General features: G+C 44.5%; 1 long non-coding RNA gene across 8 annotated transcripts; it reads left to right on the top strand.

Moving 5' to 3' along the window:
* Window positions 1-31863: 31863 nt before the first annotated feature.
* On the top strand, window positions 31864-98354 carry LOC128336302 (uncharacterized). 8 transcript variants are annotated; one of them, XR_008311906.1, is made up of 7 exons: window positions 31864-32431; window positions 32714-33035; window positions 67787-67953; window positions 74369-74435; window positions 77135-77237; window positions 89074-89280; window positions 95787-98354. It is a non-coding gene; the product is annotated as an uncharacterized LOC128336302 (long non-coding RNA). The 8 variants fall into 8 exon arrangements; XR_008311902.1 differs by having other exon boundaries at window positions 77135-77281; XR_008311908.1 differs by lacking the exon at window positions 74369-74435 and having other exon boundaries at window positions 77135-77281.
* Window positions 98355-117396: the final 19042 nt, after the last annotated feature.

Below are 117396 nucleotides of genomic sequence, written 5' to 3'. Positions count from 1 at the left end.
CACCTTCTGCTTAATTGGATGATGAGGGCTCCATCTTACTCCTCACACACAGGCTAGCAGGGCCAGGAAAGCAGTTCCGCTCAGATGTATAGCTCTGATAGAAAGCTCAATGTGTGGCTTTGGAGGTCCCACTTTTGGAAAACAGCTCCCTGAGCGCTGCCAGCATGGGAAGAAACAAGACGACCTGAGAGCTTGTAGCAGCCTCAGGAGTGTCCCTGGCTCACAGTCGATGTAGTCACGGTTCCCGAAATGGCAAGAGACCGTTTTTAAGACATGCTGCTGTGTCTTCTATGGCTGCCTTTAAGTCTTATTTCAAATGTTACACAAGTTAAGTGGCTGTTGTGAAGTAATGCTACGCTGAAGCCAGAAATATGATACAAAGCACATACGCCTCTCTGACAGCACAAAGATATAATATGCCCATGTTGCAATTCAAGCACTAATAGGGAATGTTCTTCATTTTGTTGTTTTTCTTTTTGTCAAAATAATAGCGGCTGCATGCTGTAATGTTAATAGCTGTTTCCCAGACACTGTCACTTTTTGCATAAGTACCGCTGCAGTACAAAGCTGTTCAAATCCTCTCTGAGGACTGTGAGGACAGTTGTTCTTACAACAGCAATAGACGGAAAGCAGACAAGGTGAGAGAGATTCTAGTTCTGATACAGACAGTAGCCTTATTCAGACTTTATGTTTGATGTTCATTCAGGTTTCTGTATGCAGGTACATGTTTTTGTGTGAATGACATTACCTGTGTTCATTTTAACATGGAACCTGGGGTACAGGTCCCTCAAATTCATGGTACAGATAAGAAGTGTATGGCTGTATGTGCGTTCAACATGATGTGTGAATAACATGTACAGGTGTAGAGCTCTGTATATGAGTACAGTGTACACAGATTGTACGTGCATTAAACATAAATGTTTGAATAGGCTAGAGAACTCCAGATATACCTTAGCTGGGAAGAATGAACTGCTGGCTAAGGGTGCTGCTGAACTCCACAAATACTTAGACACTTGTAGAGCCCTCAGGCACATATTTTCAGAGGTCACAGAGGGAAGGGGAGATGGATGAAAATCACCCCTCCCTCTCCCAAAATGTGTGCTGTGCAGTCGATGCATGTGCACTTCATTAGTCTGGATGTCAGCCACTGAGACAGGTTCTGTATGTCTGGTTCCTGCAGATTCATTTTGGATCAGGCTATATCATGATTCCAGGACTGGTCCCAAATGAATCTGGATCAGGCTCTTGGGGAATGCTAGGCTTGCACAGAAAACACTAAGCCCTGACACAAGATATGGGCACTATGACTGCATGCGGCCTGGGTTACTCTGCTGTGGATTTTACCCCTTTACCACTTAAAAAGTGGCGGAGAGGATGACCGGGATTCACTATGTGGATGTTGCATGCTCCTGTGTAAACACTTCATCTCGAGAACCTGGAGATCACGGAAAGCACAGTTGCCTGGATGCATGGTGCACAAACACAAAGTTCTCCACAACATCTGAGGCCTCTAAGCAGCAAATCAGCTATATTTAACTATCTCCTTTGCCTCTTCTGAAGCAACATAGGTGGTACCGTAGCAGTAGAGATGGTGGTGGGGAAAGACAGGGGTTGATTAATTGGTCACAGGAGCTGAGGTTGGGACCAAGCCTAGTTATGTTTTGGATGTTTTTCTTCAGTCCCAATGAGGAACAAAGATTGTCAATACCTGCATCACTGATAGGCAAGTAATAAGAATATATGAATTACTGAACATAAGAACAGCCCTGCTGGGTCAAGCCTAAGGCCTATAAAGATCCAGCATCCTGTTTCAGTCAGTGGCCCACCAGATGCCTCCGAGAAGTTCACCTGCCCGCTCTCCTGCTGTTGCTCCCCTGCTACTGGTATTTAGAGGCATCTTTTCTCTGAGTCTAGAGGTGGTCTATAGCCACCAGACTAGTAGCCATTGATAGACCTGTCGCCTATGAATTTGCCTAAGCCCCTTTTGAAGCCATCCAAGCTAGTAGTCGCCATGGCAGAGAATTTCATAGATTAATAGATCATAACTAGATATAAAATTAGATATAAAACTAGACATAAAACTAGAAGCTTTGGTCTATGCCCAGCCACCAGACACACCACCATCCAGATGTACCACCATCGCGTGGGAAACTCATGCTAGTTTCCCCCCAGGTTGTCTCTTGACACCTGAGTTCACTGTTCTGAATGTTTAGCTACAGTTTGCTACTTGCTCCTAATCATAGCAGCCTTCTAGCCAGGTCCTGACCCTTCTGCCTCAGTCCAGTAGCTGCAAGTATCACTTTGGTTTTGCCTTGCAATTGATTCAGCCATGTGGAGATCTCAAGAGAAGCTGCCCCTACAGACTTGTCCTGACTTGGACAGCAGACAGAGAAAAGTGATTTCCAAATGTAGCCACACAACAGGCAAACATCTGTTTGATGTTATTAGAAAAGAAGAAGAAAATACAGCATCACACTGGCAGAGCAAGGAAGCACTAGTGTAACGGGAGATGCAGGCTAACAGCACTTCTCAACTAACTATGTGGTGAAGGGGAAGGGGCAATTTTTAATTACTCTGCCTCCTGGAAATATGTCCCTGAGGGCTGTGCAGCTCTTTATATCAGCCAAAGCCAATAAATATATTCAAATTGATGTGTCTGCATTAAGAATACTTTAGGGAAGCATGATCTCCCCACCTCCAAAGCAGCTATCAGAGGGCTGGTCGAGAAAAGGGCAACTTAAACACCTGACCTTCTCATAAAAGAAAGCTCAACCACTTGATCAGGGGCGTAGCAAGGTTGGAGTGGGCCCAGAGACAAGATTTTAAAATGGGCCCCTGCCTCACTGAAGCTCAGCTCATGAAGTAAAGAAATCTTAAATGAGGCTGAATAGTGGTAACATAAAGCATAGTAAAATTTGTGTGTGCGCGCGTGCGAACCACAATAGAACATCATCCTAATTTATTTTTTTTAAGGTTTTGTAAATTGTGGACGATGGAAGTCATTTAATGGTACTAGAGAATGACATGCTGTTCTGGTAGCTCCAGGTCTTAACACTCACATCAGTTTCGGCGGATTAATACAACTGAAAGAAGCCTGGGCGGGTGTGTGGCTGGGGGAGTCAGTCATGTGACTTGCCTCTGGGGGGCCCCCCATGGCAGTGGGCCCCCAGACATCTGTCTCCCCTTGCCCTATTATAGTTATTCCCCTGTACTTGATGCTTTGCTGTCAGAAAAAGAAAACAAAAGAGAGCATGGAAGAGATATAAATTAATAAATGGTGTGGAAAGAGTGAATTGGGGGGGGATATTCTCTCAAGCAGGGGTGCCATTAGGCAAGGACCTGGGGGCCCAGGTCCAGGTGCCTTGCTTTCCTAACGGGCCCTGTATTTCCCAAGAGAAAAGAGGGCCCCTTTTAAATTTATGGAATAGCTTGTCCAAGACTTCTGAAATTTGGCAAAGATATAGGACAGGTTATCAGGACTCTGTGTATTGATTCTGAAGAGCACTAGTCAATGCAGTGATTTTTAATGATTTTTTAAATTTTGTTTAAAAACTTCAAAAAAGTCCTGTAACTTATTTATTTATTTTTATTTATTTAACACATTTGTATACCACCCAAAATGCAAGTCTCTGGGCCGTTTACTAGAAAAGAATAAAATCAACAGATACAAAAATTAACACATTACAATTAAAATGTAAAACGTTAAAACTATTTAAAATGCAATTAAAACAATAGCTAATTAAAAGCGTAGATGAACAAATGCATCTTGACTGCTTTTTAAAAAGTTGTAAGAGATGGGGAGGCTCTTATTGCAGCAGGAAGTGTGTTCCAAAGCCTTGGGGCAGCAACGGAGAAGGCCTGTCCCTGAGTAGCCACTAGACAAGCTGGTGGCAACTACAGACGAACTTCTCCAGATGATCTCAATGTGTGGTGTGGTTCATAGTGAAGAAGGTGTTTTCTTAAATACGTGACTTGTTTCATGACAGTAAGTGGCTTGTTTCATGACAGAGCATTACAAACACTTCTGGAACTGAGGTCTGCCCCCACCTTGAACCATCTTTCCATCCCCATGTGGAGGAATCAGACCATTGCCTTCATAGAAAAAAAGGTAATCAGCACCCCCTTTTCACCCCCTTCTATATTTCCAGAATGGTTTGGCCTAGAGTTCTGAAATTAGGCACACATGTAGCCCAAGATGGCAGAACTCTGTGTATTTAGATTCAAGGAAATGGGTCAATCCTGTGATTTTAAATGATAGGAACATAGGAATCTGCCATATACTGAGTCAGACCATTGGTCTATCTAGCTCAGTATTGTCTTCACAGACTGGCAGTGGCTTCTCCAAGGTTGCAGGCAGGAATCTCTCTCAGCCCTTTCTTGGAGAAGCCAGGGAGGGAACTTGAAACCTTCTGCTCTTCCCAGAGCGGCTTCATCCCCTGAGGGGAATATCTTGCAGTGCTCAAACATCAAGTCTCCCATTCATATGCAACCAGGACAGACCCTGCTTACCTATGGGGACAAGTCATGCTTGCTACCACAAGACCAGCTCTTCTCTCCTGATGATGAAAAACATTCCTAGGGATTTTATTGGCTTGATATTGTGAAAATATTAGAGAATATATATATATATTCTCTATTTGAGAATATATATATATATATATATATATATATATATATATATATCCAGAAACAGCTTCAGTCATAGTTAGCAAATCTACTTGTGATATGAGACTATGGGTCTAAAAGGCAGGTGTATAAATAAATATATAAAGTAATAACAGCAGAATAGTGGCAGATAGTCATTTGTGCCATTAGAAGTATGTGGAAATGTTCCATACAATACTCCTCTTCAAGTCAATAAAAACAAAGATCAGGCTCTCTTTCTAAACCATGAAGATGATTAGAGAATCATGACTTTTTTTTTTTTTGGTAAATTAGATTTAAATTAAATCATTTACATTCAAGAATCAATAAGGTCAAATGTGCAATGTTGATTTAACATTTAATGGAATAAGTATAATCAATAGGCTGAATTACCAGATGCCAGTTTTCAGACAGCAGTGAAGGAACATAGTGATACATACAAAGCAAGACAATGCAATCATTATAGAATGGTTTTTGTGGTGTGTTTTTTAATGCTTTTTCTTTGGTATTTTGAATCAGTATCTTTGTGATGAAACTATAGTAGGTGTTTTCTGTTTTTGTTTTTTTTGCCAATACTGTAATTTAAAGTTAGTAAATAAAAAGTTCAATTTAAAATGTCACTTTAATTCTGCTTCAGTTCCCAAGAGTGTGCACTTACCTGACACTTTGGAGTATGATAATTATACCATAAGGCAGGAATAAATATAGAAGTGTGTGGGATGGGAGGATCAGAAGGACCAAAATACCCTCTTTATTAAAGGGTATCTTAATTTTATTCTTGTATAAATGTATTATGAATAACAGATGCATTCTGGGTTTGCTGTAGGACACAGAGGGTCACATCTCTCCCCCTTCTTCAGATTTAGTCCATTCTAGGATGACTGAACATGCATGGGGCAGGGGGAAGCAGGACTGTTACGGCAGTCCCTAACCTACCTGTTTCCAGTCTTCTGTTGTAGTTCCAGCTGACTGTGAACAAACCATTTGTATTTAGGGAACTGGCATTTTTGCCTGCTACCATAATCCCTCTCCCCAATCTGTGCATGTCTGGGCTACCCAGATTAAACATCTGGAAAGGACATCTGAAATATGAAGCCAAGATTCCCCCTCCCTCATTTTCTGGTGTCGCTCTTTGGGGAGAAGAGCGGGTCTTGTTGTAGCAAGCATGAATTGTCCCCTTTGCTAAACAGGGTCCACATTGGTTTGCATTTGGATGAGAGACGACATGTGAGTGCTGTAAAATATTCCCCTTAGACGATGGGGCCATAGCTCAGTGGAAGAACATCTGCATAGATGAGCCCCAGGTTCACTCCCTGGCAGCATCTCCAGGTAGGGCTGGGAGAGACTCCTGCCTCAATCTCTGGAGAGTCACTGCCAGTCAGTGTGGATAATAGTGAGCTAGATGGACCAGTGGTCTGACTTGATGTAAGGCAGCTTCCTATGTTCCTTGTCCTTTTATCATCCAGATGAAGGCAGTGGCCCTTCTGTAACATGCACACATCCTGAGGGGTCTAGGTCAGATGAGGCAAGCCACTGCTGTACTGGATGTTGTCCCAAGAGGACCTGCTGGGAATGGCCTAAAAGAACAACTTTTCAGACTGCTGGAGCCTAGCAATGAACTTGGGGGAGCTCATCTATGCTGGATAGTGGGTCTGTGGGATGAATCAGGACCTGGGGTACCAGCAGGCATGCAAGATAAGAAGTGCCACCAAAGAGGGATATGGATCTCCTAATGTATGAGAATAGCTTGCTGGCTCCTAAGAGGATGTGTAATGTAGTGAAGAATGTGGAGGAGTTTGGGGCAAAAGGTGAATGAGAGTTAGGAAAAATGTACTTTCTGCATCTCCCTTCCACATAATTTAAAAGAGGGAAGTCTTGTGCCTCTCTGGTAGATCGTTTTCATGAAAGGCTAACATACTACAATGTCCTCAGAAGCTTTCAAATCCTCCAGCTAATGGCAGAGTACATTTATATCTGGTTTTAGTGCCTGAAAGCTTCATGCCGTTAGCTGAGAACTGACATTAGCAAATGACTAAAGTAGCTTTTTTTGTACAGGTCAGTAAAACATGCTAAATGGAACTGAGTTAAGGAATCCTTAACAAGGGTGAAATAATTTTATAAACAGTATCCTCTAGATATGCTTTTTTTCCCCTTGCCCCTCAGAGTTGTTTCACTCTCTCAGGATACTCTGCTACTGACCTGAAAGTCACCATGTTTCAATAAAGAGCCTTCAAAAGTAGATTCCAACAAGAAACTGATGAACTAGAATTTGTCAGTATATTTGATTTGGATTTAACCGAGACTCTGGTTTTCTTTCCTACTACATGTGTTGACTATGACCACGTGACATGACCTACCACATGGTCATGGCCTAACCTACCTCACAGGGTTGTTGTGAGGATAAACATAATCATGTACACCGCTCTGAGCTCCTCAGATGAAGAGAGGGATATACATGTAAATAAAAAATGTGGCAAATTTGCATAGCACAGCTAGGAAGACAGCATTGTCACAGGGTCAGACGGGATAATGAGATGTTTACTGGGCACTTAGCAATTGCACATCTTATCTCCTTTTTTGTAAATACCAGCTGAATCCAGATTGAAGCTATTTCAGAGATGAGATTTGCATTCTTTCGCCCTGGGACCAGCAAGGGCTGGGCCTCAATCCAGCTGCTTTTTGCCCTGGAACAGAAGCTTCAACTACTGGAAAGAACACAAGAACATACAAGTTGTTCTGGTAAGAATTAATCTGCCTACTTTCCTTTCACTATCCCTACAACTGGACTAAATTTGGTCCAAATCAGTTAGACAGTTCACAAGCCTACATGCACCTCAAACATTCACACATCTGCCATCTTGAATTGGGGTGGATGACATCATCACAAACTATGTCTTTGCGGTGTCCATCTGTGTCCCAACTATTGTACCAAATTTGGTCCAAACTGGTTCCCAATTGCACCTCAAACATTCATGCACCCACCGTCTTGAATTGGGGTAGATGACATCATCACAAACTACACCCTTGAGGTGTTCCTATGTGTCCCTTCAGCTGTAGCAAATTTGGTTCAAATTGTTTAGGTGGTTCAAAAGTTAGCCCTCTTGTGCCTCAAATGTTCACGTGTCCACCATCTTGAACTGGGGTGGATGAAATCATCACAAACCATTGAGGTGTCCCTATGTGTCACTCACTACAACTGTACCAAATTTGATTCAAATCGGTTAGGCGGTTCACAAGTTAGCCCACTTGCGCCTCAAGCTTTCATGCATCCACTGTCTTGAATTGGGGTGGATGACATCATCACAAACTACGCCATTGAGGTGTCTCTAAGTGTCCTACAGCTGTAGGAAATTTGGTTCAAATCAAGCAGTTCACTGTACCCAATTTGGTTCATATTGGTCCAGGCATTGCGAATTTGATAGGGACACATGCACACACATCAACACACACAAAGAATACTGGGTGATCTCATAAGCTTACTTTCCTTAAGGAAAGTAGGTTGAAAATCAGTTCTTCTTGCTTGCTGCAGGCATATTATCAACACCACTCCAAATTAACTTGTAAGATCCAGTTACAGTAAGTACATATGATATGCTTCAAATTGGGGGGGGGGGAAATAAGTTTCTTTCAAGCACCATGCCTCCTAGAGTTGCCAAAGGATTGTGCCAAAATGAGACTGTTGTGGAATGTGGAAGCTCCTCTTCAGGGAAAAACCCCAAGGGATTTCAAAGGAAGCACAAAGTCTTTCCACAAGACTGGTAGCATTTCTAAAAGGCAGTGGGGGTTCTGCAAATCTATAAATTGCCTCTCCGAAGGCAGCCTTTCCGTGCAAATCTGGAAGCTCCTGCTCAGGAGAACCATCTACAAGATTTCGCAGGAAGCAGGGGGTAGGGTTTTATAAGACCAGCAGGCATTTGGGGGTTGGGTCAGTTGAGGGTGGGGGGAATCCCATGCATCTCTAACCCAACCCTGAAGCACTGAAATAAACTTGTAATATTGTGCTATTTTTCTTTCTCCAGTCAAGCTGGTCACTGAAGCTTTAGAAGCACCCAAACAAAATGTATGGTAGCCCTTTACCATATTTATCCTGTGTAGGCTAACTGTATTATTCATTTGTCTACTATATTATTTTAAAATCACAGAGGAGGGTGACAGATGGTGGTTGTCAGGCTGGGGGAAATGGAGCACTGCTGGAGTGGTGGCTATAAATAATGACAACAAAGAAAAAAAAGAAGTGACTTGTACATCAATATTTTACAAGCGTTGTTTTCTGCAAATGAGAGAGGAGCAATGTTTTGACTGTAGCCTTCAGCAGCAACTGAAACATTGTTTTTGTTTTCTTTTTATTTGAACATAAAAGCTGCATTATTATTATTTATTATTAAAAGACTCTAATGTGGCATCAAAATAAGCCATAAATCTCTTTGCCGTTTATTTCCAGCAGACCTCATGATCAGTCTGCCTGAAGCTTTTACACATGTATTTAACCAAGTGACGCATTCCATTGTCCAGTGTCTCTCTAAGGAGACACTGGATGGTAGCTTGGTATGGAAATGATTTTGCATGCCTATTGGTAATCAGCCTGGGTTGGAAGGGGCTTGGGTTGGAACAGGGGTCTACTTGATGGGGTCCATAATAATCTGGATGAACCAAGGCAGGCAGAGGTAGAAAGAAAAGGAAGCTTGTCTGATCTATACAGAAAAGGCCAATTCATCTTTCCCATAGCTCTGGTTGTCTGTCTGTCTGTCTGTCTGTTTGTTTTGTTGGGAATTCTCTCTGGTAGGAGAAACCCTTTTTCATTATAGCAAAGTGCACAGAGACACAACACAGCGGAATTTAGTTAGGCATGCGTGTATGCTGAAAGTAAAGTAACTTGGAGCCAGTTCATAGTTTCAAATCAATATAAGTGGGATTTATTAGAGAACGCCATTCTAGATAGGAAAGTGAGGAGTTAGGATCTCTAATCGATCTATCTAGCTGGATGCAGATAGATTCTGCATCGCTGCACACATGGTGCAGGGAGAGAGGAGCTTGCATGTTGCAAGGTAGAAAGAAGGGAAGTGGCTGGAAGGAAGGAAGTGTCCCTGAGAGTAGCAATCTACATTCCAAAGGGATAGTGTCAGAGCAGTAGAGAAGGGATGACCAATGTCTTGACCCTCTAGCCCTCTGCCTCACTAGTCTGTCCTCCTATGTCATTGAGACAAGAGACAGTGCAAAGTCCTTCACTTCCAACATGTTTGACATCCATTAGGGGTGTGCATGAATGGTTCACCCTGTACCGGTTTGCCTCAAACTGAGGCCGGTTTGGAGGTTCTAACCAAACCGGGCCTGGTTTGGGTGAACAAGTTCAGGATGGTAAGGGGTGACCAGGTGGGGGCAGCGGTATCCTTACCTGGCTGGCATGTCTGCCACCGCTGCCACTCACCACCACCCACCTTCCCTAGCCAGCACCAAGCACACTCCCCTTACTTTACCAGGTCACAGCCAGCCTGGCCAGTTCTTCAGGAGGCTAGCGGGCGGGTTGGAGGAGCCACCACCGCTGCCTGTAAGGCTGCAAGTACCCTTTCTCTGCCACCCCCCGCTTTACTTGTAAAGGGGAATCTTCGCTGGATTCCCCTTTACAACTATATCTCCCGAACTTGTTCAACCTAGTTCAACTGGACTTGGAACCATACAGGGCTGGTTCAAATCTGGTTCGGATTTGAACCAATCCGGCCAAACCAGTTCATACCTCTAACATCTATATCCCACTCTTCCTCCAAGGAGCTCCGAGCAGTGTACATGGTTATGTTTATCCTCAAGAAGGTAGGTTAAGATGAGAGATATGTGATTAGCCCAGAGTCACCCAGTGAGTTTCATGCCTGAATTGGCTTCGCCTCCACTGAATTGGCTTCATCTGTACTGCTCTTTCCCTGACTGGCAGTGCCCCACCTCACAGCATACACCCTCATTGGCCCCACTCCTGCCTCACTGGATCCAGTGCCACTTCTCTTCCTCCTCACTGAGCTGGTCTCACCTCTCAGGATGCCCCAGCCAATGCTTGGTTTTGTAGATCCGCAGTGGCAGTGACGAGGACAGATTGTGCTAGCAGTGGTGATACCTCATAGGAACATAGGAAGCTGCCATATACTGAGTAAGACCATTGGTCTATCTACGTAGCTCAGTATTGTCTTCACAGATTGGCAGCAGCTTCTCCAAGGTTACGGGCAGGAGTCCCTCTCAGTCCTATCTTGGAGATGCTGCCAGGGAGGGAACTTGGAACTTTCTGATGCTCTTCCCAAAGCGGCTCCATCCCCTGAGGGGAATATCTTATAGTGCTCACACTTCTAGCCTCCCATTCATTTGTAACCAGGGTGGACCCTGCTTAGCTAAGGGGACAAGTCATGCTTGCTACCACAAGACCAGCTTGTTGCCACTGCTGTGCTGACTCCAATAGCTGGCTAGGTCTCTCTCCCTCCAGCAAGCTGAAAATGGAGCAAGACAACCAAAGAGTGTTGTACATGCTTGTAGCCCAGTGCTTCCCAAATGTGGTACCCCAGGCAGCTGCCTGAGTTGCCTGCCTCTAAGAAGAGTCCACATGAAGCTCAGGAGTGGGAGAAATGGGTGCATACCCACTCCTCACTGCAGGCCTTCCCTATCCACAGGTGTCTAACATCTACACAGGGCTGTTTTTCCTTGTCACATATACAGACACTTTCCACCCTCCCACCTGGGGGTTGCCCAAGGTATTGCAGTGCCTAAGGCAAGGGACAAAATCCAATCCTGCCCCATTCCACTGGTGGGGGCCAGCACCTTTCCCAAACCAAAACTTGCAAGCTTTGGGAGTACATAGAAGGCAGGGAGGAGGGGAGGTGGCCATCAGCCACCTCTTCTTTTGATGAGTTTTTTGCAAGCTTTGAAAGGAGTGTGAGGAGGGGTGCTCCTTGCAAACTTTGCAAGGGTTGGATGGGTCCCAAAGAGCTGCTCAGATCGAGGGGCATCTTGCCACCCTGCTGGCGCCCCAATAATCTGCTGCCTGATGCAACTGCCTCACCTCGCCTCATGAAAGGGCTGCCCCTATTCCCTCCCTTCTTCAGGCTTGATCCACTGTTATTGACCATATTGGGAGGAGATTAGTTACCCAAAGATCTGTGATCCTCTTTGTGTTTAAAGGTAAAGTTGTGCCGTCGACTCAGTGTCAACTCCTAGCGACAACAGAGCCATGTGGTTTCCTTGGTAGAATACAGGAGTGGTTTACCACTGCCATCTCCCATGCAGAATGAGATGATGCCTTTCAGCACCTTCCTATATCGCTGCTGACCGATATAGGTCTGGGAAACATACCAGTGGGGATTCAAACCAGCAACCTCTTGCTCCCTAGGCAAGTTACTTCCACACTATGTATTTACGCATAGCATATTCTACATTGCTTTTTCAAGAAGGTGCTTGATTTCTTAGGATACATGCTAGGGGTGGTAGGTAACGCTTCTTCATCATAATGGCAACTCTAACTGAGCCATTAAAAACATGAGGTTCAGCTCGTTTCTCTGTATTCTAGTGTGCTAAGCCTAGATAAGAATTTCTGAGGTCCATAAAATAGTTAACTATAATGCATTGTTTCTGGAATCACTGTATATAAGAACTGCCAGCGTACTCTAAGCATGGAAAATGAAATGAAATAGAGGAGTTTCTGAGACAATAAAGGATTTTATTGCCGTTTCCCTTTCACATTAATTTAAGAATAGTTTGCTATGGAGTGTTATTGCCCTGTCAATTCTAGAGAACGTAAAGAGGTGAGATGATATGCTGCTCTTGGAACAATTTCTCTTTGAGAGAGAGGGATAGAGAGTGTGATCCTTCAGCTTTTAGTGATGAACCCTCAATAACAGTACCCAGAATGTTGGGGGCAATATGCTAAATCATTGTAAACCGCTTAGAGAGCTGCGGCTATAAAGCGGTATATAAATGTAAGTGCTATTGCTATTGCTATTGCTAATAACATGGGGGGGTGTCTGTGTGGTCACGCTCCCTACCCATTTTCCATGATTCAGTTTGTTTTTTCAACAGCGAGATACCCTCAGTATAGTATATTAGTTTTCTAACACAAAACTAACAGAGCTATGATGGAAGAAGAAGAAAAATACAATCAGGCAGTATTTCAATCAGTTCATTTGCACTAATTAGCATTCTAATAAACTTATTTGCATGATATTCTGCATTTTGATAGAGGAAAATAGATATTATTGCATGTGCTCTACTTCCTCATGCCACAAGAAATTCCAGGGATGTGCTTCTGTGGTTGGTTTTCTTGATAGAGAGTCCTGGAAATGTATCTTGTAATGTTTGCTTCATTTACAAACATATATGTAGAGCATAAGTGACAAGGCAGTAAATCAGTGCTACCCCACATTTGATCTTCATGGAGAAGCTCTGAGTCCCCCAAGTGTCTTCAGCCAACTCACCCCACCTGCTTTCCTGTATTTTAAAATGCTAAACTTCTGCGCATACCTACACACACACAAACACACATACTTTAGCTAGGAGGCGGGGTCAACTTCTCCAAGCTCTGATGGCTAACACTCAAGAGAGCTCTTCAGATATCAAGAGACCATTTTGTAATAATTAGCTCCCATGGTGGAAATATCAACTGACCATTATGGACTCTTAACAAGCAATCTTCCTAACAAAGGAATTGTCGACCAGTCGTAACAATATAATTGTTTTCCATTAACTGAACAAGTGGTTAATACTGAGAAGTGCAAATGAGCTGACTTCTACTAAAGCACCTGCTAGCATGCCCAACCAAAGGATTTCTGAAACAGTAAGTTCAAAATAAACAGTTCTCTGAATGCCAGAAGGCACATTTTCATATCCAGACATCAGATTTGTCCATTTAAAAAAAAATGTCATGCAATATCTCTTCCTTGAAAGATAGTACACACTAGCATGCTTGTGAAATCCATTCCCCAGGTAAGGCAAGAGAGTACCAGCCAAAAGGGAAACAACTAATAAGTAAAATCCAGGATGAGGTTAAGTATACATTTGATAAACACTGAAGCTATTCCCACAATCACTGGAAAGCAGGCTAAGGGAGTTTAGCCTGCTTTCCAGTGGTTGTGGGAACCACTGGGTTTATAAGCGAGCCCAGTGCTCCCAAGGCAGCTAGCCCACCTAAACTACCCTCCCCTTAAATGAGGTTAAAAGAGCACGTACTCTGTTAACCACATTTCATTGCTCGTGTGTCACCACGGTGCATGGCGACACATGAGTAGACCCCCGGCTGGAAGGCTGCAAGTGGCCTCCAGGGCTCGGGGGTCTCTCCAGGGGCATCCTGGAATTTCCGGGGGCTACACGGCTCCTGATCCCCACAGCCCCTGCCAGCTCCATGACGGAGCCAGCGGTCATGTGGGCGGCCAATTCAGCTGCCCAGCTACGAGCGGCTGCTCATCTGCGGAGATAGCAGGTTAAGCCCGCTCTGTCCACAGACCCGAAAGAAGCTCTTCTCATGAATCGTGAGAAGAGCTTCACTAGCAACTGCAATGTACAGCAGATCTTTCCCCTGTTAACTACAAACAGTTGGAACATACAAAGTGAATACCACCAACCAACTAGCCTTTGTCTTCTATTAGTTCTCCTTGAGAACACTCAAGTAAATAGAATTATTCACAAGATTACAATGACAGAGTTAAAAGGACTGTTCTCATGATCAGAACTGTAGGATAAGTATCCTACCCAAGTTCAGGAGCTATGCAATGTACACGCTCCTGATTTGTGATTATCTGTGAATGTAAAATGAGGTCGGAGACAGAGATCTTGATTGAGTGCTAAGCCCCAGCTTAGTAGGAGGGTTTTCCCTCCTACCTTGTTCCAAAGCTGGACACAGAATCTGGGTAGGGCATGGTTGTCCTGCCCACCTAGTGCTTAGGGATCAAGATCCTCATTTCCAACCTTGTTTTACACTCACAGATGATCACAAATCAGGAGCTTGTACACCTCCCAAACTAGAGTAGGAGAGGCATCTCCTACCCTGGTAATTATTGTGTGAACCTCCTTAATGACTTGCCTGAAATATTGCCAACAAAGATATTTTGGAAATAGCTTCTTTGAAAAGCCAGTGAGCAACATCCATATTAATGCTGCTTTCAATAGACAACTATTTTCACCAAGCTCCTTTTCTGTTGCCCTCGATGCCCCCTGAAAATATATCTCTGCAAACTGCACACATGAAACATTCTAACAGGAGGTCGGTATTAGTCTGGATGCTGCCCAGTATCTCTGTGTTTAATAACTCCTGTATACCTGCAGAACTGTAAAGATTTGTAAGAAATTTTGCAGGAAGTTAAAATGGATGGCTTAGGCTTTGGGGAGGCAAGTGGGATTTTCCGCTTTCTGCAACAAGGGAGTTTCCTTGTTGAGCTGATCAAGCAGTTTGGCTGCGTGCAAAGAACATCCACTTTCCAAGCGGAAGGCCCCAGGTTCACTCCTGTCTCAAACTTCTCCCTCTCCCATAAGACTAGAACCAGGGGTCATCCAATGGGATTGATTGCCAGGAAATCTAGGACCAACCAACAGAAGTACTTTTTCACACAATGCATAATCAACTTGTGGAATTCTCTGCCACAAGATCAAGATGTGGTGACAGCCAAGAACCTGGATGGCTTTAAGAGGGGTTTGGATAACTTCATGGAAGAGAGGTCTATCAAAGGCTACTAGTTGGAGGGCTATACGCCACCTTCAGCCTCAAAGGCAGGATGCCTCTCGATACCAGTTGCAGGTGAGTAACAGCAGGAGAGAGGGCATGCCCTCAACTCCTGCCTGTGGCTTCCAGCAGCATCTGGTTGGCCACAGTGTGAAACAGGATGCTGGACTAGATGGGCCTTGGGCCTGATCCAGCAGGGCAGTTCTTATGTTCTTATGTAAACCTTGGAGAGCTGCTACCAGTTGGTGCAGACAGTACTGAGCTAGAAGGACCAGTGGTCTAACTCAGTCTAAGGCAGCTTCCTGGGTTCTGATGTACCCACACAATACATCTGCTCCACCCTTCATCAGGCCACTGCTTGTGCCTCCAAATAACATGCATCATTTATGCATGACCGTGATCATACATTTGCTAGCTATAGCATGAGGCTTTTAGAGAATTAACTTGTTCATAATCACGAACAAACTTCAACTTTTAGCTTGGTTGCATTGTGTGAGTCAATATTCTACCATCTGCCACTCACCTAGAAAGCAACAGTACATCCAATTGAATGCACACCACATTTGCTTGGAAGTAAATTCCACAGATAGTGATGGAACTTTCTTCTAAGTAGAAGGAGAGCTTGAAGAGCAATGTAATTTTTTTGTGGGGAGAAGAAAGACACTTTAGGTGGGGAGAAACTATGACTTGTGAACTGAAGGCATGGGTTGGTGGTGGCGGGGTAGGGAGGGAAACATCTCAAATGCTTGGAGGGGCTATATTAGTAAGCTTAGGCCTGCATCATTTAAAATGGCCATCAATATGACTCCATATTAGGTTGTGATACTATGGCTACACCTGTATGAAAACACTCTGAAACAACACATATAATATATATGTTGCAGGTGCTTATAGATACATGAAAGTTGAACTAAATTTAAATACATGGAACTAATCACAATGAGTTGATTGTTTCAAGCACCAGACTGTATTGCTGCTATATTATCTCATAGTTAGTAAGGACACCTATGCAAGATCTTTTGAATCCTTGTACCCTGATGCATGGAGCCACAGGACACTGAAATCACACATGGCATAAACACCCTGCATGTGAAAGTGAAGCGTACACATAGCCCCAGCTGGATGGTGAATGGCATGCATGAATGGGCCCCACACAGGCAGTTCCACTCCATGATAGCAATCAGGGTTGTCGATCCCCCCTAAGCATTTGAGGAGTCCCCCCACCTGCCATCTTACTTAACTCCCTCACCAACCCAAATAACCTATATCTCTCCAAAAAGTCTTTCCTCCCCCCCGCCCAAAAAATTTCTCTGTCTGCTCCCTTGTTGGGAATTGTGCACAGAAATGGATACTGCATGCACAACTTCCCTGTGTGATCCAGTTGCTAACGCTGCACATTCTACATCCTTTCAAAAAGGTGAAAATCACACCAATCAGCTGTTTGGGAGCAGGAAGGGAGTGGTAGAACCAAATTAAGTTCCCTGTCCTCTTCCTGACCATTTTGCATGGTCAGTAAATGGCTGCTGCACATGTGCAGTCAACTGTTCTGATTCTGACCACACAAACGGTCAACCATGCTGACCACGCAGATGGCCACCACGCATGCATGGAGGCCATGTGTGTGCTGGCATCGCATGGGAGCAGCTGGGGGAGAGCCCTGCTGGTTTGTGAAGAGAGCTGAGAGAAACGCCACCTATTCAGGAAGTAGTGGCAAGCAGTGGAGGAGCAGGTATGCACCTGCTCTCTGTTTCAAAGGTGCAGGAGGTGTGTTATGAATTGCTCTCTGAACCGCAATTCGTGCACATACCTACTTGAGGGAGGGAGCTGCAGCCATAACGCTCACTCTGTGGCCTTGAGTAAATTGCTGCGCCTCCCTCACAGGGTTGCTGTGAGAATCAAACAGAACTCTGGTAAGTTTGATGGAGAAAAAGGAGACATAAATGTTTTTGTTTTTAAGCCCACTTCTTCTGTGCTCCCACAGGGAGGTCATCTCATTTTGGAAGGGAACTACATTCAGCTACTACTTTTAGTGTGTCAGACAAAGCATGAGCTTTTGCAGTTTGAAAAAAACAGAGAGAAGGGAGCAACGTCGCCATCTGACCTTCCTAATGTCCCCTAGCCTCTTTCAGTTATGAGGCTGGGATGTAGCATATCCCCATCCCTCCTATATGAAGTCCTTCCAATATGAGTTGTGGATCCTGCTATATGCTGTTTTTTGGATTGTAACATAAACCCCACCGTATTCCCCAACGATAGTTGAGGCTGACAGTACCAATTTCCCCTCATTTAATTGATGCTGCTCCAGGGGCAGACATGTTGGGATTCATAGAAAAGGCCTGTCAAGCTGTTTTCAGTCAAAGTGAGCGGGCTGCAGAAGGAGCAAGCACAGCAAAAGGTGCCTCCATTAGTTGGAGTAGCAGGAGCCTGTGCAGGGTCCTGCTCCACTGCACATGCATGATTTCTAGGGGGCTGATCATGTGCACCAGTCCTTGTTCTTACCTTTAGCACAGTACTTCAGCCCAGCATGAATGATCTGCTCCCCAAAGCGGGCTCCTCATCTGCATGCTGATGCCTGGATGAAGACCCATACTGAACACAATCCCCCATTTTCTTGGCTTTCTCTTGCCATGACTCAAATAGCATGACCTTCAAGGTCAGAGTGAAAAACCCCAATTTCCTTACTTTATGTTTTTAGAGGTCGGCATCTCAAGGTCAGCCAACTTGGCCACTGCCACTGAAAATGGCAAGCTGATGGACCACTTTTGAGTCTTTTAAAAAAAAATCAAAAAAAAAAATCTTCCCAATACCTATTGTATTGTGTGTGATGCAGCCTATTCAAGGATATGAAACAGTCTGGTTTCTTAAACAGATTTCTGTTGCATATGATTTGAAGTTTATTTTCTGTACAAGAGCTGACTGAACATTCTCCTAGAAGTATTTTTGACCAAATTCAAAATTTGGGGTTGGGGGTGGGATGGGAATGAAACAAGAGACATTTTAGGGATGGGTGAGAAATTTAAAATTTCATGGGAGGCAGCTTACTGCTGTGTAGTGGTGGCAACAGCCGGTGTTCTCTTCCTTTTCCTTTTCAGTTTGTTCTGTGCCCTTGCAGATGGTGGCAGAAGCAGGGCTGGAAGCGCTAGGCTTCTTCAGCGTGGTCTGCTCCGTCTGTCTGGCATTTTTGGTTCACTCTCACAAGGCAACATCATGAGCCCTATTCAGACATTTGGACAGCTCACAAGATGAAGAATTAGGTAGGAGATGTCTTCTACCCCGTTTCAGGAGTTGGGCATGCTCAGAGGGCTTTTCATCCTACCTCGTTCAGCATTTAGGTACAGCTGCTGGGTATGAGCGAGCCCTCCAACCCAGCTGCTGCTGTACTCATGATCACATATGGCACCTCCAAGTCTTGTTTTTAACTGACAGCCGGAAAACTGGAATGTATACAGCTCCTGAACTAGGGTAGGAGGCATCTCCTACCCTATCCTTCACTGTGTAAACTGCCATATATAGGAACATAGGGAGCTGCCATATACTGACTCAGACCATAGGTCCATCTCACTCAGTATTGTCCACACAGACTGGCAGCAGCTTCTCCAGGGTTGCAGGCAGGAATCTCTCTCAGCCCTATCTTGGAGATGCCAGGGAGGGAACTTGGAACCTCTGCTCTTCCCAGAGTGGCTCTATCACCTGAGGGGAATCTCTTACAGTGCTCACATGTGGTCCCCCATTCAAATGCAACCAGGGCGGACCCTGCTTAACTAAGGGGTCAAGTCATGCCAAAAATCTATCTCTCCTCTCCAATGCAGATTAGGGATGTGCAAACTGGTTCTAATTTGAACTGGTTCAAATTTGAACAGGGTTGGTTCGATGGTTTGAATTTGAACCAAACCAGCCATCAGGTTCGAGCTGCAGGTTTGAATTCGAACCAAACTGGGGGTGGTTCGATTCGAACTGGTTCAATCTGGTTCAAACCTCCAAAAGTGGGTGGGGTGGTAGCTGGCACCCATGGCTACCTACCACCCAAACCCCAAAGCAATCAGACACTCGTACGGTTTTTTATGAATTTTTGAAATTTCTCATAGGGTATAATGGGACCCGAAGCAGCCCATTATCCCCTGTTGAGGAGCACCTAGAGGCACAAAAGTGGGGTGGGTGGTAGGCACCCAGGGTTGCCTACCACCCACAAAATCCCAAGGCAATCAGACAGTCCTCCAATTATTGGTGAATTTTAAAATTATTTTTGAATTCCTCATAGGGAATAATGAGGATTGCAGCAAATGTATAGCTTCACATCAGGGGCAAAGAGGTGGCCTAGAGCAGAGTGTGGTGGGTGGTAGTGCCCAAGGGGGGCAAGGAAGCTACCAGAATTATTTGAAAGGAATTGAGCAAAGGGCTGATTTTTTAGTGATTTTTGAAGTTTACATGTCTTTAAGGTTAGCAAATGAGAATGGATTCATCGTTTGTCATTGATAATCTCATATGCTAATAGAGAATCTACACTCAGAACTCCTCAGAAACAACAAAACCCAGTACCCCATGTGTTAGCAACCCATGGGGGTGGTTAGCACCCTCTGTGCACTACACCACCACTCGCTCTGGGCCACCCCAGCACCCCCCAAGTGCAGTTATGGGGCTGCTGAAACCTCCATTCTTCCCTATGGAGAAAAACCTTAAGGCAGGTGCTGCTGGGGTGGCCCAGAGTGAGTGGTGAAAAATTCATAAAAAATCGTACGAGTGTCCAATAGCTTTGGGGTTTGGGTGGTAGGTACCCATGGGTGCCAGCTACCACCCCACCCACTTTTGGAGGTTTGAACTGGTTCAAACCGGTTCAAAGCAGTTTGAACCAGTTCAAAACAATTCAAATTCTAACTGAACTGGGGGGGAGGGTTTCCGAGCAAAACCAAAACCGAACCTCCCCTCCTGGTTCAAAACCGGTTCAAATTTGAACCAAACCAGGCAAGCCAGTTTTGTTGCATCTGCATTCAAATGTCTGTGCATTTGTATATTTGTTTGTGTGTCAATGACTGTAAAGGTAAAGTGTGCCATTGAGTCGGTGTTGACTCCTGGCGACCACAGAGCCATGTGGTTTTCTTTGGTAGAATACAGGAGGGGTTTACCATTGCCATCTCTTGTGCAGTATGAGATGATGCCTTTCAGCATCTTCCTATATCACTGCTGCCCGATATAGGTGTTTCCCATAGTCTGGGAAACATACCAGCAGGGATTCAAACCAGCAACCTCTGGCTTGCTAGTCAAGTCATTTCCCCGCTGCACCATTAGGTGGCATTGTCAATGGCTGTACCAGCATTCATTTTTAGATCTGAGTACAGGTCTCTCGAATGCATGGTACAGACAGGAAGTATACTGCAGTACCTTCATGCAACATTAAATGTTAATAATTGTTCCTTCATACATATCTATACCTGTATACACTTTGCTGAGATTGTATGTGTCTTCAACATCACCTGTGAATTGGACTGTGATGTAATAACATTTTGAGGGGATTTGCGGGGGGTGGGGTGGAGATATGATCGAGGTGTATAAAATTATGCATGGAGTGGAGAGGGTGGACAGAGATATTTTTTTCTCCCTCTCTCACAACACTAGAACCAGAGGTCACCCCACGAAACTAAAGGTTGGAAAATTTAGGACCAACAAGAGGAAGTACTTTTTCACACAGCGCATAATTAATCTATGGAATTCTTTGCCATGGGATGTGGTAATGGCCACCAGCTTGGATGGCTTTAAAAGGGGCTTAGACAGATTCATGGGGAACAGTTCTATCAATGGCTACTAATCTGGTGTCTGTGGGCCACCTCCAACCTCAGAGCCACGATGCCTCTCAATACCAGTTGCAGGGGAGCAACAGCAGAAGAGAGGGCATGCACATACCTCTTGCCTGTGGTCTCCCCAGAGGCATCTGGTGGGTCACTGTGTGAAACAGGATGCTGGACTAGATGGGTCTTGTGCCTCATCCAGCAGGGCTATTCTTATGTTTTAACTGGATGGAGCCAGTTGCCAGAAATGTAGGAACATAAGAAACTTCATCATATTGAGTCAGACCATTGGTCCATATAGCTCATTATTATTTACACTGACTGGCTACAGCTCTCCAAGATTTCAGGAAGGAGTGTCTCCCAGTCCCAGCCCTACTTGGAGATTCCTGAGATTGAACCAGGGACCCTTCCATGCAAAGCAGATACTCTACCAGTGAGCTACAGCCCTATCTGAGTTATTTCTAATGCTGCTTCTGCTGCCACCTGAAAAGTCACAGCATAAACTGCAGCGGGGGGGATGCACAGGTGCAACACATGTTTTTGTTTTTAAGAAAAAGGGCATCTGCCATTACCATGTACCCATAGTAAGCTGCTTCCCACCAAAGTTTTTGTTTGCTTTTCCCTATAAACTCTTATTTTTGCCACTTCAGAATGGGCCATTTGGATCAGCACTACTCATGACAGTAAGCCAGTTTGAACAATTATGGTCTGAACTATGCAATTGGGATTGGTTGGGATATTCTGGCTCCATGTGATCATGCAGGGTTGGAGACATTATGCGGGGAAGGCAGGGCCAGAGAGGTGCACTGTCACTTCTCCAAACATGGTGGACCATTAGAACAGTTTGTTACAAGGAGTGAAGGAGGCGTGTCAGCTACCACCCTATGTAATTATGTTTTTGCATGGGGGAAATTAGCATCAAATGGGGGAAATTAGCATCAAATGGATGTAAACCCATTAACAGCAATTAAAAATACCTTAGAGCTGTGCAGGAGGTAGCCACAACCTGGGCACACTAGAAAGGGAACATAAGAGGATGGAGATGTGATTTGAAACAAAAAGTTGCTTTATTGATGGGTAAAGGAGTACAGAAAATGAAAAAATGGTTGGTTAGGCAGATTACCAAGTTGCTATACTAGGAAGAAGTTGCAATACAAGGAAGAGGTTGGAGTTGGACCGGAGTTGACTACATTCCAACAAAATGGTAAGAAAACTGTGGGTCCCCCATTTTGTGTGAATGCAGCGTTAGTTTTATTTCTTGTCTTTGTAAATAAAGACAACCATCAATTAGTCAAATTCATGAAGGAACAGTTCTCTTGTCTTTTCAGTTGTCTTTTCAAGGATGCTTAATAAACTAGTCTTTAAAATATCCTAAATGAATGGATGGACTACATTAGGGGTGTATGAGCTGGCTAGGCTCAAACCAGGCTTGATGTTGAGCTGGGTCAGTTCAATGGGTTTGGGGTTGAACCAAGCCTGATTTGAACCAAGCCGGCTTAAAGCTATACTGGTAAAGGGGAATCCAGTAACTATTTCCCTGCACATGTGCGCAAAGGCCCAAACCAGGCCAGAGAAGACCCAAACTGGGATGCCGCTGGCCCGGACTACTCAGGGGGAGACTGGCAGGAGTCACTGGGGGGAGTCACTGCCCCATGTGCCCCCACAGCCACTGCCCCCACCGCAGCTGCAGCTCATACTTGTAAGTACATATTTACCCCCCTCTGTACTTAGGACAGCCTCCCGCCTCTATACTTGTAAAGTGGAATCCTCACCAGATTCTGCTTTACCAGTATAACTCCAAGCCAGCTCAGTTCAAACTTAGTTTTGACTGGGCCAGAACTGAGCCAAACCGGCAAAAACGGTTTTGTGCTCACCCCTAGACTATCTCTCTCACACACTATTTATTCTTAAGATCCTCTAATGTGTGATTCTGCTAAGCAATTGAACCATCTTAAAATCATTTCTTCAGTGGGAAGATGGGTAACTTGAGGTTATAACAGTAAATTCTCATGTGGTGTGAATTTTTTCCTTCCTTCTCACAATTCTTCCTATCTCACAAAATAGGATGAATCCTAGAACCTCAGAGTTCTGCAAACCCATACAACTCGATCACTGCATAGTGGCCAATAGAAATGTGTGGTGCGCATGTTGATTCCCAGCTGCTCCAAGTTTTGGTGGGGTGGTTGTATGTGCAGAATTCAACACAGATGTATCTTTTGGCACACCACTGCAAACTCTTGAAAAGATAGACTGACGGTGTTGTATCCCAAACCAAATGCTGTGCATCGGGGATGTGCATGAATAAATTTTTGTGATTTGTTTCAAGTTCGAATTGAATCAGCCTGATTTGATTCAAAACTGCTGCCTCAAATCTGGGGTTGAATTGATTCAATTCAAACTGATTTGGCCAGATTTGTAAGGGCTAGGGTTGGGTGGTAGGGCCCCATGGGTGCCAGCTACCCCCCAACCCCCCAAAGGAATTGGGCAAAGGGGTGAGTTTTTAGGAATTTTTATGTGTTGTGGATTCTCTGTTGTGAAATAACTCCTTCATAGAGAATACCTATGAAGAAGCTATTTCAATGGTGACTCGAATCACTGAATTGATTTGAGCTTGAATCTAAGGTGATTCGATTCAACCTAGAATCTGGTCGGTGTCCCCAAAGTTGATTTGATTTGAAGTCGAATCACTCAAATCGACCAAATTTGAGTCAAATTGATTGAGCCACGAATTGATTTGCACACCCCTACTGTGTATCACATGCCAATGCATGCACAATTTGCCTGCCATGGCTGACATGAATCTATGACCAGCTCAGCATAGAGGCACCTTTTTAAAGTGGTGATTCTCTATACTGTGTGTGGGGAGAGCAAATGGCCCTATACAACTCCAGCACAGCATCCCTCCAGTGGCTGTTGCTGGTGTCTGGCCTCTGCTGATTTTTTAGATTGTGAGTCCTTTGGAGACAGGGGACCATTTTATTTTATTTATTTATGTCTATCTATGTAAACAGCTTTGGGAACTTTTGTTGAAAAGTGGTATATAATATTCATCATATTCGTATCTGTATTCATTCGTATTCACTAAAATTCTCACAGGAATAAGCTCCAAGACTAAACTTTACATATGGAAGAAAGATGTGGATGATCATTTAGCACTGGAATTTGTGGCTGTACCTTGGCAGCTCGAATGCAGGCTACCAGATATGTTGTTTAAGCACACTCATTTGCATATGTACACATTAGCAAGGGACACAGCCCAACTTGGTTCTCAAAGGTTAATATGGCTAACAGATCAGTGGTAGCTATGAAGCCTGCACTCCTAACATGTATTGTCGAATAACTTTGTTTAATATTGATATTAGATTTCTTTTTAATGAGCTGCCATAAGGCACTTGGACATTCTATCAGGGAAGGAGAAATAAACTTATAGAGAAATGCAAACATGAGAATTATCTTGCTGGATCACACCAGAATTCCGTCTAGTCCAGCATAATGTTTCCACCTGGTCCATGGCTAGCCAGATGCCTTTGAAAGCTTTCAAGCAGAGCACGACAGTCATGACCACATTGTTTGTCTGCAGTATACTGCTTCTGAACAAGGAGATTCCATTTAGTGGTCTTGGCTAATAACCACAGGTTGAGCGACTCTCATTAGATTTTGTCTAATCCTTTTGTAAAGTCATCTATGCTAGTGGCCATCTCCACATCCTGCCTGTCTTCCTGTGAAGAATGTCTCTGTGGGGAAAGCATGTATTTCTCCCATGAATCTTCCCATGCCCCCATTTGCACCTTACTGTGCTAAACCATCCATGTGAGAAACTGAGGTCTTGACTTGTCCTAAGGCACGGTGCCCCAATTCTCTCATTACTTACAGTGAGAGAGCCAGAGTAACTTACTATAAGCGGAATAGATGTATTGGATGGGTTACTAGCTGAACAGAAGACGATTGTGTTGATGAATGCGTGGCCGGAAGACAGTATCAGTTTAATGAGATGAGAACGAAGGAGGATGTAATTTTTACAGATTGCCATACAGCTTAACACTTGCTGAGTGATACAATTATTTGGTTTAACAATTACAAAATGTCATAAATAAGCGGAACAATGGTGTGGTGAAACGAAGGCTGAACTGAAAGTCGGGGTGATGTTTGTGAACATTTTGATCAGCATTAAAATGTGCCTTTCTTATTTTGATTGTTTTGTGATTAATTTGAAAGGGGACAAAATATTCCATCTATTCAGGAAGTTTCCTCTTTACTTGGAATAGACTTTTTGCCCTCAGTGACTTTAGCACATAGTCAAGTCTAATTGACTAGATAGCACTGTAATATCCCTGGCTGGGAATACAAAAGGAGCACAAACCAGTATAAAAACAAATGGTACCAAAACAGTAGCAGATGGGAAGCAATGGCAATAAACAAGAACAAAATAAAGAAAACATTTGGTCAAGGATTGGGGGGAGGGAATATTTTGGCTTCATAAAGTGCATTACCTTTGACTTTAAAAATCCAAATGTTAGAACATTCTGCTAACCTAAGGTGAAACCAGAAATGCTTGCCATGGCAGAAGCACTGCTTTCACCAAAGTGTAAGAATGCATTGAACTACAGTTTTTCTTTTCAATTTCTGGAAGTATTCTTAGGCTGTTCCCAGGGGCAGCTCTAACCCGGCTTGCGCAGACCTTCCTGGTTAGGGCCACTCATGTGAAGCACTAGGATCGAGGCCAATCCTGGCACTGCCTTACCAGGTAGCCCAGAGTTTTTCATCCCGCTTTTACTGAGTGTGCATGCATGCCCTTTTACCCAAGTTCTTGGTTGTGTGTCTACTTGGGCTGCAGGCAGCTTGGACTGCTCTAGGTGTCCGACTCATGGGGGAATCCCCCAATGCTCTGCACTCATTGTGCGGTGCATTGTGGGATATCTGGAGGCCAGGCAGTGTTTTCCTGGCCTCCAGAATGCTGCACGGCATCTCTGGTTGTGTGGGCATGTGAGCTGTGCAACCCCTAGAACCATGCTGGATTGTTTGAGGGGAAAGTAGGTGCTATCCTACCGCCCTCCCCAGCGCTCTGAAAGGGCATGTGAATGACCTCTATGTTTATCTCAAAACAGCTTTGAACTCTTTGTGACTCTCTCTTTAAATGTTAACTTATGAAGTAGACTCAAACTAGAAAAGGATAGTTGGAATAAATAGAACGTAAAGGCATAAGAAATAATCCAAGTGTGGAATTATGAGTTTGGTATGGACTTAGGATAGAGGTTGAATTGCTGAAGGTGTGTCCCAAGACATGGACTGAGGGCTCATGCAGCAGTCTTGCTTAAACTAAGCAGGTTTGAATGTGGTCAGTGCCTGGGTGGGTAAGCACCTGGGAATCCCACATAGACTGACTTGAATTCTATGCTGGAAAAAAGGCAGGATAGGAATGTAATGAATAAATAATTTTATGAACCTGTACCCAATGGACTCAGCATTCGGCACATCAAAAAGATATAGAAACAAGCAAAGAAAAGGTATATGTTTGCAACAAAAAGAGAGATGTTCCAGGTATTCTTTTGTACTCTGATTCGCTAGGAACAAAATGTGCATTCTGTAAGAGAGATTTTGCCACGAATGCACCTATCAGTCAGCTCAAATCAACCTCAGATTGTTCTACAATGCTAGAATGTATTGTGCTACATCTCCTTACAATGTTGATGAGAAATGTTAATGATAAATACATGCCTCCCTTTAGGAACAGAGGAAGCTGCCTTATACAGAGTCAGTAGTTAAGTGCGAGTTGGCTCGAATTCGAACTGGTTCACATTTGAACTGGTTCAGTTTGAGTGGCTTGGCCTCGAACCGAACTGGGTCTGGTACAGACCCGGTTCAGAGCTCTACCAGCCAAGCTGAATCCGGCGAGGATTCCCCTTTACTGGTAAAGGGGCAGCGACACCGGGGGCTTCTAAAAGTGTTTTTAAAGTGAAAAATCTAAAGGAAATTACTCACTATGGCCACCGCAGGCTGTGGCAGTTGTGGCAGCCATTGCGGGGGGGCATCTGTGGCTCCCCAAACCCCCACCGGCCTCCCCCCAGTGTCCAGGGCCATCTTGGGCTCAGTCCGGGCCTTCTTTGGCCCATTTTGGGCCTCTGCATGTTTGTGGAGGCCATTTCTTTTATGCCCATACATGCGCACCGGCCAGTTACATAATGCAAATGGCCAATGGGTATGCATGAAGGTCAAAGAAATGGCCTCTATGTATGCACAGAGGCCCAAAATGGTCTGAAGAAGGCCAGAATTGGGCCTGAATTGAACCTGAGCCAGCCCTGGACACGGGGGGGGGGGCTATCAGGGATTGGGGGACTCTCCCCCTATGGCCCCCACAGCTGCCACCACCAGTCATAGTAAGTAATTTCCTTTAATTTTTTTTCACTTTAAAAAACTTTTAGAAGCCCCCCCCCACTGCCCCTTTACTGCTCCCAAGCAGGCGCGTAACAACGATAGGGCAGGGGGAGACAGTTGTCTGGGGGCCCCACTGCCTTGGGGGGCCCCCCAGAGGCACCTCACGTGACTCCCCATTGCCCCCTGCCCAGCCCCAAGGCTCCTCAGCCACTTGCCCTGTTCCCCGTCTCTCCAGCTTGTTCTCCTGGCCGGCAATCCAGGCGGCAGACAAGCTGCAAAGAGCTGCTTTTCTCCCGCCTCTCAGCTGATCGGCGGGTGGGCGGGGCTTCCACGGAGGCCTGATGTAGGCCTCTGTGAAGCCTGAACTGCAGTAGGGCCCAAGCCAGCCAGGAAGGAGGAGGCAGCCAGAGAGGCCTCCACTGTTCTCTGCAGCAGAAGACCCCCTGCTGCCAGGTAGAGTGTGAACTCCTTTTTGTGGTTACCTTCCTCCCCCCCCATATATAGGGATCTGCTTGCCACAGGGCTTTGATATGGGGGGGGGAGGGACTGAGAAGTCTCTGAATATTTATTTTTAAACAGCTTGGAAAATTTGTTGGCTTTAAAAAAACTATCTAAAAAGTCCTATAAGTGGCTTGTTTCACGGCAAAAAATTACAAAAACTTCTGGAAGAAACAGTATTATATTTATTTTATTCATTCATTCATTCATAAATGCACTTATGTTCAAGTTGTTTTGCAACCCAGAAGGTCTGAGTGAGAACTGTGAAGCATGTCTTGTGCTTTTATTTATTTTATTTTTCTTGTGTGTGAACTGCTCCCCAATAACTTGCAGGGACTTCAGGGTAAATCTGGCCAACATGTGAATGCAGCACCTCCATTCCAGAGGAGATGTGTGTTAAAGGGCTTTAAAAGCCTCCTGTGAAAAACCTCCTGCAATCAAACTTGACTGAATTTGTTCAGAATTCTGAGAAAACAAACATAGGCTCACCCTGCATGGTTGAAAGTCTCCTTGGCTAATCTGCAGCGAGGGGGCCATTTTAATCATTCATCTTTCTAGTGTGTTCTAGGCATTAAAAGTAAAACAAATGTATAGTACTCAATGTATATCACTATATATTGTGATGTGTGCGTGTGTGTATTCAGTGAAATGTATTTCCAGGCAGCATACTTATTTTGGAATATCAGACTTAAATCCTTGGGGGCCTGGGGTGTGCGGAGGCCCTGGACTTTGAGTGGGGGGGGGCATTTTAAAATCTCGTCTCTGGGCCCACTCCAACCTTGCTACGCCCCTGCTCCCAAGTGGCCCTTTACTTGCGGGATTCCCCTTTGCTGGTACAGCTCAGGACCTGGGCCTGAACGAGTTCAAATGCAAACTGAAACAGGACCCAATCCGGAGCGGGGCAAAATCGAACTGGCCTGGCCAGGTTCGAATCCGGTTCAGATTCTAATCAAATCAGAAAAACTGGTTTTGTGCACATCTCTAAGAGTCTAACCCTTGGTCCATCTAGCTCAGTATTGTCTACACAGACTGACAGCAGCTCTCTAGGGTTTCAGACAGGAGTCTTTCCCAGCACTTCTTGGAAATGCCGGGGATTGAACGTGATACTTTCTGCATGCAAAGCAGATGCTTTACTGCTGAGTCATGGCCCCTGTAAGTAACATTGCAAAGGGTTAGTTTGCTATGCAAGGATTCTCTCTGTGTAAGAGAAATGCCATGTATTAAACAGCCCTGAGGCATCAAACTGGCAGTCCTGCTGGAATTCTCCATTTGGAACTTGAGGGTTGAAATGTACTACTCACATGCTTTAGATTAACTCAACAATGGAAGTACTGTACATTTGGATAACAGAATGTATTGGTAGGAACGTTGTGTGCACCATAAAAACAATCCATCTCTGCCAGTAGAGCTGGGCTAGCATCTGGGCTAATGGAGAGTGTCGTTGCAGAGCAGGAGGTTCTCAGGATAAAATCTTGCCTCTGCTGTAAACTCACTAGATCACCTTAGGGAAGTCACCATCTCTTTCCCTCAACCTCCCATCTGAACTATGGGTATAAAAATACAGGGTGGTTGAAAGGATTGCCGAGATAATGTGTGTAAAACACTTGGAACACTCTAAAAGACAATATAAAGACTAAGTATTATTGTTATTATCTCTCATTGGAATAGGTTTCCTGTGCATATTAGATTATTCCACAGCATTATTATGCGCCATCCCTAGTCAACGGGGAAAAAAGGCAGAAAAAAAATATTATTTCGCCCCCTCATCTGGAAAATCCCACCAAATACACAGACTGTTTTAGAATTATCCTTACCACTAAAAATAAAGTCAAAGAACTTGTTAAATGACCAATTAGAAAACAATATGCTGACATCTTAAAGCTTACCTGCATTCAACCTTCTTAAGAGATTAGGTGCTGACATTTTGTTGTTGTTGTTCTAACCTAAGCCTCATTAAAGGCAAGTGATAAACTCTCCATAGCAAACACTGAACAATTGAAGGCTTAGTCAAATGCAATAATGCTTTGCACATGGATACAGGGAATAAACCAGAAGAATATGCAGTGTAACTGGCAGGCTTCAGAGAGGAGATGGGGCGGGGGGGGGGGGGACGAGAACGGAAGCCAGCAAGCTATGTTTCCATTGATATGTGTTAGTGTGCTCTGCTTGGCAGTAAAGCATCACAAAATGAAGTGTTACTTTAATTATCCTCCACCATCCTTGGCTGTGGCTCCAACTCTCTTGAAATACTGATGCTTCTGACTTGGAAGCCTGCTGTGTTCTTAAGCATTTCGACTGTTTTTCAAAGCATGCTAAGCACACAAAACAAGGCATTGATCATGACTGATGAAACTCCTTGCAAAGCTCAACCTCTCACCTGCATATCAGAATAATTGCACCGAAGCAATATTAAAAACAAACGAGGAAGCCTGCTCGTTAAAGAGCTGCAAGTCTCATTCACGGCTCTTTAAAACACCTTTGGAGTAAGACAGTAACATCAATCTGCTCCTTAATGTGGAGCGGTTGCATGGGGAATCCAACCTGAGGAGTCTGTCAAGCAAGCATGAGATGTTGGCACGAGGGAGTGTTATGCTGAGGAAATTTGGAGTGTTCTGTAAATGCAGGTTTGGGAGGATAAATGTGGCTCTTCTTGTTTCACACAAAAAACCAGCATTGCTAGAATATGATGTCCCTGATCTAGCTCAGCTGGTTATTAGTTTCTGTTTTTACAATTATAAGGTAAGGAGTATGTTTCATCATGGGGAGTAGCTGTTGTGAGTAATTGGGAATTTAGTGATATTCCCTTGCTGACAGTTGTAGGTATTCTGAAACAGCTCCCTAAGGGCAAAGGAATAACTTTTGTTCAGTTTCATTTCCATTCCAGGCATCAGTCAGGAGAGGCCATGCATGCTCTAGTTTCTATTCTGAGCAAATATGGAATTAGTACTGAATATGTGACCAGGTGAATGGATTGGTGCACAAGACACAGAAACTCTCACTTGATGCTCCTAAGCTGCTTCTGCTCCACTTCTTTTCACCATACCTTCATTGTACAGCTCTATATTCATGATGGTAACAATGAATGTGAAACAGATGTGAAGGTAATTGTGAGGTGCATGTGCTGAGGTGCTGATTAAATAACCACAAACAGTACAGTACTGTCAGAAGTGTTTGAATTTTGCAGTTGGGCAGGGGGAGTTGTTTGTATTGAATCCCCCCCACACACACACACCTTCTCAACAGGAACTGAGTAGTGTGCTGGTAATATTGAGATCCGGTGTTGGTGATAGTTGTTGGTTTTACATGTCATGTTTGTGTTTTTATGTAGAAAAAATTTCCCTTGTGATCAGCTATATTTTTAACTTGGGTTTGAGTTATTCCTGATACAGTTTCTTAGATGGCCAGCAGATATCACTGGTTAACAAGAGACAGGGCCTTTTTGGTTGTGGCACCTTGGCTATGGAATGCCCTCCCAGAAGAACTTTGCCATGCTCCCTCTCTTAGGGCTTTATAAAAAAAAGATCTTAAAACCCCCCTGTTTAGAAAGGCTTTTAAAAGTCCTTTAACTACAGTCTGATGGGTCTTTTAACTGGATTTGTATTTTTAACTGGATTTGTATTTTTAACATGTTATAATCAGGGGTGGAGCCACCATTGAGGGAATGGGTTCAAAGAACCCGGGCCGCCACCAATCAGAGGCCGTGAGCATGGCCCCAGACACGCCCCCCATGTCTGACGTCAGACATGGGGGTGTTATTTCGGTCCCAAACACGGCCACGTGGCCCCATTTGGGAGGGAGATCGATCAGCCTGCACTGTGCTGGCAGCATGGCCAGAGCAACTCTCCCTGCCTTAAAAGCAGGGAGAGCTGCTCCTGGTCTCGCTGCCAACACAGTGGGGCCGATCAGTCTCCTTCCCAAACGGGGCCATGTGGCTCCATTTAGGAGAGAGATCGGCCCGCACTGCATTGGCAATCCAGCAGGGGCCGCTCTCTCTTCCAAATGGAGCCGTGTGGCCCCATTTGGGAGGGAGACCACATCCCTCGCATCTGACATCAGACACGGGGGCGTGGCGGTATAGTTTTTTATTTTAACTGTTAATTGATTTTAATTATTTTTATTTTAATGTAAACCACCCTGAGCCATTTTTGGAAGGGCGGCATAGAAAGAAAGAAAGAAAGAAAGAAAGAAAGAAAGAAAGAAAGAAAGAAAGAAAGAAAGAAAGAAAGAAAGAAAGAATAAATAAAATAAATAAATAAATAAGTAAATAAATAAATAAATGGCTAACAGTGACACTCCTGGCTGCTAGACTATGGTTTACAAAGAGGTGGTACTATGGCTCACTGTGATATGAAATATAGCCATAATGAAAAATTATCCCATCAAAACTGACCATTAAGGGAGAAAACAGAAGCGAAGCCGGAGTTCAGACACAAGTTTCTGCTTGTGAATCATACAAAATGTAAGTCACTTCCTAGTAAATTTGAATTGTTCAGCATTTTCAAATATTAATAACAGAATATAAGAACATATTGTAAGGCATTCTATAAAGCTTGTATGAAACATGATTAAATGTATTAGCACACTGACTATTTTTCTCTTTTCTCCTTTCATTTCTCTTTTATATACATTGCTATTCATTATATTTTGTAAAGTGTAACATTAACTTGATCTATAATGCATGACCTCTTCCAGTGACTGTTTGCTATTCATGGTGCTAACCCTTAACTGTCATTTTATATAGGTTCATATTTCTTCTGCACTGTCCACATTTCCTGGTTTTTGAGACTGAGAAAGCATGAGAGGAAGAGGGTAACATTTAACATCAGATGTGCCTCTCTGCCACTGACAATGATGTTCTAAGCATCTTTCCTATGTGTCATTGAAAAGAAGACAGCTACTAATTGAATGAGCTGTGACTTCAAGTGTTTGCAGCCCTTTAATAATTCATCTAACATTGTGAGCTGTAAAATACCAGCTTAATGGAAATGATCCGAAAAAAGGAACTCATCAGTGCTTTGTGCAGCCCATAATAAAATGAAACTCCTTCTTGCTTTTGTGATCAGGTAATTTTTTTTTAAAAAATGTTTTTTTAAAAAGACACTATAAACTGTTGTGCTTATTCTACTGAGCCCTTCGGTGCTATAATTACCAGTTATTTAAAATGGCCTCGCTCATTTGTATTAATTTGATTTGGATTTTTATTCTGTCCTTTCCCTGAAGGCTTAAGGAAATAAGTTAGTTATATCTCTGTCCCACACTTCCTCCAAGAGACTCAGGGCAGTATGTAAGGTTTTTCTCCTTCCCAGCTCCTAGTCAAGCACTCTAACCACTAGACCACACTGACTTGCCACGGGGCAGGTTGTAAATCCTGAACGCTAACCAAAGGAAAAGCAGATCTGTGGTGTCACCAAACTGATAATTAGGATGCTTACTACTATATCAATACAGTGTCACAGTCCGTGATGTTATGTACCTTGATGGAAACTAATTTTGCCCATTATGACTAAAAGCTGCAGTAACTGGCATGTTCTGCAAATGTAAGCTGCTTTCAACAAGCTAATAAGAGCATACCCACACTTCACACTTGAAGCGGTTTAAGCAGTTATTCCCACTTCTCAGGAGATCCCAGACATTGTAATTCTGTGAGGCAGGGGGTTACTGGTTGGGGATTATGAGAGTTGTAATCCAGCAACCTATGGGGACCCAAGTTTGAGATTGCTTGCTGCGAGTGATCTCAAAAAATGAACCACACAAAGCTACAATTCCCAAGAACCTTGGAGAGAAGCCTTGTTGAAATCTGTACGTCGTGAGTGTGTGTTGGTGGTTTGCCATCCTTTGAGGTTGAAGCTCTTGCCCCTAAGACTCCAAGGGTTCACATTTCATGGTGTTATGCACAAAGGCATTCTGCCTTTTACCTTCTATTTCCAAGCTCCAATCTGTCCCCAAATGGCTGGCCTCGCTCCTTGCTCCTGGGTTGTTGGACTTATCTACTCTCTCTGGGGAGGCTTGCCTGGAGGACCTTACCAGGTTCTGTTGGTTGGACTATAGCCACCTCCCAGAGTGTTCAAGGGGCTTACTCACCCTTGGGAGATTTACCTCCCTTTTGCACAGAGGGGCTTCACCAACCAACCCTCTTCCTTCAACGCACGGGCCTCACTTTCTCTGGGAGGACTTATCTACCCAGATTAATCCTAGCTAATGTCCCCGCAGATCCATATGGGGCTTATGAGTCAGTGTGCCAGTGTACCAGTGCTCTCTCGGACCAGTGCGTTCATGCACCCTAAGTCTTAAACACTGTCAGTTGCCACCTAATGCTCCTTAGCATAGGTTCAATCCACAGATGTGTGAGACACAAGCAATCAAACAAGGGTTGTATTTTATGATTTTATTTAAGGAAGTAGATTTGAAGAAGTACAATAAGTACAATAAGATGCTGGCAAGCAAAGCGAATTTACTTAACTCTAATACAAGCAGGTTACCTAGCAGGGGAAGAGAAAAGAGGAAGGGAGATGGGGGTGGGGAGTAGATAAGGTTTATTACCAATGTGTAGAAAAATGTTGAAGGGCCATTTCAAGGTCTCTCCCAACAATTACAGATGCTAGGGTTTGATAAGAAGGGGTGCAGATGCTAGGGTGCAGGGGTGCTGCAAATTGGAGAGGAAGAAAATGCATCTTCTGGACCTGCCCTCCAAACGTTGGGTCTGAGTCTTCTGGTGTTATACACATCTTAGTGCTTGACTGCTCTTGGGGGTCAGACCCTCACATCCATCAAAACTTATAGTTATGACAACTATGATGCCACCTGTCTGGGAGTTGGGTCTTCAGATGTTCTTTAGATGTTCCCCACTCATCCTTTCATTTCATCATACACAGTCTGTTATCTTCTGCATCCCCAGATATTCAAAAGAAGTTGTTTCATACTTCTCTTAATCCAAGTATTCGGCCTTGATGGTTAGGGTTAATGTATGCTAATTGTTGAACAGTTATTACTTTCCCTTTCTGGTCCTTTGGTCAAAAAGTCTTTATCAGTCTTTCAAAAAAAGGAATTTGAGAAAAGAGAGGATAGGGGCAAAATTACAATTATGCTAAATTGCTATATAGAATACCAATGCCAGGTGACTGAATGAAATACAGTAATACATATAAGTACACAGTTGCAGAATTAAAAGCTCATTATTTCTCTCTATAAGACTAATACATAAAAGTGGCTAACACCTGCTAATCTTACCAGTTTTACTTGGTAAGGCTATTCATAGATCAGCACTGTAAGGAACAATAGCCTTTCTACTCAGACCAGTTCATGTGAGGGGAATGATCACTGAGTCATATCTCAGTGATCAGGCTGCCTGGGTGGGCTTTTCATAAAACCATTCTATATTTCCAGTAGATTCCTTTGCTGCCACCAACTCACTGGAACTCACTGGAAGGCTGCTCACTACAAGCACATTCAGTGTCTAGTGACCTTGATGTGGTTTTCTTTTTCTGTGGTAACTACTGAAACAGCATTTTTCTATTTCCCCTTTAACAAACATATGAAAGAGCTGCAAGAGTGAAATGGTTAGCCAAGACATTATAACAGAAAAGGCCCTTAGAAGTGTTGGAGATAGAGTTCCAGTGCATCGGCCTTTTGCATCAATTATCCTAATGACCACCAGGGGCATTGGGAGTAAAGATAGCTAGTCAGGGTCTCCTTTACCTTTCCATGCTTTCCTCTACTCTATGACTCCTCAGGTACTTCCTGTAGTGAGTCAGTCCTCTTCCTTTCTTTCTAGAGAGAAGACGGGGGGAAAATATATATATATCTCCCTACCTATTCATTATGTAGCTAATAGATAGGCTAGGTCTTTCCTATCTCAAATGTACTTCACCAATAAATCAATTTAGTTTAGACTCTACAGTGATCTCCTTGCATGCTACTTAAATAGCTGCAACAACTATGCACTCTGTAACTGGAGTGGGAGCTTCCTTGGTGCTTTGCAAAATAATCACAAACCCCAACAAGAAGCAGGGGTACAGAATGCAGAATAGCCAGGAAGACTGGGGGTTCATATCGATGGACATATAGCAATAGCAATAGCACTTACATTTATATACCGCTCTATAGCCGGAGCTCTCTAAGCGGTTTACAATGATTTAGCATATTGCCCCCCAACATTCTGGGTACTCATATAGAGTGATGAACTAGCAAGCAGACAAGAATCCCTCAAATAGGGGTGTACTTTCATAAAACAGCTGAGAGAGCTGACATTGTCAGGAATGTAATTCCTGACAATGCATTGTAAGGAATGCAAATTATAATTCCAATTGATCATATGATATTCAGGTAGACAGCCACTGCATGACTGATGTCACCACTGGTGAGGGCTGAGCTCCTTTGCCTTGCCTTATAATTAGCTTATTTTTCTGAAGCTTCTTAAAGGATTCTTGGAGAAAGCTTGTGAAATATCTCATTGAGAACTTGGAAAGACAAACCCTAGAGGAGAATCCCACCAACCAATCCTACCAATTCCCCATTTCCCAAGTAAAGTAACCTAGAGATGGGGGGAATTGGTGGTGGGGAGGGCTGGCTGGTGAAATCAGAGGCCTTGTATGCCTTATCCTTAAGGCCTGGACACTCCTGAGCTTCCTCAAGAGCATCCATTGCCAGTGAGATGCATGGGCATTGTAGTGTTATTTATTTAAGGCAGGGTTTGTTAACTTTGGGCCCCCAGATGTTGGACTACAACTCCCATCATCCTCAGCCACAAAGGCCATGTCTGGGGGTGATGGGAGTTGTTGTCCAACAACATCTGGGGGCCCAAGGTTAAGAAAACCTGATTTAAGGTATTTGTTACTGCACCTTTTGACTTAAAACTTCCTTAAGTTTCCAGTACCCTCATTTCTAATATATTGGGCAGGAATTAAACTGGCTGAGGAGCATCTGGCCCTCAAAGATGAGACTTACAAGAGCTCTCTTGTCTCCAGCCAGCAGGGCTGTCACTTGTCACTGATTCCTCCATTTTGAATGGTTAAGTTTGCTTTGGGAAGGCACAGACTGGCAGGGAAGGAAGGCTGGTGGCAAGCCGATTTTGAACTGTATCTGAACTTCACTCAAGTTGTAGGCTTTGGGCGGTGGGAACCCCTGAGGCCACAATTAAGACTTGCTCCCATTCTGAACTTGATATGCATGACTAGTGCCTCTTGGACATCTCTTTCCGTTTAGAGAAAGAACGAACTTCCTCCTAAGAAAAGAGAGCTCATTACCTATCCAAAGAGCCTCATGTTCAACAGAGCTGTGGAAGGAGCTCTTGAAGAGATGATATTTTATGTATTTTGTGACACAATGTCAACTGAAAACTGCGATCTCTGAAAAAGGAAAAAGGAAAACCATTTCATTGCTGTTTTGCTGAAGCATTCATTGGTTTTGTTGCAGCATTCACACACCCAGTCTGCAGTACCCTGTGGCCTTCAATTATGTCGAACTTTGATGTTTAATTAATATAGCAAAATTATATTACTCATAATCTGCACTTCACAGCCAAGACAGTTAGTGCTAAAAAACAACTGATATCAGTGTGTAGAGTACATAAAGTCCATGCTGAGGGCACTGTATCTGGAGTCAGGTGCTAAGAAAGTAGTGTAACATCTGAAGATAGAGGAAAATTCTACAATACAAAGTGGCTTTTGATAATGGATTATTTGTACTTCTTAACTACAGTGTTCTCAATGGAACTCATTGTATAAGAAGGGTAACACTTCAGGAGCGGAGGGAGAAATCATGCTTCAAGAGATACTTGCCTTTTGAACATGGCTATAATTTTGACATACTTCTATTTCCCTTGTATTCCAAAATGAGGCAAAAAGAATTAACAGCATTCATAATTCAGGATGTTAATTGGCTGGTTAGAAATGGAAGCATAAAGCTGCTTTGGAGAACTTTATGTTTGTCTTCCAGTACCCATACAATTAGAAGGAAATCTTAAGCAATGAGAGGAGTGCAGATTTAGAAGATGCTGTGCAATTACCCTCTCATTCACTATGCTTAGATGACAGCAAAATGTTAAGCACTTTTAAGACCCACCTGCTTAATTTTGGCTGGATTGTGCCCATTATCATGGGTGGGGAGGGGGAGAGTTTAATGAACTGAAGGAACAAACAAAGCAAACAATGGCAAAATCAGAATGCAAATGCCAAGAAATACAATTTGTATGTTAAATTATGTAGGTTTGTGACCTGCTCTTTTGTTGTTCAAAATGTCTTGGTTTTCCCAGGATTTTGTATAGCTTGTGACTTGATGATGAGCTATGGGATTCTGATAGACAGGATCTGATAAGCTCTGATAGGCAGTATACTGTATATTCCAAACTCTACTAATGTGTCACATCCACCTGTTCGGGAGCAGAAAGAGGCAGTTTGTATTTGGTCTTGTATTTGGCTTTTAAAAATGTATTGAAAGGGCTGCTTGGCTGCAGAGAGAGCCATTTGTTTCTCAGGAGAGAAGGATTAGAGAAAGACTGCAGCATCATTGAGAGGAGAGCAAATACTGGTGGTGGTGGTAGTGGTGGTGATCTGGGCCTGCCTGCCTGGCCCAGTGAGTGGAGAGAAAGACAGAGTGCCTGCTGGACTTATATGGCTCTATTTTTAAAAAAATCCTTTTCATTTGCAGTGCCAACAACTGCTTTAATTTATTTTCTTTCTTTAAAAAACAAGCAAAACACACAAACAAAAAACAGCAGCCCTAGTGGATTGAACTGGGTGCTGGCTGCTTGGAATGTTTTTTCCTTGTGTGGTGTGCCCCCCCACCACCACCATTGCTTGTAGCCAGCCCCCAGGGGCATTAATAACTGTGATGCTGTGCTGATCCCCCCTGCCCCCAATTTATTAATTTAAATTGTACCAACAGCACCCAGAGGCTTTAACTGGGTGCTGCTTGTGTGGTCCCCCCACCACTCATTGCTTGTAGCCAACCCCCAGAGGATTTAATAACTGGGGTGCTATGCTTTGAAAAGAATTTTTCCAGCTCTGCCATCTTTGCTTCTGCTGTCTGTGTGCTGCCTGGTCAGTTAATTTTTTGTTTTTGTAGGCTGGTGTGTGGTGTCCAGCCTGCCAGGCTCCCTCTGTTTCCCTTTGTGTGTGTGTGTGGGGGGGGGATTTTGTTGTTTTGGTTGTCTGGGTGGGTGAGTGCAAGCCCTCCAGCAATCTGAACACAAAGCTCTCTAAAGGTGAACTTCAGACAGAGAGTATGCTGATGCTTTGTTTCACAGAGAGGAAAGAAATGGAAATTTGCTACCATTAGTCAGCCACAGTAAACAATAGGGGACACAGGAAGGGAGATATTTGGAACAGAGCACATACACAAGGATGCTTGGAAGCCAATGGGCTGCTTGCTTGCAATAAAAAGGCAGATCAAGAAAGCAAAGCAATGATTGACTGAGATGTATTTTGGTTTCGGCAATGTATTTTAAAAATACCTGAGCATATGTATTTTAGATACAAAATACTTTTCTTTAAAATTATTTTGGATACAAAATTATTGAAAATACATATTTTAAATACTTATATTTTAGATACTGCCCATCTCTGACCACCCTGATCCCACTCTCTGTTAAAGGCACTTCTTCTCCCCCGCCCCCCATCAGAGTTGGGGTTTAAATTTAAAAACAAAAACAGATGTCCGGGAGGATGTGAGGCAGAGCCAGGAGCAGATTGAAGCAGAGGGAGAGGTGATGCTGCTGGTCATTGTGGGTGATGACGAGAGGGGCCTACTCCCCAAGTCATCCCCACTGTGGTGCCACACAGGCTCACCTATCTGGAGGAGCCTGGTCCCACAGAGCAGCCACCTGTGGCAGCTGAGGTAGAAGTAGTGAGGAGGTCCTTCCCTGCCAGAGAAGAAGTTCTTCTTCCTGTGGTAGTAGAGGAGGAGGTGTCATAGGCTGCTAGCCCAGCCAGATCTTGATCTCTCTTCATCATCCCTAATTCCAATTAGCAGTGTGACAACCCACCCACCCCCCGAGACTGAGGAGGAGGCAGTGGAAGTCATTCTAGTTGTTCTTGGACCTTCTCAGTCCTAGATGGAGAGTGGTGGTGGTGGTGGTGGTGGCAGCCCTCAAAACAAACTAGCAGCCCCAGTACCATCACCTCCAAAACAGTCCCAGACCAATAACAGCCTGATGTGGGACCACTTTGCACTCTGCCATATGACCCACACCATGCTGTCTGTATCCACTGCAGAACACAGATCAGCAGGGGTAAGGACCCTAAGCATCTTGAGACAATGAGGATGCTGCAGCACCTGCAATGGCATAATCCAGGTGTCCCTACCCCTGCTGGCAGCAATAGGCCTGGTGTGTCTTCAGTCAGTGGCAAAGTTCCTACTCCTTTTCCAGGAGCTTGCCTGTGTGGTGGGTGCAATTGGTGAGCAAGTGGTCTGGTCAACTTGAGCCTGGACCATTAGGGAGATGATCTCTTTGGACGATCAGTCATTCTAGGTGGTGGAGAAAGACAGAAAGACAGCCAAAATATAAATATATATAAAATACAGGCATAAAAACAACAGAACAGGTAAAAACACACAGAAGCAGCAGTAAAAATGATTATGTAAAAGCTTGGGTAAAAAGCCAAGTTTTAACAAGCTTTCTTAAAGCTGTGATGGAGTCCGAGGAGCGAATGGCCACTGGGAGAGCATTCCAAAGTCTGGGAGCAGCAAAAGAGAAGGCCCTGTCCCAAGTGCACAACAGCCGGGCCTCTCTCATGGTCGGCATCCGGAGCAGGGCCCCCTCAGATGTCCTTGTCAAGCGGGCAGCAACCCTTGGGAGCAGGCGGACCCTCAAATACCCCGGGCCCAAAGCATTTAGGGCTTTAAAGGTCAAAACCAGCACCTTGAATTGGACCCGGAAACGAACCAGCAGCCAGTGCAACTCTTTCAGAATGGGGGTGATGTGGTCCCAACGGGCAGCTCCAGATAAGACACTAGCTGCCGCATTTTGCACCAGCTGCAGTTTCCAGATATTCTTCAAGGGTAGCCCCACATAGAGCGCGTTACAGTAATCCAGCCACGACGTGACTAAGGCATGAGTAACCGTGGCCAGATCTGCCTTCTCGAGAAAGGGACGCAGCTGGCGCACTAGCCGAAGCTGTGCAAAGGCACCCCTGGCCACCGCCTCCACCTGAGCTTCCAAAAGCAGAGCCGGGTCCAGTAGTACCCCCAAGCTGCGTACTTGCTACTTCAAGGGGAGTGCAACCCCATCCAGAACTGGTAAAATCTCCTCATCCCGATTGGTTCTCCTAGTGACCAACAGTACCTCCGTCTTATCCGGATTCAATTTCAGTTTATTAGCCCACATCCAACCCATCACGGCCTCCAGCCCCTGATTCAGGACATCCACCACCTCCCTGGGATCAGATGACAAGGAGAGATAGAGCTGAGTGTCACCTGCATATTGCTGACAACTCAGTCCAAGTCCCCGGATGACCTCTCCCAGCAGCTTCATGTAGATGTTAAACAGCATGGGGGACAAGACCGATCCCTGCAGGACCCCACAGACCAGCGGCCACAGGGCTGAGCAGTAGTCCCCCAGCACCACCTTCTGGACCCTCCCCCCAAGAAAGGACCGGAACCACTGCAACGCAGTGCCTCCGATTCCCATACTCGAGAGGTGGCCCAGAAGGATACCATGGTCGATGGTATCGAACGCCGCCGAGAGATCCAGCAGAACCAACAGGGACGCACTCCCCCTGTCTAGTTCCCGGCATAGGTCATCCACTAGAGCGACCAAGGCAGTCTCAGTCCCATACCTGGGGCAGAAGCCAGATTGAAAAGGGTCCAGATAATCCGTATCATCCAAGACCCTCTGCAGCTGGGACGCCACCACACGCGCCATCACCTTGCCCAAAAAGGGAAAGTTAGACACAGGTCTATAGTTATCCAGTTTGGAGGGATCAAGGGAGGGCTTTTTTAATAGTGGTCTTACCACCGCCTCCTTGAGGTACAATGGCATCCTGCCCTCCCTTAATGAAGCATTAATGATCACCTCCAACCATCTGCCTGTCCCCTCCCTGGCAGCTTTTATTAGCCATGAAGGCCAAGGGTCAAGAGCGCACGAAGTCGCCTGCACACTGCCCAGGATCTTGTCCACATCCTTCACCAACCGAAAAGAATCCAACACAATGGTACCAGATGGTACCAGAGGCACGTCTGCCGGAACTGCCAAAACTCTGGAGTCCAGGTCAGCACAGATGCGAGCGACTTTATCTGCAAAGTGACAGGCAAACTGATCACAAAGAGCTGTAGATGACTCCTCCCCCATTGTTTGGGGGGATGTGTGGAGCAAGGTTTTTACCACATGAAACTGCTCTGTTTGTCTGCACTGAGCAGACACAATGGAGGCAGAGAAAAAGCATTTCTTCGCCGCCCCCACCACCACGGAGTAGTCCCTAAAATGGGCTCTAGCCCGTGTTCGGTCAGATTCGTGACGACTCTCCCTCCAGCGTTGTTCCAGCCGTCGCCTGAGTTGCTTCATTGCCCTAAGCTCCGAGGAAAACCAAGGAGCAGATCGGGCTCCACCAAGCCGGAGAGGGCATTTAGGAGCAACTGTGTCAACAGCCTGGGCCATCTCTCCATTCCAGAGATCAACCAGGGCCTCGACAGGGTCACCAGCTCTGAACACTGGAAACTCCCCGAGGGCCATCTGGAATCCAAGTGGATCCATAAGCTTCCAGGGGTGGACCATCCTAATCGGCCCACCACCCCTGCAGAGGGCAGATGGAGCAGTCAAACTAAACCCCACCAGATGATGATCTGTCCATGACAAAGGAGTGGTCTCAAATTCCCCCACCTCCAGATCATTTATTTCCCGGTCGGCAAAGACCAGATCCAGAGTGTGTCCCACCACGTGGGTAGGACCCGATACCAATTGAGACAGGCCCATGGTTGCCATGGAGGCCATGAAATCCTGAGCCGCACCCACTAGGGGGGCCTCAGCGTGGACATTGAAATCCCCCAAAACAATAAGCCTGGGGGAACCCAAGGCCACCTCTGAGACCACCCCCGCCAGCTAAGGTAGGGAGACTGAAGTGCAGCGGGGTGGTCGGTACACCAGCAGAATCCCCAGCCTATCTCAGAGGCCCACCCTCAAGGACAAACACTCAAAATTCTGAGATTGCCTGACCAGGCACCTGGAAACGGGGAGGGTCTCTCGAAAGATGACTGCAACGCCTCCTCCCTGACCCTCGAGGAAGGGCTGCTGCACGATCTGGAAACCTGGAGGACAGAGCTGAGAGAGATGAAAGTGCCCAGTGCATCCAACCAGGTCTCCGTCACACATACCAGGTCAGCACGCTCATCCACAATCAAATCGTGGATGAGAGAAGTTTTTGCATTAACTGACCTGGCATTCAGCAGCAGCACCCTAATCCTCGAGGGAGTGTTCTCAGAGCTCCGTTGGGGTCAGAGGGTTGGGAGAAGTGCCGGAAAAAGGAACAGGCCTCAATTGCCTGGACCTTTTCCCCCTGTAACGGCCAGCTCAGCTCCCACCGCCATACCTCCCTCTGCCTGCTACCTGTGATATTGCTGCCCCCACTTCATACCCACTTTTTCGCTCTCCCAGACACATCTCCCCAGACTAACCCACCACATCTTCTTGGCTTAATAAAAACCAGAACCAGACTTATGCAATCTCTTGCTGGCTTCTTGGTTGCAGGAAGAAGGATCTTCAGGGCAGAAGGAGAAAGGTCTTCTGGGCCCCAGGCAGCTCGCCCCACGGCTGAGAGCCACAAGGATGAGAGCCCTTGTGCTCTCGCCTTTCGGCTCGCGCCAAGAGCAGCAGAGCCCCCAGCCACAGCAGCAGCAACAGCCCAAGGAGATCCTACACACCTGATGAAAGGTGGGGCAGAGGGAAAGACAGCACAGTCAGTGCCCCACCCAAGCTGTTCCCTTCTCAGGCAATGCCTGACATCAGCATGCACTTCACCGCAGGTCTGTGAACCAATCCCAATCGAAGGCATGCTGCTTTCCTGGCCCTTACGGTGCACTGGTGGGGACAGGAGATTGAGGGGACATCTGCTGCTGCTGCTGGCCAGACCCTCCCATGCAGCAAAGCACAGGTGGGCTGTGCTGCATGTGGAGGTGCTGTACACTAACCACTTGGTAGGTAAGCTGTTAGTGAGTGGGGACATGGGGGAATGGCTGTCCGTGCAGCCAAATCTTTGCCAGGGAGTTCAGGGACACTGACAATGCCACCAACACAACTAGGGCAGCCGAGCAGGGTCAGTTTGTGTCCGTCTGTTGTGTGTCACACACTCTGAACCTTGTTGTGTGGGGTGTGCTTGGCCCTTCTGGGACTGCCGCCAGGTGAGACATCCCCACTGCGGGCACTGGGTGCCATCCTACTGCTTCCACGGCTGCTCTTGTGGAGAAGTGTCACAAGATACAAATACAAATACAATGAATATGTATATATGAATACAATGAATATTTATATACTACTTTTCAACCAAAGTTCCCAAAGCAGTTTACATACAGAAATAAATTAAATGGCTCCCTGTCCCCAAAGGGCTCACAATCTAAAAAAGAAACATAAGAAAGACACCAGCAACAGCCACTGGAGGGATGCTGTGCTGAGGTTGGATAGGGTCAGTTGCTCTCCCCTGGATGATAAAGAGAATCACCACTTTTAAAAGGTGCCTCTTTGCTCAGTTAGCAGCTTTCTTCCACCAGAGTTAAAAGGGTAGTCAGATGCTCAAGGAGACGCAGCTTGAGCTCTGCCTATGTGAATATCTGATCCTTCAGGATATTCTGACTCGGTGGAACTCCACCTTTACCTTGCTCTGGCACCTGCAGAAGCCCTGGCAAGAAGGTATGGGCACTCTTTTCTGAGGTTGTCTTGGTACTTGAGCTATTCTTTGTTGCCATGAACAGCTTGTGTTCCAAGACAGCAATGCTGAGCCAGGCTTTGCCTATTGCTCTTCTCAAGAGGATGGTGAGTGAGCTTCAGACATTGCTGACCACTAGGAAAGCAATCACCTTGACAGGTCGGCTGAGGACTAGAGGGGTGGATCAGCTCAGCACACCCTTGGGTGCACCAGTAGCACATGTTTTGTCCTGTCTATGTGACCTAAGGATGAAGGGCAAAGCCATCGCCCCTGACCAGGTGGAGGGATTTCCTGGTTAGGCAAGGAGAGGAGCCTGGGGCACAACCCATAGGATGGTTCTGAAGCACCTACTACTAGTGTGCAATCTGCCCCATGCAGCAGCATCACCGTTGCTTCCCAGACTAGCAGCAAGGTGTCCCTGGCAGGGCCAAGTGAACCAGCAGGTCCACTTCCAGATTCCACCTGGTGGTTCACGGAGAGGTTCCTTAGCACCTTGTCAAGAGTATGGGAGGACCACACCAAGCCCTGCAGTAATGCTAAGTAGTGTGTTCTGCAGTACCTGCAGAAGCCCATTGAGGGCTGGGAGATGGATCCAATCCAGTTTTGGACAACCCACTGCCCAGTCTGGCCAGATTTGGCGGCAGTTGCCAGACAGTTCCTCTTGTGCCCACCAACCAGCGTCCAGAGCGAGATGGTGTTCTGCATGGCCGAGGCATGGTGACACTCCATGGCTCATGCTTGGATACTGACATGATGGAGTGACTGGTCTTCCTAAAGGCTGACCTCCCACTGCTGGGCAATCCCAAGCAGGCCATGGAGGGTGAGTGACTCATGGTCACCCCCACCCACTGGAGTTATTCTGATTGTAAGAGTTTGGAAGCTTTTTTTCTTGTCAGACCATTGGTCCATCAGGCCATGACTGTGCTGTCCTCCTGTCTTTCTGTGGCAGGCAGATTACATAGGATGGAAGGAAGGAAGGTTTGAGTTTGTGTTTTCCCAGCCCTGAGTAACTAAGTATAATATGCTTGCTGTGCTATTGCTTGTTCTTAACTATCTGGTTTTGCTGGATCTCAGATTGACAAAGGCGGAACTTGGGTGCCTTCCTTTCTTCTTTGAGTTGTGGTTTGGTCTGTTTGTGAGATAGTGTTGTGTCAAGAAATGGACAGTGGCAGCTCTCTGTGTAATATCTAGGGATGTGTACAAATAGATGTTTTTGTTTTGATTTGTACCTGAATTGAATCACCCCCAATATGTTTTGGTTCCAAATCTGAGCCCCCCAATCACCCCAGGTTCACTTTGTACTCAAATTTTCTGAATCTGAATGGTTCTGGGGCAAAAAAGGGGTCCCAGTGGCAAAATAGTGGGGTGGGTGGTGATGCCCAATGGGTGGAAGCTACCACCCACATTTCAAAGAAATTGGGGTGATTTTTAAAGAATATTTGAAGTTGGCGTGTCTTTAAGCTTTTTCCCATAGGGAATAATGGGGGTTTCCGCATCCTTATAGCTTCACATGAGGGGCATCAGGGTGGCCCAGAGCAGGTTGTGGTGGATGGTAGTGCCCAATGGGTGCAAGGAAGCTACCACCCATATTTCAAAGAAATTGGACAAAGGGATGATTTTTAAAAGATTATTGAAGTTGGCATGTCTTTGGGGCAGAAAAGGGGGTTGGGGGGCAGAAGAGTGGGTCAGGTGGTAGTGCCCCAATGGATGCCTGCTACCACCCAGATTTCAAAGAAATTGGTGAAAGGGGTGATTTTTTAAAGAGTTTCTGAAGTTTGCGCATCTTTAAGCTTTCCCCCATAGGGAATAATGGGGATTTTGGCAGCTCCATAACTCCACTTGGGGTACTCCAGGGTGGCCCAGAGCAGGGTGTGGTGTAGTGCACATAGGGTGCCAACCACCCCCCAAATGACAAGCCCATGGGGCACTGGGTTTTGTTGTTTCTGAGATGTTCTTCTGAGAGTAGATTCTCTGGTAGGAAATGAGAGTGGATTCAATGACAAACACACCCTGCTCTGGGCCACCCTGGTGCCCCCCACATGGAGCTATAAGGCTGCTGAAATCCCCATTATTCCCTATGGGAAAAATCTTAAAGATGTACCAACTTCAAAAATTCTTTTAAAAATCACCCCTTTGCCCAATTTCTTTGAAATATGGGTGGTAGCTTCCTTGCACCCATGGGGCAGTGGGCATTACCAACCAACCCACTTTGGCCACAAAATTGAGGTCCAAATTTCCAAATTTTTGTGGTCCGAATCTGGGGTGATTTGTTTTGTATCCGAATCTGAGCAATTGAGCACAGGGGTGATTTGTTTTGTCTACAAATCACCCGACTCAGCCAGATTCGGGTAGAAATTGTTGTGTACCCAAATTGTTCCGCACACCCCTATCCCTTGGTGATTTCTTTGATGTGCTCCATGTCTGGCCTTGAGACTAGTTTGTGCTTCACTCACTGCTCTGGTCTGCCTTCATGCAATGCAGAATTTAATCTGCATTCTGCATTGCAATGTGTACTCAGTCAAATGTGACTGAAGAAGTTGTTCATAGTTTATGGAGATGTTGTTCATAGCTTATGGCTATGCTTGCTAACTGCTAAGGGTGCTGCTGTGACAGCTATTGCAATGCTGAAGTAAGGAGTCATAGTTTTGAGACAGTGTATAGCTAACTCCTGGCAGCTACCATCTTGAATATCCAGAACTGCCCTGAATGCAGCAGCATCCTGGGGCAGTGTGGCTAAAAAAATTGACCGCCACTATGAAAAATGCAGCACCAATGTGGCATTAATGGCAGCTTCACTCTTGAGGCAAATAGCAGCCATGGGAGCCCATTTTCATCAGCATTATGACTCAAGGATAGAAATTCAAAAATACCTCTTCTCTCCCCCCCCCCCACACACTCACTGTGGTTCCTAATCTGATCAGCATCCCCCTCCACAGCTGCTATTTATAGTTAAAATAATAATCTCACACAGGGGTCAATGATGTGATTAATATCATGTCTACTTGGGCCCAAAGTCTCTCAATGATTCATAGAAAGGAACAATAACTCAGAAGCCTAAAATATTTAGAAGTAAGGCTCACTACAAATCCAATATCCCTGTCTGCAACCCATTAAACTTCCTACAACAGCTTGCATGCTACTCAAAGAGGCATAGATACTATGTTAGCTCTCTCATAGAATCTATCATATGTCTCCCCATCTTTCATCTTCATCTTTATAATGTCTTTGCCTACATAACAAAATCATATTTTCAATCCTGTCTTCCATGTAACCAAATGTCTATATTTTTATATCTTCTATTACAATTATTAATTTTCAAGTGACAAGTAAGAAGGGAAATGGAAATGTGTGCTTAGGCTCCCAGACTCATCTCTTTTGTATACCTGTTGGCATCATACTTGTTTTCCAAAATAAGAACTGAAATCTCTTTTGTGGAAAATATAAATTTACTCCACATGGTGGTCTTTCAAATCATTTCTCTCAGGGCCAAGCTAGACATCATGTGGGGGATCTATGATGGGATGCAGGTACGTTTTCCCCTACAGACTGAATAGCAGCTTGTAGGGAGGGGGATTTAGCTATAGGAAATGGCACAGAAGGAAAGGGTCCATTTCCCCAGCACCCCAATATTTTCCAATCTTTCCTTTATCATCAAAGCAGCTACCTGGAACTGTGTGTTGTTGTTGTGTTTAAAAGAAGTGGGATATCTTTATCTCCTGCATCACACCTTCCAGGCAGCATCTTTTAAAATATGCTCAGTAACAAACCTTCAGGAGTGAAAATGTGTAAATGTGTTAGACTCCCAAACCATGTGCTAAATGTTGAATAAGGTCCTTGATTTGAGCCACTAAAGGCTGCATTGTAGTGAGTCCTTCCAAAGGGTGTGTGAGTTCTGAACAACAAGAAACCAGTTGGTTTTCATATTTTCAAAGGGAACTTCTCTATTATTATTATTATTATTTTTCCCAAGAAGGCTTTGAAACCCTAGCACATGACTGATCGCTGACCTTATTATTTCTGCTATTACCTCCTCCCATCTTCACACTAAGCACATATCCAGATAAGATAGGCTTCTTAACATGCCCATGCTCAAATGTTTCTATCTATTTTTACATTTATATCACACTCTTCCTCCCAGGAGCCCAGTACATGGTTATGTTTATCCTCACAACAATCCTGTGAGGGAAGTGACTGGCCCAGAGTCACCCAGTAAGTTTCATGACTGAGTGGGAACTTGAACTCGGGTCTTTTTGGTCCTAGTTGTTACCAGAACTGCCCTGAGGTGCTGGCTTAGACACCTCAGCTATGCTTTTTTGGCTTGAAGTGGGAAATTAGCTTGGCTTGGGGAGCTGTTTGGCTTCAGTATCAATTTGAACAAGTTTTGGTGCCTTGAAAAAGATGATGAGACAGAAATACAGTAAAACAAGTTTTATTGAGGGTATGTAGGGGTACAAAATGCAAAGGTTCAGTTAGGCAAGGCAATCAATCTTAACTACTTATTCTAAGAGAGATTATGGTGAGCAGTAATTTAGCTTGACGTGTGGTTATTTATTTATTTATTTATTTATCAAATTTGTACACTGCCCCAAACTTTCATTTCTGGGTGGTTAACAATAGCATAAAACACGTTAAAACATATGCAAAAACTTAAAACAATTTAAAAATCACCACAAATTAAAAACTTAACATTTTAAAGAACTGAAAAGGCTTGGGTGAAGAGGTGGGTTTTCAAATGTTTTTTAAAAATTGTCAGAGATGGGAAGGATTGTATCTCAGTAGGGAGAGCATTCCACAGTCTCAGGGCAGCAACCGAGAAAGCTTGTCTCCGTGTGGCCACCAGCCAAGCTGGCAGCAACTGGAGACAGATCTCTCCGGATGACCTCCATGGGCGGTGGGGCTCATAATGAAGAAGACATTCTTTTAGATACTCAGGGCCTAAGCCATTTAGGGCTTTATAAGCTACTAGCTGACCCTGTACAGAGCATCTGTGCGGTCATGCACTGAGCCTGTGGCATCCCACCCCCACAATGCTCTCGCCCGCTCTCGCCACCCCCGCAACACTCTTGCCCGCTCTCTCCGCCCCCGCAACACTCTCGCTCGTGCTCTCTGTCCTCCATCTTTCTAGCTCTGTCTCACAGCCCTTGCTTCCCCCTGCCACTGCCAGGGACTGTTGCCCGCTTGCCTGATATCCTCCGAGCTCCCTGCTCCCTGCCACTTCACAGCACAGCTCAGCCAACCGCCTGCCACCCATAGCCCCCAGAGCCAACTGTCCAGCTCCCGAAGTCGCCCTCAGCCTCTGAGCTCCCTGCTGCTTCACAGCGCCCACTGAGCCAACTGTCAAACTGCTTTCCAGCCATCCCGCAAAACTCCCTGCTTCTCCAGAACTCTCTCCCCCTCTGTCAGCCAATCGCCTCCTTTCTACCACGTCCCCACGCATGGCCCGTCTTGGAGAATTAATAATATCGATAACTAGCACTTTGTATTTTGGCCATAAGCCTATTGGCAGCCAGTGTAACTCTATCAGCAAAGGAGTGATGTGGTCTCTCTGAGATGACCCAGAAACTAACCTGGCCACTGCATTCTGTACCAACTGAAGCTTCTGGACTACATACCCCACATAGAGCGCTTTGCAGAAGTCAAGTCTGGAGGTTACCAACAGATGTACCACTGTTTTGAGGTCGTTCATCTCAAGAAACGAACGCAGCTGGCATATCAGCCGAAGCTGATAGAAAGCCCCTCTGACCACTGCCTCAACCTGAGATACCAGGGAGATGTGTGGATCCAGAAGTACTCCCAGACTGCGAACCTGTTCCTTTTCGGGAAGTGTGACCCCATCTAGGACATGGAGATCAAAGCTACCACTCGCTTTGAGAGTCCTAGTGAATCCAAGCAGATTCTGAGGCCATGTGCTTTGGCTAGAGGTAGACCTTGAAACATGCCCTGAGGCAGTTTCCCAGAGGGTGACAGATTCTGCGTACCCAGAGGGTGACAGATTCCTTGCAAGACAAAGAAATATATTGTGCTTGAACTAAATCACTCTGAAAGTAGCTTGCACACCAGAGGCACAGGTAACATTATGTAAATGTGTTGGTTGTATTGAATAGAATTGCTGGGCTGACTATCCCAAGGACAGGATTACTCCCTTCAGGTGTCTAAATTACACACCTCTGATTTTGTTGCACTCGGTTCTCTGAGTCCTTGCCAGTTAATTCATTGATTTAGAATGGGTTGGGAAATGCACCAGTTATCTGCATGCCTCCTGAGGAGTGCTCCACTGCTATGTCCTTTTGAAATTTATTTTATTTATTTTACATTTTATATCCTGCCCTTCCTCCAAGGAGTCCAGAGCGGTGCACTACATACTTAGGTTTCTCCTCACAACAACCCTGTGAAGTAGGTTAGGCTGAGAGAGAAGTGACTGGCCCAGAGTCACCCAGCAAGTCTCATGGCTTAACGGGGATTTGAACTCGGGTCTCCCCAGTCCTAGTCCAGCACTCTAACCACTACACCACACTGGCTCTTGTGAAATGGGGTCTGCTCACCAGCTATTACCTTCCATTGTGATAGAGAGGGGTGGGGGACATCCCATCCCCCCCCCTCTCTCTCTCGTTAAATATCCAGCCCGAGGAAGTGTTCTGTGTAACTTGAAGCTTACATGCAGCATTTAGGAACACTGGGTGGTCCTAAAGAAGGTATTACATCCCTGGCAGTGATTTTTGGCTTGCTGAACCAATGCACAACTTGATTTTTATCTATTATAGCCTGTAAACTTCTGATGATCTATAATCTCTTAACAGAATAAGCTTCTTCTCCGATATTGTCAAGACTTTATATACTGCAATGGTACATAAAAGGAATCTCATGCAAATTTTAGCATCTGGGGTGGAGTTTGCATTCCATGACCCAAGGCTGATTTTTAAAAAGGTGTTCCTAGTCATCAGGTTTGTAGATACATTTGTAGTAGGGAGTACAGCTTCTATGTCCTGCATGATTAGTTGTCCATTATGGTCTCCAGTAATGCTTCCCTATGGATCCCTCCCCACTGTCTCTCATTGCGTGGAACTTTCTTCCCACAGTACCCACAATATCATTCTTCCTGCTCCTGTATCTCTGTGCTCCTGGAATATTACAATATCAGATCAAATATCAAGCTCTGAATGAACAATGTATAGATTGTATAATTAATTCAGAAGGAAGAATCTCATTTCCTTACTGTGTAGTATCCAGTGAATCTAATATGTATATTTATTATATGGCCACTAGAGTCAGGGCTTTTTCAGAGGTGACACCACATTGCTAGAACTCACTCCCCAGGAAAATCCTACAGGCTCCATCTTGCCTCTTGCCTGTCATTAGTTGCTGAAAACATTTTATTTATTTTTTTGGCTTTTGAATTCTGCTGTTATTTTAATCAAAATTCTGGTTTCCATGCTGTTTTAAATGCATTTTAATATGTTGGAATGGTTTTCATTTTAATGTACAGGTGAAACTCGGAAAATTAGAATATCGTGCAAAAGTCCATTAATTTCATTAATGCAAATTAAAAGGTGAAACTGATATATGAGACAGATGCATTACATGCAAAGCGAGATAAGTCAAGCCCTAATTTGTTATAATTGTGATTATCATGGCGTACAGCTCATGAAAACCCCAAATCCACAATCTCAGAAAATTAGAATATTACATGGAACCAAGAAGACAAGGATTGAAGAATAGAACAATATCGGACCTCTGAAAAGTATACAGTGTACTGTGCTTGATTGGCCAGCAAACTCGCCTGACCTGACCCCATAGAGAATCTATGGGGCATTGCCAAGAGAAGAATGAGAGACATGAGACCAAACAATGCAGAATTGCTGAAGGCCACTAATGAAGCATCCTGGTCTTCCATAATACCTCATCAGTGCCACAGGCTGATAGCATCCATGCCATGCCGCATTGAGGCAGTAATTGCTGCAAAAGGGGCCCAAACCAAGTACTGAATACATATGCATGCTTATACTTATACTTTTAATTTGCATTACTGAAATTAATGGACTTTTGCACGATATTCTAATTTTCCGAGTTTCACCTGTAATTGTTCTGGGGTAGCCATCCTCTGCTCACTTTGAAGAAGGGCAGAATATGAATCCTTAAAATAAATCATAAATATATCATTGTCACTGCTACTGGTTAGCCAGAAAGCATGTTTCCTATGCATGGAAGAACTTCATTGGCCAGACACCCCTAATTTCATATCATATTATTAGCAATTGCTAACCCATCTGCAAAGCTCTTGTAATCCAATCATGTGTACCAATAGCTTTTCTAATCTCATTACCTTTTGGTGGAACTTACAAGGAACTGGCCAGAGTGATCATAAACTACCTATTTTCCATTTCTCTAGAAAGCAACAAATATACTCATGGCATCCTTGCAATGTGCATAAACCTTTCTAGCTGGGCAAGAAACATTTTAAACAAGTGGTGACTCTTACATTTAGCAGGCAGAGAGCAACAGTCCCAGCTCAGCCTAGCATAGCATAAAGTCTCCCCAGTGCTGAGTGTCTTCTCTCTCTTTCTCTCTGCCTCCCTCCCTCCCTCTTAGATGGTGAGCCCTTTTTGGATATGGAACCATTTTCTCATACCTTCTGATAACTTTTTGTTGTTGTTGAAAAGTATTATTATTATTGCAAGTATGGATATGCAGCAAAATGTTGCAGTATATCCCTGGTGTGCATGTGTTACCTGAGCCTGTGCCTGAGGGTGGTGAATGTTAGGCACCTTTCTCGCTCAGAAGCAGAAGGAGTTGTGATTGTCTTGGGGGAGAATTCTTTAAACTAAGAAATTTCCTGCTTTTTTTGTCCAAGCCCTTCTTCCCCACTCCTCATTACTGAGTTTCATTAGCTCCATCTACCTGATTGTCTGTTAACTGCCCTCTGCATCCCCAACATTCTGCTCCATAGAGTGACATTGGGGCAGTTTGCAGGGGGTGGGGTTGCCCTCAATTTTTTCCTTCAGATTTTTGTAAAAATTTACATATCTGCCTCCCTCTCATCTGCAGATGCTCTGGTTATAAGGATCATAGCATTTCCAGTTTGTTGTTGTTGTTGATTTCCTCTCTCCAGCTTCAGATCACTGACTGTTAATGGCAGGGTGGGGAAATGCACCAGCATGGTTATGTTAGTGTTATATAAAACTAGACATTAGTGGGAAGAGACCCGAGGAAAGAGATATAGAGAAACTCTCCCTTCTTGCTTGAGCCTAGAAGCGAGTATATTGCAAGCTAGAATGAGCAGCCTTTTGCATTATGTCATCATTTCAATTACACATCCTCTCCCCCAAAGACCAAAGCGAGAGCTCTTTCTGAGCAAGTCTGAATGCAAAGCAAACACCGAGGCAATAATCCCTAAGCTTTGAGGTGGTAACTATGAAGCCGGCTGCATAAATGCAGCGCATTTCATTCCTTTTGCTGCTGTTTCTATTGAGAAACATCAAAACACTTCAGCTGAAGCAGTAAATGCCATTTACAGAATTATGGAGATTTTTGATGTTCTGTTTGACAAAGAGGATTAATCTCTCTCCCCGCCCCTGCGCCCCCCTCCCCTGCTGCACTTTGGAAGTAAATCATGGGATATTAAACAAGTTTGGCACTTCCCAATTTAAAGTAAACCAAACAAGGTATTCCTGCACTTATTAGATAAATTTACCAGATGTGTAAACATGATTAAAATCATTATTTATTATTTTAGAACCTATATAGTTTCTTTAATGCAGTTGTGAACAATTTAAATGATACCACATAATGCTAAACTGTGTCATTCATTAATTTATATTTAACATATTTTTATACCACCCAAAACTTATGTCTCTGGGCGGTTTTATGATAACACAACTAACTGCAGCAGGTCTTATCTACCCCTCTGTACAGTGCAGATATCTATGTCCAGGAAGACCTACAACATCCCACAGTCAGGCATCCATGTAGGGCAACCTTATTATTCAGGCTCCAAGCAGCAGATCAGGCTGATTCCTGATCCTCACAGCCTCCAAAGGGGTGGAGGAAGCACCTGTATGCATTGCTCCCTCAAGTGTGCAGCCAATGAGATTGGTGGTGTTGCCAGCATCTAAAAGAGGTCCCATCCCAGGTTCCCCCAGGTGACCCATCCTCAGGGGATTGGAGACCCGGCCTTAGCTCAGTGCTGGGGTGGATTAAGCCTTTTGCTGCCCATAGGAGGCCAAGGATTTCTGCCCCCACCACAGCGAGGAGGGCAAGGGCGAGGATGAAGCCCCCCCTTTTTACTTCTAAATGCCACCGCAGTGGCCACAGGGAGCTGGGAACGAGAGGCAAGTCCGTCCCCACTTCTACATTAAAATGCCGCTGGGCAGAATGGGGCGGCTGGCTGCAGTGGGGACTAGGAGAGTTGAGGCAGCCGGGGGGTGGGGTTGGAAGTTTCCTGTTTTACCTTTAAGCAGCTTCTGGTCCTGCGTGGAGGAACCAACAGTTTACAAGAGCAGCAAGGGAGAGCTCCTTCCAGCTCCCCTCCTCCCTCTCAAATGAATGCACGCCCGGAAGCAGCCCATTTGGGGGGAACTTCCTACTTCCCACCACAACTCTCCCAGTCCCTGCTGCAGCCAGATGCCCCATTCCACCCAGTGGCATTTTAATGTAGAGGCGGGGACGGACTTGCCTCTCAACCCCTGCTCCCTGCGGCCACTATGGGAACATTTAGAAGTAAAAAAGGGGGGCTTCATCCTCGCCACCACCCCTACCCTTCTCGCTGCAGCAGTGGGGTGGCAAGAGGCTTAATCTCTAGCCGCCAGCACCACCAGCAGCAGTAGTCTTAATTTAAAAAACAACAACCACTTTTCCCCATCCCAAGATCTGCTGGTCTTCCAGGATTTGCCGCTGTAGGCGATTGCCTCCATTGCCTCTGAGGTAATCTGTCTATGGCTCAGTGGGAGAGTATGTGTTCTGCATGCAGAAGGTCCCAGATTCAATCCTGGTATCTCCAGGTAGGGCTGGAAAAGATTCCTGTCTGAGGTGTTGAGAATTGCTGCCAGTCAGTGTAGGCACAATACTGATCTAGATGGACCAATGGTCTGAATTGGTATAAGGCAGCTTTCTGCATTCCTATGGATTGGTTCAGATAATCCTCCTTTCACTCTTCTTAGAGGAAGATAAATGTAAAGATCATTGTGGGTATTGCACAATATTTGTTTGGATTGTCTTGGTCACAAATAATCTATGTAACTGGAGATAGTTTACTTTTTTGTAGGTTTATAATTAAAACTCTCTCTCTCACACACACACACATTCCCTTCATCCCAAGGTGCTCACCTCAGGGTGCTCATCAGTCTCACCCTGCTATTTCCTACCCAACCTGCACTGTCTCTGACAGTTCTGGCCTAATCTCACAACAGTGGCCACAACAGTGCGTATGGAAAAAACCCACCCAGGCCAGTCTGGTGGGAAGCAAAAAAAATCCCACTTGGCTCACCAACAGGCAAGCTAATAATCCCATACTATTTGTCCTGTGGAGGTGGATGGAACAACCACATTGGGTGGGAGGAGCATTCTAAGGCTGCATAAGCTCCGCCCCTCTGAGTGTCCCCATTACCTCGATTCTCCTTTCTCTCTGCCTTGTGCTTTGACTGAGAAGGGGTGAGGAAAAGCTGCCCACCCACTCATCCCTTATCCAGTTTTGGGGAAGTGCAATATTCCATTCTGTTCAGCGTATTGGGAAAACTAAACTAACCAAGGGATTAAATGGGTCATATAATTCCATAGCTGTCCCCATTTTACAAAGAGTTAATTTGGAGGTTGGTTTGGATTTTGGCTCCATTTCTATTCTTTACTGAGTACCATTCAGTATATCTGTATTCTGTTCTGTATGAATTAGCAGTCCCTGTCGGAAAAAGGTCTGGAATATTCTAAAGAACAGAGCATCATTGTGTGCTTCCCTAAATATTCTTCTTAAAAAAAAAAAAAGTGCTTGTTTCATTTAACCTAAGACAACTGTATATATGCAAAAATCTAGAGATCCTCCTTGAATTCAGAGGGTGGGCAGCATTACAGGATAGTGAAGCTCTTAGCTGAACCTGTTCAACTCCTTTTAGCTGAATTCAACCCGTTTAACATTTTTAGTAGTTTAATCTGTTTCTTATCACAGCTGGCCCTCAAACAGAAAAATCCTAACAATATATCTTACTCGAGCCTTTCAAGTGGCCTTTTTGAAATACTTCATCTGCAATGTAATAGGAACTATCAGGAATTATTGTTAAAGACAGATTCAGTCCTGGCTGGATGCCTATTGAACTGAAAAAGGGTATGTTTCACCCTCAGTTTGTTCCTGTATGAAGGAAACTATTTGATGGCTGTTTTCCCTCCTTTAAAAAAATTGTCCTCTTTGTTCTTGAAGTTATGGCTGTCAGAACTAATATTTTTAAAAGATGAGCATCAACAAAATACAATAGATATCCACACTACAATTCTATTCCCAACGTGTTAAAACAGTTGGAGTCACACTCCCATCTAATCTTCTTCCAAGCAAGTTACATCCTAGTCTAATAAAGTTTAGTCACTGAACAAAGAGAGTCCATGTTGCTTTTACCACCCTTTGATTCTTCACATTGTAAGGCAGGGATAATACAGTTTTTCATCGCAACATAAGACAATGCACAGGTAACCATACAATCATGTCTGCATTTTTATAGGTCATCAGTGCCTCTGGAGTCTCCACGTGTAGCACTTGCGGGCTGGATTTGCCAAGATCTGATATTCAAGGCTTATGTTTGTGTGTCACTTGAATACTGAACTCCTGATAACTTGAGGTTTGAATGTGAATCAACCTCACTAGAAATCATGACATTTGATGTGGCATCAGGCAACAAGGAAGGTTTATCTGTTGCACTGGATTTAATTCCAATCTGATGCTGAATTCCAGATGTTTGTCCACATGGACAAACAACAAAGAGGACATTCATGTTATTATTATTATTATTATTTATTTGATTTATATACCGCCCTTCCAAAATGGCTCAGTTCTGCTTGCAGGGTTCCCAAAAGCATCTGCCAGGCCAAGGCTGGACCAGATGGAGATTTGGTTAGATAAAGCCCAGCTATCCTGATCTTGTTAGCCTACTTTCCAGTACGCTTATGAGATAACCCAACATTCTGTGTCTGTGTGCCCCACACTATCAACTTCGCAATGCCTGGACCAATATGAACCAAATCAGGTACAGTTGTAGGGACACATAGGGACACCTCAATGGCATAGTTTTTGATGATGTCATCCACCCCAATTCAAGATGGTGGATGTGTGAACATCTGAGGTGCAAGCAAGCTAATTTGTGAACTGTCTTACCAATTTAAACCAAATCAGGAACAGTTGGCGGACACATAAACTGTTGAGGCACAAGTGGGCAAAGATGTGAACTGTCTAACCGATTTGAACTATATTTGCTACAGATGTAGGGACACATAGGGGTGCCCAAAGGGTATGGTGTGTGATGATGTCATCCACTCCAATTCAAGATGGTGGATGTGTGAACTTCTGAGGTGCAAGCAAGCTAATTTGTGAACTGTCTTACCAATTTAAACCAAATCAGGAACAGTTGCAGTAAGACACGTTGCAGTAAGGCAGTTGCAGTAAGACACACGGACACCTCAGTGGCATAGTTTTTTATGATGTCATACACACGAATTCAAGATGGCAGACATGTAAATTTTTGAGGCACAAGTGAGCTAACCTTTTCACACAATGCATAATCAACTTGTGGAATTTTCTGCCACAAGATGTGGTGACAGCCAGCAACCTGGATGGCTTTAAGAGGGGTTTGGATAACTTCATGGAGGAGAGGTCTATCAATGGCTACTAGTCAGAGGGCTATAGGCCACCTCCAGCCTCAAATGCAGGATGCCTCTGAGTACCAGTTGCAGGGGAGTGGGCATGCCCTCAACTCCTGCTGTAGGCTTCCAGTGGCATCTGGAAGATCCAGCAGAGCTGTTCTTATGTTCTTATGTAACTTGTGAACCACTTACCTGATTTGAACCAAATTGGCTACAACTTTAGGGACACATAGGGATGCCCTAATGATGTGGTATGTGATGATGACATTCACTCCAATTCAAGATGGAAGCCATGTGAACATCTGAGGTGCAAATGGGGTAATTTGTGGTCTTTAAACCAAATTGGGTATAGTTGCAGTGAGTGACACACAGAGACACCTCAATGGAATAGTTTTTGATGATGTCATCCACCCCGATTCAAGATGGTGGACACACAAACTTTTGAGGCGCAAGTGGGCTAACTTGTGAACCATGTACCAAATTTGAACCAAATTTGCTGCAGCTGTAGGGACACATAGGGATGCCCCAATGGTATAGTTTGTGATGATATCATCTACCCCAATCCAAGATGGCAAATGTGTGAATGTTTGAGGTGCAAATGGGCTAACTTGTGGACTGTTGAACTGATTTGAACCAAATTAGGCACAGTTGAAGTGAGTGACACACAGGGACACCTCAGTGGTATAGTTTGTGATGATGTCATCCACCCTGATTCAGGATGGCAGAACCATAAACTTTTGAGGTTCAAGTGAACTAACTTGTGAACTGCTTAACCAATTTGAACCAAATTTGCTACAGCTGTAGAGTCACATAGGGATGCCCCAATTGTATAGTTTGTGATGATGTCACCCGCCCTGATCCATGATGGCAGATGCATAAACCTTTGAGGCACAAGTGCAGTAACTTGAGGACTGTCTATCCAATTTGAACCTAATTTGGAACAGGTGTAGTGAGTGACACATAGGGATACCTCAATGGTGCAGTTTGTAATGACATCCAGCCTGATCCAAAATGGCGGACACATGAACATCTGAGGTGCAAGAGATCTAATTTGCGAACCTTGATTTGCACCAAATTTAGTCCCGATGTAGAGACACTGAAAGGAAAGCAGGCTGATTAGTTCTTACTAGAAAAACTTGGGGTTTTTTTTTAGTTCTGTCAGGATGTTCACTTGGCCCTGCAATGTCATTTTGGCATTGTAGGACCAAAGCAGATGTGCCATTCATCACATTGTTTGACCCTGTGTGCTTTTTTCAAATTGAAAAAAACAGCTGTGGGGACCCCAAACCAGATCAGGGCTGTGGCATTGGAGGAGGAGACTAATCCTTCCCCACCCTGCTGTGAATTGGGATTGTGATGGATGCAAAGGAAGTCCCCTTTCCCCATGGCATAATCCTGGTCTGAATTGGACTCCACCACTGATATTTACAGTAACACACACACACACACACACACACAGCCAAATGACATAATTAACATAACATCTGTTTTGTCCCTTAATTGCATAAACCGGGAAATACAAGTAACCAGCTTGGCAATTGACTCTGTAGCAGCTTTTAACAACATTAGGTGAGTAGCTGACTTATAAAGGTCTTCTTGAAATTGACCTAAATCATTTAAAACTCAGGGTCCATGACAATTGATTTGAGTATGCATCTGACATTGATGTCTAGGCAAATACCCTCAATATTGAGCTTTCAGCCTTACCCTTTTGACACAATTAAGGGAATAGTTAGAAATGCTTTGAAGTAGCTTAATGCTACATAAAGAGAAGACTTCTTAGTCATTAAATCTGATTTGTCTCACCTGGGGGGCACACTAAATAGTTCACACTTGCATAGTTGTGCCATACCTATCATTTGATTCTTGGGGAATAAAATATTCTCCTTAATCTGTTCATATTCATCCAATGGCTTTCTGTGTCTTCCTGCTAGTCTTTTCTATTATATATCTACACCTTCGTTTTTAATTTAGTGAGCAGCTTGGGGATTCTCAAGCACTCTTCTGATTTCTAAAACTTACACTGAAGATTCTCCCTTGTGTAATGAATATGTGCTTATCTCCCTGACCTTGTATTCTTCTCATCCTAACAACAGGCTTTGCTCCTTTGTCCCTTCTTATTATATCTCATCATGAAAGCTTCTATTTCCTCCAGCCTGCTATCACTTGAAGTGTCTTGGCTTAATCCCATTCCCCTACAGATTTAAAGGATTTTTTTCTTTCAAGATCTGGGGGGGAAAAATCCTTAATTTAAAAATAATTTGGCACTAAAACCTCACTCGAAACATTCTCTGCTATTTTTCTTCTTAAAAGCCAGCGGATTAAGAAGATCTCACTTGATGAAAGAAGCAGTATGTAGGAAGCCAAAACCTGACTTTTTAAAAAAGTAAAGTTTAAAATGTTCTAATTAAAATCACAAGTGGCAAGTGGGATAATCATGGGATAAGTCAGTACTGTGTTCCTCATCGGTGACAGCAAATGCCTAGAGGAGGGTTGAGGTTTGATGTACACAGATACAAAATAGTTGGAAACATCAACAAATTATCTGAAGCTCAACAAGGTCAATTAGTAGTGAATAATACCTGTCCATTAACCATCTTCACACCATAATTCCACAAGTGCACATGAATTTGAAACTTTTTATGCAGACTCAGATAATCTGTCTCACAGTCAGTTATTTGTATAGACTGCCTTCCCAATTCTCTCTTAAATATCTGAAACCTGTGGTTTCTGTGATTGCTTGCTCCCTCTTGGGGCCACATTTTACAATAAACCACAATAACTGAACCACCATTAATTCACCTAGCTTAATATTGAGCCGGGTCTCACAATCAGTGAGACCCGGTTTGGGGCGGTGAGCGGGGAGGGAGCCCTGGGTGGCCGGATTGGCTGCCCACACAATTGCCGGCTCCGTGATGGAGCCGGCGGGGGCTGGGGGGAGTGGGGGCCAATTGGCCCCCGCAAGCTCCAGCATGCCCTGCGTGAGCGCGCAGGGCATGCTGGTGAGACCCCCGGAGCCAGGAGGTGGCTTTTTGCCTCCCCTCTGGGGGTCTCCTCATGAGTAGCCATGGCACGGAGCCGAGCCACGGCTACTCACAATCAGAAAGCCTGGGTTTGCGGAGTGCTTGCTCCACAAACCTGGGCTTTAGGGAGGGCTACCAAAGCGGGTGACCCACCGGGCTCGCATGTGAGCCCAGTGGTATACACGAGCAACAAAAATCGGGCTAGGCTCTCCTAGCCCGATTTTTGTTGATCATGAGAATAGCCCCATTGTCTTCTATTGTTTTAATATTGTCCAGGGTTTCAGTAGAGGGCTTTCCTAGTTGTACCTGGAAATATCGGAGATTGAAACTGGGGCCTGCTGCATGCAAAGTACAGGAGGCCCTCGGTTATTGCAGGGGTTACATTCTCCACTACCCCTGTGAATGCCGAAACCGCAATAATTGAAACCTTGCACTATGGGAATGATGGGGTTAGGTTTCTCAGTACATGAAAAAGTGCTAAAACGTAGGGGGGCAGAAATAAGAGTACAGCATTGTACTTTGGCCACTCTGGTTCCCCAGCTCCTCCAGTAATGGCCCCCAACCCCCCCAAACACACACAAAAAACCCCCTGCAAATTCCAGGGTGAAAAGTCCAAACATGGCTCCCCACTGCCTCCAGAAGCCCACCCCGCAGCCAGAAATGCCACTGGAAATGTGAAACACATGCACGGAAACTGTGAATGGCCAAAATTCACTCGCACAATAATGGAAACCAGGTATATATAGCCCAACCACGAATGGCCAAAATGTCAACTGGAGAATCTGTGATAATCAAGGGTTTTGTGTATGTGACCTCTGGCCTTTCATCTAGTAGAGTCGTGCCCCACACATCCACCCCATGGATTGTACCTGGATGGCAAGCAAGCCAAACTCAGAGCATTGCCCAATCCAGGTAGGGGATAGCCACAGTTTTCTGCACTCATCTTATTACCCAGATGAAGAATCCTACAAACCAACCGCTACTGGTTGCACATGTATTCCAGTCAGGAAATCTGCACTGATCCGTACTTTTGTGAGAGTAGAAGTGGAGAGCTGCATTTGGCCCCCTCATTTGAATAATGGATTAGCACGACCATCAGTTATTATTTGTGATGTATTCAGCCCCAGCTGCCAAGTGCATGTGTAACTGGATTGGTGTATAAATCTTTGGCAAGACTTATGACCATGTTTGAGGTGGAAGGATCTCCACAGAGTGACTTTCCCCTCAAAATTGTGTCTAGTGAAATAGTCCTGCAAAAGCATCCTGAGCATTTATGAACCACCTGGTGTCCCATAGTCTTTACAGGACAGCTCTGCTCATATGGTACCATCTTTGTAGTATAGAGCAATCTTCCTGCAACAGACACCATTTTAGAATTGCCATCACTGCACTCCACTGGCAGTAGTTCTCCAAGGATGCAGTACATTGAGATCATTCACACAATCAAAAACTGTGTTCTACTTGGGTTTGGGAGCTGTGTGTGCTTCCAGTTTTCAGTTGTGTGGAAGCAAGTGGAGAGGAAAACCTGGGCAGAGGTGTTTGTGTGGAAGCAGGGCAGGTGGAAAAGCTACCCAGGTTGTCCTCCTACCTTGCTTCCACACCATCAAACATTGGGAGAATCCACAGCTGCCAAATGGGGTAGAACTCAGTTTGGGCTTGTGTGAATGACCTCATTTTCAGGAAGATACTGTGATGCAAATTCTCAGCCCAAAAAGGTTGGTTTCACAATATATCTGAACACATGGAATATATCTTACACTGTCAGATCATTGCCCAGTATTGTTAACCCTGGCTGGCAGCTGCTCTTCAAGGATTCAGAGAGCAGTCCTGCTCCCCTGTTCCAGATCCCTTTAGATCAGGGTTTCTCAACGTGTGGGTCCCCAGATGTTATTGGACTTCAACTCCCATAATCCCCAGCCCCAGTGGCCTTTGGTTGGGAATTATGGGAGTTGAAGTCCAATTACATCTGGGGACCCACACGTTGAGAAACCCTGCTTTAGATGGAGATGCAGGGAGGCGGGTCTCACAATTGGTAAGACCCACCATAACAAAGTTAGCGGAGAGAGCCTCACCCCGCAGATGATCCCTGATGCAGCCCTGCGTGGCCAGATTGGCCGCCCACACGACTGCTGGTTCCATCACAGAGCTGGCGGGGGCTTGGGAGTTTGGGGGCCATGCGCCCCCCGGAAGTTCCAGCATGTGCTGCGTTCTGTCTCTCTGTGCTGGAGAGACCCCAGGCTGCTTGTCAGCCTCCCGGTCAGGGGTCTCCTCGTGAGTTGCCACGGCATGGAGCCAGGCCACAGCAACACACAATCCAGAAACTCCGGTTAGAGGAGCGCTCACTTTGCTTACCTGGGCTAAGGGGAGGGCTGCAGAAGCGCGTTACCCGCTTGTAAACCACCGGGCTTGCCTGTGAGCCCGGTGGTTTACACAACCAGCAAAAACCGGGCTAGGCTCTCCTAGCCCGATTTTTGCTGGTCGTGAGAATAACCTCAGGGAATTTCACCTGGGAACTTCCACATGCAAAGCATAGGCTCTTTCACTAAGGTATAGCCCCTGCCCAAAGTAATGATGAATCAATGGGAAAGTGCATTTGAGCATGGGCAGAGATATTTCTTCTTATCACTTGGTTCTGCAACTGCTCCGATAAGCAGGGTTTTGGAAGTCAGTGTCTGTAGGTCAGAGAGATACAGGCTTCCAGACAGGCTGATCCTCATCATCTTGATTAGAAACCAAGCACTGCTACACAATCCGTGTGTAGAGCCGGGAGGGGTTTGGCAGGGAAAGGGGTTTGGCGGGGAAAGGGGTTTGGCGGGGAGAGTGTGCCCTGCACACAAGCAGTCATCAAGCCCTGGGTGACCAGATTGTCTGCTCACATGATTACTGGCTCCATCATGGAGCCGATAGGGGCAGTGTGGATCGGGGGTCCACCCAGCCCCCGGAAGTCCCAGGAGGCCACGTGCGAGTGGGGGGGGGGCATTCTGGGGAGACCCCTGACACCGGGAGGCTTGTTTTAGCTGCCCAGTCGGGGGTCTCCTTGTGAGTCACCACGGCACAGAGCCGCGGTGTCTCACGATCACGAAAATGGGGTTAGTGGGGCACTCACTGAGCTAACCTTATCTTAGGGGAGGGGTACTTAGGTGGGCTAGCCACCACTGAATCACCGGGCTCACCCACGAGCCTGGTGGTTTTCATGACCACTCAAAAGCGGGCTGGGCTTCCTTAGCTCACTTTCAAGTGGTTGTGAGCATAGCTTCTCTATATCTATGGCAGGCACAACTCACCCTTTTGTGGCTCTTTTTAAAGTCACCCAGCATCATTTCATGGAATAGGCCCATCTCCAAACAGAATAAATGCTTTGCTCTGACACCTATTCCATCTGTACAATGTTTGTGAGTGGCTCAGGCACCTGCTGTGTCATGCAATCTGTCTTGGTGGCCGCCAGAAGTGTCCATGAATTCAGGGGTTGCTGGCAGGGAAGCTCAAACAGGTGCCATAAAGTGCACGTCCCATCATGCAGGGCCATCAGTCAAAGGACACGTCTCTGTTCCTGTTCACATGGAGAAGTAAGCACTCTTCAAAGAGAAAAATGTCATTCCTCTAGAAAGATAATGCTTTTAATCAGAATAAAGGTGTGTGTGGTGGGGGGAAGAGTTTGATTAAATGTGAATTTGAGTGAATCGGGATGAGCTATCTATTAATAACCCAGATCTTTAAAAACTTTTCATTCTGGAACAGTCTCCTTGGAACAGCTGCAGGAGCAGAGGATCTCAGTTATTAAAATTAGCTGGATGAATTTGTGGTGAGGATTGGATGATTTAAGTTTTTAATCTGATATCTTTGGCTTCCTGGGTGCTAGCTGCATGAATGGACCATAAGCATTAAGACAGGGGTGTCCAACCTGAGGCTCTACACTGTTGTTGTACCACAGTTCCCATAATCTCTGTCCACAATTTTGGCTGGGGGTGATGGCAGTTGTAGTCCAACAACAGCTGGAAAGCCTCGGGTTGGCCATTGTTGCATTCACCCTCATCTGGATTTTGGGGTGGATTTCTACCCCCAGCTGCGTAAAGGTGGCTATACAAGCAAACCTCTGCATTCCCAGCTATGCTTTTGTTGTCAAACTCTTACCAGCACTCTGGTACATGATATACCCACAAGTATGGCCCCTTACTAGTTATGATATTTATGTTATTAATTAAAATATGACACAGGTTAAAAAAAAAGCTACCCCAGAATGAATGGGCTAGAAAATTACCCCAGAAATGAATTGGCTTTCTATGGTGGGTGGTTTCTATACCATTCCCATTATTATTCAATTGGGAGAAAACCCACCCCAGAAATTAATGGGCTTTCTATGGTGGGGTGGTATCTATCCCATGCCCATGTTCATCCCTTTGGAATGAGGGAGAACACCCTGTTTCTCTCTGGAAACTTCAGTTTTGTTTCCCCAGATGATGATGGTGAGGTCATTCAAACAATCAAAAACTGTGTTCTGCGCAGTTTTGGGAGCTGTGTGTGCTTTCAGTTTTCAGTTGTGTGGAAGCAAGGTAAGAAGAAAAGTTGCCCGAGCTCAGAATGGGACACATTTCAACATTCCAAATGCCATTTTGGACTCCAAAATGATGCTCTTCTTGCTTCTGCACGCACACAGCCACCATTTGTGTGGTGCACAGAGGCCAAAAGAGCACCATTTGGAGTCCAAAATGGCACTCTGAATGCTCAGAATTAGGAGAATTAGGAGAGGAGAGCTGGTCTTGTGGTAGCAAGCATGACTTGTCCCCTTAGCTAAGCAGGATCTGCCCTGGTTGCATATGAATAGGAGACTTGATGTGTGAGCACGGCAAGATATTCCCCTCAGGGGATGAAGCCGCTCTGGGAAGAGCAGAAGGTTTCAAGTTCCCGCCCTGGCTTCTCCAAGATAGGGCTGAGAGAGATTCCTGCCTGCAACCTTGGAGAAGCCGCTGCCAGTCTGTGACAACAATACTGAGCTAGATAGACCAATGGTCTGACTTAGTATATGGCAGTTTCCTATGTTCCTAATGTTCCAACTCAAAACGGGCCGTTCCGTTCTAAGCTTGGAACAGACTCTTTGTTTGAAAGGTGTTCCAAGCTCAGAACACTGGAAATGGCCCATTTCAAGTTGGAACGTTCCAAGCGTGAAATGTTTTGCATATCCCTACTGCTATTGAGGGCTTTAGCCAACATCAGCCTTGTAGTGCTGTCCAGACCTCACAAGGTGCACCTGCCTCCCTTCAAGAGGTCCAAACACCCTTGTCTGGAGGACAGAAGGGGAAGAGATCACCTTTTTAATTCCCCTCTCCCTTCAGGCTTTCTTTTTCCTGTTATGCTATGCTATGCTATGCTATTTATGCTATGTTAATTTTATTTGGGTCATTTCTATACTGCCCCATATGCAAATCTCTAGTTGGTTCACAATCTAAAAACACAACAATTAAAACATTAACACAAAACAATTGAAAATATAGATACAAACTCTAAAACTTCAAACTTTAAAGAGTGCTAGAAAATCAAGTTTGAAGCTGGCTGAAGAGGGTCTTTTATTGCTGTGTAACATCCCTGTATTGTGTAGGGAGAGGAAACTTCTAGCTGCACAGCATACATCCCCCACAATCCTAATCCCCTCATCCCCAAGATACTCACTATAAACTGTTAGGAGGTCAAGTCAATCAATACCTTCCCTCCCTTCCAATTTCCTGTTGTTATTTTTAACTGTCCTAGGTCATGCCCTCAACATTCTGAAAGGTCCTGGAAGCACAGGTCCTAGAAGCTCACAGGGCTCTTTTTTGAAGATGAAAAACCCTTATCTACTAACTTGTAAACTTATACATTTACAAATGTATCTATTTCCACATTCCTGGGGAATTCCACACGCATGTAGAAACCACTACTTTATTTGGGGGCAGAGTTCAACTTAAGTGGCTGAGTTTCTATTATTAGTATATAAATGATTATGATTAGGTAATGATGATGAGAAAAATACTGTAATTGTTTCATATGCCATTGAGTATGGAAGTATAGATGATATTGCCACCAAAAGCAATATTGGACCCTCGCCCTGACTAATCATCTTCTGACCTGTCCCCTACCCAGATATGTCTGCTGTTGCTGCAGCTCCTCCTTCTACTGGCTTCCCCTGGCTCTCCAACCCTGCTGGGTTTTTTTCCATATCTGAACTGCCTCTTCCACCTTCCTTCATGGATGACAGACAGGAAGTGAGAGACACAATCCCACTACTCCTCGAAAAAGCAGCTGAATTGGTGAGAGATAACAGATATATTCAGGCCTCCCCTGCTCATGCATTCACTGAATCCATGAAAGGGAAGTGAGATCACATCCCCAACCCCAGCTTCCATGCATTGAGGTGAAGGTCTGAAGGGGTAGCTTATACACACACAGCTATACCATGCAGAGGTTCCCCTTTCAGACCATCCTAACCCATGGTGGCCAGGGGCAGAACTGATGAATGCACTGATCTTGGGGGTGGGCCAGTATACATAATGCCCCTCCCCTCACACATTTGCTACATGCATGGAGGGAGAAGGAGCAAAAGAGGTGCTGGTTACAGGTGATGGCTCTTGTCCATAGATCAGTTTCATGAGTTCTCTCCAGAGTAGGGGTGTGCATGGACTGCGGTCCAAGCTGCGATCTGAATTCAATGTCTGGAAGTTCTAGATGGCTCGGGGGGGGGAGGGCGATGAGTGGCACCTTTACAAATAAAAGCACAGGTCCTTACCAGTGTGACGGCAGCTCCATGTGTGGAGGCCAGGTGAGTGATGGAGCTGTGCTGCCTCCGCACACCACCGGTGTAGAGTGCTGCCACAGCAGGAAACTGCCTGGAGCCGTGGTCACGCTGGTAAGGACATATGCCCTGGACCGGTCCAATCTCGGACTGCAGCTCTGTGCACACCAGAGTCTGTGGTGAGACTGTGCCCAAAGGGGCACCATATATTCCCTGTTAGCTTTTAAATTCAGATCAGGATTGCCAAAAGTGGAGACAGGTGAGTTGTTGAGAGACAGGTGTATTTTTGAGACATCCAAAAGTGATCTGATGGAGGCATCACTGCTCTTGCTTGACACATCCATTTCTTTTGTGCAACTGCCATCTCTCATTAAACCATTTTTGGGGGTGGGCATTTGAAGCCATAAGGCTATAAACCCTTTGAAGAAACGACTGCAGGAGGAGTGTACACACCCTAGCAATGCTACCTTTCTCATACCATTCTCAACACTCTGAAAAATCTATAGTCTGTCTCCAGCCTATAGACTCAGTATTGAAGAGTACCTCCATATTCATGGATGGAGGCTACTGAACTGTATATGAGTGCAGGAAGCTAAGATATTCCCCATCCACAGATTTCTTCCTTTTACTACTTTCTGAATGACTTGCAGTATTGAGACCGAATGCCAGAGAGCCCCAGTGCTGGCACCAGGAAGGAACCTCCTGCAGAGGAAGAGCCATCCAGAATGCTTTGCAGGCTGGCAATCAAAACACATTAATGCCAGGCACCTGTGTTTTAGGGCAAGAGTCCAATCAACTCGAAACGGCACCATTCCATTCTGACAGATGGGGATGAATGTACATGCCTAAGAGCCTATGTACTGCATTGTACTTGTGCTGAAATACAAGCACTGTGGGCAGGTTTTCCAGCCAGGCTTATCTTAGCTATGTCCATTCTGAGCTTTTGAACCTAGGATGAAGGGATGTTCCCAGCAGTAAGTAACCTAGATGCAAATTGGATTCATGTTATTCATTCATTCATTCCTAATTAATATTGCTCAAGGAAACATATGATAATTTTATATATTAAAATTTGCAACTTTCTTCTTCTCGGTGGTTGCTCCACCATCAGGCCTTTAGCCAGAAATACTATAGTGAAGAGGCCACTAGACATGGACCCACTGTACGTCAGTGTGAAACTGCAAAAGCCAAAATACAAGTCTGATCTCTTTACACTCAGTTAATTTATTCATTTGATCGAATCCAGGGACGGAAATTGGCATGTCCCTATCAGGATTAGGCCTTATATGTCCCCACCCCCACCCCCATGGGTATGGCCTTGCCTACCATCTTGAAATTTCCCTGTGATACCTTCACTATGTAGCATTAGAACAGCTGTCAAACCTTTGAGCTTTTCTACCCAGCACCCAGCACAGGGAAGTTTTAACTGCTGATCTTTGAATGCTGGCTGAGTGTTGGATCATACTGTTTTTGGTGTTGTCTTTAATGCTTGTAAATCTTCATGAGCTTAATTAAGTTATTCTGCTTGTATTGATTAGAATCATGATCTGTGATTCTAGATCATAGGTCATATGATTCTAGATCAGCCTCTCACTATGAGGCTGTTCTCATGCGCACCCTAAACCAGCCTAGGGAAGCCCAGCTTGGGTTAGGCTGTGTGTGAGACCCGCTGGGATCAGGCCCGATCCTGGCAGGGCAGTGCTGCCTAACCTAGCTTTTAAATCCATCTCTTAGCAGGGAGTTAAGGGCTTGAGCAAGCGCTTAACCTGGGCTCTGGGATCATGAGTTCACTGGGGCTATGTTCAGCCCCAGGAGACACAGAGATGAGCACCTAGAGTGCCATTCTCCTTGGGAAATTCCTCAATGCATTGTGTATGACATGTGGTGCATTATGGGATATCCAGCGGCTGGGGCACATTGTCCTGGCCTCTGGAGCTCCCAGATGATCCAGCATGGATCATCTGGGAGCATGGTCCATGCTCCCATAACAGTCAAGAGCTTGTCCAGGGCGGGGCGCGGGGGCGGCGGGAGTCAGTTCAACCATGCTTCCAGTTCAAGTCGCCAAACTAAAATTGAGATTGCCTTTTCTCCCCACTTTCCTCTTCAGCTTATGTCTTACAGGGGCAGTAACATAAGGCTGCCTCCGGAGATAACATGGAATCATGGGTCTTTTCCAGGGGGCCCTCCCCACACTCTCCCATCCATATTTTGACATACTGGAGAGTGTGCTCTCTGCAGCCAGTGAGACTGCAGGGAGGTGGGGGAGCTAGATGTGCGGGATTCCTTCTTTCATGAAGGACAGCCCAAACAGCCAATAGAAGCTGGAGCAAGGGAGGTGCTTCCTCCCTCAACTCTGGTTGGGGAAAAGGCTAACAGCGGTGCCAGCGTTCAGATATAATGCTGGCACAACTAAACCAGAGATAAAGGTGGCAAACCTAGGTACAAACCACGGTTCGGGGAGAGAAACTGCAGGTCCATTTTTTGCTTTAACTGTGGTTGCCCACATTCAGACTTGCTGTTTGCAAAACCACAGGTGAAGGGAGGTCAGGTTTTGTGTTACATGTGAATGTGGTCTAAGTGTCATAATACCATATCTCTTGTAAACAAGGACAATGCACTGTATAGGTGTCACATGGATGCAGCTGTAAATATGGGAGGGGATTGGCATAGGATTTGGTTGAGCCCTCTTCTTCCATTTCCTCTCTGGCTGGTCTTTAACTGCACATACACCACAACATAATGCCACTGCTTTCAACGGGAGGCCCATCCAGTTATTTTTCTCCACCCCATGTCCACACAATTGACTTGTACTCCAGTCACAAGAGCTTGTCTTTCCTTTTAGCTAATAAGAATATGGTGTGTTTTATATCTTAACAGTATTCTAACAACTCTCAGTCAATATTATGGATTGTTCTGCCACTGACAGCAGTTGCTGCAGTATCGGCTTCTCATAATCTCACAATAATTCATCATTAGGATTTTTAAAAAATGAAAAAGGAGGATATTAAGTGCCATTTAAATAAACTACTGCCTCTAAATCACTATTTGTTGTAGTCATGAATGACTATTTGTTGTTTGATTTCAACCAACATATTATAGTTTCGTGACTTATCTAGAGACAGTTCTTCCAGGGTGTTTTCCAGACTATGAGATTTCCAATGGGTAAAGCATTGCAAAGTGTGACGGAATAATGCAATGGTTTAAAACCGAGAGTAAAGCGTTATTCAATGCTTCATTGTAGGCTGGTGGCCATTCATATTTTGTGCCCATTGCAATGTGTTTTCTAGACAGGACTGTATATATTCTCCTTGATAGGCATTTATTAGCCCCTCCTCCTACTCCATTTGGGCCAATGGAGCTGCGGTGGAAGGGTGACGTGGAACTCTTTTTTGTAATTTCTCAGCTGCCTCGCACAAATCCTCCAGCAGGGGGTAGCGCCATTCCAAAACAAAAATCTAACTTTGTCTTGCATCATTCCAGTTTTGCACAAGAACCCCGGGGGGGGGGGCGTTTAAAAAAGAAAAGAGAGGGCATGGAGTGCATGAGGAGTAGGGATGTGCGAACCGGTTCAAACTCAAAGCAGTTCAAATTCAAACCAGGTTGGTTCGATGGTTCAAATTCGAACCGAACCAGCCATCAGGTTTGAGCTGCAGGTTCGAATTCGAACCAAACTGGGGGTGGTTCGATTAAAATCTTATATGCTACCAAAGAATCTACACTCAGAACACTTCAGAAACAACAAAACCCACTACCCCATGGATTGCTAACCCATGGGCGGTTGGCACCCTTGCTCTGGGACACCCCAGCACCCCCCAAGTGCAGTTATGGGGCTGCTGAAACCTCCATTCTTCCCTATGGAGAAAAACCTTTAAGCTACTTGTGGAGTGCTGGGGTGGCCCAGAGTGAGTGGTGGTGTAGTGCACAGAGGGTGCTAACCACCCCCATGGGTTGCTAACCCATGGGGTACTGGGTTTTGTTGTTTCTGAAGTGTTCTGAGTGTAGATTCTTTGGTAGCATATAAGATTTTCAATGACAAACCATGAATCCACTCTCATTGCTAACCTTAAAGACACATAAACTTCAAAAATCACTTTAAAATCAGCACTTTGCCCAATTCCTTTCAAATAATTCTGGTAGCTTCCTTGCCCCCCTTGGGCACTACCACCCACCACACTCTGCTCTAGGCCACCCCTTTGCCCCTGACGTGAAGCTATACATTTGCTGACACTTCCATGCTTCTTTATGGAGAAAAACCTTAAAGACGCCTAAACTTCAAAAATCTCTTAAAAATCAGCCCTTCACCAAATTCCTTTCAAACAATTCTGATAGCTTCCTTGCTCCCCTTGGGAACTACCACCCAGCACACTCCACTGTTCTGAATGTAGATTCTCTGGTAGCAAATGAGATTTTCAATACAAGCCATGACTCCATTCTCATTTGCTACCAGAGAATCCACACTCAGAACACCTCAGAAACAACAGAACGCTGTACCGCATGGGTTAGAAATCCATGGGGATGGCTGGCACTCTCTGTTCACTACACCGCCACTCACGCTGGGCCACCCCATCACCCCCCAAGTGCAGTTATGGGGCTGCTGAAACCTACATGATTCCCTATGGAGAAAAGTGTAAACTTCAACAAATCACCAAAAATCAGCCTTTGCCCAAATCCTTTGAAAAAATTCTGGTAGCTTCCTTGCCCCCCTTGGGCACTACCACCAACCCCACACCACTCTAGGCTGCCCCTTTCCCCCCAACGTGAAGTGATACACCTCCATTATACCTTATGGGGGCAAACCTTAAAGATGCATAAACTTCAACAATTCACCAAAAATCAGCCCTTTGCCCAATCCCCCTGCAATTTGGGTGGTAGCCTCCACCCGTTAGGCACTACCACCCCACTCTGCTCTTCCACCCCAGATCCCACTTTATGCCCCAAAGACACTAAAACTTCAACAATTCACCAAAAATCAGCCCTTTGCCCAATTCCTCTGCAATTTGGGTGGTAGCCTCTACCCATTAGGAACTTTTGGTGAGCAGTACCCCACTGCCTTGTGGGTGGTAGTGGGGTGTAGTTGGCACATGGCAGTTGACAGTTGGTGCTGTCGAAAAGACAGTCAAAATGAATAGAAGAAATGAAGGTGTGTAATGAATCCTCATAAGGATTCATTGAGTGAAATTTCTTATACACCAAAGAATGCAAACACTTGAAAAATAGTGACCACACATTAACTTCTATAAGGGCTAGAGCTTAGCTTTTTTTTTTTTTTTTTTTTTTTAATGAAAGCCGGGAATCTGGGGAAATTAATAGGAGGGATCCAAAACTTGAATCGATTCTAATCAAATCAGGCACAATTCTATTTGTACCTGAATCCAGCCAATGGACCACAAGGGTGATTTGTTTTGTCTCCAAATCACCCAAATCAGTTAGATTCAGGTACAAATCTATTTGTACCTGAATCAATTTACACATCTCTACCCCCTGCCATGGAAAAATACAGTTACTTTCCTGCAATGTGATTAGCATGTTATAGGGCCATAACACATCACTAAAATTCAAACAAGGCATTGGAAATATGGCTGGCACCCTGCTGACCGTGCAACGAGTGTGATGTCAAAACACTGGCAATACAAAGGGGCACTTATGGGACACGTGGCAGCGTGTTATCTGGAAAACACCCTGGAGTCAAGTTGAAATGGCTGCCTGGAGCAGATAATTTTGAGGGAGCCACCAAGGTGGCAAAATACCCACCACCACCACCTCACCTGTCTCCCTCTACCATCTATTATCCAAGCAGTTATTTGCTGAGTGATGCCATGCCAATCAGCAAACAGCCACTTCAAAACAGCCGTTCTCCTTCTCCTCCACTCCTAACTGGCTAGTAGTCTTCAGATTCCTCCTTCCACTCCCTTCCCTGTCTTTTCAAAATGCAGGGTGGGAGTGCAGGAGGGGAATGGAGAAGACTGAGGACACCTTTGACGCACACTGTGGCTGGATGAAGTAAGTGGGGGTGCAACAGCTGGGCTCTCTGTGTGGGGAGGGAGGGGGGAGGGAGGGATGTGTACAAAACTGGTTTTGCTGGATCGGTTCAAATCCGAACCGGATTTGAACCAACCTGGCCTGGTTCAGTTTTGGTTCCAGTTGAACTGGACCTGGTCAAACTGATTCACAAAGGTTTGGAGCTCTACTGGTAAAGGGAAATTTGGTGAAGATTCCCCTTTACCAGTAAAGGGGCATGGAGGTTACCCTAAGCCTAGAGAGAGTGAGAGGGGAGTCATTTAGTACATACAAGTACTAGCAGCAGCAGCAGCCATGGGGGAGGTGGGTGGCAATGGCTCCCCTCCAACCCTGCCATCCTCCTCCAGAGTCATCCGGGCCAGCGGTGGCCCAATTTGGGCCTCTGTGCCTGCATGTAGGCCATTTTAGTGACCTTTGCACATGCGCAGAGGCCATTTCCATGACCACACAAATTGGGTGGCCATAAAAATGGTCTCTGTGCATGCCCGAACCTGGCCACTGATGGCCCTGGCTACTCAGGGGGAGGTCAGTGGGGGGAGTCACCATCACCACCACCACCCCTTTACCAGTAGAGCTCTGAACCAGTTCTGTCCAAACAAGCCTGGTTCAGTTCAACCTCGGACCAGCCAAGGCCAGTCTGGTTTGACCGTGAACCTGTTGAGCCAAGCCAGTTCGACACTGAGCCCAGTTCAAACCAAAAGGAGAGAAAGAGAGAGAGATTAGAAAGAGAGAGAGATACAGACATGATGGGCTAGGTAGGGGAGAAGAAAGAGGACAGAGAAAGAATATGGAATGGCCTGGATATGAGGAGTAGAAGGAAGACAGAGAGAAGTAGGGACATGGATATGGATATGAGGAGTAGAAGACAGAGAGAAGTAGGGGCAGTTGGATGTTGAAAAAATTGGTTAGCACATGACTGTATTAAATAATGGAGGTGAGCATGAGGAAAATAGTAAGGCTGATCCTTTGTGCACTGCAGGAGGAGGTGGCATATTCTTCCCCACCTCTGGTATTAGAGGGTCTTGGACTGCTACTGGACTTACCCAGATTTGTTCATGATCTGCTGCTTCTCTGAAATGCCCAGAAGATGCAAGAGTTTGTCTGTGTCCTTTGTTTATGTGATCCCACTGAATGAAAGCACCTCCCTATGTGCTAGAGGGTGTTGATTTTTACCCACAATAGGTAAAACAGCAGAGCACTAAGGAATGAGCACACACTCCAGTTACAGAGTAGGTAGCAGAGGATGGTTTGGATATTGCAGCTATTTAGATAAAACACATGGAGATCCTTGAATGACTAAACACTAAATATTTATTGGTTAAATACACTTAGATAGGAAAGACCTATCACTATTTTAAAGGACTACATAATGGATAGGTAAGGAGAGAGAGAGAGAGATGTTTCCATCTGCTCTCTAGGAGGAAAGGAAGGATTGTGACTCAGCACAGGAAGTGCTGCAGAGTCAGTTCAGGGGTCATAGAGTAGGGACAGATAGGGAGACCCTGACTCACTGTCTCTACTCCCAATGCCCCTAGTGGTCATTAGGACAGTTGGTGCAAAAGGTCCATGCACTGGAAGTTCATCTCCAACAGTATGTACTTTCATTTGTTCCTCCCCAAAAGCATGTTACCTCTGACAATTCAGAATGGTTGAAGCAAATAAGTGCACAATTTTGGGAGGGGGGGGGCATCACCCAATGTGTGATCACTCTACTTTCCTATGGAGAAAATCCTTATCTAAGAACCTTTTAATTCCTTTCAGAAGAATCCTCCTCAAACTGAATTTGTCTGTGTTCCATAGAAGATCTCCTTCACTGACACTTTTTGCCCAAATAGGGATAGGGCCAGATCAATATCCAAAAGGGCAAATTAATTCCTGTCTTGGAATTGCCTTATAGTGTTGCAGTTCCCTGTCACTGCCAGCAATTTCCCAGCAACACCGATGCATAAGAATTATGCACTAAGAGGAATCCTGAATGTGAACTTGTTTTGGTTTTTTTCACTCACATTCAGTCTTATATGCGCTATGCGGCAGACTGGGAAATATCTATAGCTCCCTTGTAGACTTGCACATAGAGCATAGCAATAATGAAAGGTAACTGAGATTTCTGCCACTCCTCTTCTACTCCAAATAGGCTACTTTTTGAAAACCTAAAGCTAAATGATAGCTATTAGAAATTCAACAACATTGTTTCCCTCTAATGGGCACAGCTTTATCAGGCTTGTAAATCAAATTTACAGGAAAGGGCACTTCTAGCAGCAGCTAGGAATCGGGAGTGTGCACGTTCACTTTTTTCGTTTAGGAACTCAATTAATGCTAGTTTTGGTTTAATTCATTGCGGGGGCGGGGGCATTAAGATCTTGTGCTGTTCCTTTCAGGACCATTCAGAGGATCCTGATTTGTTTCATAATGCCTATTTGCTTTAGGGTGCTTTAAAACAAAATTCTAAAGTTGGATTGTTGTTGATATTTTGTATCATATTTTTGTCAGTTTTTGAAGCATACAGGCTTCAGTTTAATGAATGGAAAGACAGTAGTTGACATCCAGACAAAGTTACTCATTATGCAAGAGGGCTTCCTCAGGTAATTTGGTCAGGATATCAGCCACTATATTTAAAAACAACAACAACTGACAATTGATATTGAATTGATGAGTTTTATTTATCTGTTCTATAAATGTAGGTGCTGCCTTTTGTGATACAATCTTTTCAAGTTAGCCTGAAGAATCTTTAAAGAATACAATAAAATCAACAGGAAAACTCACAATTGTCATAAAAACATTAAAGTCGGTTGAGATCAATGACCTTTGGCAAAGGCCCTGCAACAACAGTTTGTTTTTTATTTATGGTGTTGTAATTGTTTAATCGTTTTATACTGTTTTATAATTTCTCTTTTAACTATTAATTGATTCTAATGGTTTTGTTTGAAATGTAAACTGCCCTGAGCTGTTCTGGAAGGGCGGTATAGAAATTGAATGAATGAAGAATGAATGAATGAATGAATAAACAAACAGCAGAGGCTTCAGTTGCTGCTTGAAAGTGGGCAAAGAGGGGGCTTGTTGGATATCCTCAGGGAGAGAGTTCTCCAGTTGTGGCACCACCACTGAGAAGGCCCTGTACCTGCCAAATGTACCTAACTTAGTGGCAGACAAGAGAGCAGGGCCCGTAAAGCTAATTTTAGGGCTCTTGTGAGTTTAAATGGGCAAAGGCAGTCCTTAAAATAACCCAGTCACAGTCTGTTTGGGGAATGTTCAGTTAATCTGGAATAGTATTTATTTGTATTTATTTTTTTAATGTATTTCACCTCAAAGAGGCTCCCAAGGCAGCTTACAACAATTTCTAAAGCAGTCAAAATACTAGATACAAATACAGCACGTAGTAAACAAAACAAAACAAAAAAAACAAAGAAAGAAAAGCAGCAGCAGCAAGGCAAAATCTCATCAGAGGTGGTCAGAGAAGGCATTTAAGTTCCTGCCAAATAAAATAATGTGATCTTGTGAACTCCCTCTCAAAAGCTCACACATAGACTTGCTTTGTTGAAAATCTAGTCATGTTCCAAATGATATAATTGTCCCCAAGAGTTGCCTGCATCCTGTACACATTTAAAGCTGGTTTGAGCCGTGTGTGTTTAAAGCCTTTAAATGATAGCAAATTTAAACTAGCTGTGAAGGATGTAAACGGAATTAATTGCTTGTCAGATGCCATTCCTGGAAGACTGAAGTACTCTGTGTACAACACAAAATGCCTTGAACATCCATCAGCTTTCCAAAATCTAGCTATCACAGTCCATGTGTCTATAGCATGGCCTTGGAAAACTGGAACAAATAGCGCCTACTTATGAGTTCTAGGTTTTTTGTGATTTCCCTCCTAATCTTCCCCAGTCTGAATAAATGGTTGCCATGGTAGATTTTACAATGACTACTGAGAATTAGAGATCACAACCACATTTCCACTCGGGTCATGAATCACAAGGTAGCGATTACTTTTGGCCAATGCAAGCTGGATCTGAACCTGATCCAGTGAGTAGCAGATGAAACACCATGCATTCAAATCCCCCATCCGCTGAGCCACTGTATTGAAATAGTTAGTCACTGCCATCCCACTGGTGTGTTGCAGCCGTTTCTCAGCAGGCATCCTAATTATGATGGTTAGCAGCTGTGCATTATTTATGGCTTCTGTGGTGTTCAGCTCCATTAAAGAGAAATACTAACAAATCTCATTGTATGGTGCATATGGAATTCAGTGGAGCCATTTTGAGATGCGGTGTCTTTATCATTTTTGTTTTATTTAATACGTTCAGTGGAGAAGTACAAGTACCATTACTCTTGGGTTTAAATTTTAAAAGGTATTTAAAAAGGATAAGCTGTTAAACAACTTGTACTGAAAACTGAGCCCACAGGATATCCACCAGTGGGTCATAGAGACAAAAATCAATCCATGCAAGCACCCAGAACTTGTAATGCAGATCCAGAGATTTTGCAATCCAGAGGCAGAGGGCTATCAAACTTCCTCTTGTTACTAAAGGTGCAGTTGCTCACTGCAGCCATTTCATCACAGGACAGAGCAGTAGAAATAACCAAGAAATGTTAGTGTCTCATTGAAAGGAAACAAAGTGGCACAAGATTATGTTTTGCAGAGTACAAAAAACAAGGTGCTTTTCTGTCACCCATTCATCCTCCATGGAGATGGCAGCCAGCCATTGGATCTAAAGATTATGGCCTAACTGCCTTAAACTGGCATGAACATGTGACAAAAATAATACTTTTACTTGTGATTTTATTCAAATTCCAACTTCTCTAGGTATCAGTGTGCAGCCATGTTAGGGTGTAAACTCCATTTTAAGATAGCCATGTGGGAGGGAATTTCTGTCTACTAGTCGTCTTTCTTGAGTCTCCCTTCTTGCGTATCAGGGGAAAACTGCATTTGATCATTTCTACAGGGGGTGGAGGAAGGAAAACACTTTTCTAGACATGACAAATATTTTTATTAATGACTCCTTGAATTCCTTTCCTTCCATCCTGTTCCTGTTGAGAAACCCTGTTGAGAAAATGTTGGTTTTCTTATTCTTAGTAGGTACCTTAGCCATTACTTCATTATTAGTATGACCTTACACTTGTTTACTTGGAGGAACATCCTGCTTACTCCCTTACTCCCAAGAGTGTGCATACAATTGCACTCTAGGATAGTGATGGCCTCTATTGGTCTTGAACCCAAGGAAGCAAGGTTGCCTCTTTCTAGCCAGAAGACTGGTTCTATTGTTTCCATGAAAAGAGGAGGTTTACTTATATATACAATATATACATCATCATTATATAAATATCCATATTAGTAGTTGTAGCAGCAGGAGGAGGAGGGGCATCAGAATATTCTCTTTCTGGAGACTCAGATGTTTCACTTCCCCCCTTTTTGTTCCCTTGTCAGGTGTTTCCCCATTCCTTGTCCCCTCAGTAGATGTGGGAAGGGGGCTTACTTATCGCACAGTTCCTCCTCCATCCCAGTCTCTTTTGGCTGGTTCTGGGCACCCTTCTGTGGCTTCCAGCGATGTGCTTTTCTCCTCCTCAGCCTTGTCCCTTGTCCTAAAATTCCTTCCCACCACCCTATAGCCTCGTGAGAATTCATTCCACCCTTTCCTGCCTCATTCCCTCCTGTGCTCTTGTCAGTTGCCCTGCAACCATTTTCTTTTCTTGACAGCCTAAACTCTTAAGAAATATCTGCCTTATTTGTGAGTATAGAGAGTCCTTGAAATGTTCCTGACACAAATTTTGCTGATCCAGGATGCAGTGTGCAACATTTCCCTTACTGTAATGAAGTCTCATTATCAGAGTTTTCCACCCAATTACACAGATTCCTATACTATGTGAGAGGAGACGGCATTGTGTTTATACTGCTAAATGCAAGCTGTAATAGAGGGCAGCAGCCAGGAAAGAGAATGAAAGTCTGAAGAAAAAAGAAGAAGCTACATAATGGCACCTCCTTTGCATTGTCCATGTTTGAGCAGCTGAAGCTAGAGAAAGTCTATGACCCACTCTAGCTCTACACTCTCACTTCATGGGTCTGTAAATAAGAATTTTACTCTGACAAAAGGTGCTTTTTGCAAAAGGGATGGATTGCTTCCATTCTGCAGCACTGCCTCCTGCAATGTCCACAATTGCACCCCTTGTCATTTGTATGTGGCGAGTGGGGGGTGGGGGAATCCTACAAAATAATCTGTGACCTCTCTTTTATTTTCTCGTTACCTTATTGTTCTGGGTGAAGCATCACAAGGGGAGAGGAGGGATAGTGATAAGATTTCTTCTTGTTGTCATCATTATCATCTTTGCAGAATTGTTTCCAGTGAGAGAAGCCACAACAAGGACAAGGAGCGTGATTCCACTGGCTTTGCCAGACTTTGCCTCACTGTGTTCTGCTGTGAACAAATTATATTTCACTCTGTGGAGTATATACGACTGTGAACGGTGTGGGGTAAAATGCCATTGGGAGCTGAATTCAGCTTCCTGTTACTGGAGCTGCCTGAAGTGATGGCATTGTACATCTGAACTGAGTGTGTCCTGGTCCAGACTCTTCTGCACAGTCCTTTCCCAGGATTCTTCAATGCTCCCCGCCCTAGGCCGGGAGCTTTTCAGATGGCGACTTTACCGCGACTTTACTTTATGTTCACACATGGGCCAGATTTACCCCGAAGTCCATGCAATATTTCAGAGAGCACTTCACACACAATTCAGGTTTTTCCTTCTGTATTGGGACCTAGCCCAATTTATGTCCTGGGTAAAAAAAAATTCCTTTTTGCTTCTGAGTATCTGTTGTGTCCCAAACTCACACCGTAAAGCCTGCTGTCTGAAAAGCCTCCAGCTGAGTCTTGTATTTGCATCTGCAATTCTGTGCTCCAAAGGCAGCTTCCAAGTTGTTGTTCTACCAAACTTTTCCTTTCAGCAGGAACTACTGTAATGGGTGGGGTCACTGAGTCCTGCAAAGCCAACGCTTTGTGAGTGAAGTTTAATAAGGTATTTTACAAAAAGAGCAGGACAGTGGCCAACTACTGTTTGCAGGGAGGTATTATATATACACAGTGGTTGAATACTTGGGGGGGCACTCCAAATATGATAGTAGTCTCTACATACCCATATAATTCTCTAGGTTCCCAGAACTAACAAGGTTGTAAAAGGGAAGAGAGCTGGTCTTGTTGTAGCGAGCATGAATGGTCCCCTTTGCTATGGAGGGTCTGCCCTGGCTGCATTTGAATGGGAGACTACATGTGAACACCATAAGAAATTCCCCTTAGGGGATGGGGCCGCACCTGCATCCTTGCATGCAGAAGGCTCCAGGTTCCCTCCCTGGTATCTCCAATATAGGCCTGAGAGAGACTCCTGCCTGTAACCTTGGAGAAGCTGCTGCCAGTCTGTGTAGACAATACTGAACTAGATGGACCAATGGTCGGACTCAGTATATGGCAGCTGCCTATGTCCCTATGTAAACTGAAAGAAAGGTGGTGAAAACAATCTAAAAAGCCACCAGAAAGGGACTGAACATGCTTAGTAGTGGCCCCCAGGAGTCATGGAATGTTGAAGGTTTCTGTTGTGGGGGAAAGAGCAGAACATGAGTGGAGAGGAGAGGGAATTGGCTTGCTTGAGCCTTTAACAGCTTATAGTATCCTGGAGGTGGGCATTGAAGTTGGGAAGATGCCACATTTTATTGTGTTGGAGATGGAGTTCCAGTGCATCGACTTTTTGCACCAACTATCCTAATGACCACTAGGGGCACTGGGAGTCAAGGTAGTTAGTGAGAGAGATGCTTCACCTCTTCTCTGTGGCCCCTGCCTCGACTCCTCAGGTATTTTCCTGTGGGGAGTCAGTCCTCTTCCTTTCCTCTTAGAGAGCAGATGGAAGCATCTCTCTCTCTTCCTACCTATTCATTACGTAGTTTATACTTAGGATAGATTTTACTATCTCAAATGTACTTAACCAATAAATCTATTTTGTTTAGATGGCACTACAATCTCCATGCATGTTCTTAAAGTAACTGCAACAGCCAAAACTCTGCACTCCTCTGTAACTGAAGGTGGGCAGCTTCCTCTTGGTGTCTTTCTAAATAATTACAAACCCCAGCATATTGCTGGGCCCACTTGTTCCAATATAAGAAGAACATACTCATATACAATATTCATTTGCACATGTGTCGTGTATTATAGGCACAACATAGACAAATGTAGGGGACAACCACATTCCTATAGAAAAGGGAGACTAAATAGGTTTCTCTTCTATGTGTCCTTCCTATTTATTGACCTGTCTTATAGTTTTAGCAGTCACTCAGTGCTTGTTTAAACTGGCATATGATCTGTTTCAATGTGAACTTTAAACAGCGCCTGAAGTGTGGAGTTAAAGCACAGGATTATTTCTGACATTTGTGAACATATGACCTTAAACAAAGTGAGTGCCAAAGGAATTTTAAACCTCGACTTGCAAGCTGTTAATGGCTTGGTTCTGACAGTCTTACTCTTATTTAAACCTTTGCATCTCAGATCTTCCCTCTAAAAAACAGTTCGTGCCATTTCGTACATTACCTGGCAAGAAATCTGAGTTTACCAGGGAGCTGCAGCTCTCTCACAAGTGGGCCTGAACAACCTCTTCCACAACCATGAAAGCCCCTTTTTGGCTCTGAGAATGTTCACTGGAGAACATTTAGCTCATCCCTATTTACAAACATTACTGAGAGAATATAGCATATTTTGCTATAATGTGCCCCATAGGGTGATCTTCTCCAGACAATTCATAATGGGGTTTCAACGTAAGTACTCAGCACCATGGATTCTGGTCAAGGCAAGCAAAGCAGCAGCAGACACACGGGTATGGCCACAACTTTACTGACAAGAGTAAACACCAGCCCAAACAAAACCTTCATGCGGTAGTAGGGAGGCGTGGCCATCCCAAGATGGAACCCTGGCAGGGACTGGCTAGACTAACCTGTAGGGATGTGCAAACTAGTCTGGTGGTTTGGGGGTTCAGTTCGATGGTTCAAGGGTTCAGCGTCGAACTGAACTCCCATGTCCCATTCCATCTGAACCAAATTCCCTTGCACGTTCAGAATTTTTTTTAAAAAAAATAATATTTTTAAAATCTTTTAGCCCCTTCAGGGGCCTTCATCTAGGCCGCGGGGGGTGGGTCCGCAGGCCTCCATCATCACTGCCGTGGCCTGTCTGGCCGCTTTTTCTGGCCCATTCGGGCCTCCATTTCTTGGCACAGTGGGCATTTTGGATGCCACCACGCATGCGCAAATGGCCTCTGTGAGGCCTGACATTGTCCAGGGCCTCACAGAGGCCATTTGAGCATGTGCGGCAGCCATTTGTTAAAAAAAAAATTTTTAATCGCCACCAAAACAAAATGGCCACTGCGCATGAACAAATGGCCTCTGCGAGGCCCTGGGCAATGCCATTTTTTAAAAAATTGCAACTCCCCCACCAGACCAGACCGAACTGGGGGGGGGGGGGTGAGGCGGTGCGGAGCCGAACTGGGCCAGTCAGGTTCGAGTTCAGTTTGGACTTGAACTGAACTGGGCCAGCTGGTTCCATGCACACCTCTACTAACCTGACACATTTGTCCCTTCTCCACTGCCTTACTTAACTGTCTGAGGCACTTGGGTAATTTAGAATCTGAGCTGATACCAGCAGGCCAAGGGATGGGCACACGTCACACCAGCAGCTGTCTCAAATTCCTTAAAACCACCATCCCACTTGTGAGCCATCCGGCCCTGCATAGGATCACCATCTTACAAACCATGCTGACACCAGGGGGCCAGGCCAGTAGGCCCTCCCCAGCCCTGCCATGTGATATATGGGACCCCAGGCTGCAGTTCCAGTGTGCAACATTACAATCACTGGCACCACCAGTGATTGTAATGCACTAGTGCACCTAGGTAATTTTGGAGCCTGGACCTAAAGGCCTTTGGAGCCTTGCAAATTAAGCATCAAATCATCATGCTCTGCCAGGCAACCACACCACCCAGGACAGTCTAAACAGGATTTGGGGGGCCCCAAGGGGCTGTTGAGGCCTGGACTTCAGCCCTGAAGTCCAGGAGTAAGAGCGCTTCTTCCACCAACCCACTGCACTACACTCCTCCAACCAAACCAAATCAGCAGGTCCAAAACCAAATGGCAAATGTGTTTCAGTGTTGGGAAGTGTAAAGTGATGCACATTGGGATGAAAAATCCCAACTTCAGGTATAGGCTGATGGGATCTGAGCTGACTGACCAGGAGAGGGATCTTGGGATCGTGGGGGACAGCTCGTTGAAAGTGTCGACTCAATGTGCAGCAGCTGTGAAAAAGGCCAATTCCACGCTAGGGATCATTAGGAAGGGGATTGGAAATAAAACTGCTAATATTCTAATGCCCTATACAAATCTATGGTACGGCCACACTTGGAGTACTGTGTAAAATTCTGGTCACCACATCGAAAAAAGGACATTGTAGAACTGGAAAAGGTGCAAAAGAGGGCAACCAAAATGATCAGGGGCCTAGAGCACCTTTCTTATGAGGCAAGGCTACAACTCCTGGGGTTATTTAGTTTAGAAAAAAGACGACTAGGGGGAAACATGATAGAGGTCTATAAAATCATGCATGGTGTGAAGAAAGTGGACAGAGAGAAATTCTTCTCCCTCTCACATAACACTAGAAACAGGGGTCATCCCATGAAATTTATTGCCAGGAAATTTAAGACCAGCAAATGGAAGTACTTTTTCACACAACGCATAATAAACTTATGGAATTCTCTGCCACAAGATGTGGTGACAGCCAACAACTTGGATGGCTTTAAGTGGGGTTTGGATAACTTCATGGAGGAGAGGTCTATCATTGGCTACTAGCTGGAGGGCTCTAGGCCACCTCCAGCCTCAAAGACAGGTTGCCTCTGAGTACCAGTTGCAGAGGAATAACAGCAGGAGGGAGGGCATGCCCTCAACTTGTGCCTCTAGGCTTCCAGCAGCATCTGGTGGGCCACTGCGTGAAACAAGATGTTGGACTAGATGGGCCTTGGGCCTGATCCAGCAGGGCTGTTCTTATTTTCCTATGCCTTCCCCCACCTGGTTCTATCCTATCCAGTCAGTCGCCCCCTCTTACTTTTTCTTGACATATCCCCTATGACCCCCACCCAGCTTCTTAACTCACTAAGTGAAACTGAGGTACCCCTAAGCAGACACCATATGATTGCCAAAGCAATTCACCACCAAAGTAGAGCCAATGTCATGGCCAACAACCATGCAGTACACCCCAGACCTAGCTCCGTTAACAAAGCCTTCCCAATATTTCCCGAGCTGAAAACGTGTCATGTCCCAAGTCTGGACCTCGAAGAAGTCTCCACTGATGAAGAAGAGCTGACTCTTGCAGAAATCCCTGGTAATGACCACAAGCCTGTGATGATGACAGTTCTGGAGGAACAGACAGTCAACCCTGCAAGAGGAGCTGAGATCTCGGGGGATCCAGCACACCTCCCCTGGATCCTAGACCATTCTTCAAGTCCTTCCCACTTACCCCAGGAGCAATGGCAATTCAGGCCAACATCTAAAACTATTGGAGGACAGCTCATCTGGCTGCTAAAGCCTCACTCCCAAGAGCCCTGCTCAGGAATTGAAGGAAGCAAGTGTAGGCACAGACCTCAGATCAGGGCAAGAGAACTCCAGGAAGTGGAGAAGCTTCCTGCTCTTCTATCAGCCCTTCACTTTCATCCAACTCCTTGCTGGTACAACAGCTTAACCTGAGAAGCTCCCCAGAAGCCTGCTCCTTGAATCTGCTGCTCCAGCCTTCCTCTCCAGTTCCAACTCCAGCTTTGCTCTTCAGTCCTACTTTCTAGTAGCTCCTGCCTCACTGCCTTGCCTGTCCCTGTTCTGGCCTCAGCAATCACCTCAGTCACTGCCGGTTGGTGACCCCATCACCTGCCATGTGTAGCCTTTCTTGCTCAGCCTGTGGGCAATGACAGTCACACCAGTTGTAGCCTCATGCGCACTTTCTGCTCAACCTCACACTGACATAGAACCAAATTGGGATGTGTCTTGAACAGCCCTATTTCCCATTTCTCACAGCAAGTCTCATGGGCCCAACCCAGGGAAACAATATGCAAACAATAGCCAATAGCAAATCCCTGCTGCCCTTCTCTGCTGGTCTCCACACAACGAATACCCTCCCTATGTTTCGTATCATGGAGAATGGGGCTGGAAAAATGTCTCATTATTACTTCTGTAGGCACCATTCCTTCCTTCCACTATCATTCATTATTTATCCTGGATTCGTGCGACCAGTTCACATGATGGCAGTCATAGTTATGAGCTTCTCTTTCTGTTGGTCTGTGTCACTGAATGTGTTGAAAAGGTTTCATCAGTGATTCTTCACATACTGAAAGTTTGCAGTGGCAGGTTTTCACATGATAGTTGCACTGAACACATGAGGCGTCACCATCCTTTTCTCTCTTTGTACTCTCATATGATTTGGAAGCTCCATGTAGTTACTCTGCAGCAAATGTCTTAATTTCCAAATGTCTCCTTTCGGTCCCGTATACAGTACTCCCCCCCCACCCCGCATACACACACTCCATAGTATTTGAGTATTTATAGCTCCACATACACAGTCTGAAACGTCATTTGCTTTGCAAAAGCACATCCTTCCAATCCCACCTTAGAGGGAACCATGCATGCAAAGCGAGTCTACCTCATCTATTATTAGTACCACGTACTATTGGGTGAAAAACTATGTAAAGCAAAAGATTGACAGAAATGCCTTTTGACAATGTAAAACACCTATGGGGCTGGTTTTTGCTGGCATCATATCTAGAGGCAAGTTATTAAAAATAGATATAGTCTTTCACTGTGCACCTCTTTGCTTGAGAAGGAGGATCATGTGCAGCAAAAGGAGGCCCAGATCATGTCACCCTTAAATGTATAGACTTTTTCAGGTACTAAAAATATTATCAAACTTTGGTATGACTCATGCATTACATTGTGGTTAATCTCTTTGTGGAAGACCAGTTATAGTATCTATTTATTTATTTGCCTCATTTTCATACATTGGAAAACCACCATGAATACTGCAAAGACCCAAAGCTGAGAGCAGGGGTGTAGCACAATTGATGTGAGCCCTGGGACAAGAAGTGAAGATAGACCTCTGAACACCACCACCACCACCTTCTCCCCCCACCATGTATTTGCTGCAGAAGAACTGTAAGGACATGATGAGAAACAAAACATTATTTGCACACCCTTTCTCTCATAGGATCCTATGAGGATTGGGGGGGGGAGTTAAAAAATTTAACATTTGCTAACTGAGCAGGGGCACCTTTTAAAAGTAGTGATTCTACTTTTAAAAGCAGGGGAGCAACTGGCCCTGTCCATCCACAACACAGCATCCCTCCAGTGGCTATTGCTGGTAACTGTCTTTTTTATATTGTGAGCCCTTTGGGGACATAAGAACTTAAGAACATAAGGACAGCCCTGCTGGATCAAGCCCAAGGAAGCCCATCTAGTCCAGCATCCTGTTTCGCACAGTGGTCTACCAGAGGCCGCTGGAAACCACAGGCAGGAGTTGAGGGCATGCCCTCTCTCTGCTTTTACTCCCCTGCAACTGGTACTCAGAGGCATCCTGCCTTTGAGGCTGGAGGTGGCCTTTAGCCCTCCAACCATTATAGGTATAGGACAGGGAGCCATTTATGTATGTATGTATGTATTTATATGTAAACTGCTTTGGGAACTTGTGTTGGAAAGTGGTATATTTATTATTTATTAATTACATTTCTATACCGCCCCATCCAAAGGCACAGTAATTACCATATTTGTATTCATAGCCCCTTGCTGTCCCTAGGAGCTACCCATGGGGGGCAATGGGGTGTTTTGAGTTTTGTTCCCTATGGCCAGAACAAGCTACACTCTCAGAGTGCACTCACACAAGGTTTGCATTTCAATTTGCAATGCATTTTGCAACCTTGCCTTGAAAAACACTGCAGAAGCACAAAGTAAAGGGAATCTGTCCCTCCCAACACAGAACACACATTTCAAACACAGTCCAAATGGCCAAAAAAGAATCGCTGATCCAGGATCAACTGCCAGCCACAGTGCATGAGCTGCAGTCACATCATTGGCATAAGTTGCTCTTTCACACACAATTATGACTCCTTCTTAGCACTGAAACAGCTGCCACAGCAGCACTCTTAGCAGCAAGCATAGCCATAAGCTCAACAAGACCAACTTCAGCCACATTTTGACTAAGTACACCTTGCAATGCAGATTGCAGAGCAGATCAGAGCAATGAGTGAAGCACAAGTTAGTGTCAAGGCCAGACATGGAGCTCATCAGAGTAATCACCAAGAAAATATTACACACACACAGACAGCTGCTGCTGTCCATTTGTCACAACAAGACTACATGTGCTGCTCTATCATGCTCTTTCTAACATAAGAGATGAATCTTGGTGTCAAGGAATTAAGGTGTGAAGTGACCTTCAAAAGCTATGGACTATCTTGTTGACATGGTAGGATGGCACATTCCAGAAATACTAAAGGAACATTGCAGGAAAGAATGATAGGAGGAATAAAACTGATTGACAGGTTTTGTCATACAGGGCAGTATTTCATGAGAGTTCTATTGATTTTCAGATAAGGCCATGGACCTATTCATTTCCTCAAGAACATTGCACAGATAAGGTATATGTATTTTGCTTGAAGGCACATATGAGAAAAAAGGCTTGAAGGAAAGAAAAATGAATTATCACATGGGACTGAATGGTCTTAAGAACACTTTGGATACGTTTCTTTCTCTGAAGATATAGGAAGAATATCTTGGCTTGATCAGAGATCTCTAAGGTCTTAAAATCTATCTTCCCCCCACCCTTTGTTTGATGTGTTTCCTTTGTTTGAGCTTTGTTTGTTAGCTAAGATTTAGGCTAAAATTAATTGCTATTGTTAGTGACAATAATTAAAAACTTTCAAATATAGGGGCTCTAATTTCTTTTATGTCTTTGTGAATTGTGTACTGCTGGGGATAATGTTTTTGGAGCATTGGTGACTGATAAAGAAGGGATTAAGCAGGAAGAAGATGTATAATTTCTGAGCAATTTCAAAGTAAACAAGGGGAAGTTTGTACATGTCTAGTAGCACATGCATCTTAGGCACTGTTCACTACACTGAAGATATAGTGTCAGTTGTTCTATGCACTCTGGAGACTAGAGGGCTAATGTATTTACTAGGGATGTGCACAAAACCGGTTTTGCCAGTTTGGCTCAAATCCAGACCAGTTTTGTGCACCATCGAACTGGACCCAATTTGAGTTCGAACTGAGCCAGTTCAAAAGGGACTGGAGCTCTACTGGTAAAGGGGAATCCGGTGAGGATTCCCCTTTACTAGTAAAGGGCAAGGGTAGCAGGGGGGCTTCCCTAAAAATAGAGTGGGCAGACAGGGAGTAAGAAAGTACTCATGACTGCTTGTTGTGGCTGCAGTGGCTGCAACATCTGGGGCAGCAACATCTGGGGCAGCGGCTCTCCCCACCCCCGCTAGCCTCCCCCAGGGTGGGCAGGGCCAATTTGGGCCTGGTTTGGGACTCTGTGCTGGTACAGAGGTCATTAAAATGCACACTAAAATCTGAGTGGTCATGCAAATGTCCTCTGTGCATGCGTGGAGGCCATTTTAGTGACCTCCACACCTGTGCAGAGGCCTAAACCACACCTGAACAGGCCCTGCCTACCTGGGGGGGGGAGGCCAGCGGGGATGGAGGGGGAGCCACCACTGCTCCCAGACACTGCTGCAATTGGCAGTCATAAGTACTTTCTTACTCCCCACCCACCCGCTCTATCTTTAGGAAAGCCCCCCTGCCCCTCCCTTTTACTGGAAAAGGGGAATCCTCACCGGTTTCCTTTTTACCAGTAGAGTCCCCAGCCAGCTTGGTTCAAACCGGGCCTGGTGTGACCCTGAACCTGTAAAGTTACTTTTGTAAATAGAACTTAAGGAGTTTGCTTCCTACAGGGAGGCAAGCCAGTTTGATTTGCATTTCTAAAGAGCAATATCTGCATTCCTAAAGAGCGTTTCCCTCTTATCATGTTGATGATTCTACATCAATGCCTCTCCCTATTTGCTCTGGCAGGGGAAAGGAATGGGGGGGACCCAGGAAAGAAAATAAAAACCTGCTTAAAACCAGCATTTTAAAAACAAGATTTGTGGCAACAACCCTTTGTGGAAACGCTCCAGGCACCTCTGAGCTCTGAAGTCATAACTTACCTCAGCTGGGACTGAAAAGTGCTCAAAGAAAGCAAGTCCTGATTGCTGCGGGTGGAGACTTCATCCCCCAGGCTTCTCTTTGGTTTCCCTTCTCCAGTTCCTTCTACTTTTCCATAGGATTAGATTAGCTCTAAATGGATCTACCTGCTCACAACAAGTTTGGCCTTAAAGATATGGGCACAGCACCCATTGCCTGGGTAACACGTTTTGCAGTATTGCACAAACCACTTCAATTTTTTCATATGAGCTCTGCAGAAAATCTTAGGACTGGGCAGCCACACTACTTACAGTTTACTTAGGGGCTCCTGTATGCAAGCATTTATCAATCTGCTCTAAAATGTCTTTCCCCAAAGATCTAATATACCATTAACACTCCTGAAGATTAAAATTTCATTTTTTCTAAACACCGCTATTCTAATGCTGCTGTTTTTAAATGAATACTGCAGGGTTGTGATGCTTTAACTGTTCCTTTATTTTCCTGTTGTTGCCAAAGAGCGTAGGACTAGATCTAATGAGCTTATAAGAGCATTCATTTTTGTTGAACATTAAGAGAAACTTCTTAATGGTACAAATAGTTTGACAATGGAACCAATTACCAGAAGGGGTAGGGGTGGGGCTTTCCCTTGCTGTAGTTTTCAAGCAGAAGTTGGACAACCATCTGTTGGCAATAAGTCTAGCTGTGGATTTTCTACCCTGAGTACAGAGCTGGCCTACAAGCCCCCGCCCGCTGCAATTTACAATTCCACTAATACTTGAGAATGAGGTGTGTTAGTAAATAATTTCACAAGTGCTATCTGACGCCCAAGTCATAAGTTCCTTTGGCAGCATAGGAGGTGCTTTTGTATGGTCTATGCCAGTGTTTCAACTGCCAGTCCATGGACCGGTGCCGGTCCGCGAGGCACTGGGTACCAGTCCATGAGGCATCACTAATAAAAATCTCTCTCTCTCTCACACACACACACACACCCAAAAAACCAATTTTGGGCTGGCAGGGGCCGCCACCGAGGGCTCTCTGAAGCTTATTTCCAGGCAGCCCTCACTGCTGGATAACATTCATTTTGAGGACGTGAAATGAACGTTATCCAGCAGCGAGGGCTACCTGCCTCGAAATGAGCTCTGGAGAGCTCACCTCTGCTCAGTGGACCCTGGACCCTGCCCCCTTTGCACATGACATCACTGAGGGTAGGGGTGGTGGCGAGGGGGGTGACCCTTCTACTAACTGCTGGTCCAGGAAACTGCTCACGAAGAATGACTCCAAAATCATTGAGAAACACTGGTTGATGCTGTACAGCCACACCAGTAATGTGTGAAATTGTAAACCGCAAAGGATGTCACAATATCTGTGCCTGGCTGTTCTTTCTTTCTTTCTTTCTTTCTTTCTTTCTTTCTTTCTTTCTTTCTTTCTTTTAAACTGGGAACTACTTTTTGTCTATGAAGAGCCTTCACTTGGTAGGTTCAAATGTATAAAATATCCTTTTTGCAATATTCATGGGAATTATAAACTACTACATATCAAATATTGATAACACTAATTGTTGCTTAAGGGATTTAGTAGGGCATGCGAGAGTTGAAAGTTAATGCTGTTTAAGAACCGACAAATTTGTCTTGCACTGAAATCTCGAGGGTCTTAAAATCTTATTAAATAGAAAACTGCAAGACATAGCTAAGACAGAACGTTAACATACCTCCTTTTTGTACATTCTAAAGCAGTTGAGTTTATCTCTAGTGGCTCAACAACAAATCCTGCATTTCTTATTTGATGTACAGGGGTTGCATCAGATATTTTGTTGCCTACAAATGTTCAGCCCACAATAATTTAGTATTCCTGGTATCTATAGTCCACTTGCAATGTGGGTGGCATGTGGGAGCAAGGCTTCAATTTGTGAATTCCCCACATATGTAGAACATATATAGCCAATCCTGTGCAGGTATCTTCTGTGGCATATATGGCAGTCCTAACACTGGTTGTTTTTAGACAAGTTGTAAAAAGATTTTCATTCCACTTAATTTTTAATCGACTGAACATTTTTGATGGATCATATGTTGGTTTAGATGGATTTTACACTGAGTTTAATAGGTTTTACCCTGTTGTTTAATGTTGTAATATGGTTTGCCCTTTAAAAATGTTTGTCGTTCCTTTTTAAATTTATTTTTATTGTACAAAGCATTATAAATTTTTATTTTAAAAGGCACTTTAGAACTATATTAAGTAAGTAAGCAAATGTGTACTCAGAAGCAAGTCCAACTGAATACAATGGGACTTTGATAAAAGCATGCTTAGAACCTTATTTTTTAAAAACTATATCCCATCTTTCATCAAAATTTCCAGGCTGACTCACATAATCCCAACATCAAATAGAAAAAGTACAGTACAAGATTAAAACTACAAAACAATTACTAAATAAAACACCTGCCAGAGAGAGTTGAAAACCACTTAGAAGCCATTTCTCAAATAAATTCTCAGACAATGGTAGGAAGGAATGCCTGCCAGAAAAAATGCTTTCAGCAATTTCAGGAAACATTGTCTTCATCAACCACCAGAAAGTAATCAAGGAGAGGAAAGCCCAGATCTTCCAGGGAAGGGAGGTCCACAAAGAGGGTACTACCACAGAGAAGGCCCTATTCCACACAGCCAGCAGATGAATCCTTGGTAGAGGTTGCCCTCCTTGCAAGTTCTTAAAGGTCAAGCAGACTCAAATGGGAGAAAGTGATCCAACAGTACCCTGCTACCAAACCATGTAGTGTTGGGGACACCCCCCATACCCCAACATTAGACCCAAAGGTACCAACCCAGAAGTATATGGAATGCAGGCCTGTGTCTGATTCCATTTTATTAAGGTATGAATTAATGCCTGAACTCAAGGTGAACTGACACCCAGGTCTCATGACTGCCTCTGCTAACTGTTCTGTGAAGAAAGAGGCAATCCAGCATTGTATTGTGAAATGGGTACTCAAAGAAACACAAAGGCCAGGCCTAGCGATCAAAATGCTAAAATCTAACCCACTATCAGACAATGCCTGGAAGAAGCGAGAAGCTGAGCTCTCACTTCCTCCTGCAAGGTCTATGTTAATCCTTGTCAATGATTGCCCTGCTATGCCCAAAGGGGATACTCAATTGCTGTCTATAGAAATTCCACTCTAGGTAAATGCACACAAAGAAAACACCTATAGATTTTAATTCTTACTTTACTAACACCTTTTAACATCTTCTCGAACCAAGCACCAGAAATCTGGGGACAAGCTCAGAGATGCAGATTTGCTTTGGGCAAAACTGGAATGTCTCTCCCCTAAGTAGCAGCTTACAGAAGATGGGATTTAGATCTCCCTTGACCTAGCTAATATCCTGAATAATTAAAAGACAAGATCCAGAAGGTAACAGCAAATTGTCACCTTTTTGGGGACCCAGGAAGGGTGAGGATATTTTGAATAGACTCTATGGAGATCAAAGGAAGATACAACTATAAAGAATGAGGCTTGCTGGACAGAGTCAGCAATCTTGCCTAACAAGCATACTTGCTCAAGAGCCATCCCAGATTTTGCTGCTAAGCCGCGGGGCAACAAGCAGTAACTCTGTCCATGGACAGGAACTGTCTGTGACTTCTTCTGCACAGTGAGAAGTCAAGACTTCCCCCAGCCATTGTGCTCTCACTCTCAGCCCCGCTCTGAGCAAACTGCCTGCTTGACCATCGCTCTCAAGCTCCTGTTTCCAGCTACAGCCTCTCTCCAGCAGAAAGCCCCCACCACTCTCAAGCCTCTGACCCTGGTAATATGCTGCTCCACAGGCCTTGGATCCCTCCATCCTTTCCCCTTCTTCCCCTTTCCCCTCTTCCCTCTACTAATTCCTGATCTCCCCAACCCATGCCAGTCCTCAACCTTCCTTACCCCCACCCTTTTCCGCCTATATCTGAATTATATTAGGCTCTAGGAGGATTTAATACACACACATATGATAGTTAGGAACACTGGGTGAATGTTGTTGCTGGCTATGGTTGAAATATTGTTAGTAATTCTGATAGATTGTTCTGCTTTCTGCTCAGTTAGATTGATGTTGTTATTCTTTTGTACTCAGTGAAGCCCATTTAATCCTTTAGGATTGCTCTGATCTCCTTTCTATCTTGCGCACCCAGATCCTACATGGTCACCATATAAAAGAACTGGTCACTTTGTGACACTGGTGAAGCCAGCCTAATTTCATCTGCTAGCTCCGAAGCACAAAATCAGGCTTGGTTCACTACAGTAGTGTGAACCAAAGCTGTACATGTTTGTATACATATGCATCTGGGCCCTGCTCATACCATCCCTCCACCCCCCAAAAGGGTAGGCAGATCATGTAGGTGAGCTCAATTTATACACAAATGTATATATTCAGGCCTCAGTCCATATTATATTTTTAGTTGTTGTGGGTGACAAATGCCCAAGGAATGTAGAATGTATACACTGAGGCCACTTGTGAACTGGCCTTCATTATACCATAATCCAGTCACTCTGGCACATGTGTGGATGAGTTCAGTGCACGTCCCAATCTCCAGCTATCCCACGATGCTGCACGATGTGGTGAGTGTGGTGCATTGGAGAGTACCCCCCATGAGACAGGCATTCTAGACACCCATCACACACACAATCCCAGTGCTGGAGTTAAGGGTGCACACATGCCTTTAATCTCGGCTAAAGGCTGGGCTTTAAAGTGGGGTTAGGTGGGCAGGGAGTGCCGAGATCCGTATGGATCCTGGCGCCACATATAAGGAGCTTTAATGTCTGAATAGGATTTAAAACACTTGCTCAGTGGCAGTGGTGGGCAGTGGTGGGTGTTGGAGTGGGGAGAGAAGGGACTGGAATAAATGCATGAGGCAGAAGTTTTCTTTTTATCTGGTGAGCAACAGAAAATGAGCCAAGAAACCTGAAAGACTGTGATGCATATTTAAACTTTGCCTTTTTGTGTTGCTACATTCTGAGAATCTGAAGATATATGGAAAAGAAGGGAATAGTTTGTTAACTTAATCTGCATTGGGAATTTGAAGATAGGGAATAGCTTTGTTAACCTTCCTTTTTGATTTTATTTTTTATCTCTACTTACTCATTTCATGTTTTGCCTCCTACAGGAGGAGCTATTAATCCTAAAACAAAAAAACAAAGAAAACACCACCCTGGGCTGGCTGTGGCTGCTCTTTGAGAACTGATGTAATCTATTGCTGATTTACTAGAGAGCTCTGCTATTTCAGCTCTAAGGATGTGCACAAGCCAAGGTTTGAGCACAGTTCAAGTGTGGGTGCTTTATATATTTATAAATAAACCAAATATTCCAAAGACACCATTGCCTGCAATGATCTCTCCTCCAGAGGAACCCGAATGCACCCAGAAGCCAAATGCACCCCTGAACTTCTTACCACTCAGGCAACAGAAGGAGAATGTGTAACCATGTTGATCAAGTCTGTCAATCTATTGTCTGTGGTTATAGATGGATTTTAAGGAAATGGCACAGCGGGGAAATAGCTTGACTACCAAGCCAGAGGTCGCCAGTTTGAATCCCCAACCATGAAATACCTATGTTGGGCAGCAGCGAGGCACAGCTCCAAGATCTTGACTTTTTTAGTACATTGATATTGCATCTTGATATGCTGTCTTATGGGTTAGACTCAATTATGTTCAACACTTCATGCAAAGTCCTGGCTTCCAGTTTGCTAATCAGTGGGACTCTGTAAATATTTTATCATTTAGTAAGCCACCTCAAAGAATAGGAGAGGCAGGCTATATTCATCAGAAAATAAAGGCAGTCTAAGGGGTTGGTTCCAAAGGTTTTCATAGATGCTGACAAAACACCTGCCAATTGGGTTGAACTACTGCCCTCAGATCTATTACTGTTTACAGAGCCATCACCATTAAGCAGAATCTGCCTTCTATTTGTGACCAATGAAATCTGTGAGATCATGCTGAGAATCTCTGCATCTTGGCAGGTTTACCACAGGAATTCATCATACAGTGACTATTATAGACCGGCTTCAATGAGTGTGTTATTTTCCCATTTGATAACACATGGGTACTCATAACTATGATAAATGAGAAAAACACATTCATTTACATGCTGATTATTCTTATGTTCTGGGCTGAAATCGCAAAGCATCACTGCTCCTCTTATCTTTGTTTTTCTTTCAAACACAGCAAAATCAGGAAGAATAGCAAGGCTGATTATAGCGGTGCTGTTACTGGCAGCATGAAGGACAACTCAATAGATTTTGCAACAACAGTAAATTCCAATTGTGAAAAGAAAAAGGGAAAAGGAAACTGGTAAAGAAATACAATCACACAATGGAAGGGTTTTTAATCTATTTTGATGATATGGAGGCTTGTAGTCACACCAAAATACTGAAACCTTATTTTGATCGACATGTGTGTGGTGACACACCAAACCAATATGGCTTCCCGGTGTATGTTAGGCATGCTAGGCTGTTGAAAGAAAGGTTGCATCCGTCATGCATTAAACAGAATCTGTCTGCTTCCTAATTTTTTTTTAAAAGCTTGTAATATTTGTATAACAGATATAGAAATACAGTTGTGTTGTAGCCATCGTGAATGCAACCTTTAATCAGGAGAAAAATAACTTCTCAGCATTTTAAGGTAATTTCTCTGGACTGTCTCAGTTTTATGTATTTTGTACTGACTCATTACAATTAACACCTTAAGTGTAATAACACTAGTATCTTGCATTTATTAGCGGGGGCTTCACACATAATGGCAGCAAGTCCAGTTCTAATGGAACTCAGTCTGGAGCTAATAGAATTCAGTGGCAAGTGGTGATGGAGAAGGGCTTGAACAAAAAGAGAGGGAAATTTCTCAGCTTGAAGAATACTCTCTCAAGATAGTCACAACTCCTTCTGCTCCTGAGGGGGGAAAGTGTTTAAAACACTTTAGTTTTCTCACCAACTATTTCACACTTTTGTATTTTTGAGGGGGTAGGGGATGGGGTTTGACAAATTTAAGCTCTTTTTGTGGTGGGTAAACCCTCCCACCAAATAACGTAAAGACAACTGTATGTGTGTGTGTGAACTCTCCTGTGGAAGAGGGCACCGTGCACTGAATTGGTTAATCTGCTGATCAATATATGTATGCACGCACACACAGAGTCACACAATAAACAGCATTCACCATTATATATAACTTATTTCACTATCCCTTTCCTTCCCTACAACATCAGCAAATATTGATGAAAACCTTAAGTTGGTCTCTCATCAGCCATGAACTTTTGAAACTTTATAGCTGGATGAAAGAACCCAGGACTGAACACCAGTCCCCGCATCAAAAAATACCCTAGAAAATGGGGGTGGGGGTGGTTGCAAGTAATATTTTGCATATTTATTTTTGTTTTATTTTAACATTCATATCCTGCTCTTCCTCCAGGAGGCCAGAGTGCTGTTGATTATTTATCCTCACACCACCATGTGAAGTAGGTTTGGCTGAGTGACGGGCTCAGAGTCAGCCAGTGAGATTCATGCCTGAGTAGGGATTTGAACTCGGGTCTTCCCAGCCTAGTCCAATTGCTACACTGTGCACTTTGTCATTGTTGCTAACATTTATTTTTATACCATGCTCAGCCACAGGCGCTCAAGTTGCACATGCACACCATGGATGTTCTGCAACATTTTGTTGCAGGTTCCTACTTGTAACTATTTAACTTGAGAGATAAAGGGGCTATTCTTACGATCACAAAAATCGGGCTAGGAAAATCCTAGCCCGATTTTTGTGATCATTAGAACCACCGGGCTCGCAGCTGAGCCCGGTGGTTCTGGAGCGGCTAACTCGCTCCTGTAGCCCACCTCTTAGCCCAGATTTGCGGAGTGAGCACTGCGCAAACCCGGGCTAATTGCTTGTGAGTCGCTGCGGTGCGACTCCGCACTGCAGCTACTCATGAGTAGACCCCCGGCTGGGAGGCTTAAAAGCAGCCTCCTGGCTCGGGGGTCTCCCCAGTATGCCCTGCGCGCTCGCACAGGGCATACTGTGGCTTCTGAGGACCGCGCAGCCCCCGAGCTCCCCAGCCCCCGCCAGCTCCGTCTTGGAGCCGGCCATCATGTGGGCAGCTGATCTGGCCGCCCAGGGTTCCCTGTGCGCTTGTCTGCAGGGAGAGCGGGCTTAGCCCGCTCTCCCCGCAGTTTTGACAAAACCAGGTCTCACGGATCATGAGACCCGGCTCAGAGTCTTGGCAAAGAACCAGTGAAAGTGCACTGCTCATATGATAGAGCTTTAGGCTGTTGCTGGTGTCTACTTTGTGTTTCCTCTTAGATTGTGAGCCTTTCGGAGACAAGGAACCATCTTATTCATTTTTCTATGTAAACCACTTCAACTTTTTTTTTTGTTAAAAAGTGATTAACAACAGCAACAAGAACAACAACAACAATAATAATTAAAAAAACATGTTTTCTTTGTTTTTGTACTTTATACTCCTATCCTGGCATGGGGAGTAGCAAAGTGAACCACTTGGTCTTGGTCCTGCAGTTGGCCATCTTGCTCATCCTGGTCCATTAAAGTACATTATGCAGATTTATTTGGGACAAAGTCTTGTTGAACTCAGTAGGACTCAGTAGACATGCCTGGAATTGGTTTATGAAAGAGGGAGCCCACAAATCAAGGAAGAATGAAGAGAAAGAAGGAAGGCGTTTCAATTTCTTGCAGCTAACCATGCCTTTATAGGGATAATTGCTTCATACTTTAAGCACCCAGAGTCCTATCATAAAAACACTGCTTGCTGCTACACCCACCACATTGTAATATGAGTACAATAAAAGAGTAGTGTGGCATCATAGTTAGAAAACTAGAACACGTCTGGGACACCTGAGTTCAGATTCCCACTCAGCTCATCCAGTGACATTGGCCAATCACTAGGCTTGTTCACACAATCATTTCAATCTAGGTTTAATGTGAATTACCAAAATTATTGCATGAACTCATGCCACAGTGGGAATCTCAGGGCTTGGCAATCACTTCAACATTGGTAACCCACATTATATCTTGATTCACACTATTGTATGAATGATTCTATCCTCTCTCATCTGAACTATCTCACAGGGATGTTGTAAGGATTAAATGGGCTACCTTGAGCTCCTTGGAGGAGAGATGGAATACAAATGTAATAAGTAAATAAATATTAGCTAGCTAGTTAGTCAAAGCAGTTTGTGGCATATAAGGATGTGCGAACTGGATCGAATTTGAACCAGTTCAAATTCGAACCAGGCTGGATCGAAGGTTCGAATTCTAACCAAACCAGCCATCAGGTTTGAGCTGCAGGTTCGAATTCAAACCGAACCAGGGGATTCTATGATAGCAAATTAGAGTGGATTCATGGTGTCTCATTGAAAATCTCATTTGCTATCATAGAATCTACACTCAGAATACCTCAGAAACAACAGAACCCAGTACCACATGGGTTAGAAACCCATGGGGGTGGTTGGCACCCTATGTGCACTACACCACCACTCGCTCTGGGCCACCCCAGCACCCCCCAAGTGCACTTATGGGGCTGCTGAAAGCTCCATTATACCTTATGAGGGAAAACCTTAAAGACGCGTGAACTTCAACAATTAACCAAAAATCAGCCCTCTGCCCAAATCCTTTGAAAAAATTCAGGTAGCTTCCTTGCCCCTACCTGGCACTACCACCAACCCCACACTGCTCTAGGCCACCCCTTTGCCCCCGACGTGAAGCTATACATTTGCTGACACCTCCATGCTTCTTTATGGAGAAAAAAAATCACTTAAAAATCACTTCAAAAATCACTTAAAAATCAGCCCTTTGCCCAATTCCTTTCAAATAATTCTGATAGCTTCCTGGCCCCCCTTGGGCACTACTACCCACCACACGCTGTTCTAGGCCACCCCTTTTCCTCTGACGTGAAGCTATACATTTGCTGCAATCCTAATTATTCTCTATGAGGAATTCAAAAATACTTTAACAATTCACCAATAATCAGAGGAGTGTCCAATTGCCTTGGGGTTTTGTGGGTGGTAGGCACCCCTGTCTGTCTACCACCCACCCTGCTTTTGTGCCCCTAGGAGCTCCACAATAGGGGATATGGACTGGTTTGGGTCCCATTATACTCTATGAGAAAAATAATTTAAAAATATTTCAAATATTCATAAAAAATCATAGGGGGGTCTGATTGCTTCGGGATTTGCATGGTTGTTGGCACCCATGGGTGCTCCACAATAAGGAATAATGGGCTGGTTTGAGTCCCATTATATCCTATGAGAAAAAAATAAAAATAATTTTCAAAAATTCATAAAAAATCGTATGAGTGTCTGATTGCTTTGGGGTTTGGGTGACAGGTACCCCTGGGTGCCAATTTTTGGGTGTCCAAACAGGTTCAAACCAGTTTGAATTGGTTTAAACCAGTTCAAATTTGAACTGAACCAGGGGGTAATTCAAACAAAACCAAAACCGAACCACCTCCTCCTGGTTCAAACCCGGTTCGAATTCAAACTGAACCGGGTGAACTGGTTTTGTGCACATCCCTAGTGGCATATATTATGAAAGGGATGCATCCATGCATGTATATTCACCAACATCTCATCTCATGATTTGTATGAAATCCACTGTTGAATATGTGAATTGCCCCAATGGCAAGTATTGTATTTCTGGTGATGAACAAGTGATATAAAAGCTGTGTCTGTCGCACTTCTTTTCTCAAGACAGGTTCTACATTCCTGCAATCATGCTAGTTCTGATTGTTAGCTCTTTCTCTGGATTCAACTTTCTTTGCCATTTCACACACACAAATACCGTCTGTCATCAAATAATGTACATTGGAGTTTCCGTACATTTTCTCCTTTTCAAGATAGTACCAAATAAGCCACTTAATCCTCTAGGAGCAAGAATTAAGAAATGAGATTAGTATATTGTGCAGCTAAATCCAAAACCCTCTAGAATAGGCCTGCACAATGGATCTTGCCTGTGGGGCCTTTTTTGCTGGCTCCAAGGTAGGAATATCCTACAGCAACAGCATGAGCTTTCCCAGACAGCAGGCTATACCATGGGTTGACTGAGAGACTTCACGCGACTTTGAAGTTGCCCCCCAAAACCAACACAAAAAGCGGATTTTTTTTACCCCAGATATCAATTGGGCTACACTCTGACTAGCCACCTAATGGTGCAGTGAGGAAGAACCTAGCCTAGGGAGCAAGAGGTTGCTAGTTTGAATCCTCACTTGTTTCCCAGGCTATGGGAAACACCTATATTGGACAGCAGTGATATAGGAAGATTCTGAAAGGCATCATCTCATACTGCAAGAGAGATGGCAATGGTAAACCATTGGTAATGGTAAGTATTCTACCAAAGACAACCACAGGGCTCTGTGGTCACCAGGAGTTAAAACTGACTCGATGGCACAACTTTACCTTTTTACACTCTGATGTGCAATTTAAAAAACCTCTGAATCATGTGTGAAGTGCACTCCGATAGCTCGCAGGGACTTTGGGGTAAATTTGGCCTATATGTGAATGCACTCCCTCTGTTCCGGAAGAGATGCAAACTAAAAGCCGGGTGTGAAAAGCTCCCAGGAGCCATGAAGAGCTCTTGGCTTGTCCCACTGATGAGCAACAGCAGCTCAGTGCAGTTGTCTGCTTGAGACCAGATGAGATGCATGTGGTGGTGAAGCACCAATGAGGGAGTGATCTAGTTGCAACTGCTTGAGCAGCAGCAATAGATGGAGTGGGCTGGAACAAAAGTAGCATCAGGTGGGCACAGGTAGAGTGCATCACAGAGAGGCGGCAGGTCATTATTTCAGTCTCTTCTCTGATGGGGACAATCCTCTATCCTCTCCAGAAACTGCCCTTACAATGCCATCCTATGCATGCTTAATTGGAAATATATCCCCAGTGTCCCCAGTAAGGCTTACTCCCAAGTAAACATGCCAAGGATTGCAGTCAGAAAGCAACAATGATTTAGGAAGAGCAGAAGGTTTGGGGCTGACGTGCTCCAGGTGCTCCCCTGAGTGAGCAGGGACAGGGCGTGTGTTCTGGCCACTATCCTTGCTTTAAACTGTGGGAGCCTTGATAGGGGGGAAAGATCCACAAGTAGCTAATATTGCTTTCATTAATCTTGTTAGTTAATTTTAATGTAATAATGTGCTGAAGACTGGCCTCAGCCTCCACGCACTAAGTGTGTGCACCACTGCTCTATAAGATGCTCAGCATAACATCACTGATGTATTGAATATGTCCAACCTGAACCTGACCTGGTGCGATTGTATGTATGATCCATATGTTCTAAAATCCCTTCACTGTACAGTACAAGAAATCTCAAAGTATGAACCTCACACATTTAACTTGTAATAGACTTTAATGAAAACTGCATTAGAAAAATCCTAAAGGATACTTAATTCCAATCTATGCAAGAAATTAAGCTTATCAAGATGGAAAAGAGACAATGGATGAGCTGAGCTAAAGGTAGTAAAGGTTTTGCTATAGAACAGGGAGTGCTTGGTTAGAATTATATGCTAATATATTTTTAATGGAGAAGTGGGAGGCTTTATTCTTGGATATTGTCTCTGACTTCAAAAGCTGTTTTCAACTAGTGCTGTGAATTGTAATTTGTGATCACTTTATATAAAAAAGGAGGAGGCATACAGACAGAGATAGTGAGGTGATTCTCACGATCATCAAAAAGCGGGCTAACGGGCTGACTGATTGTGAGACTCGCCTCAGTGTCTTGTAGAACTGGAAAAGCTGCCGAAGAGGACAACCAAGATGACCAGGGGCCTAGAGCACCTTGCTTATGAGGCAAGACTACAACACCTGGGGCTATTTAGTTTAGAAAAAAGAGAGGAGACATGGGGAGACATGATAGAGGTCTATAAAATCATGCATGGTATGGAGAAAGTGGATAGAGAGAAATTCTTCTCCCTCTCGCATAACACTAGAACCAGGGGTCATCCCATGAAATTGATTGCCAGGAAATTTAAGACCAACAAATGGAAGTACTTTTTCACACAGAAGATAATCAACTTGTGGAATTCTCTGCCACAATATGTGGTGGCAGCCAACTACTTGTATGGCTTTAAGAGGGGTTTGGATAACTTCATGGAGGAGAGGTCTATCAACGGCTACTAGTTGGAGGGCTATAGGCCACTTCCAGCCTCAGAGGTAGGATGCCTCTGAGTACCAGTGGCAGGGGAGCAACAGCAGGAGAGAGGGCATGCCCTCAACTTCTGCCTGTAGGCTTCTAGTGGGATCTGGTGGGATGCTGCACTAGATGGGCCATGAGCCTGATCCAGCAGTTCTTATGTCTTATATATATTTCATGGTCTCGTTGCACATTCCCTTTACATCTCTAATATGGGGATATGGGAGGTAGCCTTGGACCATGTGATAAATTCAGCTTTTCTATCCTAGTGCCTAGAGTAAAACAGCCACCCTGCTAAGTTACTGTAACATGAAAACCAAACTGTTACAGAAAGCCATTCTCTTGTCCCTTTCTCACATTCTTGCTAATATGTCTCCTCCACTTTTTCAAATGGTGGCTCACATACTGCGCAAGGCACTGAGGCTGGTTGAAGCACACCCACATTGTTGCCTCTGAGGAAACACTGCCGACAGTGTCACAGAATAGGTTCTACTCCATCATAAAGTTGCACAAACGCAGTTGTGTGAGGCAATGCCCATGATTTCCAATGTGAGCCGTATCGCACAACTGTATTTGTGCAACTTTAGGATGGAGCAGAACTGCCCTGTTCTGCAACATCATTGGCAGTATGTACACAGATGCAGTTGCATAGGGGTACCCAGCCTTCCCCGATGCCTTGTGTGGTGTGTGAGCCAATGTTATTTGAAAAGAAAAGGTTGTGGATCAAAGCATTCGTTCTGAAAGTACATTATGTCAGAAAAGTCAACTTGTTCCTTGGAAATATCCACAGATGCTCCAGGAGCGATCCTTTCCAGGAGGAAGTCCATAATACAGTAGTGGTGTGCATGGTTCAGTTCGGGGGCCATTGGGAAAGCCGCCGGACCGGTCCGGAATTCCGGTGGTTCGGAAGGGCGGGGGGGTGTCTCTTTAAGGGGGGTGGTAGTACTTCCCCCCCCCCCGCCGCTCTTCCCCCTCCGGCACTAGTGCTTTTAAGAATCTTCTTGGGGCGGCAGAGTTCCTCCCTGCCGCCCCTGCCCCCGTCGTTGTCCGTCAATGCCGTAAATGAAGAAGAGCTGGCGGAACGCATGCGCCCTTCGCGGCGCACACGCTCGCCTCCACTGCGGGCGTGCACGGGCCGCGTGACATATGCGGAGCGCGCGCCTGCGGCGGAGACGAGTGCGCGCCACGAAGGGCACATGCACTCCGCCAGCTCTTCTTCTTAAAAGCACCAGCGCCGGAGGGGGAAGAGCGGCGGGGGGGGGAGTACTACCCCCCCTTAAAGAGACACCCCCGCAAGTGCCGGACCACACTTCTGCCAGACCATGCACAGTCCAGAAATCACGATAACCAACATCCTATCCATAACACCTTGCAGTGCAATGAAATTATTCCGTCAGTCGGTATGACTGAGAACATGACTGATGCTTGGACATCATGTTGCATGTTACAGTGACAATGTGAAATCATATGCCGAGACATTCAGACAATGAAGGAAAAGTGTCCCCCCCACCATTGTTTTCTTTTGTTAAAAAGGACTGTTCCAGTATCAGTGTTCAGAAAACAGACTTCTACTTTGTATACAAATGTGAAAGCCAGATGTGACATGCGAGACATGAATGACTAGATAAATATTGCTAAGTGCTGCTTAGGGAACGAATTGTAGAATTACAACACACCCCCACACAAATAAAAGTTCTGTCTGTTGGGAATTTTCCCTGTGCTTAGCAGCAAGCTGTTATGCACCGTTGAAAACTGATTTCTGTCATTCTAATACCGTTAAGCCTCTCCTCACTTTTTTCTGTCTTAGAAGAGAGAATAGAATGAAGCATAACTGACAACTTGCCGCCTGTGGGCAACACTATTTTACGATCAGTGGGATCTTATTACAGCCTTGATTATTTCAACCTTACTTTACTTTTCAAATTAAGTGTTCAGTCTCATAATTACCTAAGTACATTTTAAGTTTGGATGGCAGGGTTGTCAGAACCATGGAGCCAAAGAACGCAGAAGCACAAAGTAATTTCCACAATCCAACAGAGACTTAATCATCAAAACTAATTTTGCAACAGAAAGGCACTGTGGACTACACAGATGAAACCTGATCATAAAACTAATGTTTAGATCAAGTCTTCAGACTTCCATTGTAGAGCGTCTCTCAGTAGAAACAGAGACACGGGCACACTGGTGGTAGAGCATCTGCCCTGCATGCCATAGGTCCCACGTTCAATCCCTGACAGCATTTGCAGGTAGGGCTGGGTAGAGGTGCTCTTACCCCTGGACATCCCTGTGGAGGTCCAGGGCCTCCACAGCCCCTGGGGCCCCCCAAATCCTTTTTAGTCTGTCCCAGGTGGTGTGGTTGCCTGGCCAAGCATGATGATGCTTAATTTTCTGGGGAGTGGGGGCCCTCCAAAGGCCTTTGGGTCCAGGATCCAAAATTACCTAGGTGCACCTATGGGGCTGGGAAATAATCCTGCCAGAAACCTTGGAGAGCCACTGCCAGTCAGTGTAGACAATACTGAGCTGGATGGGCCAATGGTCTGATTCCGTACAAGGCAGCTTCCAATGTTCCTATGACAAGAGCCGGCTATTAGATACCTTAAAGTGGGGCATGGAGGATCCCTACTCAGAGAATGGGCTTGCAGAGATGGTGCAATGGGCTTGAAAAGACAGTGATTGTGGTAGACTGACCATAGGACATGGAATCATGCATTGAGTGGAGCGGGTAACCACTGAATGACCCCAATAGAGCGGGTAATCCCAGATTGACTTCCTGATGAGAGGCCACACTTTATCCTCTTGCACTCATGTGAGGTGCAGGATTTCAGCCAAAGTCTTCATTAGTTACTTATTTCTGAAAGTTTTTTACCCCTAGGAAATATATTAATATTACATTCTGCTAGGGAATTCTCAAAGAACTGGCTTTTGGTAGGGCACCATTGAATTGAAATCACATTTACTTGATTTATATAGGACATTTTGAGAGTGCAATGGGATTGGGAATTTGGAACTTCTATAGGTATGAGCACCTAGCATTTTCAAATAAGGGTTTTTCTTGGAGCATAGTGTATACCAGAAGGAGTATGAAGCCAATGTGATGTAGAAGCTATTAAATATAACCAATTACTTATTCCCTGAAGATAAGGCATATGTTTTGACCAGCATTTTCTTATCCTAATTTGTGCTGCTATATTCTTAGGTTTCCTTTATTAAGTTTCCATCGTTTGGACGTTTTCACATGAAGCTATGCAAAGGAATCACCCTAAAATATTAACTAAAACCAATCTCCAGTTTTGCCAACCTAATCACCACCACGTTTCTCTTTATTTGTCATTCTGCTTCACAAGGGATCCATGTGTTCTACACAGTACTGGAGACAGAAATAGTAACTGTTCAGTGTGTACATTATATATAATAAATGAGGAAATGCCTATTCTTGTTGCTTTTTGGCTGGGATTTTTACACCTTGTTCACTGGCTCGTTACAGGAAAGTCACATGACATCATCATCCATCCACTGTCCACTGTATTTTCCCCAAACTTAAATCATCACATGTTAATGCAGAAAATCCAACTGTTTTAGAGAACAGAACAACGGCATACAGGCATAACTATAACCACCCACTTGTGTGGCTAGGAGAAGGCACAAAGAAAGCCCCTCAAAACAAACTGGCTGACATCCAGTCTAACCCTGTGCCAATGCACCAGGATTTTCCAGTGTGCAATGGAGGGGGATGCAATTTTCAGGCATCTCCCTACTTCCTCTGCCTCTGCTTCCTGAAACAATGTCCCTGAGCGTCAGGGAACTCTTGGAGACATAGTTTTGGGAGACAACAATGGCTTTCAGAGGGAAGGGAATATCACAAAAACATACACCTCTCCTCTTGTGTGACAGAAAAGTCTAGTGCTTCTGCACAGGTTTCGTCTGGATGTCAGTCACTATTTCTACTGTGCTGAGGAATGTTGCAATTTCTCATGTGACTGAAAGTGGGAAAGCGACAGCTGGCTGGCACGACATGGTGTATGCCTAGAAGTCCCCTTTGTCCCAGTAGGCTTGGCTGCATCCTAACCCTGTCTAGCACCTAGTGAGGTTACTCTAATTATATTTACACTTTTACACTTCCCATGGTCTGGGAGTCAGACCACCTTTTATAAGAAGAGGGGTCTGGGGACCCAGAGGGTGGGGAAGAATCAGGGCCGGATTAAGCCAGTGCAGAGCCTGTAGCATATGTTATAAAGGGGCCCTAAATTTTTTTTTTAAATGCACATAAATATTAAAACGTAAATTATTTACTTGCATAGTAAAGTAATTCAATTTTTTCATTTGCTGTATTTTGGAGTATGGGAGACCAAGCCACAAAATCACACTTACTACAACAGTGAACATTTATATACCATTTTTCAATCAAAATTCTCAAAGTGGTTTTCATAGAAAAATAAAGAGTGGATAGATGCTTCTCTGTCTCCAAAGGGCTCACACTCTAAAAAGAAAAATATGGTAGGCACCAGCAACAGCCACTGGACAGATGCTGTGCTGGGCCTTCTCTTAAAAGGCACATTTAGCAGAAAAGGGATATTTTGTCTAACATGGACCAAATAAAGCAGGTAAAGTTTTAACTTTAATTCCCAGTTGGAAGCTGGGCATGCGGGGCCCTCAAAAATGCGGAGCCCGTAGCAAATGCTACATTTGCTACTACGTTAATCCGCCTCTGGGAAGAATGACTCTCCCCAAAAAGAGCAGGATCTTGCACTAACATGGCCTGAGGAGGGGGCCCTGACCTCTTTCTTTGACTCTAAGCATTCTTCCTTAGAACAACCAGAAACACCTCTGTTCCACCAAAGCCAACACTTGAGAAAAAAGGAATGACCTCTTTAAGACCAACAGTTCTTGCAAAGAGGTCAGAGAGGTAGACTTCATTCTGGTGGCTGGACTATCTGAGCTCTCAGTTGGCTCTGGATCTTTGTTGAAGTAACATGGTAGCTTCCTCTTTTGGATGCCTTGTTTTCAGCCTTACTCCAGTCAGTGAACTGTTTGTGGACCTGTTGCTCTGCCTGGATTTCTTCCCCAGATTCCTTCACTGGTACCCCATGGGCCCCAGTCTACCACTTCATCTTAAGACTATTATAAGTTCTGTCTAAAGACTATTATAAGCAACAGACTTGGGGGCTTTTCTATTATGCCTAATTTTTATCTCCCACCCTCCACCTCTATTTTGCTTCGCATCCAGCCTGATTAAAAGTTCTGGGAAATTTGAAAGCTTGCTCACACCTTTGTGGTTGTAAAATTTGTCCTAATAAGAAATTACGATACTGTGGGATATGGATTTTTACCCCAATAGACTAACAGGGCTAGTTACAATTTTTTTGCATCCAAACTTTTGCAATCCTTTCCCTTATCCCTAATCCTTAAAAATAATTTGTTGACAGACTTCTGGGAGTATTTTTTTTTTTAAGTATTCAAATTGCTGCTTCCCAGTATTCACCTTACATGCCTTCTGGCATATTGGTTTACTAATGCTTCTGTTATGATTCAATGCAATACCCTTCTTGTATTCAATATCTAATGGAAAACATTCATTTGGTCTTCATTCCCAGATTAATCCCAGGCAAGGTAGGTTAAAAATGTTTGCTTACTTGCATTAATAGCACTGAAAGAAATTGTTGTTGATACTTCATATTTTTAAAATCATTCAAAGCAGGGTATGTTGTGTTTTTCTCCCCTGTGAATTTCCTTATCACTGTGTTTTCTATGTTTGCATTTTCCTGAGTAAGCATTAAATGGGGTTTTGACTGAAAGTGCAATGCAATAATTTTATCTTGCCGAATAGCTTGTCCAGAACATTGTTTCACACTAAATAATTCTGAGAAACAAGCAAGTTGCTCAGCCAACCCAATGTGATCATTTCTCTTATATTAGGTCTTGCTCCTCCTTCTCTTATTGTAAGATGTTGACTGAAATAGAGGTTTGGTGTCTTTTTAAGCCCTCAGCTGCCAAGCAACGTCTCATCTAGCTTAGTGAGATGGCATCTTTTAAAAAGAGAAAAATAAGAGTAAAGATGAAGGGTAGAATTCTCCATTTGACCTTTTGGAATGCCCAAGAGAAACAGAAAAAAATTGATTGACCGCAAGGGGATGCTTCTCTGTTGACATTACCATTTTGTTAACCAGCTCACTGCTGGCACATTTGAGCAGTGTTTTTAATACAGATTCACTTTCTGTTCATATTTCTTCATCAAGGCCTTGTTTTGCTGCTGGTTGTAGCACAATGTCAAATTCTTTCTTGCGTTACTTTTTGTAGGGGAAAAGATATGCATATAGAAGCAAACAGAGGATTATCTTGGGCTTTTAAAAACGATTTGAGTAAAATACCGTACATAAATGAGACAGACCAAGGATACAAGAAGGAATTTTTTTTTAAATGGCCAACACCCATGCACTGTGCTGGTGCAACAGTGGCTGACAGCTAGATTAATGTTATGCTGTTGTGTGAGGGGAAAGCATGATTTTTCATCATCAGGGACATTTTCAGAAGACACAGTGGGTTCCAGAGAGGAGGGGAGATTGGTGGCAATCACCCTTTCCCTGTTGCACAACAGCACAAATTTAGTCTAGACGGTAGGCCCGTTGCTCGGGATTATGTTTTATCCCATTGCATTACATGACCAGCATGCTTGCAGACAAATAAATGAAAAGTAGAACTCAGTACTGTGGGATGGTGAATCAAAAGTATATGGGAGGTGATAGTCCTTGCCTCCTTGGTCAGCCCTCAGCATTTGGTACTCTATGTAACATACTGAGATGACAGTATGTGACATCCTCTCACCCCACCCATTTGCCTATTAATGCAGAGTCCTGGACCTCTGAAGCACTCTTACCCCTGGACTTGCAAGCCAAGGTGCAGGGCCTCCACACATCCCTGGGGGCCCCCAAATCCTCTTTAGACTATCCTGGGTGGTATTGACACTGCACCGCTGGCCTGCGCTGTACCGGGCAGCTGAGCATGACTGCGACCTGTGCTGGGTGGCCAAACATGACCTCTGCTTTAGAGACAGAGGTGGGAGTGGGGAGTGAGGAAAGAAATATGTGGGATGGGAATATGTTAAGATGTGTGTTGAAATGTTCCTGCTAATGCATATTTGCATAAATATACCTGTTTTATATTCTTGCATTATTGTGAGTTCAGTTGCTGCTTGTGCCCTCAGGAACCCACATGTTAAAGATACTGTGTGTGTCACTGTGTGTGTGTGTAGGGGGATGATGCTGAACTCGCAGTGGCAGGTGGGGGGCTCCAAAGGCCTTTAGGACCAGGCTCCAAAATTACCTAGGTGCACCTCTGCTGGACCTAGTGACCCCACCAAGGACAATCTATTATTCATTTACTTATTTAAAACATGTATATGCCACACATCCAGGACATCGCTGCTCAGGGCAGCTTACAATAGAGGAATCAAAACATAATATCCAGGATAAAATAATAAAAACAATAAAACAACATCATAAAACACAATAAGAGACAGCAGGAATAATAAAAGTCATGCACTAGGTAAAATAACAGTCAGGACTAAAAACTAATTGGCACCTATTACTGTCAGTTTTTAAAAGTTACTTAAGGAGAGTTTTTAAGTTCATTTAAAAACTAGTCTTAGACTGACAAAGTCCCTCAGGAAGGGCATATGAAAGTCGGGGGTGTATTGACCAGCCTCCACACCCTACTAGAGTTAATAGGAAGTGAACCCCTGTTCTTGACTGACAGGCTGGCGACCCCCAGGGCTGACCACTCAATCCACCAGGTGGGTGGGACATGAGAGCTGCTGGGGAATGCTGGGAACAAGAAGAAGGAAGTGAAGAGTGCAGAGGGACAGTGACCAGCATGGTGGCTGCCCCCACATGGGTGAATGTGCAGAAGAATCTCTGAGGGTCAGAGATTTGCAGGGACTTGATCTGGCCAGGATTGTTAGTGAGTTTTCAAGGAGGGAATGAAGCCCAGGATTTTGAGGCTTCGGAATCTAATGTAGGAGAAAGTATGTTTAGTCAGACTTTGTGTTAGGAGTTATACTTCTTTTCTGTGTGCTTTGCATTCCTATTGTAATTGAGTAACTAAGATTTCAATACGTGCCCACCTAAGCACGATCTGGGTGTCCTGAAACATTCTTGCAATCCAAGCTATTTGTTTTAAGTATATCTAAAAAGGATTCTTTTTTCTTTCTTTCTGGTTTTGGGAAAGTTAATGATTTAAACCACCAGCCAGCTATTCAGCTCAGAGGGAGAGATGACTCAGAGATAAAGCCTTCCCTCGTGAGCTAGCTGACCAAGACCAGTTTGAGTCAGATCATTACAGGGGGCACTACTGAAAAAGTCCTATCCCTAGACCCGAATCTGTCTCAGTGGTGGGGCTGAAAGAATGACTCCATTTGACAATCTGAGGGCCCTAGCAGATTCTTATGGGTAAATGCAGGACTTTAAAAGGAAAGACCAGCAGTTTTAAGCTAGCCCAGAAGCAAAGTAGTAACCAATGAAGTTGCCACAGAATAGGTGTAGTGCTTGGGTAGTGATTAGTGCAACCTATCTATTGATATGTCTTTCCAAGCTCAAGAAAGCCCCATTCTTAGGCTGGATTAATAGAAGAAAACTGTCCAGATCATGAGAAATCAATGTTCCACACCATTTCACTTGGAGTACTGTGCCCAGTTCTGGGTCATTTTAAGAAAGACATTGATAAATTGGAGTGGATTCAGAGGAGAGCAACAAAGATGGTGAGGGGTCTGGAAACCAAATCCTGCAGTAGATCTGTTCCTGTGTATACTGTGCACAGAGTATACAAATACTGAACATAAAATGTGAATAAGGCTTGTGAAATCCCCATTTTAGCAGTGAAGAAAACTAGTGGATTAGGCCTTGCCCAAATCACTATCGTAGTGTAACAGCAGGGAGAGAAATGTCTATTTGTTGAAGCAAATGCATGGCCCCTACATGTCCTCCAAAGTCATGAGAAGTAATAATGGCAAAATAGACAGTTTTCTGGCTCCTAGAAGTTCAAAATCTGAGCTAGCTAATGGGGAGAACACAAGAGAAAATGTTAAACAACAGGTTAAATGCAGTTGCATGTGAATAAAACCATTAGGAATGAAAGTTTGGGGGGATAAGCCAAAAGCTGTATGGAATTTCAGTGTAGATTGGAAGGAATAGCTTTTGAATCAAATACATATATGCAGGCTCAGAGTCTCTTGATCTCTTCCTTTTCTAGCATCCCATGCTATTATTGTCTAGTTTGTCTTCATTGTAAGGATGTCCCCTAAAATATGTACAGTTTTTTTAATCCAAACATTGTCAGTATTGGCTAGTGCAGTGGCGTAACAAGCTCTGAAGGGGCCTGCATGCAAGAACTGAACATCAGATATTTTCCCCATAGGGATCAATTGAAAACTCAAAAAGCTAAATAACTCTGAGAATTATTTATTTATTTGTTCAATCTGCACTCTCACCAGACTAGAACTCCCAGGATAGGACTGCTATAAAACACCTATTCATTTTGTAGTCTAGATAGGTGTGCACCAACTACATCTCTCCCCAGCGCTGAAGGATGATCCTTTCCCCCCACCTCTGCAGGTGGCAATTATGACATCTTATATGTTTTCTCCATTATGATGCACCCATTGTCTCCTTGGTGATGGCTAAAGCTCCATCACCAAGTTTTAGCCATAAAGGTGTGAAGGATGCAGGAGAAAAAGCAACATCTCATAGGGGCATCTTGGTTCTCCTCTTCCTACCCCAAGAATAGGTGGGATAATTGTGGCAAAGAAATTGTGCTCCTTTTAAATATACAAATCAGGGATAAGGCTGCCAGGGAGTTATCAAGACATGGCTTCATGCTGTGGGGTATCAAAAGAGCGAATCTGCTTCACAGCAGATTTGCAGCTGTTTAATTTGGGTGATTAGATGGGCTGTTCAGATAAGGTTGGTTCCTCTCCACATTCTTTTTCCTGTGTGTATTCCCACAGCTTGCTCTGGGTTTTTTCTCCAACCAATCACATCCCAGGAGGAGGAGAAAGATGCCTCCCTTCATTATTATTATTATCATTTCTTGTTTACACAGACAGCTGCTATTGACTGGTTTGTTTTATCCAGACATCGAGTCCTTCCCAAGGACCTGGGATGTCTGAGTTTTATTATCAATATTGTTATTATTATAGATATCGTTGCAAAATATAGTCTGTTCCCAGTAAAGTTGTAACTGGTTTTTGTAATTGACTGATGGTGATTTCTGTGGCCCCTATGGTGTTGAGGTGCGCTTCAAGCTGTATTGGAATAGGGCGCCAATTACCACTGGGATTATTTTGGTCTTCTTTTGCCACAGCCTTTCAATTTCAATTTGTAGATCTTTGTATTTTGTTATTTTTTCTATTTCTTTTTCTTCTATTCTGCTATCACCTGGTATTGCTATGTCGATTATTTTAACTTGTTTTTCTTTCTTCTCAACTACAGTTATATCTGGTGTGTTGTTGTTGTTGTTGTTTATTAGTTTGACAGTTGGCGTTCCGGAAGACTGACTAGTCAAAACAACTGAACGCTTAACCCGAACCTGCCGAATCTGACCCAAGTCTCTGCTGATTTTTACAATGAGCTTGTCTTTGTGACTGTCTTCATCACCTCATGTTTCCCCCACCCCACCCCAGACTATTTAAGAAGCCATGGAAGTTTAAAGTAGAAATAATTACTTTCTCTCTATGATGAATAAAAATGCAGCCTTATGGAATCAGCTCAGACACAAAGGGCTCAGGTTACATCAAACCTGTAGTCTCCATTGTTAAGATTCCAGGCATCTTCCAACGACATCTGCATATGTAAAGCCTGGTAAAAGGGAGTGAATGTTTCCATTTCTTATGTCAAGAAACAGGTGTGCAGAGCAGGGTTGGCTTTCCCTTGCGTCCCTGAGCCAGAGTGGTGTAGTGGTTAGAGTGCTGGACTAGGACCAGGGAGATCCGAGTTCAAATCCCCATTCAGCCATAAAACTAGCTGGGTGACACTGGGCCAGTCACTTCTCTCTCAGCCTAACCTACTTCACAGGATTGTTGTGAAAGAGAAACTCAGGTATGTAGTACACCGCTCTGGGCTCCTTGGAGGAAGAGCGGGATATAAATGTAATAGTAGTAGTAGTAGTAGTAGTAGTAGTAGTAATCCCTGACCATGGAATTCTCCACTGAGATGAGTGACACAGAGAGCAGAATCTCCCCCTCTCCAACACAATAAAGGTTTACTGATAACCAAACAGTAACCAAGGACAGTTTTGTGATCTGAATTTGAACACTTGTGACAGGATTTGTGCAGCTGAAGTTTGTTTATGGACTTAAAATTGAGGGAGGCTGGGTTTGGGGGCAGGCTGGCAAGGCTTATCACCTCCTCTTCAGATCCCCAGTGAAAGCCCCTTCCAAGCTGCAGGCTCGTTCTGAAGCTGATCGGCGCCACTTGAAGTTGTTTCTTGTTGTTTTTTAAACCCACAAAAGTGCAAGTTTTGGAAAAAGTCGAATTATTGGCAATGGCCCCTCCACACATCACAGGAGAAGCATCAGGGCATACTAGAAAACTTGGTTTTTTCCAAGAAGAGCCACCGCAAACAGAGGATTTTCTTTTACCCCGGAAATAATTCGGGCTAAGTTAGAATGCACAGCAGCAATTCAGGGGGAAGCAGAATCGTGTGTGAACTGGTCCCTGATAGCTTGCTGTGACTTTGGGGTAAATCCAGCTGATACATGGACTCACACTCTCCATTCGGGAGGAGATGCAAGCTAAAAGCCATGTGTGTAAAAGTCCCAGGTAAGAAGTATCTCTTTGTGCAAGAACAGGAATGTGTAACGGCTGGAGAAGGTTTGAAACTAAATGATCGAAGAGATGAGGAGATGAGGAGCATCTTTAAATGCCAGACTCTTTCACTTCCTTTGTTTGGCTCTGTAAATAAATTTTGCCAAGGCTTAATTCTAGAGACAGTAGGAGGAAAGGTACTACATCGCCCAGAGAAGAATCTTCACCATGGAATTAGACCAGCTTGAACAGGAAACTACAGACAAATGGACAACAATAAGACAACCGTCATTTTGGGAATCATCTGGAAAAGCTAAAAAAGTATCATAGATTCTGCCAAATTAAAAAAAAAAACAACTCATAACAAAAATAGTGACACAATGTAAGGAATGGTGCAGGGTAAGGAACATAATTCGTTGCACTGGTTCAGAAAAAAAGGAAGCAAAAACTTCAGAAATTAACATAATCAACACAGAGGTAAGTAAGAAAGCAGCCATTTAGTTTCTTTCCTAGCAAATGAGAAGCAACACAATGTGCTTTATTAGTAGGAAATAGCTCGACTTGAAATGCATAGTTTTCAGTCAGTTTGTAAAAGCAACAAACTCATAACCAAAAGTCTGATGATACACAACATTGCACCGTTTCAGGAATGAGGAAGTATAAAAGATCACAGGTGGTCACCGGCAACATGGAAGGAAGTCCTCAAGAGGTAAGTCCTTTCTTGCCAAAACAAATGGCTGCTTGGTTTCTTCTCTGACCCACTGGCCCTTTCCAAACAATCACAGAAGACATTTATCACGATTAAATGTTGATCTGACCATTTTGATTATTGTTTTGCAAACTGAAAAGTAATTTTCTAGTTTACAAGGAACTGCTTTGCTTCAGGACATGTGAAACATCACCAACATGGAATAGACCACTGAGAAGGAAGTCACTTAGTGCCAATGGAAGTGGCTGCTTGGATCCATTTCTAGTCCAGTGGCCTTTTCAGACCAATCACTGAAGACTAAGTGTGCAGACTTTTGAGGATATTGTTGCCCGCAACTCAGGGCAGGCCCGGAATGGGCCAAAGACCACCTGAACCAGGTGATTTTTACCATAACAGAGGCTGGCGAGGGGAAGGGGGAACTCCAGAGACCCCCCCACGGCCTCAGAGAAGCCTGTCAGAGGGGTGAGTTTAAATTTAAAAAAAAGATTTAAGTACGAACTCCCCCGAAACAAACCATGGGGGTTTTGAAGGGGTGCAGACCCAACTGGCCTGGTCTGGTTCAGACTCAAACCAAACTGATCCAGCCAGTTTTGTGCACACTCCTAGTCACATCTGTCCCAGATCTGAATGAAGTTCTTTTTGCTTTTGGTTGCAGTAAGGCGAATTGCCGATTGAGTTCACAGCTTCAACTCTGGGCCCACAGCTGAGCAGGTGGCTTCTATATCTGCCCCAGGCAGCTTAACGTAGCCTCGTGTTGCCTCTTTGTCTGCCATGCAGTCAGGTGGCCTAGTCAGTGGAGTGCTACTATAGAGGCACTAGGGCCACACTAGAAAATTTGTAAGTCATGTGTTTTCAGAATTGCTTCCCTCTGTGTATCCACTTATGGAACACTTTCGTTCTTACTAGCATTACATCTCCCCTTTCTTTAGAAAATACTGCTCTCTGCATCTAACAGATTTTGTTATCCCTCTGACTCTTGATTTTATTTATTTATTTTTTCATTTATTATATTTGTACACCACCCCAAACTTCCATCTCTGGGAGGTTTACAGCAACATAAAACAAACTGAAGCAGAAATTAGAACCTTAAACAATTAAAAACCA

The sequence above is a fragment of the Hemicordylus capensis genome, chromosome 1, assembly GCF_027244095.1.
Source record: "Hemicordylus capensis ecotype Gifberg chromosome 1, rHemCap1.1.pri, whole genome shotgun sequence".
Lineage (NCBI taxonomy): Eukaryota > Metazoa > Chordata > Lepidosauria > Squamata > Cordylidae > Hemicordylus > Hemicordylus capensis.
The sequence above is the reverse complement of the archived record's forward strand: the minus strand, read 5'-3'. Positions and strand labels throughout refer to the sequence as shown.